Source organism: Lynx rufus, unplaced genomic scaffold (assembly GCF_022079265.1).
Source record: "Lynx rufus isolate CCGP_SWC_20201006 ecotype Redwood Valley unplaced genomic scaffold, mLynRuf1.p SCAF_31, whole genome shotgun sequence".
In the NCBI taxonomy this organism is placed as follows: domain Eukaryota; kingdom Metazoa; phylum Chordata; class Mammalia; order Carnivora; family Felidae; genus Lynx; species Lynx rufus.
The window spans coordinates 2,859,495-2,994,127 of record NW_025814847.1 but is presented as its reverse complement, the minus strand read 5'-3'; the positions used below and the strand labels follow the sequence as shown (position 1 = coordinate 2,994,127).

The window sequence follows — 134,633 nt, the reverse complement described above, 5'->3', positions numbered from 1 at the left end:
GCTTTGATAACTTGCAAAAGTCAAGCTTCCATCCTGGCATACCGGTCAACAAAGATCCCTAGGACATTAGTAGCATGAGGACTGCCACTTTCTTCCTTTCAAGTAGTGTTTCTCACCTTTTTTCTCCCCCTGGGCCCACACCTCGGTCCTCCTAAGGGGACGTTTAATTTCACGCGGACAAATGCATATCCCGTTGCATACGTGATGCCCCCCTGACCTGCGGCGCTGGGAGACAGGAGAAGCATCATAAGGGTAAATAGAGTTTAACCCACGGCAGCCCAGCAGGACCTCAACGCGAGCCAGGAGCCTTCCTGTGCTTTTGGACACAAACAGCGTCGCTATGTATACTCTCGGACGGGTCTCCCGGTGCGCGCGTGCGCACACATTTCTACACATTTCTACTGCGCACACATTTCTCCCTTAGGAGTGGAGTCTGCGGCTCCTAAGGCTTGCGTATATTTTGAGAAGGCACCGCTAAACTGCCTTCCAAGGTGGTTGTGCTAATGCACACCCCATCAACCTGTGTGTGTGAGTTCTCGTCCCTCTAAAATCCTTGCCGATCGATACTGGTATTATACACAGTCTTGTAAATTTTAGCCCTTCTCCTGGGATGATCTCAGTGTGCTTTCAATTGTTGTGTCCCTGATGAATTTTGCAACTGAGCATGTTTCATATTTAATTGGCAATTTAGATATTCTTTTTAATGTGAAATCTCTTTTCCAATCTAGAAAGAACCCTTTTTCTAGTTTTTCGGTCTTTCTCATTCTGTGTTGTGGGGCTTTTAAAGCTGGATATGGATTCTTTTTCCAGGTAATGTGTTGCGAATGTCTTTCCCTGTCTCTGTCACACTTTGATAGAGCCTTTGACAAATCCCTGCTGTAACTCTGGTGGTCCATTTAGCGGTCTCTTCCTTTATGGTCAGAGCTTTATCTGTCCCTTCCAGGAAATGTTGTCTGCTCCAAGCTCTTGAAACTATTCTCCCAAGTTATTTTCTAGAAACTTGATTTCTTTTACTTTTACTTTGTATCCATAGTATCATTAGAATTGACTTCTATGTATAAGCAAGGGTTCATATTCACTTACAGACGGCCACTTTGCCTGAGTCTCAAATTTATTGAAAATCCAAGCTTTCCACAGCACCATGCAATTTCACCTCCTTGTGAGACAAACAGCTATGCGGGTCTGCTTCTGCAAACTCTGTTCTCGTCCAGTTGTCTGTTTATTCTCATGCCAGAACCACACTGTCCTAATTGTTGCCTTTTTTTTTTCTAACTTGAGAGAGAGAGAGAGAGAGAGAGAGAGCAAGAGCACGTGCGTGCGTGAGAGCACGGGAGCGGGGGAAAGGGCAGAGGGAGAGAGAGAATCTCAGGCAGGCTCCTCGCTCAGTGCAGAGCCCAACGTGGGGCTTGGTCCCACAGCCCTCGAATCATGACCTGAGCCAAAACCAGGAGTCAGTAACTTTCTTGTAGAAGTTACATTTTTTTGTTAGGCTTATTCCTAAATAGTTGATATGTATTTTTCGTGTTATTGTAAGTGATATCATTAAAAGCTTTCTCTAAATATTTTTTGTCAGTATATAGCTACAGCTTTTTTTTTCTGATTTTCTGTCAATTACTAAGAGAATTATGTTAAAGTTTCCCTCTATAATTGTGAATTTGTCTATTTCTTCTTTAATTTCTTGTCTTTTTTTTGTTTTATAATTTGAAGTTGTTTTATGGGTGCATATACATTTAAAATTACTTATTTATGTAATTATGTAATTTATTTATATTTATGTATGTTATTTATAATTTATATATATTTATACATTTATATAATTATAATTATTTCTTTCTGGTAGTTTGACTCACCGCTCTTAAATGTCTCTATATGTTTCTAACCTGAGAACCCATTGGCGGGGGCCCATCTACCTTTGGACCTGATTTAGATGATTGAATCTGAATCTGATAACCCTATCCTGTGATTGGATGAGTCTTTGGGGGGTCTCCGGAGGTGGTGAGCTTATTTTTCGTGTAAGAAGGATGTAAATATTTGCGGCTAGAGTGCGGACTGCCTCCTAAGGAGCAGTTCTTGGATCTGTATGTACCTCACCCTCTTCCCATCAGAAGTTCCTTATATATCCTTCACACTTGAATCTAGCCACCCAGTAGAACGTGGCAGACGTAAAGCTGAGCACGTTTTGGGTCTGGCCCTTCGGAGACGTGGCAGGGTTTGTTTTTATCTTGGAGCCCTGAACCACCGAGTATGAAGTCTGACCGCCCTACTGGACAGTCCCATCAAGGGGAGCTGCTCCAGCCTCCCAGACCAGGCCCCAGACATGTGGATTAGGCCATCTTTTTTTAAGAATTTTTTTATTATGTTTATTTATTTTGAGAGAAAGAGACAGAGTGTGAGTGGGGGAGGGGCAGAGAGAGAGGGAGACACAGAACCCGAAGCAGGCTCCAGGCTCCAGGCTCTGAGCCGTCAGCACAGAGCCCGACGTGGGGCTCGAACCCACGGACCGCGAGATCGTGACCTGAGCCGAAGTCAGACGCTTAACCAACTGAGCCACTCAGGCACCCCAGGAATACTCTTTTAGTCATCAAGTAATAATTCATTTATCCCTAATACTTCCTTTGTCTTCAAGTTTATTTTTGTGATTAGATCAAGCTTGTTAATCATGTCACTCAAATCTGCATACTTACTAATTTTAGCCTGCCTCAGCTTCTGCGTTTTGTGCATGTATAATTTTACCTTATTCTTTCCAATTCTTATGTTTTATTTCTCTTGGCCATTATTCAGAGAGTGCAGGCACAAAGTCGTGAAGCCCGTGTCATCTTCCCCCTTTGGGGTTTCTTGGTGACCGGATGTCTGCTCCTGACTCATATTGGATGTGGAACTTGAGTTAAAAATGAACTTTTATGGTGCGGCGTAGGGAATATAGGTAATGATGTTACAAAAATCTAGCTATGAAACTGTCTTGAACTGATGTTTTTTTATAAGAGTGTTCTTTAGCGATGGTCTAAATTTCTACCATGATACGTTATCTGTTCAGACTTTCTTCCCTAACTCAGGACAGTTTTTATTTTTAGTTATTTTCCCTGGTTTCTATTTGCTAGTATTTATTTATTTTTAATCTCAAAATAACCAGCTCTTGAGTTTAATTACAGTTCTTTGTTTTGTAATTTATAAATTTTTACTTTTCGTAGATTTTTTTGTTTTCTTCAAATTATTAAATGAAATGTTTAATTTTTTTCCTCTTTAGCCATATGAATATTCATGGCTCTGGATTTGTGTGTGTGTGTGCTTTAGCCATATTTTGTAAGTTCTGATACAGTCTTTTCATTATAACATGTTCTAGGTAGTTTACAATTTCAGTTTTGATTTTGTCTTTGAAACAAGAATTTTTAGAGTTTTCAAATATCTAGATGGTAGATTTTTCTTTTTCTCTTTTTGCTATTATTAATGATGTTTCGTTCATCATTTCATTGTAATCCAAAAATATGGTGTGTGTATATCCTACTTTCTGGAATTTATTGAGATTTTCTGTGACCTAATATGGTCGTCGTTGTTGTTAGTTGTTAAGTATTCCATGGGGCTTTGAGAAGAATGTATATTCTTTATCTTCAGGACAGAAAGTTCTACATATATTTAGTATAACCAGCTGGTTAAATATGTTAAGTAGATCTTCAGTGTTCTCATGTAATACTTTTGGTTGATTCATAAATTGTAAAATTATGTGATTTGATATATGGAAAGTTGTGGTCAATCTTATGTTTTTCATCATTATATACAGCCCTTCTTTTGGTCCAATTAAATACCTTTTTTTTTTTTTTTTTAGCTTGAATTAGATTTGTCTGAAATTAATGTCAGGATTCCTGTCCCTATTTGTCTGGTATGCTTTTTTATTTTTTGTTTTTTTTTAATGTTTTATTTATTTTTGACAGAGAGAGAGAGAGGGAGGGAGAGGGAGTGGGGAGGAGGGGCAGAGAGAGAGGGAGACACAGAATCCGAAGCAGGCTCCAGGTTCTGAGCTGTCAGCACAGAGCCCGACCTGGGGCTCGAACTCACGGACTGTGAGATCATGACCTGAGCTGAAGTCGGACACTCCACCAATGGAGCCACCCAGGCACCCCTGTCTGGTATGCTTTTTAGCATCAATTCACTTACCTTTTAGGTCACTTTGTTTTAGAACGATTTCTCGCATATAATATATGCAAAAACCTATTGGGTTTCATTTTTAGATCCCAAATGTATCTATTGCTTTTGTAACGTTTATTTATCACCTATGCATTCATATGACAACTGTGTCGGTCTTAATCCTGTCACTTAATTTTGTGTTACCAAACTTTCTCTTCTAATTGCTTTATTTTCTTTCGATCCCTCGTCAGTATTTTCTTTTACGGTTGTATTACATTGCTTATACTTCAAAGAGTGTATAGTGTCTTTTCAGTTCTCTTAGTGGCTAGCTGTGCAACTCTAGTGTTCTTAAAGCTCTTTTTCTTGATTAGACTCCATTTCTTTTCTGATAAAAAAGAAAGAGACCAGCTCACTTTTACCTCTTGCCATGTTTTCTTCCCTTTCACCTCCTGATGAGTAATAATAGAACTTCCACATTCTCTAAAGTTAGAACATTTATGCCGAGTCCTACAACCATAGTTCTCACACTTGCGGAACGTTGGTGCCGTGTTTACGTGGGCTCGAGAGTCCCCTCCGACTCTGGTTCTTTGTCTTGAGGGCTCCACGGTGCCACCGTCACCGAGCTCTTGCACGTTAGAAAGAATTTGTCTTGTCTTTGTTCTGAAGATAACTGGGTCTAAAATTCTTGGGCTAAACGTGCCTCTCTTGCAGCACCAGCCGTCGTCGTGGGGCGTGGGGCGCGGCTGTGGCTGCGTTCCCCGTGACTCACCCTTGACCTCTGAAGTGGCGTAACTTCGTCAGAATGTGTCGGATGCTCCCTTCCATCACGTCCACCTGCGTTTACTCTGTTGGCTTTGCTCAGTGCGCCACGAATGGCTGCGTGGGCTCTTCTGCGCAGCACTCATACCACTGTTTTCCCAGAATAACTTTAGCCTTTTGATTCTTTCCTATTTTAGTTTGCGGAGTTTTCTCGAATCTGCCTTCAGTGCTCGGTGCGTCGTAGCAGTTTCTCATCTTTCCTGTTTCCTAACGTAGCTCGTTTTCCTCTTCCCTTTCCAAACGTTGTTAATTTACCTCCAGTCTTGTTTCTTTGATTTTTCACTCCTAATAAGTCTATTACATTAAAAAAAGAGAGCTTTTAAACAAACTCCTCTGATATCACGGGGAAGACAGTATCTGATTCCCCCCCCCTTGGACTCAGAGGTCTGGCCTTTCTTCTGCCGTGCGTGCCCTTTCCCCAAATTGCTCTCGTACAGACGGTGAGCCCCGCGCCAGTGACATTGTCACGCGGCTTATCTCTGCACGGGGCTCAGGCTCCCCGAGCTCAAGAACAGGGCGTGAAAGGATCGGGGATGTGAGTCGGGCCGCGGACGGCTTGTGCTGAGCCATGTTGCCGCAGGGCGTTTTTCTGTCCGTCTCCGCCACGGCCTCTGTCTTGGGGGCAAAGAGGAGGTCTTCCTGTACATCATGGGATTTCTGCGAGACGGGTCTTCCCGTCCAGCGGACAGCATTTGCACCGGCAGAGTCGCCCGCCGTCTCCTCTTGTGTCCCGGGCTGCTTCATCCGGGCCTACTGTCCCAGGCCTGGAGGGCCTCCGGGGGGCTTCTGCAGCCCCCACACTCCCCAAACCTGGCCTTCAGAGCAAGGGGTTAGTTACTTCCTGAAGCTTTGGACCTTGCCGCCAGCTTTTGGAGAAGCTGCAGCTCTTCCCAGAGGCATGTGTAGGGAGCCTGTGTTCACTGTCGCCTTCTTTCTTCCCCTGCTTTGGTTTCACATTTGAGTTTCACTGTGGTTAAGAGCCGTCCTTCACCGTTTGGCACTTGGCATTGTGGCTTTTCAAAAGTTTCATGAAAGGTGGAGCTTTTTCGTTCGCTTTGTCATTTGTGGCTGGTCTCAGAGAGTAAAGCGCGGTCGATACGCTTTTATTCTGAACTGAACGAGATCCCATACGTTGGACGCTTTACCGTACGCCGCACCCGGTACCCTGCGTACATTAGCTGGTTTAATCTTCGCGTCGACTCTGACGCGTGTGGATGGGTGAATAACGCAGGCAAAGTTTATCAGGCAGGCGGTATGATCCTGATTTTCCAGGTGAGGAAAACTGAGGCTCAAAGACATTAAGTGCCTTAATTTCAAGTGCCTTGTGAGGCCAGAGACTCAGAGCAGCCAGTACTAGAACCCACATCTGTCTGAGCACGAGCCTGACAACTTCAGTAAAGAGATTCACCAGCCGCTGACATGGGAGCAGGCAGCCAGGTCCGACACTGCTAAAGCCAGACACGGTCAAATGACTCTCAAGGGCAATTAAGGGCCTGTTCTGGGTCCCTGACGGCAGGAAATGGAAACCCGGTGTTCCGCAGTTTATAAATAAGCATTGTGCTATTTATATGTGTATATGTACCACTGCCCTGCTTACACGCACATCAAAGCCAGAGGTTTGTGGAGGGCCAGAGAAGCAGGTGTCCTGGGAAGGGGGGTTAAGCACACTCGTCTTGTGGTCCTTCAGGGCTCTGTCACTCCCTCTGGGAAAGGGGTGGAGTCTCCAGGGTGCTCCGTGGAGGCAGCCACGAGAAAAGGTGGGCAAAAATCTGCACAAAAGGAGGATTTAATTGCTTGTTTTAAAAAAGTGTTTTCAATGTTTACTTTGTTTTTGAGAGACACAGAGAGGCAGAGCGTGAGCAGGGGAGGGGCAGAGAGAGAGAGGGAGAGGGAGACACAGAATCGGAAGCAGGCTCCAGGCTCCGAGCTGTCAGCACAGAGTCCGACGCGGGGCTCGAACCTATAAGCTGTGAGATCATGACCTGAGCTGAAGTCTGACGCTTAACCCACTGAGTCACCCTGGAGCCCCAGGAGGATTTAATTTCTTAAATGGTACATCTGGTCGTCTTCCTGAGGGGACACCTGACAGGCCATGTTTTGTGAGGACGGGGGGCGGGGGGGGGGGGGTGACGGGCACAGGCTCTGTCACTTACCAGCTGCAGGACCTTGAACAAATTATTAAACCTGAGACCAGGTTTCCTCGTCTTTAGAAACAGAGGCAACCCATCTCACTGGGTCGGCAAAGTGTCAAGGCCCAGACCTGCTGGCCCCTGGTGCCCCTCCAGCTCCCTCCCCTGCAACACTTCCACCAAATTGCCGTCACTTGTGGTAACGAATGCTTATTAAACGTTGCCGAGTGAATACATACATGTTTAATAACTGCTTGGGAGTATAATTTTCGGTGATAAAATTCACTTGTTTTTATCACCACAATCGAAGTTTTAAAAATTTCCATCGCCCCAAATAGAAACTCGTCGCCCATTTGCACTTTCCACTCCCACCCACAAGCCCAGGACAGAGATTACTCAGTTACTTTCTTCCTCCGGAGTCTCGTCTGTTCCGACCACGGGCGCCTACTCGGCGTGGACTCACACTCTATGCGCTCTTCTGTGGCCTGGCTCATTGCGCTTTGTGTGAGGTCCTGGGCCTCGTCCTGGGGCTCAGCCCCGTGACAGCGGGTGTCGGTATTCTGTGGATGGATGTTCTGTGGTTTCGATCTTGGCTTGGGTACCAGGGTTTATTAAGAATCTGCTGGAGTATTTCAGTTTCCTTTAGGGTGCTGCCCACTCCAGCCTCAGTTTGATGAACACGCACGGTAGCCAGAGACGGCCGTCTGCCATCCGACTTTCCGGGCTTTGGAAGCAAACCACCCGTGCCTTTGGGTCAACTTTGCACACTTGCTACTCTTTTCCTGACCGCGTGCGGAGGGGATATTAGCTCAGGTTAGCCTGGCCCTCAACTCCTGTCCTTAAATGCCGCCCATTCTTTTTGCGTGCGGTGGCTTTGGCGCCCTGCACGGGGCTCCGGGGACAGACGCTCCCCCGCCTTCCGGCCTGTTGCGAGTTCCGAAGCCACGCCCACTTGTCCCACGTAATTCAACCTCTGGACGCCCTGCGTCAGCCCGTCTCCGTGGATTTTTATTTCTTGTCAATTCCCTAATTTGCCTGGTTATATTTAGAAAAAAATAATAACCGAGGCAGGCACCCATCAGTAGGTTTGCCGAGCCAATCTCTGCCCGTCTTGGGGACATGCCAAGGTGAATCTCACCCAGAGTCTTCGCACACAGAGCCTTCTTCCCTCCCTGCTTCCTTTCCAGCTTCACCCTCTCAACTCTGGTTCTCAGCCTGCGAGGAGGCTGCCGTGTGGGAGGCAGGGGGTTGCCTGAGTTGGGCAGGTGTGGAGCCCGATCCCAGCTCTGCCACTTACCATCTGGGTGACTTTGGGCAAGTGGCAAGGTGTGAGCCCTGGCTTCCTCAAGTATGAAGCAGGTGTTACGTCTCCTTGCGGCCCAGTTGTCAGGACTGGAGAAGATGTTCCCAAAGTCTATGCCGCCAGCACAGAGGGCAGAGAGGTCATGAGCCCATCACCCTGACCTCTGACCCCAGGCCTTCTTTCCGCTCACACAGTCACTGCACCCACAGGCCGCTGTCAGCCTGGGCATCCGGGGGCAATTGCCATCTCACCCCAGGACTAACATACTTATGAATGCAACAGTGGTTCAAATCGTTAACGAAGGACTTAGAACAAGAGGGGCGCCTGGGTGGCTCAGTGGGTTCAGGTCATGATCTCACAGGTCGTGAGTTCAGGCCCCGAGTCGGGCTCGGTGCCGATGGTGCTGAGCCTGCTTGGGATTCTCTCTCTGTCCCTCCCTCTCTGCCCCTTCTTGTGCACGCTCTCTCTCTGTCTCTCTCTCAAAACAAACAAACAAACAAACAAACAAACAAACTCAGAATAAGAGACCTAGAACTTGTTTGGGGCCTGTTTGATCCTAGAAGGTCGGTTCTCAGTCGGGATGGCCTCTGAGCAGTGCCCCTCGACATGAAGCCTCAGGCTGCCGCTGGCCTCATGAGGATGCTCGGCCCTGCACTCGGGAAGGCCCTGAACTTGGCTGAATGCTCTGCTGCCATGCTGAAGGTCCTGATAATTTTATCTCCGGACTTGTGTTCTGAAGTCTGATGGGGCCGTGAAGTCAGCGCCAGGGCAGGAGAAAGGCCTGCGGTAGGCGAGCCCGCCTTCCTCGCTGCGCATCCACACCGGGAATGCCGGTGAGCACAGGACTCCGGGCGGGCCCGCAGGCATGGGGGTTCAGCGGGACTCAAAGTGAGTGAAAAGCGAGCATGTTACGTCGATGACTGACAGCCCCGAGAAGCGGCACTTTCCATGTGGACCAGAACTTGCTTGAACGTAGGAAGAGGGCGGGTGTGTCCTGAGTGAGTAACCTGAACAGCCAAGAAGCGCACCATGCTCCTCCGACGGCGCCTCCCCAAGTTAGCCGAGGGCCTAGGCTAGGGCAGCAGGAAGGGAAGAGGAAGGCGGGGCAGTGTGCAGCCCGCTCCTTTCCAGACCCTCCTTTCCAGCTTCCCAGAGGCAGGCTGTGTCGGCGGGAGGTGCACGTATGAAGGGATACACGCAAAACGTTGAGAGATTTTTGCCGCATTTCCACTCCTCTCACAGCATCGGCCACTAGGAGTATGCTGTCTGATCTCCGTGATCCCACGGATGCAGGAGAAGCTCTTACGTTTGCAGTTACGCTATAAAGATGAACAGTAAAATTCATGCGAATCATTTCCAACGTTGTTTTTTCTCTCCTTAGAAGGACTAAGAATTAAGTAGCAAAAAACATCTTGGCAAGTTGAGGCAGAGACCGTGGAAAGAAGGAAGAAGCTTTATGTTTCTGTATTTTGAACACTTTTTTTCCCCTTGCTTTTTGAACAAGGCGTCTTGCGTTTCTCTTTCTCACTGGGCCTGGAAAGGTAGGCGCGTCCCTGCCTCGAACGCTGCTCTCCTGTCTGAGGTCCTGGGCAGCCCCCGGCCCTCGGCGAAGGGGGGCCCCTGTGCAGGTGAGCTCACTTCCTTTTGTAATGAAAACTCTCATTTTTTACACCAGAAACGAACAGAAGCCAACTGGCTCAAGGCCTTCCCCTTCCCCTCCAGCTCATGTAAATTTTTGAGGTGTTATTTTTCCGTGCCTCTGGGAAGTCCAAAGACCCAACATGCTTTTGCATAAACATTAATGATATATTTATCTTGGGGTTCCTCTTTCTGAAACTCTTGAAGTGACATTTGGCTGGGGGCTGTTTTACCCTTTTATCTCGAGTTCACGCTCAGCCTTAACAGATTTTATTAAATGTAATAAACAAGAAACCGGGATGGAGCTGACGTGAGCCGAAGGCGATGACGTGCACAGTAGGGTCGTCCGATGTACAGCGGGATGGGGCACAGAGACTATCTAGGTAAACTTTCTAACTTGGCTCAAGTGTGAAAGCAAGGAATTGTCAAAAGCGCTCACAATTAAGGAAAAAAAAAAAAAAGTTTAGGCCCAGGGGAGAGAAAGCCAATGTGAATCTCAAAGTTTCCAGAAGTCTTTGGGGGGCAGGAAACATGGAAAGTTACATCCTGGCACGTGAATCGGGACGCTGAGGGGAACGGGTGGGACCGTGTGTGCGTGGCAGCCCGTGTCCATCCAAGGTACCGTCGCTCCTGGTTCCCTGGTTACAGGAGCCGCTTGATTTTGGAGCTCTTCCAGCAGCCGCAGCCTCGGAGGCCCCGGGATCTCGAGTCAGCTGTGGGGGCGGGGGCCGCTCTCTGGCAGGGCCGGGAGGAGTTGCTCCTGGAGGCTCGGCCCTAGAGGCTCGCTCTCCAGCCTTCCCCTCCGCGTCCGACGTTAAATCCCTTTCTTCATAAAGCAGCCGCGGGGGATTCTGCCGTGGCCGCGGAACCCTGACTGATGGAACGGTCGGCACAGAAAATGGGGTGTCGGCAGCCAGGCTGCTCGTTTGTTTCCAGTGATGCAGACACGGCTCGCTCATCTCTCCCGGTCCCGTGACCCGAAGTCCTGGTCAGTCACGGGATTCCGATCACCATCCTGGCCTTGCTTCCTGCCGTAGGAGCCGCGTCTTCGTGGGTCTCCACCGCCCTGAACCCGCCGTAATCAGGGAGCCCGCTTCGGAAGCAGGGTCATCACCTGTGTCCAGGGCCCATTTCTAGTATGCTTTTCAAAGAGACTTTTTTTTTTTTCAAAAAAAAATTTTAATGTTTTTATTTATTTTTGAGACAGAGAGAGACAGAGCATGAGCAGGGGAGGGGCAGAGAGAGACTCAGACACAGAATCCGAAGCAGGCTCCAGGCTCTGAGCTGTCCACACAGAGCCCGACGCGGGGCTTGAACTCACAGACCACGAGATCATGACCTGAGCTGAAGTTGGACGTCTAACCGACTGAGCCACCCAGGCACCTCTACAATTTTTTTAAATGTTTTATTTATTTTACAGAGAGAGAGAGGCAGAGCATGAGTGGGGGAGGGGCAGAGAGAGACGGAAACACAGAATCCGAAACAGGCTCCGGGCTCCGAGCTGTCAGCACAGACCCCGACGTGGAGCTCGAACTCACAGACCGTGAGATCGTGACCTGAGCGGAAGTCGGACGTCTAACCGACTGAGCCACCCAGGCGCCCCAAGAGGCTTGGACTTTTATCACACGCCCTCTTACCCGAAGAGGAGGACACAGGCAGGGTGTGTGTGTGAGTGGGTCAGACGTGATGAACCCACTTCTAACACCTCATCTGTTCAAATCCTGGATCCTTCCACTAGGTTACACCAAGGGATTGCTGGGACCCCAACTTCACTGATCCCGGGCCGCTGCGGAGTAACAGAGAAGTTCTGACCCACCAAGAGAGCAACGAATGAGGACCGCCATGCAGTGGCTTGTGCAGGCGCGTTGAACCCAGACCCTGTCAAGTGCCCCAATATCCATGAACTCAGCCCCAGACGAAGTTACCGTCTTTCTCCCTGGCCTCCTATCCTCAGCAATATCCAGGTTTTGGCTGTTATAAGCCCTCCTCTGGGCTTTGCACTGTAATGGCCCCGTGACATGTGGAGATAGTCCTTCCCAAGACAGACTGGTTGCTGCTCCCATTCTATTAAGAGAGAAGCCAACACCTGATAGGCTACTGGATGTGGGCAACATAGATCACGTTTGGCTGCCCTGCTCTGACTCAGTAACCAAATAGCCCACACAGCTGCTATCCTTGGGTGGGCTCCCCAAGCAAGCAAGACGTCTTCGGCTTGTTTAGGCTGTAACGCGATCAGTTCGTCCTTGGATTTTATGACCCCGTGGACTCGAAGGGTCCAGAAGCGCTGTGGGCGATCACGATGTTGCGCGAAGCCCGTGGCAAGCCCAGACGGGGGACTAGCAGTCAGTGACCCCAGGGTTTTGAAGCAAACCTGTGCCCTTCACCAGTAACGGCTGTTTCTTTCGAGAAAACTCGTGGGTAGCACTGAAAACCGGGCCAGCACCGGACGCCTGAACGTGGTACCGTAGAGACCCGAGCCGGAGGTTGTCCGACCCACTGACCAAGAGCTTCTGTGCGTCCAGGACCATTCTGTCACCCGGTGGACGTGGTTTCCGGGAGGTCGGGCACCTGAAGGCGCCTGCAGGTGTGAAAGACGGTGACTGGCTTGTGTTCTGCTGCTGTCCCGCCCTGCTCTCGGCCAGCAGCTACGGCCCCGGTGCCGAGTTCCCTGTGACGGGCTGACAAGGGAGGAGAATGGGAGAGTCGTGGCTGACGTATGCCCGCATCAGCTGCGGGGGATACTGCAGCCCCACTTGGGGGGCCCTTGAAGGGCAGCAAAGAGCCCCGCCAGTGCTGGAGCTTCTAGCAGCACATCCACCGGCTCACGGGCCTGCAGGAGGAGCGGCCGGGTCCGCTCTGAGCCATGAGCAGGGACCATGTGGTCCGAGGTCCGGAAAGCCCAGAGCTGGACGCTTAGGGAAGTTATACGGGTGGGCTGGTGGGAGTGGGCGCAGGGGAGGAGACCATTTGTGTCCCGTGAGTGCCCACCAGAGGCCCTGCTGCAGACGGGGGTCCCTAACCCAGGGGACTTGGTGACCTGCCACAGGTGAGTGGCAGCGGGCGTCTTCCAAGGCCACCCTGTGCTTGCTCGACGGGTCCGCATGGGCAGCGGCACTGATGGCAGATACGGTGGTGACGTGCGGGCTCGGTCATATAAGCACTTGCTTGGCCAGGCCGGTCTGGCCACTGGAAGACACAGGGGCCACACCTGCGCTTTGATGGAGTGGGGGGCCCCGAGTGAGGCCGGCTTGCTGCTCAGTAGCGGATCGTTCACATTGCGTCTCTTCCATCGCCGGGAGGGCAGAACTGTCCTCAATGAAGCCGATGATCCGTTCATTAAAAAGTAGTTCTGGGGCGCCCGGGCGGCTCAGTCGGGAAGCGGCTGACTCTAGATTTCAGCTCCGGTCATGATCTCGTAGTTCGTGAGTTCAAGTCCCACGTTGGGCTCTGTGCTGAGTGTGGAGCCTGCCTGGGATTCTCTCTCTCTCTCTCTCTCAAAAATAAATAAACGTTAAAAAGAACTATTTATTAATGGCACGGATATCTGAAATGGTAAGTAAGAGAAAATATATTGTGGTGGGAGCAGTAAGTTAAACCATGGTGTGCTTCAATACGTTTTTGTTACTTTTATTAAAAAACACAGAACTAAACAAACAAAAAACAAAAACTCATGGAGCGGTTTTATTATCTCGGGGGATGAGACCACGAGATTCGGAAATGTACATTATTTCTAGTTTTAGACTTGAGATTTTTTGTTCACTGAAATCTTAAAATCTACACAGCTAATAGCAAATAAAGGGAGTTTTCATATCACCAATTTGTAGCAGAATTGGATTTTTTTTGTAAACTAGAATGTTAGATACCTGTTGGTCTTAATACACGTACACTTTATTTACTGTATTTTTTCCACTTCACTGTGAAAATGGTGTGTGCACATAGTGTTTTATTGGCATAGTCTTGGGAAAGTGCAGGACATGTGTATGCATCATTTGGATTATGGATTCAGGTTTTTTGCATGTTTGTATCTTTTGTTATGGATGAAGTGTTTATAAAAACAAAGTGAGCTGTAGTTAGAATACTCAGTTTTTAATTTTGTAATTTTTAAGTTTCTTTTTTGTTTGGGGAGGAAGAAAAGTTTTTAGCATAAATGTTTTATATAATTTGTACCAAAAAAAAAAAAGAAAAGGATGGCCTGACACTGGAGACATTACTAAGTATATGTTTTTATTTTTTTATTTAAAAAAAATTTTTTTTTCAACGTTTATTTATTTTTGGGACAGAGAGAGACAGAGCATGAACGGGGGAGGGGCAGAGAGAGAGGGAGACACAGAATCGGAAACAGGCTCCAGGCTCTGAGCCATCAGCCCAGAGCCCGACGCGGGGCTCGAACTCCTGGACCACGAGATCGTGACCTGGCTGAAGTCGGACGCTTAACCGACTGCGCCACCCAGGCGCCCCTAAGTATATGTTTTTAAAACAAAATAAAAAAAAAAAACCCACAAAGACGCAAGCTTTTAAAAAAATTTTTTTAATGTTTATTTTTATCTTTTTTTTTTAACGTTTATTTATTTTTGAGACAGAGAGAGAGCATGAACGGGGGAGGGTCAGAGAGAGGGAGACACAGAATCCGAAACAGGCTCCAGGCTCTGAGCAGTCAGCACAGAGCCTGACGCGGGGCTCGAACTCATGGACCGCGAGATTGTGACCTGAGCCGATGTCGGACGCTTAACCGACTGAGCCACCGAGGCGCCCCGATGTTTATTTTTAAGAGAGAGACAGAGACCGAGTGTAGGCAGGGGAGGGATAGAGAGAGAGAGGGAGACACAGAATCCGAAGCAGGCTCCAGGCTCTGAGCTGTCAGCACAGAGCCCAACGCGGGGCTCGAACCCACAAACTGTGCGATCATAACCTGAGCCGAAGTCAGATGCTCAACCGACTGAGCCACCCAGGTGCCCCTAAACACAAGCTTTTAAACTGGACTAAACTGGAGAAACTTCTGACATCAGCTCTGCCCCTGTACTATGTACCAGAGTATGAATGATGCCTCTCTGACCACAGCGTTTTGGATAAAAAGTATTTAGTAAGCACCTACTCTGTGCCAAGCACAGTTCTAAGTGCCTGGGGTCTGTCAGTGAGCAAAAGAGACAGAGGGTGTTGTCCAATGAAGCGCACTTTCTCGAGGGCTGACGTACAGGAAGCGTAATAGGTGAGTTTTGTAGCGTGTTTCACAGTGACATGCTAAGGGGAGAAGAGACGAGGGAGATGGGCTACTGGAGAGCGGGGTGAGAGTTTCCAAAATACACGCGTTTCAGGGTGGGTCTCAAGGCCTTGACGGCCATCCGGGGGGAAGGGCTCTCCCTGCAGGCTTTAGGGGGGCTACAGTGTCTGTAGCTGAGTGATGAGAAGGAGAGAGGCGGGAGGTCACGGGAGGGAGGTGGGGGGGAGCGCTGTGGGCAAGCCAGGGCCCTGCGTCTGCTGATGGGAGAGGGGACTTCACTGCGAGTTTGAGAACACAGCCCGACTGCGGCGCCAGGAATGGGTGGTGTGGGGGAAAGATGCCAGCAGGGACCACAAGCCCACCGCTGTGATGGGCGAGGGGGGCCCTCGCCAGGGCGGAGGTGCTGGCGGTCACCGGAAGAGACCGCGTCCGGGTGTGGACATTTTAGTGCTTTATTGTGGAAGATTACAAACCTACAAGCAGAGGCTAGTGTGAGCCCCTTCCGCCCACAGCGTACCTGTCACCAGGCCTCAGAAATGGTGCACGCGGCTGGCCCCCTTTCATCCACCTGCCCCGCTCTACTGGATTATTTCAAACAAGGCTGTGGCACTTAATCTACGAATATGCCAGCATGAGTTCTTAAAGATGAATACTCTATTTGTAAAATAAAGCATAAGTACGGGGCGCCTGGGGGCTCAGTGGGTGGAGCGTCCGACTCTGGCTCAGGTCATGATCTCGTGGTTTGGGGGTTGGAGCCCCGCGTCGGGCTCTGTGCTGACAGCTCGGAACCTGGAGCCCGCTTTGGATTCTGTGTCTCCTTCTCTCTCTGCCCCTCCCCCACTTGTGCTCTGTGTCTCTCAAAAATAAATAAATGTAAAAAAGATAAAAACATAACTATAACACTATCACTTATACCGAAAACAGACAATAATTTCTTAACAGTAGTGTACAAATTTCCTTTAGAATTTCCTAAGTAGTATTTTTCCTAACTTGGTTTGAGGTGGGATCCAAATAAGGTCTCTTTGGTTGATGTATGTCAAGTCTCACTTAGCTTATAGGTTTTCTCCCTCTTTCCTTTCCTTTTTCCCCTCCCCTCCTCCCCCATCTCCCTCCCTCCCCTCTCCTCCCTTCCTTCCCCTCCCCTTCCCTCCCTTCCCCTCCCCTCCCCTCCCCTCCCCTTCCTTCCCCTCCCCTTCCCTCCCCTCCCCTCCCCTCCCCTCCCCTTCCCTCCCTTCCCCTCCCCTCCCCTCCCCTTCTCTTCCTTTTTTGTCTCCCCTCCCCTTCCCTCTCCTCCCCTTCTCTTCCTTTTTTGTCTCCCCTCCCCCCCTTCCCTTCCTTCTTCTTGTCATTTGCTTGTTGAAGAAACTGGGTCACTTGTCCTGTAGATTTTTCCACAGCATGGATTTTATTGATTGCTGTAGCCCCTCGTATTTCCTGTCAGCTGGTTGTTGGGTCTAGAAACTTGATTGGATTCAATTTTGATATCTTGGGCATGAGTACTTTGTAGGTGACATTGAATACTTCCATCAGGAGGCACAGAGTGTTAGGCTGTCTGGTTTTTGATGCTAACCTAATCAGTGGGTGTTCCATGAAATTTGCCATCAAAAGAGTGGTTTTCTGTGCCTTTCATTCCTTCTTCATTTATTGGAAGAATTACTTATTCTCATATCAACTATTCAGTAACTAAAGACACGCCTCCTGCAAGAAAGACAGCCCAGTACCCTTGGGTGGGAAATTGTGTTTGGAAAGCACAGCCTATGGGAGGGATGCTCACTGCTGTTGGGTTGCTAATTATTTCTAGGCCTTTTCAGTGGACAGACCTAGGAAATAAATATCTTTTTTAAAAAGAGCTTGATATCAACTTCTGCGGATATTTCCAATTAGGGTTTGTAGGGTTATTAATTTTGTTTTTGTATTTTTTTCTCTAGTGTGAAAAATCTTTGTCTTAAATAACATTAACATAATTACCTTTGCTTTTGGAAGCTCAGCCTAGAGCCTGCTTCTTAATACCCCAATTAATTAATTAATACCCTATTTAAATTCTTTTCTCTGCAAACTAGTGGTGTGGATTCTTTTGTCTACAGCGCAATCCTGACTGTAAGCAGTGTAGGCAGGAGAGGTGGCCCTGGGCTTGGTGTGGGAAGGACCTGGGCACTGCGCATGGTTAAGCCAACTGATGCAGATGACCCCAAGTGGGACAGTTGTTGGGGACGCATTGAGCAGAGACCTGAGTCACTCAGGCGTGCCTTTGTGCAAATCCCAGGTCACCAAAACCTGTGCTTCTGTTTTTCAACAGGAGTGCTTCTCCACCCTTCTTCCTTTTCCCTAAATGGGACGTGGGGAGCACATGACATTAGGCTCCGAGCAGGGGTCCAGGGTCTTCTCTTACCCGTGATCCTGGTCACCTGAGCAAGTCTTTCAGCGGCTGCCCCATCACCAGTTCAGAGAAGGTGAATCAGGAGTCGCGGATGTGAAAGCACGTGGGCAGTTGGGACCAGCTGGTCACTCCCGGGACCCTGAGGACTACACTGAGCTGGGGCTTCGGGGCAGGGATGAGTCACGCAGGTGGGACATTCTCGTAACTGTCCGTGGCATCTTCATGCTGAGACCTGACCTTTCCGGCAGAGTCCCCTTGGAGCTGTGTCTTCACCGAGGAGTAGATAACTGCGGCATGCTGGGGTGGAAAGAAGAGGAAGGAGATTCGGGAACAGGGAGAGAGGATGGGGCTGTGGGGAGTGGTGGGAGAGAAGACAGGCAGGGACGGACACTCACCTTGTCCTCTAGGGACGCTCCAGGGGCACTGGCTGTGGAGGGAAAGGCACTCGCTGAACTGCGGGCATCCCGACCCGCTCAACCCAGGCTGCGAGCTTTCCCCCCAGAGGCTGGGAGCCACTGAACCCTTTGCACGGTTGCTTCTGCTTCCCCCCCACCCCCGACCCCCAATGTGCCCCACAGCACAGGTGGTGTTCTGTCTTACCGTTTCGTAGCCCAGCCCTCTGCAAGCTGTCTGTAATCTCCATTGATCTGTAAGGTCCTTCCTCACGACCACGCCAAGAAACCTTGCTTCCTGCCTTTACCACGTGTCAACACAGAATTTCTCTCTGCTTTAATCTTTGCCTCTCTTAGCTAACAGCACCTCCTCCTGACTCCAACCTCAGAGTACCCCCCTGACTGCTCGGCGGGTTCCCATGAGAGCGCTTCACGTGCGTGCCCGCGGGAAAACCCTCTGTCACGTTAACGGGTTCTCGTTCTTAGCTTTATCTCCACGGTTCTCCAGAAAGGGAGCTGCAGTGAGAGGGAGGTTTAGCTGATGGTATTTGCCAGATCCTACGTGTTGGGAATTAAGAGTCTCAGAGAACTGGATGGAAGCATCATAGCCACATAGTGATGTATGGAGACAGAGCCTAATAAAAAATGCTTCTGGGACAATTGAGGCTTCTCTTTATCACTGTGTTCTTACCATCGACCTTTCAGGGTTACAGATCTTCTTAACGATGTGATAGAACCTAAGTTCTCTCTTCCCAGAATTATAGTCATACGTGTCGAACTATGTGTACAATTTTAGGGGTTTCATGCAAACCTCAGGGAACTGGGGAAGAAGTCTTGCTACAGATCATTAGTAAATAAAGTGCCTGAGATAGAAGTTGTCCACCAACACAGTGCTCAGCTTCAGTGGTGTTCTGACGAATCCGTTAAAGAGTGTGAACAACAGTACGTGATCAAGGTAATTCTAGAAGACGCATTCAATTAACCCCAGCAACTTGGAGGCAGTTCTGATTCTGCCACTCAAAGGGTCCTGGCTCATGGGGGTGGCTGAGAAAGCCAAGTGACGGACAAGGCAGGTGGTCAGTGTTGGTCAAGGACGGCGATAGGCTCTATAAGCAGGAGATCTTGCAGCAAGACAGAAGACTTGGTCTTCGGTTCGTCTTTTGCTGGATTTGTGATCTTGGGAAGGCCCTAATGCCATTTGTAATACAAGTGCAAGATTAGACTACAGTGGAGATTTCTACTACGAAGATACAGGGGATTTTAATTTGCAAGTGAGCTGCTGTATTTGGAAAAGCCACCTATGAAGTGGGAGAAAATATGTGCTCGCTGTATATCTGATAAGGGGTTAATATCCAAAATATATAAGGAACACAGGGAACTCAATAGCCAGAATCCTCCCACTACTGCCTCAACTAAAAACGGGCAAAAGACCTGAATATACATTTCTCCAAAGACAGATGGCCAGCAGATGCTGGAAAGGGACTATGCAACATCACTGGTCATTAGAGAAATACAAATAAAAGCCACCATGAGATGTCACCTCACACCTGTTAGGATGGCTGTCATCACAAGGGCAAGAGCTAACAAGTGTTGGGGAGGAAGAGGAGGAAAGGTAGCCCTTGTGCCCTGTTGGTGGAGATGTAAGTCGGTGCAGCCACCGTGGAAGACAATATGGAGGGTCCTCAAAAAATTACAAATAGAACTACCATATGATCCAACAATCCCATTTCTGGGTTTGCACCCAAAGGAATTAAAAATCAGGATCCTGAAGAGATAGCTACACCCCGTGTTTGCTACAGCATTATTCACGGTAGTCAAGACATGGGAACCACCTAAGTGTCCCCGAACAGATGAATAGGTAAAGAATATGTCACACACACACACACACACACACACACACACACACACACACTGGAATATAATTCGTCCGTAACAAAGAAGGAAATCCTGACATTTTGACACCATGGGTGGACCTGGACGTTGCTGTGCTAAGTAAACGAAGCCAGACACAGGAAGAAAAATCCTGCACGTGCTCACTTTATGTGCAGAATCTGAACTAGTGAAGCTCATAGAAACAGACGGTAGGATAGTGGTACCCAGGGGCTGTGGGAGGGGGAACAGAAGGAGTGGTCAAAGGGTACAGGGTTTAAGTTACGTAGGATGAGTGACTTCTGAAGATCCACTAGGGAGCCCTGTGCCTGTAGCTGGCGATAGCGTGTTGCATACTTACGATTTGCTGAGAGGGTAGATCTGTGTTAAGTGTCCTAACCGCACACACACATAATAATCATGATGATGATAGTAATGATCATAATAAAAAATAAGAATGGGGGGAATACAATTTTAGGAGATACTACCCATGCTTGTGGCCTTGAGGGTGGTGATGGCTTCGCTGGCATATACTTATCCTCAAATCGTCCAGTTGTATACATTAAATGTGTACAGCTTTTTCCACATCAGAAAAAGTAGTAGTGAACTACTTATAATATGCTAGAATATGGATGAGTTGCAAAACATTATGTTATGGGAAAGAGGCCAGACAAAGAGACTACATTGCATATGATTTCATTTACATGAAATTATAGAAAAAGAAAACTCCAGGGACAGAAAGTGGGCCATTGGTGGCTGGGGCAGAGCTGGAAAAGTTATCTCAAAGGGGCAGGAGGGGACTTCCCGGGGTGTTGGGAGTGTTCTATGTCCTGATGGTGGTGGTGGGTCTGGGACTGGATACATTTGTTAAACTTAATTGACTATCTGTCACCTATCCTTAGGTGTCCCCATGGACAGATGTGTCCAGCTTGGACAGAAGACGGGAGTGCAGCCATGGAGCCCCAGCCCAGTAGGGCCCACGGCTCCCAAAGGACTCCAACGGTGGGAAGCTGGATGCGAGCGGGTGGGGATGAGGCCATTGAAGGGTCACAAAAACTGCTGGATTAGAGACGGCCGCTGTACCAAGGAGCGGCAGGAAGGAGTGTCAGGCGGGAAGTCAGAAGACAGCACTCACTCACCTCTCAAGGAACGGCCTTCTTCTGCACCTGTTGCCAGACAGGTGGACGCCAGCTCCCAAGCACCAACCGGGCGAGTCCTTTCCCACCCAGATCCCCAGCACCCTCCAGGATGGTGAAGGGAGACCAGCCACAGAAACAGAGAGGCCAACTCCACCCTGCCCTCTCACCACCACCAGCTCCCGTTCTGAAGTTTGCCTGAACTAGCGGAGGGCTAAGTTTTGATGAACATCTCGAACTGGATATTCTAGCTGCTGACTTGACACTGTGACATACCGTGTCCACCTGCTGTCTGTTCCCTACGAGAATGGAGAGTGTACTGAAAAGCCTTTGCTGCCAAAATGTTCACCCTGAGCGTGTGGGAAGATCTCCCGCAGAGCAAAGTTTCAAGAAATAGTGGGGAAACACATTTTTGTAATTAAGTCCTCAGTCTCGCTTGTTCCGTATATTGGCTACATGGGGCTGTTTATATGAATGAACTGAACATATGTGTCTATATTTATATACGTTATGTGAACGTGTATCTACACACGTCTCACCACATAGCAGGTGGCTTGTAAGCCTCATTACTTAAATACTTAATTCATTACTTCAGGGAAATTTTCAGACGTCCGCCTTCACGGTCACAATATCGATCAGAAGGATCTGATCGTCAGGAGATACACGAAGCATCTTTTGGAGTCTGTCTTCTCTCTTTGGAATCTAAGCTCCGCCTACAGGGATTTCCACCTGCCTTGTCTGCCGATCGACTCCGTGTACTCACTGCGGCGCCTAGCACGTAGGGGGTACTCAGTAAACACGTGTTGAATGAAGGAGTATAGTTTGCAACCAGGATCTTCCCCAGTGACTTACCTTCCCCTTCTTGCCCCGGTCGAATAGTCTGGATCTCAGAATATACCAAGTGTCCCTCTCCGCGACTCCCTGGAAAGGAGAAATGGCACTTTCAAGGCTGCTGCCGTCAGTGGTTATGTGCTACACAGGTTTCTTCCTAAGCTTCCTCCCCACACTTCTTGGACACAGAATGAAGCAGTGATTTCTCGGGGCGTTTGGGTTTGGGATGCCGTAAGGACACCAGGGCTTTCTCCAGGCATCCAGCACATTATCTTTCCCGGGCTCAGGCGGGAGCAGCTTCCCTACGGCGACTCCTCACCATTGCCGTACAAATGCTGGAGCTCCACTGGGCTGTCTTTCTGTCCCTGGCACCTGCCATGGGGGGCCTGTCCTGGGCCTGTGGCGGGAGAGCTCCTGTGACACATGGAAACACATGATCATCCCTGGAACATCATAAGATGCACAGCAGCAGGATGGCCAGAGAAGAAGGGGCATGGGGGACATCGGCGGACAGCGGGGGCCAGGGACCCAGAGAGGAAGGGGCGTGGCGGGGCGGGGAAGAGGAGAGGGGAATCAGCGGGTGGCAGGGGACCAGAGACCAGGAATGGTTTAACTGGACCTTCAGTAGGTCCATATAGAGCCGGACTGTTCTTTTGAAAGAAACCCTAGGACCACAGCATGGGCAGACTTTTGGGGACAAGGCTGGCCAGTGTCTGACATCATTGTAACAACCATCCCATAGACAGAACGGTCACACTCAATTGGTTAAAAAAGCCTCGCCTCGTCACCAGGAGGTGTTGACTAAGTGTCTTCACACGGTCTTACCCGGACAATTCCAGAAGGAATTAGACACAGTCTGTGCTCCCAGTCACTGGCTATAACCCAAGACTGAGACGCGTAGGTAGAAGAACCAGATTCTCCAAACCGAAGTTAAAGACACAAAGTCTGATGAGTACATGTGCACATGTGAGACTTCCCTGAAAGCTGGAACAGTTGTGCACACATTTACAGCAACACGTTGCCTGACCAGAGTCTTGTCTGCTCCAGAAATATTCTGCGCCCACCTAGAAAACCTAAAATCTTTGGTATTACCCATTTGGGTGAATGGATGCATTTCAAATAAATGGATCTAAATACATGCAAAATCCATAATACGAACTATTAGAAGGTTCTAGAAGTTGTGATTTTGCTCACTTCCGGGGATGTGAAAACGTGGGCACCTAGCCACAGGGGCAGAAAGACACCACGTGAGCTAATTTTGTAGAACCACAGTCCTGCATAGTCTATTCTTGGAAGACCGGAAGCCTGAGGCCTCACCTGGTTGTGTTTCCTGGAGAACCATCTCCTGCAAAACAAAGCAAAGGCACATTTGTGTCAGCAGAGGGCGCTCCTTCCCAAAAGCTTCATGAAGGGAAACTGGCTTAGAGAGGCCATCAGAAAAAGTCCACTGAGACCATGCACCCGGTCCTGGACTTTTAGGAAAATGATCCGGACAAGGACTGAACAAAGCGCGTAGCTTGCTGGGGATAGGGCTATACGTTCCTGGGCCGAATATGCAATCGTCTGAGACTTGACGAGGGTTCAAGGCAGAGATGATACACCTCAAGGAATACTGCCGGGGACCAAACGGTCTCTCTTGCAGAGCAGTGAGGGGATGTCACGGAGCATCTGTGCTCATGCCCAGAGGAGTCTCGGGCTCCGACTCAGGCCTGCTAAGGAGGCTCGCGGTCCAGATCCAAAGTGGCCCACGCAGCCACATGGATGGTGCCGAGAACAACGTGGTGGGTTGAACCGAGCTGATTAGATCAAGAGGCCGAGTTGGAGGGTGGTTGTACTAGAGCTGAAATAGCTTCTGGGCCCGTCTTCCACACTAGGCTCTCTCGCGTCTGAACTATCCTGATGGGACTAAGGCAGAAGCCTCTGGAAGTGTGCGGCTCTCCCCCGGGGAGGGGAGGAGGGGAGGAGGGCGGGCTGGCCCGTGGAGAGCCCAGCCCTTGGAGCACGGGACAGCAGCTTCAGGCTTTGACACGGGGAAGTCTCCAAGGAGGAAGGAGGATAGAGATTAGCCAGCCTCCCTTCTCACAGCCCTTTGGTGTCTCTTGAACGCCCATTTGTGGGGGATTCAGATGGGCTGCGGTGTGTAGCTGACTGACCATTTGAGCCAAAAAACTGCAAGGGGAAACTGTCCGTATTAAGTTTTTGGAACTTGACGTTAAGAAGTTTGCTTCCTTCCTACCTTTCACTCAAGACTTAGAGAACCCGGCCAGCTGCAAGCAACCCTCAACCACAGCACCTGTTCACACCTCAGGAGGAGGGTGTATGTCTGTGGGTGTTGAGGGCGGTGAGCGGGGAGAATGGTGGGTGCTCCAGGGAGCGGGGTGCTCGGCAGGGACCGGGCTTGGCCTCTAGCAGCGGGTAAGAGAGAACACAAACCTGACTTCCTCTGGTGCCGGCGGTAAATCAGCAGGCCTGCAGCCAGGACAAGAACGCTGAGCAGTCCCCCAGTGGCTGCCGCAGCAATGAGGCCCATTCTGTTCCCTGGAGTGCCTGAGGGGGGAGAGCCTGCATGAGCCCCGGGGAGAGAGGGCCAGGACGTCCTGGAACTTTCCTCAGCTCGGCTGGGGTCCTGAGCCCTGGAGTGAGAGAGGAACCTAGCTGACCAGGGCTAGGCCCGGGCCGGTGCACACAGGAGGCAGCCTGAGGGGCGGGACGGGACCCTGCGCTCCGGTAGGAGGCTCCAGGCTGAGGGTCTGGGGGGCCAGGGCAGAGGGGAGAACGCAGCCAGCTCCCTCCGCTCACCCACGGACACCAGCTCCAGATTAGCATTTGAGGGGACCCTCTCTCTGGAAAGTCCGTATTCTTGTACTCTGGCCTCTTGGGAATTGGCCCCGGCCACCCGGGAAGATGCCACATGAGGCTGGCTCGGCAGCCCGCTGGGAAAGAGAGCGCATATCACTGCTGACGGGCACTCGGGGAACCAGCAGCAGCTCGGACACGGCTCGCCATTAAAGCCACGCTGGGACGCCAGAGGGAAACAGCACTGCCTCGCCCCTCCTAGAAGCGCTGAAGGGGAGGAGAGAAGCCGAGGGAAGCAATAAACTCAGTTGTCAGGGGTTTCTGACTTTTCCATTGGATCCATTCTCCTCATTCAAGAGATTTCATGTGGCTGATGCATTCATTCACTCATTCGCTCATTCATTCATTCGGTAGCCATTTATTGAGTGCTGCCATGTGCCAGGCCTTGAGGACAGAACAGTGAACAGGACTGCGAGGTCCCTGCCCTCCTGGAACTTACAGTCCAGGGAGGGGAGGCAGACAATAAGAAAATACATTTATAACATGTCTGGTGACGGTAAGGGCTAAAAAGCAAACCCAGACTAGAGGGGCAAAGAGTCGGGGGGGGTGGCAGTGTTTGCATGCAGATTCTTGGTCCTGACAGAAACCAGATTCAGACTTCGGATGCCACAGGATTACACAGAGAACATTCGCGTACCAGAAGCACAGCAGCGTTAATTATGATTCCCACTTAACTACATGGCACTCTGTGTCTGTGGTTCCTGCCACAAGGTAGGCACTCAGCACCCAGGGCCACCGGCCATTGGTGGCATTTCTGTCTCTATGCTTTCCCTTCCTGACAAAATCAACACACCTATGAGTGATTCTGCCTGCAAGCGGTGTTCGTGGGGAGTTGCCAGCCCCCCCCCCCACCATGACAGCTAAACCAGAGGAGTGGAATGCCAGGGAGAAATCCAGGGACACAGCAGCTTGGCTGTGTGTCCTAGAGTGAGTCTTTCCCCATTGCCCGCCTGGGCGTCCACCTGTGCCAAATCAGAATCAGCCACGCCTAGGGTACCTAGGGTTCCAGATTTAACGAGCAGGGAGCAAGTCTTTCCCCTCCCTGATAACCCCATTTCCTAGAAGAAATGGCTCCTCTGGGGAAAGGAGTTGAAATACGTTTTAGTTTGAAAGGCACAGAACAGTTGCGCTCCATCACCTCCAACAGTCTAGAAGAAATGGGCTAATTCCTAAAAACATACAACCTGTCAGGACTGATTCATGAAGACTGGACAGACCAGTAATGAGTGAGGAGATTGGGTCAATAATAAAACCCACCCAATGAAGAAAGCCCAGGGCCAGATGGTGTCACCGGTGAATTCTACGAAGCATTTAAAGAAGAATTTTAACTCCAATCCATTCAAAGTCTTTCCCCAAACCGAAGAAGAGTGAGCACTTCCAAACTATTTTATGAGGCCAACATCACCCTGACACCAAAGTCAGATAAGGACGCCAGGAGAAAAGTACAGAGCGATATCCCTGACGCATATAGATGCAAAGATTTCCGAAGAAGGTATCTGACTGGTCAACAGGTACATGAAAAGGGGCTCAGCATCCCTCATCAACAGGGCAATGCAAATCAAAACCACAAGGAGATACCGAGTCACGCCTGTCAGAATGGCTATGATCAGAAAGACAAGAAGTAGCAAGTGTCGGCGAGGATGTGGAGAGAACCCACATGCGCTGTTCGTGGGAATGCGAGTTGGTGCAGCCACTGTGGAGAACAGTATGGAGGTTCCTTAAAAAAATTAAAAACAGAACTACTATGTGATCCAGCAATCTCACTTACGGCTATGCATTTGAAGACAATGAAATTACTATCTGGAGGAGACATCTGTCTCCCCATGTTCTTGACAGCATTATTTATAGTAGCCAGGACAGGACAATACCTCAGCGTCTATTAACAAACAATTGGACAAAGAAAATATGGTATATGTCATTATTATATATATATGATGTATATTCCATCACATACATTATATATAATATTCCACCACGTATATAATATATAATGTTCCATCATATACATTATATACATAATATTCCATCATATATAATGTATGTGATATTCCATAATATATTATATATATAATATTCCATAATATATTATATACATAATATTCAATCATATATAATATTCAATCATATATGTAATATTCCATCATATATAATGTATATGATATTCCATCATGTATATAAAATATTCCATCATATATATATTCCATCATATATTATATATATATAATATTCCATCATATATATATTCCACCATATATATTGCATATACGATTCCACCATATATATTATATATAATATTCCATCACATATAATATATATAATATGCCATCATATATATTCTATACATAATATTCCATCATATATAATGTATGATATGCCATCATATATTTTATATATAATATTCCATCATATATAATATTTCACCATATATTATATATAATATTCCATCATACATATATTTCACCGTATATATTAAAAATAGTATTCCATCATATATACGATGCACTATTAGCCACAAAAAAGATACCCTGCCATTAGCAGCAACATGGATGAGACTTGAGAGTATTATGTTAAGTGAAATAAGTCAGACAGAAAGACAAATACCGTAAGAGCTCACTTAGATGTGGAATCTAGAAACGCCAAAGTCGTAGAAACAGAACAGCTGGGGTGGCCAGGGGCTCTGGGGGGAGAGCAAGATGGCAGATGTTAGCCAAAGGGCACAACCTTCCGGTCATGGGAGGAGCCAGTGCGGGGCGTGTAACGCACCGCGTGGTCGCTACAGTTCGGGACACCGCGCCGCACACGCGATAGCTGCCGAGAGCAGGTCCTAAATGTCCTCCCCACGCACACCCGTGCGCACACGATGCTGGTGTGAGGTGGTGGAGTGTTAACCCGCCCGTTGCGGCAGTCGTCCCACGTGATAGAGCACGTCATCATGTTGTATATATCATCATATATGTACCACCAATTATGCCAATTCTGTCTCAATACAGGTGAGAGAAGAGAGAGGGAGGTGTAGACCGCACAACTGGATCGGTGGGTTAAGATCCTGGCTCCTCCCACCGTGTGGCCACAGACCATTATTTCATCTCCCTGTGCCTCAGTTTCCTTTTCCGCTGTTGTTGGTGTATTGTGGACATACGTGAAGCGCTCTGAACGCTTCCCGGTGTGGCGGGTGGCGTCCGGGCAAGTGTTAGGTCTCGTCTGGCACCCTCACGCTACGCCCCAGGCCCTTGGGAACCTCGTGCTACCTTCCGATCCGTTCAGGGGACGTCCCCACAAGTTAGGTCTGCTCCCACACAGCATCACCCTGGCCACCTTCAGCCCATTCTACAGACTGAATTGTGTCTCCCCCAAGATTCGTATACTGAGGAAGCCTGGAGTCCCAGTGTGACGGTTTTGGGGATGGAGCCTTTGGCGGGGGTCATCAGGTTTAGGTGACGTCTGGGGGGGCCCCATGACGGGATTAGTGTCCTTACAAGAAGAGACACCCGAGACACCCCCGCCCCCGTCACCCCTCTCTGCCATGTGAGGACACAGGTGCTCCAGGAAGGCCGCTGTCTGCAAGGGGAGGAGAGGGCCCTCCCGGAACCCGACCACACAGGCGTCCTGATCTCAGACTTCCGGCCTCCGGGCCGGTGAGAGATGCATTCCTGTGGGGGAAACCACACGAACCAAGGCCCACGAATTTAAAAGATTTTGTGAGAAATCCCCTCTCTGTCATTGGCCAACCGAACCCTCGACGTCTGCTTACTCCGTGAGAGCGGAGGATGACACCCGTTAGAGTCGTGCACGCCAGTGCGACGGCACGCGTGGGCAAGGACACAGGTCCCTTGTACCGACCTTAACCTCCGGAAGGAAGAGGAACATGTTCACACTCAGCTCTGAGTTTCCAGCAGTCTCTCTCCTGCCCACTTCAGGGAGTGTCGCCTTTGGGCTCCCCGAGGACACCTGTTTCGGTACAAGAGCCCTTTCCCCAGAGGCCGCCCTCCCGCTTGCAGAGCCTTTCTGGGGTTCAGGGCCGGCGCATCATCTTCTGGGGGGCGCCCCTCGGCGGCTTCTGGCTGTGCTAGCCTCTTCTCCCTCTAGAAATGGCACGAGTGTGACACCAGGCTCGGTCTCTGCCCATCTGTGCCGGGACCACACCCACTCACAGCGTTCGCTGAGAAATTTCCAGAGTGAGAGGCGGACGCTCCCGTGGCACCTGTGTGTGGGAAGACCTGACCCGGGAGGGCCCCCGTGATCACAGGACTCGCCCCGAGGGAGCTGAAGGGAAACTGCACGGCAGCCGGGCGGCCCCCACAGCAGCCCCCGGTCCCACAGCCCCTGAGCCACCTGCTCGGTCCACGGCTGTGTCAGGGCCGGCCGCTCTGGGCCCGTTCAGTGTGGCTGACGGCGGGGACTTCCTCGGAGGACTTCTGACCTTGCCCTCCGCCTCTCGCAGCTACGTGATTGTGTGCAGGTGTGAGCTTTGTGACCTTACACGAATTGCCACACCTTTCTGAGCCTCAGAGTTCTTTTCGGTAGAATGGAGACACCAGGGCCATCTTCACCTTCCGGGATAGTTGCTGCGGTCAGTATAACCGTGTGTGTAACACTCATTCTCTCAGTAGGTGTTTATCGAACGCCTACTGTGGGCCAAGCCCTGGTCCTGGCACCAGGGATACAAGAGCGGTCAGAATACAGACCTGCCTTCGGGAGGCTAGTCTGGGAGCGGTGGGAGGGACAGAGAGACACGGCAGGGCCGGTGGGGGTAAGCGCTTTGAGGAACGACACGGGGGCCCTGGGGAGGAAGGGCCAGGGTGGTCTGGGCACGTCTCACTGGAAAGGTCTCACTGGGGGAGGTGAGGGGTGAGTATGAGGCTATCACGAAGAGCAGTGCAAAGGCCCTGAGGCAGGAATACGACTGGACGGCTTGAGGAAGAGACAGGGGGCTGCGGTGGCTGGAGTGGAGGAAGTGAGGGGAGGAAGGAGGGAGAGCAGGTCCTGCAGAGCGGCGGGACCTGGTGGACGATGGCCGTCACCCTGAAGGAGACGGGAAGCCAGCGGACGGGGCTTTGTACGGAAGAGCAATGTGAGGTGTACAGGCTCCTTGGGATGCTGCGCAGGGAAGGGGCTGTGGAGAGCAAACGCGGACGCAGAAGGCCCGTGGGGGCGTTGCCGCAATAACGCAGGGAGGGAATACTGGCGACTCAGGGGGCAGGGGAGGCTCCGGGGATGGCTCAGGTCCCGGCCTATCCTGAAAAGCCAGCTGGATGAGACGCGCAGGTGGCCTAGATGCGCAAGACGGAACAAAAGGCAGGCCTGAGTTTTGGCCTCAGCAAGGAGGAGGGTGGGGCTCGATGTCCCCGGCGATGCGGCAAAGCAGGAGCCGTTGGTTCGGGGGCACAACCAAAACTTGGGATGAATTCAGTTTGAAGATGCGGACGAGCCCTTCCTGTGGAACATGTGGGTTGAGCGCTGGACGCGTGAGAGGTCTCAGCTGTAGGGGGTGTGGGAGTCGTGGGCAAAGAGAAGTCCGAGGTGCATTTAAAGTCACTGAGCCTGGGTGGGGGGGCGTCTGTGTGGCTCAGTCGGTTGAGCGTCCGACTTCGGCTCAGGTCATGATCTCACGGTCCATGGGTTTGAGCCCCGTGTCGGGCTCTGGGCTGACGGCTCGGAGCCTGGATCCCGCTTCGGATTCTGTGTCTCCCTCTCTCCCTGCCCCTCCCCTGCTCACGCTGCATCGCACTCTGCTTCTCAAAAATAAATAAATGTAAAAAAAAAAAATTAAAGTCACGAGACAGGGTGAGACAGTGCAGACAGTGGGCACGGAGGGAGGACGGAGGACAGAGGCCCGGAGAGATGGGAGGACTCGGTGAGGGAAGCCTAGACCCAGTGTCTGGCCGAGGGCAGGGGACAGAGCGAGCCGCGTCTGGCGAGTCAAGGAGGAATGTGGTCCCGGAAGGAAGGCGGGGCCAGCTGTGTCGAGAGCTGGTGACCGGCCGAGTGACACGGAGACAGAATTGCCGTTGACCCCAGCAACGTGGAGGCCCGTCCACCCTCGTCAGCGCAACTCGGGTGCCGGAGAAAGCCCGGTGCCGACGGGGTTGGTAACTCTGCGCGGGAGCCTGGCCGCTGTGGCTTCTTGGGGACAGAGGGAGAGACACAGGGGCCCAACGGTGGGGCCCAACGGAAGGCCCGTCCCCTGAGCGCATGTGACCGGGCCTGCGTCCCCTCGCGGTCTGGGCCCTGAGACCGTCAGGCCTGCAGGATGGCTGGTCCTGTTGGGCCGCAGGAGGCCGCGATGGGCCCGATGCCTCCCTGAGAGACACGTGCCCTTGACACGGATGACCCTGCGATGCTGTTAACGAGCTGACGCGGCTCTTTGACATCAGCACGCGACGGGTCAGAGGGCAGGCACGTGCGGTCGTCTCCGGGGCGAGAAACGGCTCCTGCCGGCCATGCCCCACGTGCCCTATCAACGTTCCCGCGAAGAAACTGTATCGCGGTGGAAGATGGCAAAGTGGAGGAGGCAGGATCACCAGCGGTGTTGGCCTCGCCCACCCCCAACCTGAGGAAGCCACGCTAAGTAAGGCCGCTGGAGAGGACGGCTCACCTGTGACAGTGACGTTGAGGACCGCGCTGCAGGCGAGGCCGTGGCCGTTGTCGGCCGTGCAGAAGTAGCCCCCCGCGTGGCTCCCGCCGACCGCAGGGATCTCCAGCTGCGCCCTCTGGGAACGCCGGCGTCTCCTCCCCAGACTCTCCCCCGTGTCCTCCCGGTGCCAGGAGAACGTGGTGTCCCCTGTGCCTTCGGCCGCGGAGCAGATGAGGACCAGAGGCTCCCCCGCAAGTGCCCGGCCCTCCGGGGGCTGGGTCTCCAGGAGCACTCTGGACACCGGGACCCCTGCGTGGACACGAGACAGCGGGTGAGGGCCTGGGGGCAGGGGGGAGCTGGCGTGTCGGACGGGGTCACTCTTTACGTGACTTTAAGATAAGATCTACTCGTCAGCGTGGGGTCCCTGGGTGGCTCAGTCGGTTAAGCGTCCGACTTCAGCTCAGGTCATGGTCTCGCGGTCCGTGAGTTCGAGCCCCGCGTCGGGCTCTGGGCTGACGGCTCGGAGCCTGGAGCCTGCTTTGGATTCTGTGTCTCCCGCTCTCTCTGCCCCTCCCCCACTCATGCTCTGCCTCTCTCGCGCGCAAAAATAAATAAACATTAAAAAAAAAAAGATATACTCGCCAGCAGGTGCTGGTGTTGTAGCACATAGACTGTGCAGTTGGGACCCAGACCCTCACTAAACGTCCTGTTTCCATCCTGAGACATGAAGTCCCAGGAGAGAGAAAGCAGCGTTTGAGTTTTGTCTGAGGTCCTGGCGGCCGCCTGGATCGTCTGCGGCGACAGGTGACCGCGACCTGTCTGCAAGTGACAGGCGGTGGCTGGCACTGGGCTGGACCACACCTGTCTCTGGGAGCCCTGCTCAGGTGCCTAAGACGAGATGGTGATTGTATTGATCTTCGCACGAGTGTGCGTCCCGCTCGTGGGCGGGCGCTCCCACTCTGGGTGGCTATTGCTTGGGAAGAGGCTACGCCCGGCCCCTCCGTAGTTCGCCCCAGATCTGGCCTTCTAGAAGGTGCCGGCTCAGTAAGGAGCAGGGCGCCTCGTCGTCTGGCTCGCGTTCGTCTTCCCGAACCCTTGCATCGAAGTCGGCCGCTAGCGTTCCGAGGCGCTGCGGTTCCCAAGGAAGGCTGAGTTTTTAGAAAAATGGTGGTGGTTCTTTGATCACCGTACCTCGCTCCTCAGGGCCAGCCGCCCCCATCAGGAGGCGGTCCCCACCTGCACAGCGCGAAGGCAGCAGTTTGTGGGGGTGGGGGAGGCCCCCACCCCACCCCCACCCCGCCGGCGGCTCTCCCACACTCACCCTGCACGTAGACGTGCACCGGGAGGCTGAGCTTGTGGACGCCCTGGGCCGCAGCCGCCCCGCACGTGTATGACCCCGCGTCTTGTCTCCAGATGGCTGTGATCTGCAGTTCCGGGGACCGGCTCCAGTCTGACAGCACGACCCTGCGGTCCCCGAAGAAGCTGAAATGAAGCACAGTGTCCGGCCGCTCTGGAGGTAGCTGAGTTTCGCAGCTCAGGTTCACAGAACCGCCCTCTGTGGGCTGGGAGGGGGTGACTTTCAGCTTCGGGTGTGGAAACAGTTCTAGAGAGAAGAGGGAAACCAAGGTCTCAGAGGGCGGCCCTGGGGGCCCTGGGGCAGGCGGGCTCGGCTGCTGGGTCCTGGGGAACTTCAGACACAAGGCACGACACGGGCGGACCCCGCCTTCCCCTCTTTCCGCCCCAGCTCGAGCGCAGGGGCCCCGCGGCTCTGCCTGCCGGGGGACACGCGTCCCTCGTTACCCAGCGTTGGGACGGCAATGTGTGGGTGCCCTGTCACACGCTGAGCAAGTCGATAATCTGCATGAAATGAAAGGTTTACCTTGAATTTGAACAGACTTGGTATTTGACCTCCATGTGTGCATTTTGTCCACACGCCCAGTGCAGTGGTAGAAGCCGCTGTTGTTTGAACTTGCTCGTGGTATCGAAAGGTCCTGGCTCTGATTGGAGGCGGAGATGACCTTTCCGTTCCAAATGTACTTCACAGAGGTCAGCGTCTCTCGACTCCTCGTCCGGCACCTCAGGACCAGCGTGTCACCTTCAAACACGCCATGTGGAGCCTGCAGCACGAGCCAGCCTGGAAGCCACACACAGACAGGGGCTTGGTGCTGAGGACGCCCCCTCCTCTGGGTGCAGCTCGGGTCGCAAGGCTTGGCTGTGTCTTTCCTGTCTCTCTCGCAGGGTTCGTCTCCTGCCCCGGGCCCACTCCTTCCCTCCCGAGTCTGTATGACCTGCTTCAGCGGCAAGTCGTAAATGAACCCCAAACACACCACCTCGACCCCCCCACCCCCCGCCACTCGGGGGCAGAACCACAGCATGAAGATTCTAACGTGACCGTGAGCCGCACCGTGACTTTGCCGGACGCGGTTACAGATCACCCCCGACCGGCTCACCCGGGCCCCGAGCGGGAGTCACTGGGGGTCGGGGGGGGGGGGGAGGATTCCGGGGAAGAGACTAGAAACTGTCACCGTGCACTGGGGTTTGCTCTGTGGCAGGCTTGTCAAACACAAACCCCGGGGGCGAGGGACGGGGAGCGGGGTCCCTGGCGGACATTCTCCCGCTCTTCAGACGCTCGTGACAGGTCAGTTCTGTCCCCTGTAAGGTGACTCAGGGACTGACTGCCTGTCCCCCTGCGCGGTCCCCATGCGGTGGTCCAGACCATTGTCTGTGAAGTGGGCAAAGCAGGACCGGGAGAGAGTGGGTGCCCCCTGAGGCAGGACAGTGGGAGGAGAGAAGGGACGGGTGTCAGGAAGGGGGAGGGGGAGGGACACAGGCCTGACGGGGAAACTCCCCTCCTCCGAACTCATCTGTGTCCCTGTCTTGTCTCTTGCAGGAGGCTGGCCGGCCCTGAGGGCACGGGCTAAAGCAGCCTCAGTTTGCAATCCCCTAAACGAATTCCTTCCTCCCCGTAAAGGCACAGGGATGTCTGCTGAGTGGTGTTAGAAAATGACACTCTAACGTCTGTCGACAGTCCTTTGAAAAACACCTACAGACAATGAGGGGCCCTGGGAAATGACGGTGTTGGAGGTCAAGGGTTAGCGCTGAGCGAAGGCCCCCAGGTCTGCCCACCCCAGGGCGCAAGGATACGCGAAACGACTTGTAAAGGTCTAAGTAGTTCACCTGCTTGCTCACCTGAAGAAAAGATCATGTTCACTTGGTCACTTGGGAGCGAGTCCTGGGTCTGGCATCTGTACTGTCCGGAGTCACGGACCTCCAGGGTGTTGCCTGGGGTTTCGCGTAGCGTTCTCCTCCCAAGGTACCAAAGGAACCGTTTTATTTTCTCTGGAGCGTGGAAGTGAAGTACATTGCAAGTCAGGGTCACTGTCTCTCCTCTGAAGGCGACGGTCCATGGAGGATGGAGGGAAATCACGGGTTTGGACGCAGCTTCTGAGGAAGAGAGAGACAGAGCCTGAGATGGGGACGCCTGTGGTCCCCGCCGCGGTCGTCTGTGTGGGACGGACCCGAGGACCAGGCTTGGGGGGATCCCCAGGAAAGCCCCCGTCGGGAGGAACACGGTTTGCCTAGGCTCGGCTTTCCTGGCTGCGTTCACCTTTGCCAGGGGTGCGGTGGCCGCTCTGTGGTCTGTAGGGGCAGGCTGGCCTTCCAGGGGACGACCCCAGCCGGCCCCGCTCTCCGTGGAAGGGCAGCCATGCGGGCTGGGCCCTCGGTCGGTCCCTCCTGACTCCCTCCTGTTACAGCCGTCTGTCTAAGAGGAGCCTTTGTGTGGTGTGGCCGCGTGGTGGGGTGGGGGCTGTCGACGGGGGTTTGCGGGGGGGGAAGTGTAGGAATTTGGGGGTTGATTATGCAATTATGGAGAAGTTGTATTTTTACCGAAACACGAAGTGGGTGTGGGATAGTGATGCTCAGACAGAGGCACACCGAGCGTGAGTGCCAGGAGCCAGAAGCTTCTCACTCCCCAGACTCAAGGATCTGCTTCTTGACAGTGGAACATGGGCCTTGCATGAAATCAGGCCCTAAGATCTTTGGAACCCCGACGGACAGACAGGAGCTGGAGCGTGTGCAGTAAGAGTTGAATTCTCCCCGTTGAAAATCAGGGAAAAGACTTCTCTCTGCCTTCCTTTTCTTTAGGAATTCCTTTCTAGCGTACGTGAATCTTTGGACACTTGCCAGTCTCACCACTGGGGAATGTCCTGCTCAGGAAGGAGCCATCCCCTTTTGGGATGTGGACAGCTAGGGGCAGAGACGTCTCCCTGCTCCAACACGCACAGCAGCCCCAGACTATGCAGACGTTCTTTCCTGGGGTGGCTAAAAGCCAGTTACCCCGCACAGTGGTCTTCCCAGGTACTGAGATAGAGCTCGGATGAACTGTGTGGGACAGAAGGCACCATCAGGGCCTTGTGCCTGACAAGTGACTATTTGGCCGTGGGACCTGTGTGCCGTGGGAGGAGGGGCTGCTCAGCTGAGTCAGGAGTCGAGATTCCCTGGTGCCCTGGTGACCTCTTAGCGGATGGCCTGAGATGCCCGTCGCACCCTGGTTTGACTTGTCTTCAACAACAAGTGTTTTCTTTCTCTGCTACCTCTGTGGAGAAGATTTCTGGACTGGGAGAAAATTTTGCTTTTAATTACATTTCCCCAGCAACAAACTGCCACGGAGGCACTTCCCTCTCTAGGTGTTTATTTTCTGAGTTTCGTACCTTTGAGATTTGGGAGGGCTGGTCACTGAAGCGGACCCAGAATACACCACCGTGGCCTGAAAAATTATGTTGAGCTGAGGGCATTTCAGAGTAGATTTCATATATATTTTTTATTCTGAACACCCTTACCTGCCTCCCAGAAGGACTCCGTTATAAATCGCCTCCCAGGAGTAACCAGGAGCAGTGGACTCTTACCAGCAAGGACTAAACAGACGTCACGAAACTACCCTAACGTGCCGTCTGCTCTCCAAAGGGCCGGGGTGTCTTTCCTGAAAGCCCTTCGTTTTCCAAGAAGTGTCCTCCTCCCTGGCCCCTTTCCCTGCTCAGACGGTATCTGAGCCCCAAGTCCCAACCGCCTCCCGGGCTCGCAGTTTCTGTGCGCCCTGGTAAGAAGGGAATACAGATCTTTCTCCTGCGAATCTGTCTTTTGTCTGTTTAATTGGCAGTCCCCAGTGAGACACTTAAGGGGAAAGAGATGTTTTTCTTCCCTGAGATGCTACTCACCATTGGAAACCTCCACCCACACTCCCTTCCCCTTCGTGGCCTGCTGCCTGGGCCAGCAGTCTGTTGGGCTAACCTCTCGGTGTTGGTGTTACCGAGGAAGTACAATTGCAAAGTGACCTCTCGCATTCTGCCTGAGATGCAGGAATTCATGACTTTGGGGACAGTTACCAGCCAGGACTGGGTCGGGAGATGTCAGGGGAATAGAGCCAGGAGAGGACCCCCCCCCCTGCCCCCAGTGGGGGGCGCTGGGAGTGGTCTTGCCTCTATGGTGAAAGACCCAAGCTTCCTGGGGGGTTGGGGGGTGGGGAGAGCTCTCATGCGGTTTTGGTTACCTCCCTCCTCCCCCAACTTCCTGTCGTGCTGCCTGAAGCTGGGGCCCCTACCACGTTTAAAAAATCAATATGAGACTCGAGCTTTGTTCTGCAGAATTGCCTGTGGTAATCTAAATCCGGTGAAGTAGAAAATAAACCAGATCATTTCCATGTGCAATATTCCATTTTCCAAAACTAAAATCTCAATCACGCGGGCATGCAATTTATCGTAAAATCTTAAAAGTGGAATGACCGTAGGCGTGCTTTTTCGTTAATGCCTTTACGCTCACATGAGGACTGTCCACATTTAAGGGCGGCTAGAGACTTTAAACATTCTTACCTTTGTCTGCAAGAACACCCAAATAGATCTTTTAGTTACACCCGAATGTAAAGGGGATGCTGTCCCTGTGTTGGGGGCAAAGTTATAGAGTAATGGGAATGCTTGTTTTAGATGAAAAAGCTGATGTTCTGTTTGGTGATGCAAACGTTCTTGTGTCTCCACAGACTTTTTCTGTCTCTCTTTAGAGGACCGTACAGACGATTCCATGTTCGCAGTGACCATGGATAGAAACCCCTACTGTCCGTGTTCCTGGGAAGCATCTGGGATGGGAAGGGGGGACTGGGAGGCGGGTCTTGGACCCGAGGGAAGGGAAACCTTCCGCTGGTGTGTGCAGCTGGTTTCTCACCGGTCCGCGGAAGCTGTCCCCTGCTGTGTGCTCAGAGAAGACGCACCTTGTCGGGGTCTCATGAGGTTTGGACTGAGTCAGTGAGCTTAACCACATCTAGTGGCTGATCTGAGATACGTGGTGTATTTTCTTCTCCACCCTAGAGCATCTAGCAAAGTCTGGCCAAGTGACAATCTCTTCCCAGTTCGGCAGGGTTTTGTGGGAGATGGTCCGTGTCCCCTGACCGAGGGGGACGGCCACAGACCCAGGAACTGCAGGGGACAGTGTACACGGGGGGGGCCGTGGCTCCTGCTGGCTGGGGCCGGATGGCAGCAACCAGCCCCCCAGGATGAACTCAGTGGTCCTGAAGGGATTTTTGGGGGTTGCCAGAACACCTGGACGCAGCTCCCCCAAAGCCTGGTCTTCCTGCGGACCGGCAGGGCGGGGGCTCAGAGGCGACACGATCTGAGCCGTTACCAGGAAAACATCTACACAGCCTGCTGGACTTTGGGGTGGAGAGCTTGCTCATGGTAGGGGTGGTGCTGTGTTGGGCCAGGAAACGTGAAGAGGTAGAGATGTTTGCATCCTGGGTGCCCCTCTCCGAGGTCTCAACCTACCTCTCGCCTTCCCTCCCAGGCTTCTGTGCACCTGTCAGGGCGGCCAGCACCCCACATCAGGTGCGGGCACGCCCCCCCTTGACCTCTGTGACATGCGCCCCAGCCCTCCCCCTCCATTCGTCTGACACAACGGCAGGTATGACCTGAGGGCGTGACTCTCTGGCTCATCGGGTCAGAGTCATAGGAGGACAGGGTGACGTTGCCCTGCCTGTGTCCTCAGGATGGGGATGCGGGGACCAGGTCTCCCCTTAAGAGCACTCCAGACGGAGGCCGGTCACTAGAATATCTAGAAATGGAAAAGAGGAAAGAAAGAGGGGGCCTACTTACCAAGCTGTCCACAGACTGGAGCTGTAAAGAGAGGTGAGGGTGAAGGTCAACGCGAGGCCGGAGCTGCACCCTCCCCCCCAGAGAGCCCCCTGCCGGGGCCCCACTCCAACGAGGGCGGGAGAGGCGTGCCCAGCCCCACCACCCGGAGGAGTCAGGGGACACCGTGGCGGCCAGAGCGCAGGCGGAAGAAGGCCTGGACTTCAGCGGTGCGACGCTGGGCGAGCTACGGAAGCCCAAGCCTCCCCTTCCTCATCGGCAACACGGGGACCATAAAGGTGACCTCGTGGTCTTGTTTCAGTGGGTGAAACTAGTAAGTCTTCCATTGCTGGCTGCTGTCCCTGTCCTTTAAACGTGAGCCTGGCGGGGCGCCCGGGGGGCGAAGCCTCCAGCTTCGGCACAGGTCATGATCTCAGGGTTTGTGGGTTCGAGCCCCGCGTGGGGCTCTGTGCTGACTGTGCAGAACCCGCTTCAGATCCCCCGTCTCCCTCTCTCTCTGCCCCTCCCCTGCTCCTGCTCTCTCTCAAAAATAAATAAACCTTTAAAAAAATACAGAAACAGGAGCCTGGTGTGGCTGCTGCTCAGACCTGGCTTCACCATCTCCTTGCCTGGGGGCTCTTCCCTTCGGTATCAAGAAAAGGCAGGTCACACCCTGATGAAATCTACCTCCTCCTTGAAGCCTTCTCGGATGCCTCTGGGCTGCAGGGTCCTCACTCTTCTCTAGGCTCTAGTGAGCCATCACAGCTCGCTGAGACTGGAAATCGGATATGCGGTGTGGCTAACAGCATTGTTCCTGCGAGTGTGGACTTGACCCCTGACGGCCGCTGTATGGAGCTTAAGGGCGAGAGACCGTCTCTGCGCCTTGGCTCCCGTATCGGCAAGGTGGGATTTATCGCAGTTCCAGCTCACGGGCTGCTAGGAGCTTGGAGTAGACTCACACTTGGGGTATTGTTAGAAAAGTGTCTGGCGTGGTCGGGGCTCAGCAATTAATTATCAGTTGCCATCAGCGAGAATTAACGACTGTCACCACACATTCTCTCAGGAGTCATCGTGGAATATTTTTGTGGTCTGTTTTCAAGCCAAATGCTTTTGCATTTGTGCTTTGAGTTCCTCACCAGAGTGCCGGCTCTTGGGGACAGAGACCGTGTCCTCTGTGTCCTGTGTTCTCCCCCGTGCCCACGATACCCCCTCGTTCACTGTTTACCAAGTTCCCGTGATGTGCCAGCCTCACTGGTCACTCTGCCCCTAGTTAGGGTCTGGAGAAGCAGCTAGGAACAAGAAATGAGCTTAATAAATATTTAGTGTACAAGTGACCGACTGGTCATTTGTATCAGCTTGTGCTGCTAGGACATTAATGCCTCACTTGGACCCATATTGAAAAATAGTACAGAGGTGGAGTGGGGGGGGGAGAATCCAAGGGAAATCATCTTATTTTCTGTCTTGCAAATATCAGAGCAGGGCATGACTGTAAGATTCAGAGAAGGAAATAACTGTCTCAGTGGAAACTCATTTCTTTCTTTCTTTTTATTAATTTTTTTAAATGTTTGTTTATTTTTGAGAGAGAGAGAGCCCACGAGCAAGGGAGGGGCAGAGAGAGAGGGAGACACAGGATCCGAAGCAGGCTCCAGGCTCTGAGCTGTCAGCACAGAGCCCGACATGGGGCTCGAACCCACAAACCACAAGATCATGACCGGAGCCGAAGCCGGAGGCTTAACCGACTGAGCCACCCAGGCCCCCCGGCAGAAACTCATTTCTATGTCGGCTCACATTTAGGACACGTTCCCTTCGCACGGATTTAGGGCCTCTGTGATCAAGGAGGTAACTGAATCTAACTGTGGATATTTTACGTGGCGAAATAGGTCCACGTCGGGAGTAGGAGGAAATTTTTTGTAGGCAATTAAAAGCAAGCGATGAACACACTTTTGGAAATCATTCCCCAACCCCCCCCCCATACCGTTCGATTAACACCTCGCCTCTCGTTCATTTCCTACTATTTTGAAATAGGAGTGGAACCCATTTGTTCAGCAGCCCAGAGGGGGTGGGGGGCTTTTGCTCGCGGAGAGGTTCGGGTTCCCCCGAGAGAAGAGGCTTCTGCTCGCCCACTTACCCAGGACCAGCAGAGATGCCCACAGGAGCATCGGCGCGTGCTCTGGGATGCTCTGGGACGGACGGACTGGCCGGTCCCGGCGCTGGGCAGTGAGTAGAGCGAGGTGCCTCTGAGTGTGGCCGGCTGTGATAGCGAAGTGAAAAGAGGAAGTACAGGAATGTTTCTTAAAATACCAGAAGCACGTTACCCAGGGCCAGAGACTCTCAGTGATGACAGTCACTGTCTAGCAGAATAAGTACCGCTCCAACTTCGTGGTGTGAACGGTGCCTCAAAGCTTTCGTTGTCTTAGTCTCAGAAGCTTCCAGCCGCTGCCTTCCAGGGAACCTGCAACACGTGCTCTCTCTGCTGCCAGAGGCCAGGCAACACTGCAGACCTGCTGTGAATCACATAATCCAGGGACGTCCTCGAATCGGTCCGGAGCAGGAGAGGTTCTCCTTCGAGGCCGAAATGCGCTTCTCTGACCTCAGGGGCCTCCGCCGGACCACCTCCGGCCGAGCATCCACATGTGACGAAGCATCCGAATCATAAGACAGCTCGCGCTCCGTCCGACACATATGAAAATGGCCTGACTCATTTTCTCAGAGGAAGCTACCAACTTTGATCTGGTTAGCAGGTGGACGGCAGAATCAGTTATAGCCCCATCTCGCTCTTCCTGGAGAATGCACTGCCAAACTTTCCGTTGAGGGTCCTGGAAGCTAGAGTTTGTTTACAGGAATGTCCTGACGAATGCACACGGATTCTCTAGCTGTAACTTACGCGGGGGAGCGGGTGCTGGGAGTCCAGGGGTAAGCAAGGGTCAGTACGCTTTCATGGGAAGGGGGCGGGCAGAAGAGCCAGCGAAGGGCTCAGTACGAGCGAAAAGCGCTGTGAGGGTCCAAAAGGAGCGAAATCTAACCCAGGGCTGGGGAACCAGGAGAGGATTCTCAGGGGAAGTAACAGCCAAGTTGAGGTGTCTTTCCAGGACTGAGCAGTGAGAAGGGACCAAGGTGGAGGGCACTCACCATCACCATCGTCTTCACCCCCAAGACATCTGTGACTCGGTGACCCTTGATCCTCCTGTGAGTGGCAGATATCAGACAGAGGACGAAGTATGAGTGATCTGCATTGCTGTAGCCCAACATTCCATGTGCCTACAACAGCTCCTTTCTCTAACTTGGGCTTGTACTGAACACCACTCGTGCTCCGGGCGATGTCCGTGACCTTGGAAGTATAATAAGATGAATAAAAGACACTTCTTTTAATGTTTTTATTTATTTTTGAGACAGAGGGAGACAGAGCATGAGCAGGGGAGGGGCAGAGAGAGAGAGGGAGACACAGAATCGGAAGCAGGCTCCAGGCTCTGAGCCATCAGCCCAGAGCCCGACGCGGGGCTCGAACTCACAGACCGCGAGATCGTGACCTGAGCCGAAGTCGGACGCTTAACCGCCTGAGCCCCCCAGGGGCCCCGTGAACACACAGATCTTTTTGCTCAAAAACTGGGCCAAATTAGAACAGAATCACAGCTCCTTAGTGCACCCTATTCCAGACTCGCACCCACACTGATGTGGGAGAGCGTGTGGAACAGACTCTGGATTTGTAGCCTGAGGGCCAGCCGTGGATTTGCTCTGTCTCTTGCACAGGTCAAGGCAGATCCACTTTGCTACTTTGAGATTTTTTTTTTAACAAAACCCTATTTTTTCCCTACGTTAAAGTTTTTTTTTTAATTTTCAAATTTTATATATTTAAAAAATCTAAGTTCAAATTCATTAACATACATAGTATCGGCTTCAGGAGTAGAACCTGGTGATTTATCACTTCCATGCAACACCCAGTGCTCATTGGAACAAATGTCCTCCTGAATGCCCATCCCCCACCTAGCCCATCCCGCCACCCCCACCCCTCCGGCAACCCTCGGTTTGTTCTCTGTCTATCCTACATTTTTTTTTAATTAAAACTTTTAGAAAAATGGCAAGAGTAAGACAATAAATATCTGTGTGTTCTTCACCTAGATTCGGCAATTGTTCACATTTTGTCATATTTGCTTATCTTTTTTGGAGGGATGGCCAAGGTGGCACTGTTTGCAGGCTGTGGAAGAAGGCTGCACGCGGGGGGCTCGCCCACATGTATTGTGCTGCAAGATGGAGCTGGGGGCGGGGGACAAGGAGGACCCTGTGGGCTTGGGGCCAGCGGCCAGGAGCTTACGTTCCTTACGTTGTCACGTTCTGCAGGGAATCCAAAGGAGCCAAGAATTTTATATTTGAACCTAAACTAGCCGGTCATAATACAGCTTTATTTGTCACTGATTTCGTTTATAGGTAGCCCGGGGATCAGAATGAGTGGCCCCAAGATGTGCCACTTTGGCATGCAGATTTTTTCGAACTAAAACGGTCAAAGCCCTAAAGACTCCGAAAGAAACTCTGATACCCTCCCCTCCTAAGAATTTAGACGGAGGACTGCCCCAAGAAGAGAAGCATCACCATCGAGAACTGTAGAATAATACGAACTAGCCTGGCAGAAGCAGCTGAGCGAAGCCTGTGTTAGAATTCCTCCCTTCGTCCCATGGCTGCCGGCGGCCCCCAGACATTTGTTTGTCCGACATTGACTTTTCCATCTTCCTGTTCATGGTTTTCCTTCCCTCTGAAGCCCAGCTCTTAGTTCACCTTAGTTCAGAATGACGTAAATACCTCATTTTGCCCAACGTCTTTGGGATCTCCTTTATGTGGATTCCCCGTATGGATGTCCTTAAAGTGTATTGTCTCTCATTAATCTGTCTCATGTCATTTCAATTCTTAGACCAGTCAGAAGAATCTTGAAGGGTGGATAAGAATTTTTCCTCTCCAACAGCAGAAACCATTTTTTTTTTTTTTACTATTTTACCTCCGTTGACTAAAACATTTTGAAAAAAAAATCAGCAAAATAAGAATTGTTTTAAACTGTAACTTTTAGTCCAATTTTGTGATTTCCCAAACCAAATTCACTGGAGGTCAATATGTTAGAGAATTTAAAATTTAGATGCGTATGTTGTACGTCTGAAATTAGTGTAACATTGAGTGTCAACTATAATCGAATGAATGAATGAATAAAATAAAAAACAAAACTTAGATACTATAGGGGCCGAGGGCAGGCTGTTCCAAGGTAGGCCACTCTAGCATAAAGGTTATTCTGAGCAGAAGGCAATCAAGACCCTACAGGCTCAAGAGAAACTTTCCTCCCTTAACCACACAGAAGTCTCTAAACTGGGGTCTTTCCCAGAATAAGGGTTATGAGCAGAGATAAATTTGATCTGAGTGACCCATCTGTATGGCAGGGCAAACATCTAATTACCAAACATCTGCTCTCCGTGTCGCCCTGTGAACTACTTGCCTCCCCTCGGAAGTCCCAGACCCCTGCCCCCTTCTCCTTAGTTCAGGGTGACGTACTGGCCTCATTTTGCCCGACTGTCTTCGGAATTTCCGTGTCTGCGTGGATTCCCCGTATAAACGTTATTAGATTTGATTTTCCCCTGTGAATCTGTTTCATGTCAATTGGACTCTTTGTCCGGCAGAAGGACCTCGAAGGGGACAGGAATCCTTGCTCCCTGATAGCACCAAAGTAAAATCACCCATCCACTGGCAAACAGTATTAAACTGCATTTGGCTTCCAAATTTCATCTGTGACTACCCGTTTTTAGCTGGAAGTGCACATCACCAAGACCTCAACAGAGGGAAGGATTTGGAGAGGCATGGTTTAAAAAATGACACTGGAGGGGCGCCTGGGTGGCTCATTTGGTTAAGCGTCTGACTTCGGCTCAGGTCATGATCTTGCTGTTCATGAGTTCGAGCCCCGCATCACTTCAGATCCTTTTAAACATTAAAAACATTGCACCGAGGGTGCTCTCTACCTTATGGGAATGGGGCAAGTTTACATTTTACCGATTTACTCTGGTTTAATTGCTTCTCATAGATTGGTGCCCCTGGCATCTGTTTTATTCTGACTCAGCCTATTTTAAGCAGTGTGAAATCAAAGCCTGTGGGGTCTGGCATTTTACAAGTGTGGTGTCAGCACTGACCAATGTCGGAACAGATCTACGTTCTGTTGGCTATGTTTGCCTGGGCTGTACCCAACTTTTCAGGACTTACAGCAGATTGCAAAAATGGCCACAAATTCTTCCCTTCCCTGCATGAATGATCTTATAATGTGACTTTGCCGCTCCTCTCACGAAGAGGGAATCTGCTTCTGTACATCTTTAATGTGGTCTCGCCTTGTGACTTGTTTTGGCCGATAGGAGGGGCAGCTGTGCAAGTTGCAGATGTTTATCTCAAGAGGCTTTGTAGAATCTGCCTTCGCAATAGCCGCCATGGGACCGAGCCCGGACCGGTTTGCTGAGGATAAAAGACCATGGGAGAGGACCCCACGATCCCAGCCACCCCAAGTCAGGCCATCACAAACCAGACAGCCCAAAGCCATCCTTCTGCTGACGTCAGAGAGTCCAGACAAATCAGCCCAGCACTGCCCAGGCGATAAGAACTGTCTTAACTGAATCCGGCCCATGCCGCCCAAGTGCAAAATCCTAAAATAAATAGAAGTTCCATGGTGGTTCGTTATATAGGATTAGTATCTTACATAGGATTAGTATCTGATAGGACTTATCTCAGTACACTGTAGGTGCCGTAAAGTCCCATCTTAATTTTAACGATGTTGAAATGAATACAGATATTCCAAGTGGTGTTATTTATACTTATAATCTTACAAGTTGCCATAGAAAAATGCCATGAGTTAATTGAAATTTTCGTATGCTTAGCCTTTCAGTTCCAACCATATGTTCAACTTCCTGAACATCAGCCTCAGCTTGATTCTCTTCCGGAAACGTAATATTTTTTGCCCTCAGGAGACATTCTTCTATAGATTTGCCCTCTATGAGGGTGTTTGTGCTTGGGAACCTTCTTGGTTTTTATTAAACACATAGCTGCCTTCTCTAGTGGCCAATATTGAATTGAAGAACACGAAAAAGAAGCCCTGTTTCAAGTTCAGTTGTGTTTTTTAGTTCATTCCGTTCTTCAGCACAAGCCTGCCATCATTCTTACTGTAACTAATTTCATAATAGTATCTTTATTTGTATGTCATTGACAAAGGCACACTTTATTTGCGTATTTATTTAGGACTATTTTTTTTTTTTTACTTTCAGAAAGAAATGATCTCTTTTTTTCTTGAAACTCCGAGTTCTCATTCTTTCTTTTGTTTCCCCACTTTTGGTAGAGACATGGGTAAAAAGCCACTCTTCTCTTAAATCTACTGGAAGTAAAATAATCAGATATTTGAAAGAATAAATGGCAGCTTGTCACCCAGCTGCAGATTCAGGGAGACGACAGACACTGCTAGAGACTGTGGTCGATTGGATTGTACACCCTGCATTTGAAAGCAGCCGGATATTCAACGACGGTATCCTTACCAAGCCTGAAGATCTGTTGTTAGCTGATTTTCCAAATTTTTAAGAGAAGCCCCAAATACAGATTGTTGTGTGAAATCTGACCGCCTAACTGCAACTAATTTAAACAATAAATGCCAGGTGGGTCGACAACACGAACCAGAGGAATATGTGTGCAGTGAGATTTTATATATCCCCCCTCCCCAGGGTCAACACATAGTATGGAGCACAGTGGCCTAAACACAGACCAGGTAAGCGAATGAATGGGTGGATGACAGAACAGTATTCTTCAAAAGGGCACGAAATAGGAAAGGGCCACCCTGTCACTGTCCTGCCCTAGGCTCTGTATCAGCATGTGGTAGAGTAAGTCGGGAGGAAAAGAGAAGACGGAAGTGGTGGGAGGCCAATGAGGGAAGCCTTCCGAAGGAGACTTGGTCTGAAGAAGAAAGAGCAGAAGCCCCTTCTCCTGGGGCATCCTCATCCTCAGCATGGCAAGCCACTTGTGTCTTTGACAGAGAAGCTCTTTCTCTACGGAGCCCAATAGTTCTGAACTCCTTCTGTCCTGATCCCCCTTGTATCTTCTCTCAACTGTGGAATGGGTCATGGCTGGGGGAAAAAAATGTCACACAAAAGAGATAAAGAGCCATAAACCATCTATTTTCCAAGGCAGAGCTCTGCTTGAGGGGGGAAGGACAGGGTCCGAGGGCTCTGTCTCGTCTCCCTTCCCATCTATCCGGTGACTTCGGAATGCAGGGCTCTTGCCCGTTCCTGAAGACACCTCTCAGGTTCAGGTAGTTGGAGGATTCCCTAAGCGGGTCTCCTTGTCCAATTCTTGGCAATTGGGTTGAGTTCCTACCTTGAAGAACTCAAAAATTAAAAAAAAATTTTTTCTCACCATATGTGTTGAGCAAGAGCTGGGTTGGAGTCATTGTTGGTCTATGGAACTTAACAATGGTATAAATTAAGAAAGAAACAAGAAGAAATTGATTCTCTTGTATTAGAGTAAGTCACCCCAGTACGTGTATCAGTTTTATAAAAACCACAAAACATTTCTAATTAAAAAAATCTCCCATTTCAGACTAGAAAGTAGAAAGTCAAGAAAATATTTGAACTGGTTAATGAAATAAATCTGTAATTGGAACATATAGAATCTAGAACTTCTGAGACTCAAGTTCTTTTAATGTGCAAGTTTTCCAGGCAGGAAAGGAATGGAGTGCGTGTGGCCGTGTGCTCGTAGAGGGTGGGGGGGCAGGGTGCTGGGGCAGGCCGTTGGCGAATAATCTCACTTACCTGCGGGGCTGGGACCAGCCCGAACTTGGCAATTTCATGCAAATGTCTGGGGGTAGAGGTGGGAATACACAAGGTAGCACTCACTGACTTGGAGAAGCTTGGTGCCCTGAAACTGATGTCAGAGTTGTGGTAATGGGGGTTCCCATGAGGTTAAGATGAAGAAACTTTAGAAAGTAGAAGTTTAAAGAATCATATCTACAAAGCCATTCTCTGAAATTTAAGAGGGGAAGTTGGGCTGTGGGCCAGTTGGTCAGATTCTCAGTTACTGACTTCAGCAGATTCTTGTTGTTTACTTATTTATGAGATATCTTGGGTACCACACACCCTTCCCATTGGCGCTTGATCTCCCTTTAGATGGACCCACCTGATGTACATGCTTGGTGGGGAGTGGTGCAGCCTCTATTTTAAAAGCCCCAGGAAGGAGACTCTTCATCCCCCATTCCTGAGCTGCCGTGGGGTGGGCATGTGACCTGGGCTTAGCCAGTAAGACTTTTACCCCAGGACTTTGCTGGTGGCTGTGGGGCCAGGAGCATGGATGGGCAGCGTGTGGGGCACTTTTGTGTAGCAGGACACTTGCCGTGGCTCCTGATGTTTGGGACTCTGGCCCCCATTTGTTCCTACCCATCTTCTAAGTCTCATTCTCCCAGTTTCCAAGCCCCTGATATACTTCCAGGAAAGCACCTCCTTTTTGAGATGAGAGCCAGGGTCAGTATCTGTTGCCAGAACCAAGAGTCCTGACTGAAATTCTCTCTGAGGACTGGATGGGTGTAGATGAAGGCACTCGGGGCCCCGTGCGTGTGGCTGGGTTTGCACACCCAGTATGGAGAATGTAGCAGTAGCACCATGGGTACGACTCACTGGAGACTTCCTGATGAGTTGGTGTTGGGATGTCTAAGAGGGACGGTACTTCCTATAATGAAAATGGTAACAATGATCCAGCATTAAATTTGCCATTGATTATTTGCCTTCTTTGCGACAGGCATTTCTTAGAAGGTCTCGTTCAGTCCTCCAACAGCCCTGCTAGATGGGGCGACTGCTCCCATTTGCAGGTACGATGCTTGTGGCCCATTGAGTGTGCAGGGCGGTCGGCACTCCCGCCCAGGTCTTGTCCTTTGCTTGTTGTGCCGACACACCGGTCTTCCTTTCCCTCTGCACAGACAACGTGATACTCCATATGGAAAACCCAAAAGATTCCACCAAAAAAACTGCTAGAACTGGTCCATGAATTCAGCAGAGTTGCAGGATGTAAAATCAAGGCACGGAAATCAATTGAATTTCTATACACCAATAATGAAGCAGCAGAAGGAGGAATCGAGGAATCGATCTCATTTACAATTGCACAAAACCCATAAAATACTTAGGAGTAAACATAACCAAAGAGGTGAAAAATCCATGCACCAAAAACTACAGAAAGCTTATGAAAGAAATTGAAGAAGACACAAGAGAGTGGACATCTGTCTTTCAAAAACAGAGTGGGGAAGAGTCTGTCCCCAAATACACCCCACGAACTGCTGCTGCTTTTGTTGAGTCTCTGCAGTGATCTCTCCCAACCACGTGTCAACCACATATTCTCACACCGTCATCTCGTGTTTGGATCTTTCCAGGTTTGTAACCTCCTCGTAGGTGCCTGTCAGGCTCGCCAGCTCCAAAACACAGAAGCTATGCTGCTGGGTGGAGTCCGGATGCTCTTGTCCCAAACACGTCTACTTTTTTGTTGTTCTAGATTGTTCTTTGTGCCTGAGAAAAGAGGTTTGCTATGAGGGATTGTGTCATGCAATTATGGAAGCATAACCCATACTGTGGGTTTCTCTGTACGGAGAAGTCTCACAATCTGCCATCTGCAAATTGGACGTCCGAGAACCACGGGAGCCAACGGTGTGAGCCCTGGTCTGAGAACCACGGGAGCCAATGGTGTGAGTCCTGGTCCAAGAGCATGGGAGCCAATGGTGTGAGTCCTGGTCTGGAAACCATGGGAGCCAACAATGTGAGTCCTGATCCGAGAACCACAGGAGCCAACGGTGTGAGTCCTGGTCCAAGTCCAAGACCCAAGAACCAGCAGTGAGGATGTGCCCCCTCAAGCCCCTTCTTCACCTTCTTGTTCTGTTCTATCCTCTGCAGAGTGGACGGAGCCTGCCCACACCAGTGAGGGCGGCCTTCTTTACCCGACCTACTGATTCAGATGCAATGTCTCCAGACACACCTGGAATCAATATTTCCTGGGCGTCCCAAGCCCGGTCATATTGACACATAAAATTCACCATCACATCTCGATTTCACCCACGTACTTTGTCAGGACTTCTTTCCTTCTTTTATTTAGTTTTTTTCCCCCCATCTTGTCTGTCCGTGACATTTTTATTATTTCTGTAGCGGCCAGGAGTTGATGGGCCACGGCATTCCTCTTTCTTAGGATTTATTCTCCCCACTCCCCCTTTTAATTCAGAAATCTATGTCTTGTCTACTTTGCCTAAACAAGTTTCTGGGAACATTCTGAGGATTTTCATTTTGCTTGTAATCCAGGAGGCTGTAGTGGTCTATGGTAGGAAGTGGGGACCGAGGTGAGGGGTGGGAAGAGAGACAGTCTGTGGTATTTGGGGGACCAGGGACTCTGCAATATTTGGCATAAAAGAAAGAGGCAGGTGTCTGCTTTTAGGAAGAGTTGCAGTGAACTGTCCTATAAGACGGATTCCCATTTGTGTCAATTATTTTTTTGTGTTTCTTGATATGAAAGCCTTATTTCATAACTGTTGGAAATTTCTAGAACTCAGGATTGAATGGATGCTTGTGGGCAGCTCCTACTCAGCCGGGTCCCCTCAGCCTGTGTCCCCTCTATGTGTTGGCTGTCCTGGCTTCACCTCAGGGTGCAGAAGGGCTGGTCCTGAGTGACGGGATGAAGAAAGGAAGGGCAGGTCGGCTTGGCAAGCCCTGGTCCCTGAGGGTTTGGGTCTGGGTCATGAGCAGGTCATGGACTGGACGGTCTCAGAGTCTCCTTCTTGGGGCCACCGGCCACCTCCATTTCCTTGAAGCAGCGGCTGAAGACTCCAGGAGGGAAGCACCTGGGCGTCCCAGCTGGCACCTGAGCCAAGGCCAGACACGCCTGCAGGGCACGTCTCACTTTCTGTGCCTCCGCCGAGGCTGCCCTCTCTTCACCGCGGAACAGACCACGGAGGGGTCCTGAGGAGGAAGGCCGTCCTGGAGAGCAAGGAAGGTGATGTTTGTTGAGGGCCCACTGTGTCAGGTGCACTGAACCACACTTCGGTTGGAGACCAAGTCCCTGGAAGAGAAGAGCCGGGAACGTGGCGCCTCCTTCCGAGGTGTCCCTAGGGGAGGCCGTGGCCGTGAGAGAATCAGGAGCCGTGGAAACCGCAGGCCTCTCACAGCCCAGTCCCATAGCTTCCACCTGTCCCCCAACACAGGACGGAGGCACGACAGCACCAGCTCTGGAGGAAACTGTCACGGAGACCCACACTCTCTCCCTTGCAGTCAATGCCAAGGCTGCAGCAGCCACCTCCCCTCGGCTCTGGCAAAGACAGGGGTGCCGCCCCAAAGCCCGCCCGCACCCTCCTGTCCTTGGCGGATGCTCCAGAAATGGGCACCAGCCACGTCCAGACACGCCGGAGCCTCTGAAAGGACAAGCTTAGACAGGAGCCTGCGGCCAAGGACAGGGCGCTGGCTGCATACCCGCTTTGACACCCCAAGTGAGTCTAGGCAGGACCTGGGCTGTCAAAGGCATCCCTACAAGCCTCACCTCACAGAGGTGAGCCCCTTCCTAACAGCCGCACTCTCCCTGGCTCTACACGGGCTCCTGGTCCTTGGCTGGAAGGTTCCTGAAAGCACAGAGACGTGGGTCAGTCCCCAGGACAGTGAATGGAGGCGGGAGGGGCAGGTGGAGAAAGATCGGCAAGGGGCTAAAAGTAGACGGTGTCGGGGGACCGAGTACTGAGAGAGACACAGCATCCTCAAGGCGGGGAGCCTGCTGCCTGACCGACTGTGCATGGGCAGTTCAGGTGGGGTCTGTCAGGAGTCACCCCCGAGGCCTGGTATGACCAAGACTAATCTAAGCTGGAGAGGTCCAGGTCAAGTTCAGAGAAAAATAATCACCCAGTTGGAGACTTTCCCCAAGAGCGTTGTTCATTGTCATTTCCTTCAAAAATATAGATAGTGTGAGTATCTTTCTATCATATGGGGCTTGTGTCCCAGAAAAGATGCTTAACTTTCAGTAACACATGGTCTAACCAAGATAAGAAATGAAACTTTGACTCTAAACAAAGCTTGGCATTCTCTGATACGCTCGAAACTGTGTTATCACCTCTAAAAGTACAGGTGTATATCGCTGTTGACCAAAGGGGTTCAGAAGAAGATTCACACTGAGTGAGAGGGAGTCTTGCACGCAAACGTCCACCGTGAAAGAAAGAGGATGCTGTTATGTGCATACGTATCGATTATTATCAACACGGGATTTTAGTTTACATTTCCTGCAGTGTTTCTCTTTTGTATCCTGAAATAGTCATAAAATAGTGTCTTACGTCTACGGCATCTTTGTATTGATTCTGGAGCCCGACTTCTGGGTTCAAAGCTAGGCTTTATCACTTACTAGCTGTGTGACCTTGACTAACTTACTTACCCTCTCTGTGCCTAATGTCGTCATACACAAACAATACTGAGTACAATCAGCTGACATATGTCCCGCAGCTAGAACAGCGCGAGCCACACGGTAAGTGCTGTGTTCAAGATTAGCTCTTACGATCATTAAGAATTACAAAGTTTCATCATTATTTCTAAAAGGGGAGACGGGGGGTGCCCGGGTGGCTCCGTCGGTTGAGCGTCCGACTTCGGCTCAGGTCATGATCTCGTGGCTCGTGAGTTTGAGCCCCACGTCGGGCTCGGTGCTGACGGCTCAGAGCCTGGAGCCTGTTTCAGATTCTGTGTCTCCCTCTCTCTCTGCCCCTGACCCACTCTCATTCTGTCTCTGTCTCTCTCGAAAATAAATAAACATTAAAAATAAATAAATAAATAAATAACAAAAGTGGAGACGGGAGGACAGTCAGTGAGACTTCTCAGAGACGGTGACACTGGGCTGGAATGTGAAGACGTAGGAGTTAGACAGGGATGGAGGGAAGAGGTGACAGAAGGGGTCCCTCTAGGAGGTACAGCACGTGCTCAGTGCCAGAGAAGGCAAGGGATATAGAACACGGCACGTTCGTGCTCCAAATCCCACGTTGGAGACCTTCCCAAGTGCTCTGTTTTGACTGTTCGGTCAGGACAATCCCAGCATCCTTAGCACACGGTGCATGCATAGTAAATGTGGGATAAATGAACCAGCCCAACACGGGGACTAGACCCAGAGGCTCAGCTGGGGGCACTGGTCCAGCTCCCGTCGGGCACAGCGGAGCGTTAGCGTCGGCTGTGCGTGAGCTGTGTCTCCGGGACGGATTGCACGAAAGGGGTCCACTCATTTCAAGTACCTTGGGAGACGGTCTGGCGGGCTCCTCGCCCAGGAGTGTGCGGTCGGGACGGGCACCCACACATCACCGGACCGCTGGCGGAGGCGCTTCTTGGCCGGAGGTGCCCCAGCCTGTCCCGCTGTGTCTCTCACTCCTGGCCCGGCGCCCGGCAGACGGCTGGTGCTTCATGCGTGTTAGCGGGAAGAATGAAAAATGTTCGAGAGGCCTGTCCTCCCGAGGACGGCCAGCGGGTGCCTGGAGAGCTGAGTGATGTGGCTACTGGCTGATTAACCCGAGAGAGTCACTTAGCTTCTGGGGGCCTCGGGGTACTCTTTACGAGTAGCACGGGGTGCAACAGGGCACGAGCTCTGGGGCCACGCTTCCCCAGCCAGCTGCTGGCTGGGTCGCTTTAGGGAAGTTGCTCAACGTCCCTGTGCTTTGGTTTCTGTATCTATGAAATGGGGAAAACAGCAAGAATACCTCCCAAACGTAGGTTGGATTTGTTTAGTGCGTGCCGAGTGACGGTGACAGTATCTGGCCAATGGCAAGTGCTCAGTGTTTGCCATTGTTATTGCTAGTTTTGCGAATTCTCCCAAACTAGCCCAGGGGCTGTGCATCTCAGTTACCCAGGGGACTTAACGGTAGGTGAGGGAACAGAGCGGCCAGGACCCCAAGCAGCATCCCCATCACTACAGCCAGAGTGTGGCCCTTGTCCTCTCGTGAGGAGGCTCTGGGGACTGGGGCCCGGGCGGGAGCCCCCAGAGGGGCGGGGAGGGTCCCCAGGGGTCTTGCCCTGGTTTGGAGAGGTTGTGTGGACATTCGCTCGTCTGTCCCGTGGCTGGTGCGCAGCCTGTTCCTTTCAGGACAGCCCCAGGGAGAAAGACCACCGCCGGATGTCCTGTGTGCACAGGCTCCTGTCCCCACGTCAGCACAAGTCGCGGAGAAAACCCAGCGTCAAGCCAACCACAGCCTGACGCCCCTTCTCAGAGGCTGGCACCTCGGGTCTGTCCTCCGGAAGGAGAGCCCAGGCTCAGTTAGCCCACCTACAGCACTGAGGGCACCGCCTCGCTGCGCCGGACCCCCAGGCCGTTGTCGGCCTCGCAGGAGTAGTCTCCAGAATGTTCTGAGGTCAGTGAGAGGTTGAGGGACGCTCCTCCTCCAGAGGGGGCCGAGCTGCTCCCCAGGGGGACGTCCTCGTGATAAAACCGGGACAGGAAGGGGGAAGAGCCCCTCTGGGCCCCACAGCAAAGCTCCACCACGTCGCCCTCCACGGCCTGGGCCCCGGGTGCCCTGAAGGTGAGGACGGGGCGGGACTCTGGGACCGGGGGACCCGGAGTCTGGCGGAGGGGACCCCGGTGCTGGGCAGAACCCCGCAGCCGCCCCAACACCCGAGCTCACTGACCGCACGTGGATTGGCCTCCCGGCAGGCCCGTCCAGGGACACTTACTGCCACGGCGAGTCTCCACACCTGTGCTGCCCAGTGTGGTGGCCCAGGCCACACGTGGCTTTTGGGTGCAGAAACGTGGCGAGTGTGAATGAAGGAGCGAGCTTGTACATTTTGATTCAGTCAGGGGTGGCCAGCCCAGGTGAATCATTGCTGTGGGGACCCGCCCGGTCACTGACCCTCTCCCTTCTCTCTCTGCCACAACAAGCCGTTGAGCCCGCTTGTTCATTCTGCAAACTCTGCCTTTGTCGGGAAGGGTGAGCTCTTCGTAGCTGTGGTCCCCACGGGCACCTTGAAACGCCCTCACGACCCAGGGTCCCTGAGCCCCGTTTGAGAAGCTCTGGCTGACGTGCCGTGGTGACGGTTGAGGTGACGGTCGAGGTGACGTTCAGGGCCCTCCCCGGGCAAGCTGTGCAGGAGTGACTCCGGAAGGCTCCGGAAGGCGGGGAGCTCCCCTCTGCTCCCCGGGAACGCTGACGTCTCCTCCCCAGCCTCTGCCACTGGCAGCCTGCACGGCCTCTAGAGTGTCCCCACGGGCACAGGAGACGTAGACGTAAGAGAAGGGTGATGCCCGGTCTCCGGGTCACCGTTCCAGTCCCGACGCCGCCCCCGCAGACACGAGAGGGGTTCAGGATGGCATGAGGACCTCTCTGGGACAGACTCCTGTTCCCACCTGATGGGAAAGAGGGAGCCGAGGTCCCAGTGATGTCCCCACTCTCCCCTCCCCTTGCCGGCCCTGTTGTCCCTTTCCACCAAACCCACTCCACACGTGGCCTTGGGATCTCTGGCTCTGTTTCCAGACACAAGCAGCCAAGGGCTCTCCTGCTACTGCTTCCCCCTCCACCCCACTGCCCTGCTTCACACACGCACTCACACAAGCATACGCGGGGGGTGGGGTTAGGACCGGCGACACTTCCTACCAAATTCTTGCAGAAAACCGTAAAACAGCGTGGGGCCTCCGCGGACCATAACACTCCGTGCGGAACGGTTCAGACGCAGGGCAGCCAGCTGAGCAGGTGTGAACCGGCTTCTTGAATTTGATGGCGGCTTTTCACGAAGACAGGTGGCTCCTCTCCTGTCATCGCCACGTCTGACGTTACCGCTGTCCCTTCTGGTTCTGCTGGTGGTGGCAGGCCGTGGTCAGGGCGGGGGCAAGGGGGAGGAGCTGGGAAGGCCTTGTCGGTGCAATCTTGCTCCAATTTCAAATAGGCAGCCATCACAAGCCTAATCACCACCAGTGTCGTCATCCTCAGAGCTAGTGTGAGCACCCGCTCAGCCACGTACCGGGCCCAGTATCCCGCTCAGGCCCCACAGAGTCCCTATTTCGTGAGATGATATTATGGCCCCCATTTCGGGACATCCTCCGGGCTAATCGCCGCCGCTTGCGCCCCTCTGTCACTAAAGAAGACGTGCGACACTTGGCGGGTTTCTTTGGACTCTGGAGGCAACATGGTCCTCGTTGAAGTGCGTCTGTCTTCCCCAATCGTCGAGAAGCCCACGAGGCCGTCAGGTTTGAGCGAGGCCCAGGGCAACGGAAGTTGCCGCAAAAGCACCGATTGCCACAGAAGCTGCTCGGCCACTTGACACGTGGGAAACGGCAGATCTCGCGTCCCCCGACGTGACAAGCAAGGGCACCGCGTGGGCCTCCGAGGAGCCAGGACAAGAGAGTTAGGGCATGGGCTCCTCGGATTCTGCAGCAAACTATATTCCCTTTGGAGAAAAAGCACCCAGTTTGCCGCTGGGTCTTACTAGAATGTAATGCTCGGGGAGGGGCCATCAAGGGACGAGGTGATCCGGACTTCTCATCATGAGCAGAGTCTCCCGTGACCACAAGGCTGAGCGCGCACAGCACGGCCCCCTCCGCAGGGGGAGGTCATATAGACCAAAACCCTGGGCTCAGGGCTCATGCTGGCACATGTGTTACACGAGCGGGTTGCCAGACCTCTGCTGCCTTTCCTCTCCTCCCGCGGCCCAACCTATGGCCTCGTGTAGAACTCCGTGTCAGCGGTGAGCTGAGGAAGAAACGCGGGGGCTGGTTCTCAGCTCTTCATGCGCGTGGTGTTCGTATCAGGGGCAGGCGGCCTGCTGTACACGATGAGGCGGCCAGGACCCTTCCCGGAAGCAGGTGACGCAGGAGACCCTTCCGGGGGTCAGCGCTTCCGGGTGTCTCATGTGTCACCTCCGTCAGTCTGATTCGAACCCAAGTGAATTCCTGTGACTCCATCCCACGGCCGAGGTTCCCTGCACTCGCCCCCCCTGGGCCCGGAGGGAGCCTGAGGCCGCAGTACCAACACATGGCCCGCAGCAGCCTGTCCCCCTCCGCGGAGCCTGCAAAGAAGGGCTGAGGTCTCACAAATGGACGGTTACACGAACAGGAGAATTTCAGATGGTGGGAAATTCTGTGAAAGAAACAAAATGGGAACCGCGATGCGTAGGCAGACAGATGAGCAGTTGCTAATAAATTTGAGGCTTTGGTACGTTCCAGACAGTTCCCAGCCCTTCGCACCCATTGACTCCTGTAATCCTCACCAGGACCAGAAGGCAGAGGCGCAGGGAGCCCCAGCAGCCTGTCCAGGGACACAGACGGCAGGTGCGGGGTCTGGCTGGCTGCTGGGGGGCAGGTTCCCGCCAGGTTCCCACAGCGTGCTGCCTTCTGATTCCAGTATGGTCTTGACCTTCCTGATCAGTATTCTCAAAGCCATCCTTTAAAAAACAAAAAAGAGGGGCGCCCGGGTGGCTCAGTCGGTTGAGCGTCCGACTTCGGCTCAGGTCATGATCTCACGGCTCGTGAGTTCGAGCCCCATGTCAGGCTCTGTGCTGACAGCTCGGAGCCTGGAGCCTGCTTCGGAGTCTGTGTCTCCCTCTCCCACTCACGCTCTGTCTCTCTCTGTCAAAAATAAATAAAAACATTTTTAAAAAATTAAAAATAAATAAATAACAAAAAAAGAGTAAATTCTCACTTCTAGCTGAGGTCACGTGAATTGGTCCATGTTCTCGATTCCGAAAGAAGATGTCAATATTTTATGAACAAAAGGGCAAGTCCCACGTTCAGTAGATTTAAGCCTGTGTGGAGACCAAGTGTCTTCTCTCTTCCAAGTTAGCGTCCAAGGGTCTCTCTCTTCCAACTGTCTTCCCATCAGGTGTCGAGGGGCCAAAGGAGTTTGTGCCAAGTATCGCAGGCACCTTGCTACTCTGGAGCGGAGGCAAGGTGCCGGGAGCGGGGTGGGGGGCTGGCTTTGCAAACACATGCTGCTCACGGTGATGCTACTTGATTCTGGTGGGACGCGGGGACTTCTCGGGAAGACTCCCGTGGTGCGTGTTTGTTTTCAGACCTGCGTCACAGGGGTCTGTCAGCTGCGGAGCCGTGAGGAGATTGAAAGTTCCATCAATAGCCACCTGTAAGGCCCGCCCTTCTCTTTGTGGCTCTTATCCAGCCTTCATTGCCCTTCCTCCCTGGCTAGGGAGGTGTCAGAGGGGTCTTTGAGAGGCTACCGCGCTAGGGGTAAGACCTTTAAGACATTCTCCTTGAGAACACGGTTGGAGAACCAGCCTGTTTCCCACATTCGCACGGATATTTCCTCTCTTTGAACTAAGCTTGGATTTCGCGTTTAGAGACATTTAGAGACGTCTCAGCAGATGTCCTTACGGCTCACAGCCCGCGGCTAGAAGAGAGCACCTGAGGACAGAGTATATCTTCATAATCTCTGAGGTGACTTTGACATGTCAGAGTGCCACACACAAAAGGCAAATGACACATCGTGACTGTCTACATCCCACGTGTTGGATAAGGAGTTAGTGTCCCTAGTTCATAAAGTATCCACATAATTCATTAGAAAAGTACTATTCCAATTTCTAGAAAGTCAGTAAAGTTCTGATCCTTACTACCAATTGAAAAAAGAAAACACTGCCAGAAACATATAAACTGATATTCAGCTCCGCAGTAACCAAATAAATGAAACTTTAAACAAGAAAAAATAATTTCTATCATTTTTGGGTTTTTTTTTTTTTTGAACGTTTATTTACTTTTGAGAGAGGGGCAGGGAGCGTGTGAGTGGGTTAGGGCAGAGAAGGAGGGAGAGAGAGATAATCCCAAGCAGACTCCAAGCTGTCAGCACAGAGACTGATGTGGGGCGTGAACCCAGGACCCAAGAAATCATGACCTGAGCCGAAGTTGGTCGCCTAACTAACTGAGCCACCCAGGCAGCACCCAGGCAGCTGCTAATTTCTTTTTTTTTTTAATGTTTTATTATTTTTGAGAGAGAGAGAGAGAGAGAGAGAGAGAGAGAAAGAGCAAGCAAGCAAGCAGGTGAGGGACAGAGAGAGAGGCAGACACAGAATCCGAAACAGGCTCCAGGCTCCGAGCTGTCAGCACAGAACCCGACGTGGGGCTCAAACCCACAGACTGTGAGATCATGACCTGAGCCCAAGTTGGACACGTAACCGACTGAGCCACCCAGGCTCCCCTCCTTGCCCTCTGCTGCGAATTTTTATCATTTTTGTAAAAGAAAACAAAGTGAACCACCTAGTGTTGAAACTTGGGTACAACGTTTCTAGACCCATATAATGTAAATCTCTGTGTTAAGAGCCAGAAAGTTCTTTATAATCCTTTTCCCAATAAGAATTGATTGTGAGGAAAAAGTCAGAGATACAGACAAGTTTCATTCCAGGGGCGCCTGGGTGGCTCAGTTGGTTAAGCATCTGTCTCTTGATTTTGGCTCAGGTCATGATCCCAGGGTCCTGAGATCAAGCCCCACATGGGGCTCCACTCTGGGTATGGAGCCTGCTTAAGATTCTCTCTCTCTCTCTCTCTCTCTCACTCTCTCTCTCCCTCTCTCTCTCTCTCTCCCTCTCTCTCTCCCTCTCTCTCCCTCCCTCTACCTCCCACCCCTGCTCATGCATGTGCACTCTCTCTTTCTCTAAAAAAAGTTCCATCTCAAAATGTTTATGAAAGTAGAAAAAAATGAAAATTCAAATCTGACGGAATGGCAAGTGAGAATACATCTGTACGATGTAATATTATCAGACCATTAACCATTATATTGAAGCTTTAGAATATTTAAGTGTGAAAAAAGGCCCACATAAGAAATCAGTACCAATAAATTATTGGGGAAAAATCCCAAATACTTGGAAATTAACAGCAAACTTTTATACCATTATTGAGTCAGAGAAAGATCGTGATGGCTATTATAGACTATAGAACTGAATAAAATACTAAAAATTATACGACACTACACTAAAAATCATCTAGGAGAAGGCAGGGAGGGTGAGCAGAGAAGTACAAATCAGAGGGAAGCAAAAAACCAAACACCGGAAGGTCTAGATCTAAACGTATCCACAATAACCAAGCTCTGGGATTTCGCTACTCCATTGTTAGTATCAAAACCTCATAGCCTCTAATGCTTATAATAGAACAGAAGAAAGGTTGAAAAGGAATGAGCTGACGTGCCATTTTAAGAAAAGGAGGAGCGGAGCAGACTGCCTATTAATTTCCTATTGTTGTGGAACAAATCACACAAACATAGCAGCTTAAAGCAGCAAACATTTATCGTCCCCAGTTTGGGCGGGTCGGGGGCCCGTGTGCTTCCCTCGGGTCTTTGGCTGGAGGCCTCAAGAGGCCAAAATCTGGGTGTAAGCCGACTGCATCCTCGTAGGGGCAAGATCCCACTTCTCTCATTTCCTTTCCGCTGTGTGACACGGGTCCGTCCCCTCGTTCTTGCTGGCCGTGGGCCGGGGACCAACCTCAGCCCCTCCACACGGCTCCTCTCCTCACAGGCCCCCCACAGCGTGCAGCTGGCTTCTTCTTCGAGTCCGAAGGAAAATCTTGCTGATGCCCGACTTCTTTTTCAAGGCTAACCCGATTAGATGGCTGAGGAAAAGCTCCCTTTTGATTAGCCAAAGACCAATGATTGGTGACCTAACTGTTGAGTGACATCTCATCACATTGACAAGTCCTGATCACGTTTAAGAAGAGAGGATAAGACAAAAATGAGCGTCATCGGGGGCAGGAATCTTAGGACCCATCAAAGAGTTCTGCCTCCTACTCATGAGGCAAGTGGAAGGAATAAAACCATAAAGATAACAACAGAGACCAATACATAAAAAACATACACACAAAAATAGAATCGACTAACAAAGCCTAAAGTCAATTCTTTGACAAAATTGAGAAACTTAGCTAAACAGATCAATGAGCAAAAGAGAACAAAAGCAGTACTGGCAACGAAAGAGAAGGTGGCACCAGACAAGAAGATATTATGTAAAATTTTACGCTAACAAAACTGACATCTAGAGGAAATGGACAAATTCCTTGGAAAATACAACTTGCCAAAACTGACACAAAAAGAAAAAAAATGTACGAATAGTCCTCTTTCAAGTAAGAGTTTAAATTCCTTAACAGAAAACTTCCCCATGAAGAAAAATCCAGGTCCAAACAGCCTCACTGGTATATTCTATCAAATATCTAAGGCAAGAAAGTGGTTGGGCGTCTGACTTTGGCTCAGGTCATGATCTCACAGCTCGTGGGTTTGAACCCCGCATGGAGCTCTGTGCTGACAGTTCGGAGCCTGGAGTCTGCTTCGGATTCTGTGTCTCCCTCTCTCTCTGCCCCTGACCCACTTGCATTCTGTCTCTGTCTCTCTCAAAGGTGAATAAACATTACAAAGATAATAAAATAATGGAATAAAAACTCCACTTATATTGGCATGCAATATAAAACAATTAGGAATACATTTAATAAAAAGTGTGTAAAATTGAAAGTTGTATGAAGTTCACGGATTGGAAGACAGCGTCGTTAAGAGGGCGGTTCTCTTCACGTTCATCTATAGATTCATAGGAACCCTAACTGAGATTCTAACAGGCTTTTTTGAATGAATTTAAAAATCAATGGAAAGATTCATACGGAAAGGCAAGATTAATTAAAATGATTTTGGAAAAAAACAACAAAGTCCATGAGCTCATCCAACTGATCTCAAGACTTAACACAAAGCAGCAGTAATCAAGAAAGTGTGCTTTTGGGCTTGAGGATAGATGTATAAGACTATCTGTTGATAATGCAGAGGTAGGCTTACATTGATACGGTCAACTGATCATTGACCAGGGTTACAACAAAGGAAAAAGATGGGCTTTTTTGTTTGTTTGTTTTTAAGGAAATGGTGGCAAAACTGGATATTTGTATGGGAAAAATTAACGTTGACTCTCACCTCTTGCCGTATACAAAAGTTAACTTGATATGAACCACATACGCAGAAATGAGAGTTAAAACTGTTCCGTTTCCTAAAGAAAAGGTGGACCAAGAACCTTTTGATAATCTGTTAAGCAAATAGTATTTATTTATTTATTTATTTGGGAGGGAGAGCAAATAGTTTTTAAACAGGCTACACAAAACGTGAACTGTAAGAGGAAAAAAGGTAACTAATTTCCATTAAGTTAAAAATCTTTGCCCTTTGAAAGACACAGTGAAGAGAATATGGAGGCAGGTCACAAACCAGGAGGGAATATTTGCTAAGCATGTGTCTGATGCAGGGATGTATATCCCAAATACATAAATAACTCCAGTAACTGGAGAAGAAGAAGAAGAAATTCAATTAAAAAGAGGCAAAAGGGGGGCGCCTGGGTGGCTCAGTCAGTTAGGCATACGGCTTCAGCTCAGGTCATGATCTCGCAGTTTGTGAGATTGAGTCCCATGTCAGGCTCTGTACTGACAGTGCGGAACCTGCTTCAGATTCTCTGTCTCTCTTTCTCCCTGTCTCTCTGCCCCTTTCCCTCTCTCTCTCTCTCTGTGTCTCTTTTACTTTCTCAAAAATAAATAAAACAAAACGTTAAAGAGAGAGAGACGGAGGGAAGTAGGGAGGGAGAGAGAGAGAAGAATGCTTACTCAGCAAACAGGGCTGGAACAAGTGCTTTTCACAGGAAAGAAACTGAACATTTCCCCTGCGTTCTACGCACACGAAAAATGAACTTTAAATAGTGCATAGGCCTGAATGTAGATGCGAAAACTATAAAATTTCTAGGAAAAAAATAGAAGAGAATATTTTGACCTCGGGGGTGTACCTTCTCAGATAGAAAACACAAAGTAGACTCTTAACATTAAAAAGTTGATAATGGGACTTCATCAAAACTACAAACTTTGGCTCTTCAAAAACTACTGTTAAGAAAATGAGGGGCGCCTGGGTGGCTCAGTCGGTTGAGCGTCCGACTTCAGCTCAGGTCATGATCTCGCGGTCCGTGAGTTCGAGCCCCGCGTCGGGCTCTGTGCTGCCAGCTCAGAGCCTGGAGCCTGTTTCGGATTCTGTGTCTCCCTCTCTCTGACCCTCTCCCATTCATGCTCTGTCTCTCTCTGTTTCAAAAATAAATAAACGTTAAAAAAAATTAAAAAAAGAAAGAAAATGAATAGCAAGCTACAGACATAGAGAAGATATTTGCAACATGCAAATCAGACCAGACTTGGAAAAACAACTCTTGCAATTCAATCATAAAAAGACAAGGAACCCAAAAAAGAAGGGGTAGATGTGGACAGACCCTTCTCCGGAGAAGATGTGCAGAGGGCCAGTAAGGACTTGGGAAGACAGCGGAACCACGGGTCACCAGGGAAACGGAGCCACAAGGACATCACACCACACTACCGCACACCCTCCTTGCGATGGCTCAAGCGAAAGACTGCAAACGCCAAGAGTTGGCAAGGGAGCAGAACACCTGTAACTATCAGCCCTCGCGGGGGCATGAAATGGCGTAGCTGTTTGGAAAAGAGTATTCAAACGTTAAACACGAATTTACCATGTGAGTCAGCAATTAGACTCCCAGGTGTATACAAACGAGCAGCAGAAACATGTCCACACAAACACTCGTTCGTGAATTTTCATGGCAGGTTTATTTTTCATAATGAAGAACAAAACAGTCCAAATGTCCATTTACAGACATGAATGGACAATGAATGAACAGCCAATGAATGGAATATTCCACACAGTGGAATATTATTCAGCAGCAAAAAGGAATGTGTTGTGGTGATTTGAAACAATGTGAATGAATCTCAGAATTCTTTTGCTTGGGGAATGAAGCCAGGCGCAAAAGAGTATATACTATATGAACCTATTTATGTAAAACTTTAGAAAAATACGCTCTAATCTGCGGTGCTAGGAAGCATCTCGTGATGCCCTGGGCAGTGAGGGAGATGTTTGGGATCTTGATTTTGGTGGTGGTTTTGTGGATGTATACAACTGTCAAAACATCGAATTGTATACTTTAGGTATGTGTGATTTATTGTGTATAAATTACTCTTCAAGACATTTGTAAATAAATAAAATCAATATAATGCAAAGAATGAAAATAATGTCTTAAATCTTGATGTCTCCCACGTTACCTTCTTGACTGCTTGGACACATGATTTCCTCTTGGATGTTCTCCTAAACATTCCTCAGAGTCTCCCTGACTGCTCACAGGTACTGTTGGTCCTCAGTTTGAGGACCCGGACAAGGGGTTCTGGAAGGAAGGTCTGCATCCCCTCAGAACCGTTCTGTCCCCCTGCCGTCCTCATGTCTCGCTGGCATTGCTGATCCTGTCTGCTCGAGTGGCTGTCATCATGGTGGGTACTCACACTGTGGACATGCCCTCCTGGAGAGTGACTCTTACTGGGCCCGGGATGCTGCCTTGATGCTTCCTTTTGTCACCACTCTTTCAGATGGGTTTCCCAGAGCTGGCACCTCATGGCATGTCCTGCCTTCCTTATATGGCTTTATTCTTCCCGCAGCCCAAAGTTGGGGGGCATTCAGAGCAAGATCGAAGCGTAGACACAGATTTCACGCGGATTTCTTGCTCTCTTTAAAGGCCAGGCATACGTTCTAGATAGCATTTTGTATCTGATGATATGGAAATAAGACATCAAGTTCCCCTTTCATAATAAAAATACGTATTTCCTGGCACCTGGGTGGCTCACTCGGTGGAGCCATGTGACTCGGTCTCAGGGTCATGAGTTCAAGCCCCATGTTGGGTGTAGAGCTTACTTAAGAAAAAACTTAAAAAAGAAAATTAAAAAAAAAAAGAGGGGCGCCTGGGTGGCTCAGTCGGTTAAGCGTCTGATTTTGGCTCAGGTCACGATCTCGTGGTTCATGAGTTCGAGCCCACGTCGGGCTCCGTGCTGACAGCTTGGAGCCTGGAGCCTGCTTTGGATTCTGTGTCTCCCTCTCTCTCTGCCCCTCCCCTGCTTGCACGCTGTGTCTTTTTCTCAAAAATAAACATTAAAATTTTTTTTTTAATATGTATTTCCTCTTTACGAAGGACATCACTTTTGTCCCTCAGCAAATTAGCTCGCCAGCTGATTTCTTAAGGCTAAGATTGAAACCTCAGACTGGACTGCATTTTGCTGTCTGTTACACTTCCTGTTGTCTAAGCTTCCGACGCCCGCGGAGGAAAAGAATAACATCTGAAATACACTTATTACTTTTTATTCTTGAGTTATTTCAAAGGTTTGCAAAGCATCACTGTGCTGTTTACTTAACGTCATAAACAAGGGGGGGTGTAAAATCCACACTGCCCATAACTTGTATCAGTTCATACACAGCCGTCATCAGTGAGTGCGCTAGCTTGCTAAGGCCTGTTGTTTTCGTGGCTGCGAACAGTTCAGCGTCACCCCAGGTGATACAGGCTAACAATTCCAGCTATCCCTTACGAACACAAGTGATTCCAAGCGACTCTGCCCCTTCTCCAGAGACTTAAGCACACACGGCATGCTTTTTTTGTTGCAGACTTTGAGTCTGGAGTTCTCTCTCGTCCAGCAAGAGAGCAGACGCAGAAATGATAACGAGAGAGGCTAATGTCCGGGCGGAGACAAGAACCCCGAGTAAGGGTCCTCGCTCCGTATTTATTAGGGTCAGAAGGCTTACATACGTGATGGATGTGCAGAAAGAAACGATAAAACAGTAATTGTTAATTCACGTGTGTGAGAGAGAAGGGGTTTCGAAGGTACGCGGTGTTAGGGCTTAGGGTCAAGACAGATGGACATCTGGGCGCCCAGCAGGCGGCCCTTTACTTCAGGCACCGTTTCTGTTTATCTTAACTTTTCTAGGGACTAAGATAAGTGAGGCATGCCGCCTCAGGCTTAACGAGCCATCTTTCTCGCTGGCTAACGTGGGGCACTTTCGCCCTGCGGTGGCGGCCCTCCGTCTCTACCTATTCGCGGACGCTTTCGTCCTGTGGAAGCGGCTTTCCGCCCCAAGACTTGTTAACCCATTGGTACAAGCTCAGAGAATCCTTCAACTTATCCCCCACAGATGTCCAATGTTTCTTCAGTGGTAGACACTCAGTGCTTGCTAGGCCCTGGAGGAATCGAGTGGGAGCCGGTGGGCAGAGGGAAGGTGTCTCTCATGGGCCCAGGACTGCCGTGCCCCCTCCCTCCTCTGCCGGCTCAGGCCATGCGGGCTCCGGGGCGGCACTAGGCTTCGCCTGCTGAGTTGTGAGAGTCGCCAGCTCCACTGGGCTTCCGGGGTTGGTGGTCAGGCCTCCGGAGCCTCCAAGTAGTGGATGTTGAACAATTAGACAGTGGAATTCAGCTGCTACGGGTACGGGGGAAGTTTGATGTTGTGAGAGAGGAAGGGTCTTGAAGACCACAGACTCTGTGTGGGTTGGGGTGTGTGTCCCATACCTGCATCTATGTTTTTTTTTTAAATTTTTTTAATGTTTATTTATTCTTGAGACAGAGACAGAGCATGCACAGGGGAAGGGCAGGGAGAGAGAGGGAGACACAGAAGCTGAAGCAGGGTCCAGGGTCTGAGCTGTCAGCACAAAGCCCGACGTGGGGCTTGAACTCATGGACTGTGAGATCATGACCTGAGCTGAAGTCAGACGCTCAACCGACTGAGCCACCCAGGCGTCCCCGAATCTTACTCATTTAAAAAAAAATTTTTTTTAACGTTTATTTTTGAGACAGAGAGAGACAGAGCACGAGCAGGGGAGGGGCAGAGAGAGAGGGAGACACAGAATCCGAAGCAGGCTCCAGGCTCTGAGCTGTCGGCACAGAGCCCGACGCGGGGCTCGAACTCACGGACTGCGAGATCATGACCTGAGCCGAAGGCGGACCCTCAACCGACTCAGCCACCCAGGTGCCCCTGAGTCTTATTCATTAATATCAGCATCAGCATCATCACTTCCCATCTGTCTACCTAAAAAAGGAAGCAAGGTGTTTGGAGCAAACTGTTTATTCAGAGATGGTGCATTGAAGGCTTTTGATCACGCTTGGAACACGTGGCCATTGATTGTGACCTCGTGATCCCGGCTAGACGATCCCTCCTTCCTCCTCTGCTCCTCAGGCCCAGGAGGTGAAGGCCCAACCGCCCTGCCTTCACGTGTGTCTCTACTGTGAAAACGTGCAGCATTTACTGAAATGCTGCCCCTTCTGTTCCCACAGAACACCCAGACTCAGGCACGGAGGAGTGGGACGGAGCTTTCACCAGCCTCCCAGACGGAAGGTGAGTGGTTGCAGAGAATGGGGAGAAGGCATCTGGGGGCCGCTCTGGGTATGGGGCTAGTGGTCCAAGGCCAGCGACGCACATGGGACATTCTCATAGCCTTCTGCGGCCTCCTCACGGTCCTGCCGTGCAGGGTCGTCGGGGTCTGCCCTCTTCACCTCTGAATAGATGATTGCAGGTTCCTGGTGGAAAACCTACAAACAGTAAGTACCCAAGGACGGGTGAGGAAGAACAGAAGGGAGAAAGAGCCAGAAAAGGGCACCTACCTCACCCTTCTGATGCGTCCTTGGTGAATGTGTTGCTGGGTGGGAGGAGGAAAGAAAAGTATTAGACTGCGGGTGACAACTTAACAACCCCCTCGTGATGCACTTGAGTCTTTCCTCTGCTGCCTGAGCCGTTGACTGGATTCCTCCCGGCCTCAGACAGAGCATCCCTTCCCCACACACTGATAAAGCCTTTCCCCTGCCCACCAAATGCCCAGAGTGGCTTCCCGGCGTTTCTTTCTTTCTCCACTGCTCATCGCTCCGGCAAAGTGGGTCCCTGCCCCCATCCCACCCCCACTCAGGGCCTCTATGGCCACGCTGGTTAGGGGAAGGTGGCACGTGTGGTGTAGTCTGTGCGGGGAAAGTGGAGGGGGCTGGAGAGGGGGTTGGCATCCTAAGGCCACACGGCAAATTCCCAGCGGAGATTCGCGGTGAAGCCTTAAGAAAACTCAGTGTGTGCGTCTCCTCTATCCTTCCAAGGGGTCCTCAGGATCTCTTTCTTGTATTTATTCAGCCAATATGCTCAGTGGGCGAGGACCTTTTTTAAAAAAAATTCTTTTTAATGTTTATTTATTTTTGAGAAAGAGAGAGAGACATAGAATTGGAAGCGGGCTCCAGACTCTGAGCCGTCAGCACGGAGCCCAATGTGGGGCTTGAACTCACGAGCTGTGAGATCATGGCCTGAGCTGAAGTCGGACGCTCAACCCACTGAGCCACCCGGGCGCCCCCACAATGACCTTCTATTAAGCACTGGTGAGCCACAAGGGCAGAGAAATGACTACAGGTTCAGCCCATATGCTCAAAGAGCCTATAATTTTTAGGGGGGAAAAACGGGCGTGGAAGAAACGCATCAAGTATTACGCGCACCAAGACCGAGGTACAGACTCAACTCTGTTGCTGTTGCAGAGGCTGGACACAGGGAGGGCTGACAGAGGCACCCCGAGTTTCTCAGACAAACCTGAACTATGTCTTGACATGGGAGCAGGGCTCACCGGGTACACTAGGTGGGGGTAGGGACATTCCAGGGCAAATAAGACACGTGAGCACCGAAGCATGTGACAGCCCAGTTTGATAAGGAAAACAGCAAGGGTCTGCGAGGCAAGAGTAAGAACAGAGCTTCGAGGAGGCGGGAGGCAAGGGTCTGGCTTTGGAACGAAAAGCCGCTGAGGCAGTTATTCTAGGAAGGGTGTGATCGGCCGTGGGATCTCAGAGGGATCATGCTGGAAACGGAGTGCTGGGGGCCCGGGGAGGAGATCAGGAATAAAGAGACCAGTTAGGAGAATGATGATCGTCTACACCTTAGGTTATGAGCGGCTTATGCAAGCAATTGCTGGCCATGCGTCCTTTCAAAAAATATTTGAAGAGGCCCACACTTTTCTAAGCATTGAACTAGATGCTACTGATACATTAATAAAAAATGACAGCGTCTGTCCTCAGAGACTTTATGGGGTTCCGGTGGCAGTGCACACAGGCAAGCGGGAAGGGACGCAGTCCTATAACAGCAGCACGAGAGGAACAGACGATGCCTGCCTTCCGTGTCGCACTACTCGGGTGGCCTGACCAGAGGCCCCTTGCGGATCCGCTCGCACGCTGCCGCCTCCCCTCTGCATGTCGCAAAGAGGTCTCACCTGGACTTCCTTCTCTGTGCTGTCTGCTCCAGATCTGGGAATAAACCAGGTCGTCATCGCCAGGACTGACTGTGAGAGAGGAGACCATAGCCAGTTGTAGTCAAGAGCCCACGTTCTAGATTCTTCTCAGCCACCAAGTTCATAACCGCCTTCTGTCTCGGACACAGTGCCAGGAATGTCATTTTAAAACTGAATGTGACTCTGCGGTGTCTGGGTGACTCAGTCGGGTAAGCGCCCGACTCTTGATTTCAACTCAGGTCATGATCTCACGGTCCATGACGTTGAGGCCCCATGTCGGGCTCTGGGCTGACGGTGTGGAGCCTGCTTACGATTCTCTCTCTCCCTCTCTGTCTCTCTGTGTCTCCCCTACCCATGTGCTCTTTCTCTCCCAAAACAAACAAATAAACTTTAAAACTAAATGGTGTGTGGCTCGGCCACGGGCTGTCGCTCAGTCTGTCCTCCCAGCCTGGCTCGTCCCTGGAGCCCTGAGCTCCTTGGGGAACCCTCACCGTTGCTGTACAAGGGCTGTAGCTCCATTAGGGCTGGCCAGCTCAGACTGGGTGGGCCGTGGAGGGCCTGTGCTGGAGGGTCTGGGCCAGGAACGCTCCCGATGTTCCTTGGGATTGCCCCTGTGACAGACGGGGAGAGGCACAAGGGACAGAAGCATTGGTGGATCGTACCGAGTCTCAGGGAAGCCAGAGTCTGCGTGGCTCCCTCAAGAAAACCCAGAAGGCACGCGATGCCAGATGCAACCCAAGGCAGCATTGCAGAAAAGGTGGACGGAGGCAAGGTCAGAGGGCGAAAGTGCACCGTCTCAAGGTCTTTCCGACACACGAAACACTAGTATTCGCCTAACTTTCTATTGTTCTCAAAATTTTAAATGCTTAGACGTTGACACACAAAGACTTTTGCGTTCCCATAGAACCTGACCTTGGTCTTTTGTAAAAGGTCCCTTTCAATGTTCCAGCTTGTGTTACAATAATCTACCTTTCCTATAAGGTAGCCCGAAGGCTCTATGGGAAAAGGGTTGTTTTTTTCCCCCCAATTTTACTTCCCTCCGTGATAAATATTGTGAATTTAACACTGATAGCACTCAAAAATGATGTGCTGAGTGACTGCGTACTGGAGGAATGAGCCGGGGAAAGAGTGAGGCGCAGCCGAAAGAGGGTGCCATTAAGTTGCCAGTGGTCAGCTCTCTGCCAGAACACATTTAAGGAAATAGATTAACATGGATAAGCAAGTGACACGTAGGTCTGAGTAGCATCCGCAAATATGACTGAGAGCAGCTTTCGCGAATCCCATTTATGGATTTCATGAGAATTTGAAAAGGTTAATGAGAAGTCCAGTCAAATATCTTTGAATGTACATAATTCTGTGCCCCTATCTTGTGGGTGTAAATAAATCACGCAAATGTTGTCAGCACAAGAAGCAGAGACCTCACCTGGGTGCTTCAGTGGCCGAAACTCCTCCGGAAAAACAAAGGATTGCTGATGGCGGGTGAGCTGTGTCAGTAATGTGCCCTACTTTAGAATGTCCTTTCCTGGGAATCAGATTCATTCTAGATCTCAGCTACAGTAGATCTTAAGGAATATCTGGCCCCACCCTCCACGTCATATTACAGGTGAGGAAGGTGGGATCTTGAAAGATATTTGTCCAGAATCATACCAAGTAACAACAGCGTGTACTCTAAGGAGGTATGGCCAAGCAGCACAAGAGAGACAACTTACTATTTAACTCTGGGCCTGGTGCTTCCTCACTTCCTCTTTTCTGTCCTGTCTGTGGCCCTGGGGGACAGAGACCGGGAGACAGAGTTCCCCACGGCGTGAATCAGTAGGGCCCCCATAACAAGCTCAGAACTCTGTGTCCCTGGGGCCCTGGCAGACCCAACCACTGTGGGTACATACTGCTTTCTCCACACCCCTTTTTCTCTTTCACTTGGCTGATTCCAACTTATCTTTCTTCCTCTAGGACTTTGCCTGGTCCCAGCAAGCTGTATGAAATGACCTCTCTCTCCACACATGGAGAGCCCTGCAATATTAGAATCGCTGTATTGGATGGTAATTACCCATTTGTATGTTTCCCTCGATCTCTCCACCATGAAAGAGTGTGTTACTTGAGGCTGCAAGCTGTCTTAATTACTTTTGTATTCTCAGTGGCTAGAATGTCGAAAATATTCAGTAAAGATTTGTTAAACAACTGAGCAAGTTGAAGCATGCACTTTGAGGACTAAAAAAAAAAAAAAGACAAGTTGACAATTTTGTAATAGGTGATTACATGTAAACGTAATCTGGAAGGCTACTCCATCGGCCTTGAAAATACGGCAGTTTTCCATCATCACTGAAATACTGAAATCTGTTTGGCCTGCCCCCATGCCAGACTCCTCCCAATTTCCCATCTCTGGCCTTTGCCTATTTATCTGTGGCTCTCTATCTGTCTCACCGGGCTTACAGACCACGAGTTATTGCCCCAAGTAAACACACTCATGAAGAATGACTGATGTCTGCAAACCCTGAGTTGAACTGGAGGTTCGTGATCCCGGCTCAAGTCTCCCTCCTTAGAGCAATTGCAGTTCACATCAGTCAACAGCCCACGTCCTCCCTTGCGGGGAGGTTAGCTAAGTCCCACGATGCATCTGTAAGTCAGTTTATCTCTTCATTTTTAAAACAGAAAACAGACCCAGAAGGTCGCTATTTACATAACACAAGCTAATAGCACTGAAGATTTATGGGCCAGGCACTGTACTAAGAGCTTATGTAGGTAGCCCCAAAATGGTAGATACTATTATATTGACCACAAAGAAAGGGTTTGGAGAGCTTAATTTACCTGCCATATAGCAAGTATTTAGCAAGTAACATTACTGGAATTTTCATCCAGGCGGCTCAATCGTAGAGTCATTACATTCGTCATCGCCTTTGGTAACGGGTTGGGTACGCTCAGGCTTAAGGAGCAGAGCTCTTCTTTTTTAGAAGAGTTTGCAAGGGCTGAGCTCCTCCCTGAGAAGACTGATGGATAATGAGAAGGAAGACGTTGCTGTGAGGGAAGCACAGCCAGTCAGCCAGATTTTGCAATGAGAAAGGCAGATGCCCCCTGATTGGTGGACTGTCAGAATTTCTCACTGAGCTCGCTGTGTAAAACAACACCTCCTCTAGATCTGGAGGTCAGAAACTCTTGGGCTCCTGTCCCCATGGAGCACGTGAAGTGATGAGTGCTAATCTTGCCTCCCGTGTGTTGTTTGCTGTTGCTTCGACTGAACCAGCTGGTGTTTTGAACACTATCAACTTCGGCAGTAAGGTTTCAAGGTCTGCACTTGTAGTATGTTACTAATTAATAAGTGCCACCCACATAGGTGATGAGATCGAAAAAGTAGGGAAAATAGGATGTGTAACCAGCCTTCCATAAGTCACCAGGGTGCAGTGGAGAGAACATGGAGTCAAGGGCTAGGGAGATCCCCAGGTGAGCCCTAACTCTGATGCTTAATAGATACATGAACTTGGAAAGATGACTTCACTTATGAAGTAGCCTCATTTTTCACTCTAATATGGTGATAATAATATTGATTGGATTGAATGTAGTTATGGAACGATTGGGAGAAGTAGACAAGCTGTAAAATTTCATTTAGTGGGCTCTAAATGAATGACACATTTTATGATGAGTACTGTTGGTGTTAGTGCTCTTATTCTCCTTATATATTAAGAAAAATGAGGGGCGCCTGGGGGGGTTCGGTCGGTTGGGCATCCGACTTCGGCTCAGGTCATGATCTCGCGGTTCGCGAGTTTGAGCCTCACGTGGGGCTCTGTGCTGACAGCTGGAGCCTGGAGCCTGCTTGGGATTCTGTGTCTCCCTCTCTCTCTGCCCCTCCCCTGCTCATGCTCTGTCTCTCAATAAATAAGCATTAAAAAAAATTTTAAAAAAATGATATACACGTGTAGTTTTATAGGTAATGTTATTTATGAAAATACTAGGTAGCTTTAAGATATCAGTCATAAGGGGCGCCTGGGTGGCTCAGTCGGTTAAGTGTCCGACTTTGGCTCAGGTCATGGTCTCATGGGTTCGTGGGTTCGAGCCCCGTGTCGGGCTCTGTGCTGATAGCTCAGAGCCTGGAGCCTGCTTCAGATTCTGTGTCTCCCTCTCTCACACAGATTCTATGTTTCCCTCTCCCTGCCCCTCTCCTGTTCGTGCTTTCTCTCTGTCTCTCAAAAGTAAATCAACGTTAAAAAAAATTTAAATATCAGTCATAAAGTGTTGGTGTTATTTTTCATACAAAGAACAGGACAGAGGCTCATTGATTGACATGAAAAGAAGGGTAAAAGGACAATGCTTGACCAGCATCATTAAGAAAAATATGTAAACTTTTTCATTAAAGTTAGATCCAAATATTTTGTTTGTTTGCTTGATTTTCAGTATGAGCCCTAAGAAAAGGAGAACAGAAACATTTGGCCTGATAGAAAAGGAAATGCCATTTTATGCCAAGCAGAGTGGCAGACAGAAAGTAAGGTTTTAGTAAATCCAAAGTACAAAGTATTGAAACTTTACAGGCACCCAAGGCATTGGATAAAAGAGTCCATTAATTCAAAAATCCTTGATCCATGAAAAATCATGTAGAGAGGAAAAACGCAGTCACAGGAGAACAAAGAAGGAAGGCAGATTTCTTGTCAGAAACAATGCATACAAGAAGACAGTAGAGCAACATCTTTAAAATACTGAAAGGGGGCGCCTGGGTGGCGCAGTCGGTTAAGCGTCCGACTTCAGCCAGGTCACGATCTCGCCGTCCGTGAGTTCGAGCCCCGCGTCAGGCTCTGGGCTGATGGCTCAGAGCCTGGAACCTGTTTCCGATTCTGTGTCTCCCTCTCTCTCTGCCCCTCCCTCGTTCATGCTCTGTCTCTCTCTGTCCCAAAAAAAAAAAAAATTAAAAAAAAATACTGAAAGAAGAAAAAACTCTCAACCTATAATTCTGTGCCAGCAAAAATGTCTTTCACAAGGAATACAAAATAAAGGCTTTTACAGACATGTAAAAGCTGAAATAATTCATCACCAGCAGACCCATACTATTAGAAATGTCAAAAGAAGTCTCTTAGGCAGAAAGAAAATGATACCAGATGGAAATATGGAGATACAAAAAGGAATGAAGGACATTGGAAGTGGTAACTACTTGATTCAATATGTAAGATTCTTAAATTATACTTAAGTCTACTTAACAGGTAAGTGATTATTTACAAAAATAACGTTAATGTAGCTAGGAAGGAAGGAATGGAAGACACAATGGTAATATTCTTATACTATATGTGAAATGATCCCATGTCACTTGAAGATAGACTGTGGTAAGTTAAATATCTATACTATAAACCCAAAACAACCAATAAAGTAAACAAAACAACGAATTATAAAGTTAATAAACCAATAAAGGAAGAAAATGGAATCATAAAAAATACTCAGTTGTTTGAAAAGAAGGTAGAAAAAAAGAGAAAAGAAAACAAAGAACAGATGGGACAAATAGAAAACAAATAGCAAAATAACAGACTTAGATCTAACCTTATCAACAATCACATTAATGTAAATGGTCTAAACACTTTAGTTAAAAGGTAGAGATTGACATATTGGATTAGAAAGCAAGAACTAACTCTATGCTATCTATAAAAAAATGCTTTAAGTATAAGGGCACAAATAGATTAAAAGTAAAAAGATGGATAGAGAAATACCATGTTAATAGTACTTACCTTAATATCAAAGACTATTTCAGAGGAAATGATACTAACAGAGATAAAGTTATCATTTCACAAGGATAAGGTAGTCATTTCATCAGAAACACAAACAATATAAACACTTATGCACCTAATAAAAGACATTCCAAATACCTGAGGCAAAACCTAATAGAAAGCAAGAAGAAATGGCTAATCCACAATTATAGTTGGCGATTTCAATACCCCTCTTTTGGTAGTTGATAGATCAAGTAGAAAATCAGTAAGGATAGAGTAGACTTTAGCAACACTATCAGTCAGGTTCCCCAACAGACCCATACTGTAATAAATGTGAAAAGAAGTACTTCAGGCAGTGGGGCGCCTAGGTAGCTCAGTTGGTTGAGCGTCTGACTCTTGACCTTGGCTCAAATCATGATCTCATGGTTTGTGAGTTCTAGTCCTGCCTCAGGCTCTGTGCTGACAGCGCAGAACCTGCCTGGGATTCTGTCTCTCCCTCTATCAGTCTCTCTCTCTGTCTCAAAATAAATAAACAAGGAAAAAGAAAGAAGTACTTCAGGCAGGAAGAAAATGATACCATATGGAAATATGAAAAAGAATGAAAAACACTAGAAGTAGTAACTCAGTGGGTATTACCTTGACATCAACTCAGACAAAGGCATGACAAGAAAATAAAGCTATCAGGCAATATCTTTCACGACCATAGATGCACACATTCTTAACAAAATTTTACCAAATCAAATTCAACAATCATGACTAAGTGAAGCTGACTTGAGAAATGCAAGGCTGGTTTAACATTCAAAACTCAAAATCCATATCAATTGACTAGAAAAGAAAATCCTATGATCGTCTCAATCAATGTAGAAAAGTCATTTGACAAACATTTTTTCTATAAAAACTCTCAGCAAATTACAAATAGTGGGGACGTCCTTAGCCTAATGAAGAACATCTAGAAGGAATCCACAGCTAATATTATCATAACGATGAGACCAAATACTTTCCCCAAAGATCAGGGACAAGACGAGCATGTCTGCTCTCATCCACCACTTCTATTCAACATTGTATGGGAGGTTGTAGCCAGTGCATTAAGACAAAAAAAGAAATTAAAGGAACCTGGATTGGAAAGGAAGGAGGAGAACTATCTTTATTTGCAGATGACAGAATCACCTATGTAGAAATTCTGATGGAATCTACAAAACAGAGACTGGAACTAATAATTATGTATATAGCAAGGTTGCAGGGTACAAGACCCATATACGAAAATCAGTTGTGTTTCTATACAAGTAGCAACAATAAGAAACTGAAATTTTAATTTCATTCTCAGCACCTGTATTAATTTTATCCGAATTTCACAATATGTGACTGGCATTCAGATGTATCTCAGAGTTTATGGTTTGCGTCTATGGCTGTTGTCTATTTTTTGTTACAAATGAAGACTTTTTTCTTTTTTTATGCCTTTGGTTCTCAGTTAGCTTTGGACCAGGGGTGGAATGGTAAATACTTACCGTTCTAATTTTTAATTGGAAGCAAACACTGCTACCTGATTTAAATCTCAAATTAAACACATGGAGTAGCAACCTTATTGAGAAATTTATTTTGTCACTTGCCTACAGAGTGTCAGTGAGTAGAACGGAGGGTCTAGTATTTGGAAGGGAATAATGACCTTCATGGGAGGCATCGCATAAATCCAAATTATCATAGTGATGGCAAAAGTCACAATGTCAAAGGGCAAGACATGAACACCCACCTGACTTCCTTTGGGTTCTGAAGCGACCCACCAGAGCAGCTGTAGCAGCAAGACCAAGCATGCTTAGCAAGCACCCGATGACTCCCACAGTGGTATGGGTTACTTTGTTCTTGGAAAGCCCTACATGGGAAGAGCTATATTTGAGTCCCAGTGGCAAATGTTTTTAATCTAGACAACATGTCGGTGGGGGCTAGAGATCTCTCAGGGAAGGTTTCTCCCGGATTCTGATTTCTCCATTTGGTTGATTATCTCCATGATAATTTGTAATTTTGAAAATAACAGCACATGAGGGTCAGCATCTAAGATTGAATAGTTCCCTTATCCTTCCCCCATGAAATCAGCACCAATCTCTGGAAGTCCCAATTCTTGTGTGCATGTTCAAAAACTCTTTGATGCTTGCAGAATTTGTACAGTCTATAGGGAAAAATATTTTCTTGACCTTAACTGTAACCTGGAGGCCAGCTACCCCCAACCCACCTGTGATGTTAAGTGACACCGTCTCGCTGCTCTGAGCCCCCAGGCCATTGTCAGCCCCACAGGAGTAGTTTCCAGAATGTTCTGTGGTCAGAGAGAGGTTAAAAGATGCTCCCCCTCCAAAGGGGGCTGAGGTGTTCCCCAGGATGACATCCTCATGATAAAACCAGTATAAGATCGGGGGAGAACCCCTCTGGGCCTCACAGCGAAGTTCTAACACATCTCCCACCATAGCCTGGGCCACATCAGGGTTGAGGGTGAGGACAGGGTGAGACACTGGAACTGAAAGAGGAAACACAGTTCATTTGCAGTATTAATTGAGTATGCATACTAGATAATAAAGGAAATATCCAGCCTGATTTAGTGGTAGGAACATGGACCTGGGATCAGGAGAACCCAACTAACTTTGAGTCCTGTCTCTGCCCTTTATCAGTTCTATGATCTCGATGTTTTGGAAGTTTTAATCTCTCTGAGTCTCATTTTTACAACACGCATTTAAAGTTAGTAAAGTTGTGCATGTATATAGTTAATAAACAAACATTTGGGGTGCATGTCCAACACTTTAGCCAGTGATGTGGAGTCATGGAAAAATCCAGAGAATGTAAGGGTTTGAGTCACTGGAAGTCATTGCCCTATCTCTTTTATCCCGCCATTTTTCCTATGCCCCAGTGCTCCACTCCAGCCCCCAAATGCTGGGCACTTCAGAGTAATCCTGGCTTGGATGAGGGGTCTCCCCTAAGTGGACACGCACTTTGCTAACTGAAAATGGGAGATGTGAGATGCCTTGGGTCCTCCGGCGAGGAAAAATTTTGTTTGGGGATACCGAGAACAACAGATGAAATAGCCTGTCGTTCAAGGAGTCAGGAGGCCACAGAGGTTCTTAGAGTCTGGAAGCCATGAGGAAGCTCTGTAGGTCTGGTTCCCGTGAGTGTCCGTGAGGAGACATGCTGTCTCATAATCCAGACAGACACGAAGTATTCGGGATGGGATGGGAGTAGTGGAGGAGCACGTGGGCAAGGACCAATCTCGTCATTCGTTCTTGGACAAAGGGATTTGGAGATAAAGCTTTCTATCTGCTGAGCCATCATACATTTGGTATTTTGGAGAGTCTGTGAGCCTCCAGTAGAAAGACTGAGTGGAATACATGGCTGTCAGTGACAATGACAGAAGAAATGACTTTCAGAATGTGTGGTCACAAGGAAGAGTCCCAGGAGGTCTCAGGCGGAGGCAGAAGTGGGGAGTTTGCTGGGACGCCACCCCAGCCAAAAGCCTAGAGGGGCCTCTCTGTTTGTGAGAAGACATAATCTGTTCTTAGCTGTGACTGCTGAGAGCATATTCTGCTTACTTGTGATGCTGAGGGACACCATCTTACTGCGCTGAACTCCCAGGCTGTTGTTGGCCTCGCAGGAGTAGTTTCCAGAATGTTCTGCGGTCAGAGAGAGGTTGAGGGATGCTTCTCCTCCAGAGGGGGCCGAGCTGCTCCCCAGGGGGACGTCCTCGTGATAAAACCGGTACAGGATGGGGGGAGAGCCCCTCTGGGCCTCGCAGTGAAGCTCCACCACATCCCCCTCCACGGCCTGGGCCCTGGGCGTCCTGACGGTGAGGACTGGAGGCGAGACTGGAACTGAGGGAGACAGGGGGCCGTCAGAGAAGGTCCCTGACACTGTGACACTGTGGTAGATTAATGGCTCCACTCAAGGCCCCTAAAAGTAGACGTACTCCTTGAACCATGGGGAGGAATCCTGGATAATTTTTATTTGTTTTCCTTGCTATTCAGTCTTCTCCACAAGAAGCAAGTTGTTTTGACTGACTTTGCATCTTTGCTGTTCCTTGGTTGGCCATTAAATCTTCAAACCTCCGTTCCTTGCTTCCGTCAGAAGATCCTCGTGGCTGACAGAGAACCTAAACCCCAGTTTGGGAATGGGGCCAAGTGACAGGAATGAGGAACTCACCTCTCAGTGTGATTCTGATCCGTTTACTGAGGACAGGGCCATCCATGTTGTCGGCCGCACAGTAGTATCTGCCGACATCCTGCTCCCTCACGGAGGCTATCCGCAGCTCTGCAGACAGGGCGTTCTGGGTCTTCCTGCCCAAACTCCTCTCCGAGCCCTCCCGGTGCCAGGAGAACGTGACCGTCCCTGTACCCGCAGCTACTGAGCAGATAAGGACGAGGTCTTCTCCTTCAATCAGCTGGCCCACAGGGGGCTGCGTCTCTAGATTCACATCAGACACAGGGACCCCTAGGAGGACAAAGGAGGACACGACAGGGTCTCCATGGCAGGTGCTGCAGGGCCAAGGAGAAGGCTGGTATTGCCGTTAATAAGCCAATAGCAGCAGGTGCAATAGTCAGGGGTCTTTTATTTATTTATTTTAATTAAAAAATTTATTTATCTTTGAGAGAGAGAGACAGAGAGAGACAGAGTGAGAACAGGGCAGGGGCAGAGAGAGAGGGACACACAGAATCTGAAGCAGGCTCCAGGCTCTGAGCTGTCAGCACAGAGCCCGACATGGGGCTGGAACCCATGGACCGTGAGATCATGACCTGAGCCGAAATCAGACGCTCAACCGACGGAGCCCCCCAGGTGCCCGGCAGGGGTCTTTTAAAGGAGGAATTGAGGAATTGATTGTGTGCGTGATTATTAAAGGGAGCAAAGCCTGTCCCCCCCACACCAATTCCCACCCTCGGGAAATGTGGGCACGTGCCTATGATCTTCTTTTAAACCTAATGTTGACCACGGTCAAGTTTTATGGACCTTTATGTCTCAGGCATCTCTGATGCATCACCGGACGGCAGAGCAAGCGAGAACGCGGGAAGCTTGCGTGGGCCCTGACGTGACTTGATCGGAACCCAAACCTGTCTCCACAGGTCCCTCCAGCCTCACCTCTCTCTCCCCACATCCTGCTCTGGCTATTCTGGTTTCTGTTTCTCTTCCTCTTTTCTTATTATTTTGGAATAATTTTCAACCAACACATGGACGCACCATAGGGGCTTCTACGGGCTGCGTGCGGTCATCAGAGCTTCTTGCTCGGTGTTGACCCACAAGGAAACACATCCCGTATGTGTCTGTGGCCCCCACAGGGCTGGGCACCCCGCACACGATCAATAACTACTATCACCTAACTCAGAGGGAAGAGAATGCCGCGGGGAAGTTAGGCCAATGCCAAGCACAGGAGAAAAGGGTGGCAGGATGCCTGGCTGTTACTCTCAGGCACGTTCGTGATCCCAGGGGGCAAGACCGACCCCGCAGACACTCACTATGGACACGTATCTGGGATCGTGGGCTTGTTTTCAGGATCCTGGGAATCACCGTCCTTGCTTGGCACCAGTAGGAGGCGGCGCCCTCACTCCACGTGGTGGGGATCTGGAGCTCCGGGGAGTTGCTCCAGCCGGCCCCCAGAGCCTGGTGCTCTTTGAAGAAACAGAACTGAAGTCTAGTGTGCGATGTCTGTGGAGGGAGCCCGGTCTCACATGTCAGGGTCACGGGGCTCCCCTCGATGGGCCAGGGGGGGCTGGCTGTCAGCACAGGACTCGGAAACAGCTCTAGAGAGACGAACAAATGTAGTTCCTGGGGCAGTGAGGCTCTGAGCTCCTGCAGAGGTGGACCTGTGTCCTCAGGACCAGAGGTAGGGACCCACGCAGGTGGAGCCACCTCTTGTCTCCCTCCCACGGCTGCTCGGAAGAGGCCGCTCATGAAATCCCCACCGCTGAGCACCCCTCTTCCATCCCACACGCTGGTCCCTTGCCAAGCCCTATTACCCATGGGAGTGTAGCCATTACCTTGAACTTGGATCTTTAAAGGTCGTGAAGTTTCTGTCCACGACCTCCCCCAAATATTTGTCCCAGAAGCAGTACAATGATATGTGCTGTCGTCGTTGAAGGCTGGATATACTGTGATGTTTGAGTTATAAGAACTTTTAATTTTTTCTTCATTTTTGTAGTAAGTCCTTTCCATAATATCTTCGTCTTCTTTCCCTCGGCATCTCAGAACTACTTTATCTCTTTCAAAGGCAGGGTGTGAGGCCTGGAGGACCAGCCAGTCTGCAAAGAGTGAACGAACATGACATATCCCATCTATTTCTTTCTGCAAAGCCTCATTTCCACCCATGAAGAAAGAGCCCTGCATGCACCTGTGACCGTCCTCCGCCAACATTTCCCTGTGGCCCCAGTACCCAGTTCTCCCTTGTCCTAGGACAGCGAACGAATTTTCAGAGCAGGTCCTTGAGACATCCTCATAAGTGTCGTTAGCTGAGGAATTTGACACCCTACCTTTCTTCAGACCCGAGTCCCTTTTTGCCTGGTGGCTTCTGGGTTACTGACTCCTCTCTGGATGGAGGAGACGGACAACGCGCGATCCGCCGCAGTCTATCTCCTTATTCTCCCCACTGGCATCAGCTCACCGAATAGCCACATGCGGGCTCGCAACCCTGTCTGGGTTCCCTGCCTTCGCCCAGGCTCCAGACGTGCCGCCCGGGGGCTTGATTTCAGAGACCCACCCCCTTCTTTCCTCACCAGATAAAAACTGCACGTGCACGGGGTCACTGAGGGAAGATCTTTGGGTCTTGCATCTGTAATGTCCAGACTTGCTTATTTGGAGTTTTCCGGATTGTTTTCTCAAGGGGGTCTCATTGTGATACCAAGATACGTATTCCCAGGCTAGAGAATGGTGATCCTTGCAGAAGAGAGTCACTGTCTCTCCTTTGAAGGCTGTGGACCATGGAGGTTTGAGGAGAAGTAAAGCTTTTGGAAGTGCTCCTGAACAGGAAAGAGAAAGTGTCAGGCAGGTGAAGGTGAATGGGACGTGGGTGGAAACCAGGGCTGGTTGCCAGTGGGAGGGGAGCCGACAGGACCCAGGGACCCGCTTGGGGCGGAGTCTGCCCTTCCTTACTCTTTGCCCAGCCTGGGGGTGGGCAGGGGGGTGTCACGGGGGAGAGGTCTCAGGTCCCTGGTGTGGGCTCAGAAAAGCTCAGGAGATGTGACGGGCAGCTGGGCAGACACCGTGCGGGCCTCTGGGGGCGGGCTGATTCTGAGATGCTCTTGTCCTCGACATTCCTGCCAAGGCACAGGTGCGCCTGGCTGAATGAGCCTCAGAAGCACTTTCTAGACTCTGACAAACCACTTCCTACTTGGTTGCTCATAATTAATACACATGTTTTCCCACTTTCGTTACTTTTAAACCTTGCTTCCCTTGAGATTTCACGGGGAAGGCAACTTCTGTCCGCTCTCCAGCCAAGTCAGACACAATACAAAACGGAGGGATATGAAGAATTGGAATGGAGGGGCACGGGCTGCCTGCGCAATCGTCTTTGTGCGTAAAACGGCAGCTGACCAACGGGACCAGAAACTGAAGCGGGACAGCCACACAGGCTGCAGCACTTTATCTCTCTGTCCTTCGACGGTGGCTCGGGCTTGAGCATACAGGGTGGGGGTAGGGGTCCTTAGGGAAGAGAGGAGATGCGTGGAAGATTCTGGGCATTAGCCTCCTGCCTCTGCAAATGCTTCTTTCACTCACGCGAGGGGGGAGAGAACCGAAGGCTGGAGAGACCACAGGAGGCTCGGCGCGCCCGCCATGGTCACAGGTGTCACCGCTGACGTTGACCCACTCCCCGCAGCCCCCATGTACGGGGGAGGACCCGTGCCCGGAGAGCAGGGGGAAGAGAGAAGGGAAGACTGACCTGCCGGCTGTCGTCCGGGAGCTGTGTGAGAGCCAAGGGGAAAGGTTAGCACCGGGCGATGGGGCTCCTGCCTTTGCACTTAGACTCGGCCGTTCCCCGCAGCCCAGCCACGGCTGCTTCTCTGACGCTTCCTCCCATTTCCTGGCCCGCATCCCACCCCCACCCCCAACGCCCCCCCCACCTCACCCCACCTCGCTGCTTGGGCCCCATCCCCCTACTTTCTTCAACCTCTGGTGAAACGTTGACTTCAATTCTCAGGAAGGGAGCTATGCTGTTCTGCGGACCTTCCCTCCCTCGCCCGCGTGGGCCCTAACTGTTTATCTGCGCGTTTCGAGGTGTGGTTTGGCAGGGAGAAAGCCCCAGCTTCCCGGGAGCTGGGAGAGGACACAAGGGGGAGGCCCGGGGTCCCACACTTGGCTTGCTCTGGGGGTCTCCGGACCCTGTGGGTCTTCCTGGGCACCAGCTCTACTCGTTTTGCGCCTCTCGCTGTGCCTCTGAAGTCCGGTGAGAGCGGAGACGGAAGCCTCCCGGGGGTTTGGCCCCCCGCCCCGGGGTTGCCCCGGCTGGCATTAGGAACGTCGGGCCCCCAGCCCAGTCTGGGCTCTACTCACCCAGGATCAGCAGCAGCCACAGAAGCATGGGGGCCGGGCCTGGCCGAGGGCAGGGGAAGACTGTCTCACCAAAAGCCAGGCTTCTGTCCCATCTGTGAAGGAAGTATGGGGAGCGGGACTCAGATAAGGTCTGCGAGAATTAAAGAAGAGGAAGCAAAGTGATCCTAGCTTGCCTGTGTTCGCAGAACGTAAGTGTGGCCGCCTCCCTGTCTGTCGTTCGGGGCTGGCCGATGTGAAGTTTTAGATGCTGGTGGCCTCCTTCCACCAGTTCACGTCTGCCAGGAAAACTGTCTGAGGCTGTGCCCGGCTTCTCTGAAAATGCCACGCTGTAGATTTCCTAGTATTCAAATGACACTGTCCTCATTTTTCGGATGGAAACCCCCTACATTATCTTACGTTCACACAAACTTGAGTGTCACGTGAGGTACCGATATAGACACAGGTGGGGAGTGTGTTGTGTGTGTACGTCTCGGAGTGTGAGCCCCACAGAGTCAAGGCATCAAAGCAGATGTAAAACCCTCTTTGACCTTTGCATACACCGGGCTGAAGTTGCTGAAGAGGAAAATAATGGAAACTTGTGGGGGCACCTGGGCAGCTCGGTCGGTCGAATGTCCGACACTTGATTTCGGCTCAGGTCATGATCTCAAAGTCATGAGATCAAGCTCCGCATCCAGCTCGGTACCTACAGGGTGGAGCCTGCTTGGGATTCTCTCTGCCTCTACTCCACTCATGCATGTTCTCTCTCTCTCTCTCTCTCTCTCTCTCTCTCTCAAAATTAAAAAAAAAAAAAACTTAAAAAACCTAATGGAAATTTGCAGCTTAGCAGGGCGCCCTGCTGGCTCAGTCGGTAGAGTATGTGACTCTTGATCTCGGGGTCGTGAGTTCCAGCCCCACGTTGGGGGCAGAGATTACTTAAGAAACAAAAATTACTCAAGAAACAAAAAAACATAACCCTCTTCAGATGAGGAAAACGGGCTTCCCTAAGTCCCACCCAGACCTGCACAGCGAGGGGGTGAATGGACAAGCACACAAACAGGAAGCTGTTTCGTGCAGGTGACAGTGGCTGGAGCCCCTCCCCCGCCCCCATGATTCTTGCTGTGGCTAGACGCCTCCGGCAATAACCATCAGGAAACGTGGGGGAAAGAAAAGATTTGTTATTTCCATGCCCTGGAAACTACAACATGTGCCTACAGCCACACAACGAGGTCACAGGCCTGGGGTTCTTCTGCTTCCACTGGGGTCCAGGGGGTGGGGAGAGCACCTAGGGTTTCATGGGCTTACTCTGTAGCAGTGAATTTAAAATATAAGAGCAGGAATGTAAATGCGTGAAGAACAAACACAAGTGGTCCAAGTGGTCGGTTACCCAAGTCCACCGAGATCAGCCGCAAGCTGCAGGCGGGACGCCCCCTGTGGGCTCACGCACAGGCCCTGTGTCTGACCCGGACCCTCCTCAGAGACGCCCTCCCCAACCTCAGGGTCCAAGGGTCCCTCCTGATTATTTCCTGTTTCAGCCCCACCTGCGTCTCTCACTGTCCGTTTCCCTCCCCAGGTCTGCAGCAGCTGCAGCCATTATTTGCTTATCTTTCTGGCCCTTTCTCCCTTCTGAAACTCTCATAGTGTATTGTTCAGCCTCTTGGGCCTCTCCCTTTCCTTTCTTCACTCTTTTTCACCTTTTCTCCTTTGCTCCCCTGACTGAAGTATTTCTGTCAACCTGTCTTCAGTTGTCTGGTCCTTTCTTTCACGGGGTCTCGTCTGCTGTCCAGTCGCTTCCCTGAATGTTTCAGGTCAGTTGTGTTCTTCTGTTCTGTGATTCCTGTGTGGTTCTTTTATATGGTTTCTATCTCTTTGTTGTAGCTCTTGCCTGTGCATGCATGGGTCTCTGGACCTCAGGGAGTGTCTTTCTGGGGTTATTTTTAATTCTCTGTCAGGTAAGTCCTATAATTCTACTTTATTAGAATTTGTTTCTGGACATTAAAAAAATTTCTTTTAACGTTTATTTTTGAGAGACAGAGAGAGACAGAGCATGAGTGGGGGTGGGGCAGAGAGAGAGGGAGACACAGAATCCGAAGCAGGAGCCAGGCTCCGAGCTGTCAGCACAGAGCCCGACGCGGGGCTCGAACTCATAAGCTGCGGGATCATGACCCGAGCCGAAGTTGCACGATCAACCGACTGAGCCACCAAGGTGCCCCTTAAAATTAAAAAAAATTTTTTTAATGTTTATTTATTTTTGAGAGAGACAGAGACAGAATGCGAGTGGGTTAGGGGCAGAGAGAGAGGGAGACACAGAATCTGAAGCAGGCTCCGGGCTCTGAGCCATCAGCACAGAGCCCGATGCAGGGCTCGAACTTACAAGCCGCGAGATCATGCCCTGAGCCAAAGTCGGATGCCGAACCGACTGAGCCACCCAGGCGCCCCGTGGAAATTTAAAGTGTTACTGTGTTTGTCATGTCTTTGGGTCTTCATTTTCCTTGACTCTCTGGGTAGGTGTCTGCTCATTAGACAAAGAAGACACCTTCCCAGGTCTTCGCAGACTGGCCCCATGCAGGAGGAAACCCCTACCAATCAGCCCGTCAGAGATTCTGGGGCACTCTACGACTCTTTCCCTTCCCGGGGGGAAGCTGAAAACCGGGATTTTTGCCTTGTTCCTATGTGCTGAGCAGGGGGGAGGATCACTGACACCTTCCAGTGCCATCTGCAGACTCCCCACACTTCCCTGAGTGGCTAGACCCATTGGTGCTCCAGACTGGCCAAAGGCAGGAAACAGCGGCTCCAGATGCAGGAGCCAACCCCCACCTCCCCTGGGTGAAGCTGGGTTCTAGGGACTCTCTTCCTGCTCTCGTGCTGCTGTGTCAGAGGCAGAGTCCCCTGGACTCAAATCTCCCTTCTGGCTCTGGTGGGTCTCACTTCATGTTCTCATGGGACATAGAAGCCTTTTGTTAGTTTCCGATTTCTCTCACAAAGGGAATTTGTCTGTGAGCCATTCCTGAGTTGGTGTGTTTGCGGGAAGAAGGAGCGTGCAGGGCTTCCCGCGCTACAATCTTCCTCATATCCCAAATCCCACTGTGTTTTCAGTGCCCACGTCCAGAGCTCTGTCATATGGTGATTTGTCAACAAGTGGTTGCTGAATGAGTGGAAGACCAATGAACGACAAAGCGCAGGATGACAATTGAAGAAGTTCAGACATTAAGATGTTTCCTGGGGTGCCTGGGGTGTCTGGGTGGCTCCGACTTCGCCTCAGGTCGTGATTTCATGGTCCGTGAGTTCGAGCCCTGTGTCGGGCTCTGTGCTGACAGCTCGGAGCCTGTAGCCTCTTTCAGGTTCTGTGTCTCCCTCTCTCTCTGCCCCTCGCCGGCTCCTGTTCTGTCTCTGTCTGTCTCTCAAAAATGAAGAAACGTTAAAAAAATTTTAAAGGATATTTCCTTAGTCACTTCCAGTTAAAGGTTCCTGCGATAGTCTGGAGATGAGGTATCAGTTACATCGCTCTAAACTACATGAAACTATTTATTAAAACTGCACTCCGTTTGTCGTGTAGTGGGTTATTGTCAACTATTGATTAGACAGAGTGTGGATGCCACCTCTTCTGAGAGGTCTTCCCTACTGAATCTGAGCTGGGTGTTCACCGTGGTGCTTCAATGACACTCCGATTTCCTCTGCAGAGCGTGCACTTGGACGGTGCAGCACAATGTCTTGTGTCTTTGACAATATCCCCAGTAGTGTAAGCACCTTTGGGGAGGGAAATGGCGCCGGCTCAGCTTTGAATTCTCTGCGTCCGGCACAACTGTCAGCAGAAGAAAGAGTCGATGGAATGTAGCTCTGAGATGTAGTGTGTTCGAGTCAGACTTACTCTACATGTGAACGAATACAATTCAATTCCACGGTCAGAGGCGGAGGTGATGTTGATTCTTGCCAACCATCGTTTCCTGTGCCTGGAAAGAGGTGCTCGGAAAGCAGCCTTTTGGATGCTGTTGCCACGTGGTGCCAAAAATATTGGATTTCGATCTTCCCCTCCGTAAGGCGAGGACACGTCGTGTGCATGTTATAGTCTCAGCTTCTAGCCCGACGCGTGCCATTAAGTGTAGTGTTGCCAGATGCAGGGTCCCCAGTAAATTCGAATTGCATACAAAAAACGCATGATTTTTATTGTCGCTGTGTCCCGTACAATATTTGGGATAAATTCACACCAAAAAAGCAGTCCTTGTGTGTCTGAAATTCAAATGTAACTAGAAGTTTTGTACTTTTAGTTGCTACGTATGGCAGGCCTAACCGGACAGGATCACTTCCGACGTGCGTGAATAACTTCGTGAGCGTTGCGTCGGGGGCACCCGTCCCGTGCCGTGTGTGTGCACGTGGCTGTCTCCTCAGCTCGCTCCATCCTGGGAGAAGTGAAATGATTCACCTGGTAAATCTGGGCGAGTAATAAATGAGGCATGCCAAGTCAGCTCCACGCTTTCCACCTTGGACGCAAGACTAGAGGTCTAGTCTCCGTGCAGGCACAGACCTTCCCCTGCCCTGGAGGGAATCTAGAATTTCGAGAGCAAATTCTCCGAGACACAAAATTTGGAGCATAGGCTTAAACAGAACAGAAAGAAAAACAAAGGAGCGGCATATTCACAAGGTGGGCTTTCAGCGTTGGGATTTAGTGAGAGCAGGGCATTTGCAGAAGAAAGAGGCTCATACTGAACCTCCCTTCTAAGTTTACTGAGCCCACAGCCTTGAGGCTTATGGCTTTGTGACCTTGCTAGGTGACATCGGCTTGTGGTGCTTTTATGAAATAGACCAGTGGATGCTTCTACAGGGCAGGACTACCCCATGGACACCAGTAAGGATAAGGGTTCAATAGCCTCATCGGGGGCCTGAAGAGAGTTGGGGAAATCCCTTTGAGCAGGAGCGAACGAGGCAGGGCTTTACCTGTGGGCAGGAGGCACAGGGATGACCACGGGGTCTGCCCGGCAGCGGAGCCTTGGGGGGCTCAGGGGTGACCCCACAGAGGCCAGGGTAGCCTGAGTAACTTTCCAGGGCACTCACAGCTTCAGTGCTACGGCATGCTTTAGTCAAACTAGAAATCTGTGAGGCTTTTTAAGGCCCTGGTGACCAGAATATTTTTGAGCTGTAAGGTTCCTTGTGAGCTACAAAACACGAGAAACAATCTAGCTTCAAATTGCTCACGTCAGGCCTAGCAAGTCTCCTGCATCAGTCTCCCCAAACTCCACCCTGTGTGAAGGCCCACGATGCAAATTGGAGGCTCACTCTTGAATTCCTGCGGTATTCCCTAGGCTCAGGGGTGAACGAATTTGAAGAACCAGTGGTAAGGGTCAAGATTACGTAGTTATTATAAATGGGCACGCGGGGCTTTGTCTGTGCCTCTGAGGACGTGACCAACAAATGTAGGAAGTTAAAAAAGGGGGAGGAAGTTCAGGTTCTTGGGGAGCACACGTAGGAAGGATCGAGTCTCACTGGACCGGTCGAGGCACGCGCTTCAGAAACACATGTGGCAGTTTAGTTTCCAGAACCCGCTGAGATGCGTGTTCCGCCTGGACTGAGTGTGCGGCACAAGGCAAAAACCCCTCCCGGGCTCCTCAGGCTGGTGCAGACCCCCCCAGGCAGCAGCCCGTCTGCTTGGTGGAGGATATGGACGCTGTCACTCACACCTCCCCTCGGTCCACAACCACAGTGTCATATCTTACTCAGAGGGGAAGTGAAAGCCAGGGGGACGGCACAGAGTAAGTGGTTCCCACCAGCTCCCAAAATAGTAAGCGTTTGGTGCCCACATTAACCTTTTGCTGGAAGGTTTCTCGCCACTGAGTTTATGTCCAAAGGTTCTGGGTTAACCGACTGGCATCCTACTGGTGCCAACGAGAATTTACCTGGCCTCATATGTGAGTGGGTCTGCGTTAGGGGCTTTGGAGACATTAAACGTGGGTGCGGGGGCATAATGTATTCTGGAAACATGCTTGTCATCCAAAGCACTTGTATATCAAAGCGAATTTCAAGGACCCATTTGCTCAGTTGGGATCGTGTGACATTGAGTATCGTGTACAACTCGTATTGCAAGACGTCGCTCGTTTATCAAGTTAAAATGTATTCGAAACACGTTACTCGCAATCCAAGGTTTTACTGTATTTCGATTTAATGTGTCCGGAATTTTTCTTACAGGGGGATCCGATCTTTGAACCTCACTTTCTTCCTAGGGATGCCGACAAGGGAAGGAGTGTACAGGAAAATCTGTGGCATCTCGATGTAATTATACTGTTGGAAGATCTTAGGTTACTGTTTAATCTCATTGCGGAAACCCTGAAACCCAGAACCCCCCTCACTGCAGAAACCATTCAGTGTATTGGGCTGAATTGGGGGATGGAAAATAGAATTAGAAGCGAATTTTCACCCTGGGATGCCCAAATGACATTGGTATTACTGAATTAATGGTTTTTTCCCTGAGTCTTTGGGAAAATTGCACAGCCTTCCCAGCGGTGTGGCCACGAGGATACCCACAGGAGCTGGGCTGGTCTTGGGGAAGCAGTCGTGAGTGCAGCTGGGAACTCCCAGAGCTCTGTCGGCCCCACAGGAGAAATGAGATCCCTAAAGACCTGCAAAAAAACTATACAAGCTCCTCTAGAAAAGGGCAACAGATGTGATAAAAACTACACTTGCTTCACACAGTCGCTCACGAAGCGCATTCCCTGGTTCGAATATTGGCGGGTGTTTGTGTCAATTGCTATTATTTCTTTCAAAACACTTGGTAGGATTGTCAGCAACACTACCTGGGCCTGGAGTTTTCTTTGTCGCGAGTTTTAAACCACTGGTTCAATTTCGTTCATAACTTACAGCAGTACTTAGGTGTTCTTTCTCAGATGGTGTCTTTTTCAGTTTTGTCTTCAATGTTTCTTCCTGGAAAAAAAATTTTTCTGGGAACTGTCCATTTCATCTAAGTTTCATATTTACTAAGATTGTGTATTATCTTCTCGTGTTAATTTTTTAAGTGTATTTATTTATTTTGAGAGAGAGAGAGAGAGAGAGAGTGAGTATGAGCAGGGGAGGGGCAGAGAGAGAATGGGGGAGAGAGAATCCCAAGCAGACTCCACACTGTCAGCATAGAACCCTACGTGGGGCTCGAACTCACAAACTGTGAGATCCTGACCTGAGCTGAAACCAAGAGTCAGATGCTTAACTGACTGAGCCACCCAGGTGGCCCTTGTTTCAATTTTTAATAACTCCAGAATATATAATCATGGCATGTTCTTCATTCCAAATATTGGTTATTGGGGCCTTCTGTCTACTTCGGTCCCGATCAGCCAACCATAGGCGTGACCTGTGTCTCCTTCCTTCTTCCAAGTGTGACTCGTGTCTTGTTTCCTTGTGGGCCTGTCTTTGTGTGCTTATTGCATTTGGAAAATAATCTCTAGAATTGATTTGAAGACTCAGTTGATTTTATTTTTTCCCAAGCATATTTAGCTGCTAAAATCCATTTTGGGAAAAATTGGTCTTTTGGAGGCACTAGCAGTATGGGATCACCTTACTCCCCGTCCAAGCATGGATTTAACCAAATGACCTGAAACCAGGCACCCGTCGGTAGGAGGGCCCACTTCCTTCCGATTCCCTGTTACTAAGACTGGCAGTCTTTGAGGTCCCCACTCAAAAGGGAGGGTGGTTTCCCAGGTTGCTGGAGCTTCACAGACCCTAGACTTTGGTTTTTGATGTCAGCCTTACAAGCCTACCTCGATCTCAGCTCAGTCCCTTAGCATCATTCTCACATGGGTGTCCCCCCCTCCCCATATTGCCACAGGGCATGACAGCCCCCCAAGTTTTTTGCGTTCTGATCTTTATAATTCTGATCTTTATCCCAGATCTCTAGAGCTAGCTTAAAGGACCTTTTTCTTCTTTGTGTGTGTGTGTGTGTGGGGGGAGATTGGAATTTTTGGGAATCGTACCTCCGGAAAGGTAACACTGCTGAGATGAAGCATCTTTAACCTGGAGACCCAACGGCTTGTTCGGCTTCACCTTCTGGTAGATAGAGCCGCCAAACTCCGCCTCGCTATTCACTTCTGTGTCTGGACTTCACGAGTCTTAAAGCCAAGCAAAGTTTCTCTGGGTCACTTGGGACTTTGCTGCTTCATGATTCGTTTGTTAGCCAGCCAACCAGCCCCCCAAACTCAGCACAGAGGACCCCAGAGGCCAGCGAGGTGAAGACTCTCATCGCAGCCCAGGCTCACATGCTCCGGCTGGTGCCCTGTCCTGAGTTCAGCTGTCCCCGCCGCCCCAGCGTGAGTGGAGAAGCATGAATCAGAAGCCACCTTCCCTGCACGTGTGAGCTCATCTTCCCCGATAGTCTTGGTGGGCAGTGTATTTGGCTGTGTTCTGTTTGGTCCACCTGCACCTGCTACTACGCTGCCCTTGGCTGTGACGGTCTCACGGTCGGCTGAGCCTTGGCTGGTAAATTTCAGTCCTTTCTAAGACTTCATTTCCAAGTCAAATTGCATTAATAGCCTTTTTATTTATAGCCCTTGGTGAAGACAGCCTGGTGAATTTGCCAAGCCCAGCACACTTGGGGGCACAGCCATCCTCTCCATGGTGGCCGTGGCCTGGGGGGCAGGCTGTCCCGAAAGTCATATGCTCTGTTTCCGTTTTCTGCTGCCCGTTACTCACTTACAAGGATGACTGACAACACTCATTTCTATGTTTCGAAACAACTCCCTCCCACCCTTCAATCGTGCTATCAGACTCTTGAGTTTACACAACAGAATTTTGAAAATTCTTTTTGGTTGTTTTCTTTCTATTATTCGGCAGTTGTTTATTGAAGCAACCGAATTTTAGCAGAACTGCCGTCTTCCAGTAACTCACCAAGGGAAAGAGGAGAGGGCGCCCCCGACATGTTCTCCAGGCCTTTTAGAAAACGTGGGGCGGTCCCTTCGGCCACCCACGGGCGAGTCCATCAGAAAGGTGATACTGCGGCCATGACGGAAATGCCCCGACAGCAGCACCCCACAAAGGTTCCCATGGCCAATCTGGAAGAGTCTGCTGCGTCACCCAGCATGCTGTCCGAATGGTTGTAAACACACCAGTCAAGGGCAAGCTTCTCGCCAAGAGAATTAACGTGCGTATTGAGTGGATTAAGCCCTCCAAGAGCCGGGCCAGCTTCCTGAAGTGCATGAGGGAAAAGGGCCAGAGAGACCAGGAGGCCAAAGAGAAAGGTACTTGGGTTCCACGGAGCCGCCAGCCTGCTCTTTCCAGGGAAGCACGCTTCGTGAGAACGCGTGGAAAGAAGCCTGAGCTGCAGGGAACCCGCTCCCTAGGAATCCAAGTGTAAAATAAGTGTAAAAAAAAAATAAAATAAAAAGAACATCCGAAGACTGTGAAACTGGTTCTCTTAATTGAGCAGAAGGAGTGTGGTGTCCCCTCCCCACAAGAAAAGATTTAAAGCAAACTTTAATTGTGTCCTGATTCACTGGGTGATGTCTTTATTCAAATTTGGTGGGTTTTTTTCCTTGCTGAAAGACGTGAGGGAGCTTATTATGTAACAGAACATACTCAATTGGTTAGGAGACTGCCAGATATTATTCATAAAGTATTTATAGTAGTTTGAAAATAGACCCTGTAAATCACTAAGAAGAAAGAATTCAAAAAATGCATGAAAGGCTACCCGTTGCGTATTAGAGTCAACGCTTCACAGCAGTGTTGGGGGGCAGAAGTCTCACCCAGAGAGCACTCCGCCCTCCAATCTGCCTCTTCCTGTCTCAGCAGCTCTGGGTTCCCCTCATTTCTGTCGCCCTGTGTATTTATGATCGTTACTGTAAGCTTTTGTTAGGCACCTACTTTCCGCCTGTTTATGTATTTCCAAGGTACGGATTAGAGAGAAGAGCCTGAAGCCATCTTGTCCACAAATGGAAAGTTTTTAATGGAAAAGAAACAAAACCCAAACGCTAGTGAAACAGAAGAGGTCTGTGAGCCAGGGCTCTCTGGGTTTGATCCTGGCTTCCTTACCTAGAAGGCAAGGGTGACGGAGATTACTCTTTTCTGCGAGGTTGCTTCCCTTGTGCTCTGCGATGCAGTGCCCGGGCCGCTGATGGGCCATTCGCACGACCACTGGGATCTCTCGGGAAAAATTCTGCCAGGTTATGGTCTGACTCTGAATAGAGCCTTAGGTTTTGATCTCTCTCAACTGTAACACTCTCCAAAGTGTTGACTTAGAAACAAGGATATTCACTGCAATTGTGTCTATCACAGTGAGTGACTGTCATTACCCCAAACGAGTAATTTACAGAACAAATTACCATGTATCCACACGTACAAAGCAATGCCACAAAGATCTTTGATCATTTATTAGTATGAAAACATCACAGAATTTTTTTGACTAAAAACAGATGACAGTAATGATTCCTTTAAAATCACATATTTATGGGGGCGTCTGGGCGGGTCAGTCAGTTAAGCATCTGGCTTTGGCTCAGGTCAAGGTCTCACGCTTCAGGCTCTGTGCTAACAGTGCAAAGCCCGCTTAGGATCCTGTGTCCCCCCCCCCCACACCCCGTCTCTCCCCCCCGCCCATTCACATGCTCTTGCGTTCTCTCTCAAAAATAAATAAACATTTAAAACTAAATAAGTAAAATCACCTATTTAGGTATATGAGAGCACATCCATAGAAGACATTCTGGCTGATGGATATTGAAACACTAGTAAAATTGTCTGGGTGATGGAAGTAGGAGTGAGTTTAATAGTTATCTTTTTCATTGTCTGTATTTCCAGTTTTTCTACAATGAAGATCTATTACCTTATGTATTAAAATCCGTAGGTTTTGGTGGCTCCCCTCAGCTCCAAGTGTCAGCCCCTCAGGTTGCAGAACAGGTTGTAGGCATGTGTGTGAAGTGTGTGGACCAGAGGAGCGTTAAGTGTCAGCTCTTAGGCAGTCCCCATCTATGGTTCAGCGTGGTCACTGGCTACTTAGCCATTGGAACAGACCCTGGTAACATGGAAGGATTCCTGACCTGACTGCCTAGAATTTCCCACTGGTTCTCGCAAGCCAGAAATAGCTAGATAAGTAACTTGTAATGAATAAATGTGACTTGGAGTGGCTTAGTGGGAGACTGAGCAGAGATACATCAAATTACCTAGGTCCCTAATATATAGTCTTGGTATGTTCCCTAGAAGTTTTCACAGCAGAGTTACTATTAATCACGAGGCTGTGTATACCCTCCAGGGATAGTTGGGTGTAAAGAACAGCAAGGAGAGGTTCATCACTGCTAAAATGGTACCAGGGTTAACGGTCAGACTGAGATTACCCTCACCCTGTCACAATTAGATTGTTGACATCATGCTAGTTCTCAGTCCCTGATGCTCAGAGCTCAGTAGTTTGGTGGTCTTGCCAAGATTGCATCATCGTCTCAGCATAAAATTGAAATAATCATTGTAACCATTCTTAGTTATTTATTTTTTTCTGGTACGCTTCAAATTTGATGTGTGTGGCTTATGAAATATTCCAAATTATCTCTGTGTAGATTAATGATCAAACCCAAGCCTGCAGTCAACTATGTCCTTCCCGTTGGTGACCTACCTTTAGCAGGGAGTGGATTATAAGAGATGCTAACTGAGGAGGTATTTCAGTAAAGATTCTGACACTTGTATTTGATAGTCATTTTGTTAGAGATTCTCATCTCAACGTTTCGAACTTTCTTTGTACCGGGCTTGAGGCTAAGTGATCGTTATGCATATTTTATTTAAGGAATACTTCTTTAGTGCTAACCATGCCAGACACTGTTCCAGGTGATTTATGAACATTTAATCCTCATAATAACCTGTAGGTTTTTCCCATTTAAAGGTGAAGAAACGGAGGCACAGGGAGGTTAAGTGGTTGGTTCAAGACCATGTGATTAGTGGGGGGTGGGGTTGGGACACTGCCCCAGGCAAAGGGTCCCAAGGGCTGTGGTCTTCTTACCCCTTACATGAGGGTGCCAATGAATGTAATGGTCATTGTCCATTTCAAACAGACATAAATACCCTTGTTGTTTTTACAGCAATGTGAATTGATTACGTTACAATGAATGTAATGGCCACTGACCATTTCAAACAGAGGTAAATACCCTTGTTGCTTCTACATCAATGTGAATCAGGGTACAAACTAAACATTCAAGAATGGACAAATAAAGCAAGCTCATTCAAGATGCTGTTCCCTCCCACAAACTCAACCCTACATTCTCACAAAAGCAAGAGAGGATTCATTTAAAACTTGAGAGTTCTGTGGAGACAAAGGACAATGAGGTCCCAGTTTGGAAGAGAAAGCAAAGCCCAGAAATGGATTCTGTTCACATCATCTCAGAGTAGGTGTAGGCAAAAGCTCGTCTCTCTTGTTCATTTCTCTTTCTCAACTCTTCGAACATTGAACCTTAAGAGCAGGTAACAGAGATAATCTCACTGCACGGTATCTGGGGTACAATAACACTTCAACTAATGTTGAATGAACAGAAGGAGACATTGGGAAAGAACATAACAAAAATGGCAGCCTGCTCATCCCCTGGAGCACATTCTGTCTGTGAGAGGTCATGAGGGTTGGGCGTCTTTATAAGGTTTTATATAGCCTTTAGTGCTGTTCCATCTTTGTTGGTGATCTGCCCCCCATTCCTCCAAGTGTTACATCTCCTTCACGCCAGAGTAGATGACGTGGGGGTCCTAGGAGAGATGCACAGGTGAAGGAAGAGAAGGAACACGGTGGAGGGAGGCAAGATGGGGAACTTTCCAGGAGTCTAGCTCACCTTGTTCTCCAGAATTGTCCTTCTGGTGTTTTCTGTGGAGGAAAAAATATTACTGAGCTCTTGGGTTTCCACTTAGACCTCATTCCCAGACTTGATGCACCAGAGCACAGGATGGCTGTGCTTAATGTGTAGGTTTCCAGCTTCTTCCGCTCTGATGTAAACTCCATGCCTTAATGTTGTCACCTCTGAAGTCCTTCTAAGACCACCCATGCTCTAAGCCCTCCACCAACCCTTGCTGAACAAAATCCTTCTTCTCTTTGATGCAACTTCTGTGGATTATGGACATTATTCTGTGAGGGCTCACTTTCCCGTCATCTCTCTATGTTCTTCAGATAACAACCACAGTGGTTCAAGCTCCATAGAGAAGGAACCGGAAGACCCAGATAAGGGGGGTGGGGAGATCTGAGTCACACCAGCTTGAGGGCATGGTGGCTGCTTCTTTCTCCCTTCACTGCAGGTGGGCAGTGTGGGACTGAATCTCCTCCCTGCCCTTGGTCACCCACCAACACCTGCAGGGAAACCGGCTGTGCTGCTGGTGGCCACTGGCTCCTATAGAAGTAGCTGGGAGCACAAAGCCCATGTTTGAAGACTGCAGCTTCAAGGGCACTGTGGCTGCAGACTGAAGGACATGGCTCTGAACAGCTAAAGAACCGCTGTCTCGATCCTTGCAAGGCTGCCCGTGGCAACGCACATTCTCTAGATTAGGATGATTTGTTCAGTAACACCTTCCATGTCACCTCCACACGGCAGGTCCTTTAAAAGAGGCTCTGCAATGACCCTCTTCAGCTGGGACAATTCCCCCTGGGCTTTAGCTACCATACTTCAGGGATCCCCACTCTTCAACCACGTGGATGGAGCTAGAGGGTATTATGCTAAGCGAAATTAGCAGTCAGAGAAAGACAACTATCATAGGACTTCACTCATGTGTGGAATTTAAGATACAGAACAGATGAACATAAGGAAAGAGAAGTAAAATAATATAAAAGCAGGAAGGGGAACAAAACACGAGACTCTTAAATACAGAGAAAAAACTGAGGGTTGCTGGAGGGGTTGTGTCTGGGGGGATGGGCTAAACGGGCAAGGGGCGTTAAGGAGGACACTTGTTGGGATGAGCACTGGGTGTTATGTATAAGGGAGGAATCTGGAATCTACTCCTGAAATCAGTATCACACTGTATGCTGACTAACTTGGATATAAGTTAAAAAATAAAGATATAAATAAGTATGTAAAGTCCCCAAAGAAAGATTGAAATTTGAGTAGTTGAGTACTTTCGTTAGTATTAATAATGAAATTTGACTTGTTGAAATGGATAATGGTCATATTATGCTCAACTTTAAAAAAAGAAAATAAAAAAATAAAAGATATTCTCACTCTTACCTGACTTGATTTTTGTATCCCAGATTCTCCCTAATTGTCTGTTCTCAACTGACCATCTGTTTTAGTGTGTGTGTGTGTGTGTGTGTGTGTGTGTGTGTGTGTATGTATGTGCGTGTGTGTGTGTTTTAATTCAGCTTCTCCACAAGAACCTTCCTGCAAATATCTCTTGCTCCCTCTTGGGTCTGCAGATTTCACATCAAGGGCAAGGATTGTATTAAAGCCTCCACTGCACATCCGGTCCCACTTTCTTGGGAAGATGCATCTGACAAGAACCACTCTGGAGTTTCTCACCTGAGTCTTCTGGTAGCTGGACGCTCCAGACAAAGGAATAAGCCACATCCCCATCTCCAGGGTCCACTGCAGGGAGAAGACAATGGTTCACAGGTGTCCGTGGACAAGGGTTCAAACTTCATATGTGCCTTCCCAGTCCCCTGCTCCGTGACTGTCCTCCCAACCCCAGCATGATTCTGAGGGTCACTTCTTTATTGAGACTGGGCCTCTTGGAAGCAGGGCGTCCAGACCACCCCATGGTTTTCTCCACCTGCTTTCTTCCCTCCCGGCCGCAGCTCCGGAGCCCCTTCTAGTGGGGAGACTCACCATTGACATAATCTGGCTGCAGGTCCTCGATGGCTGGGGATGGGCTGGAGGGGGTGGACGCCTGAGAATTTGCACTGGGAACATCTCTGAGAGAAAGGAAACTCACTACATGACAGGTTCCAGGGAAAGAGCAAGAACAGAGAGGAGGCAGGCTGGGGAGAGACTGGGGAGAAGCCAGGAAGACACAGCACTCGGCTCTGGTGATTTGGTGGCCCTTTGTCTAGACTCTCGGGGGTGGTCTTTCAGGCGTCACTTCAGGGGGGCAGGCGGAGACAGGCCACATAATCACAATGTCCTTTCCTAATGACTGAGCCAACCAGGCACCCCCACAATGTACTTCTTTAAGAAGATGGCCACTCTGATCTGGCAAAAATATTCTATTCCTCGTCTGTAGCTTTTTCAAAAGTTATAAGTAAGATAATGATATTGCCCCTGCTTTAATTTTTTTTTCCTATAAACTCTCCTTAGAACTTCATCTGCTTCTTTCTTATCAGTTTCTCTCTCTCTCTTTTGTTTATTGTACACATCTTATATTCTCCATGACACAATATGTCCCCTGTGGAAATAAACCTCATTTTATGCATATTTCACACCTTTAAATATCTAACAAAAACTTGCTCATACATTGTAAGTACTCCATAAATAATCTTGGTTATGTGAATTACGAAATTCACTTAGAAATATCGAACCCTGGTGTGCCTGGGTGGCTCAGTTGGTTGAGTGTCTAACTCTTAGTTTTGGTTCAGGTCATGATCCCAGGGTTGTGTTGGGCTCCATGTTGAGCTTGGAGTATGCTTGAGATTCTGTTTCTCTCTCTCTCTCTCTCCCTCTGCCCCTCCCCTACTCATGCTCACTCTCTCAAAATAAAAAAATTAAACAAGAAATACTGAATCCTATGAAGATAACACCTAGAATTGTGGCCTGAGACAGCACCCTGATAGCAGAAATGTAGTGAATAGACACGGGTGAGTGTCACAGAGAGATACTGTGTAATTTGCGCAAGCAGAAGGAGCAGAAAGTATTTAAAATTGTGAATGAGGAAGGTCTCTGGAGTTCCCAGTTTCAATAGGAAAAGTTCTCACCTGAGTGCATTACAGACAGAGTGTCTACCTGAAAATCAGATGAAGGAACATTCATTTTAGAGGAGGAGGCTTTAGCTCTTAAAACTCTCACCCAACTTAATCACATGTTGTTACCGGCAGGATGTAGGACACAGAGTAGGGATACAGTTATATTGTGTCCTGATAACTACTTGTTCCCTCCGACGTGGTCGGTTGGACAATCCATTCTTTTTTCCCCACTGATTTGACATACCACTTCAGACGGCAAACCCCACGGGCATGGGTCACTGTTTCTGGATTTTTTTTATTGCTGTTTTGATTGTTGCAAAAATATATGTTAACTGCTGGTGACTTTACTGCTTTCCTTATTTGGACTTTGAGGGTTCTCACTTTTTAGATGTTCTGATATTAGCAACTCAAGTCTAAAGCAGTGGTCTTGGGGTAAGGCTTGATGCTGACATTCATAGGACCCAATGGGCCCTCCTTTGCACTGTTTAGCTTTTCAGGGAGATGTGGAGCAAGAAACATGGCGTCTCAGCATGGAAGTATGGGCTGTGTCACCAGAGGGAGTCTTTACAGTGGTCAAGAAACTCTTTCCTGGTCCTTCACCTAAGAGCTGAGGGGACAAGTCCACATGGATGGGAGCAGGGACCACTACAAGGGACACAGTTAGTCTCAAGGGTTGCATTGCACTTGGGGGTATGCCCACTGTGCCTCCCATCAAACATTTGTAATCCCACCCAGAGCCCTTCTGGTTTAGGTGCAGCTCAGCAATCATGAAAAACCTCACCTGGTAATACAGCCAGCGCTCCAACTTTATCAGGATTTCAGGAGACAGTGTTGGAAGGCTAACCTAAGTGTATTCTCCAAAGAGAATGAGGAACTAATTTATTTTCTTCAAGGAAAGGAAGAATGACCTCAGGATTTTCTACCAAGCCAAACAGTCACTCAACCATAAGGCAAGGCACACATATCTTCAAACAGTATGAAATCAGGGTGTGTGAGCCTAGCAACTCCTTACTAAAAATGGATTTAAAATTTTTTTTAACGTTTTATTTTATTTTTGGGACAGAGAGAGACAGAGCATGAACGGGGGAGGGGCAGAGAGAGAGGGAGACACAGAATCGGAAACAGGCTCCAGGCTCTGAGCCATCAGCCCAGAGCCTGACGCGGGGCTCGAACTCATGGACCGCGAGACCACGAGACCGTGACCTGGCTGAAGTCGGACACTTAACTGACTGCGCCACCCAGGCGCCCTTAAAAATGCATTTAAAATGGACTTCTTAAGCACTTTTGAATATTAACAAAAGTCGATGAAATCTTGGCTTCCAAAGCAAACTTCAAAAATAGTCTATAAAGTGAGTATGATATCAACAATCTTAGATCTTAGTGGAGCAGATAATTCACAACAAAACCGTGAAGAAACCTGGATGTGTCTATAACTTGTACATTTAAGGGAATTAAGTCTTAAGCTGCTGAGTGCATGGATAAATATATAAGACAGAGGAAAGCAAATACATTAAATATCCGATTTGTTCTAAAGAATAGGACCAACGGGAAAAATGCTGCAACTAAGAAAAGCAGAAATTTCAGATTTAGAAAGCAAACTGGTAGATGAAATAAATGATTCTAGGAGCTTCACTTTGCAATCCAGAGGATGGATACGCTGTGCCATTCAAGAACGTGAACGAGAAAGAACGGAGGACTGAGTGCTGCCACGGGAAGCGAGAAGAATCACAGGGAAGCGCAGGACTTCACTCAGTTCCAAGGAAGGAAATTTGGAACCCTGGATAAAACAGGTACTTTTCTAGGAAAAGTTCCCAGAAGATAAAGGAAACGTGAACAGAATGTGGTGTCAGGATGGGGTGTGTTCTGCTGCATTAACAAGCGAGGCTTGACTTGTGGGGGATTTGCGTTTGCAAATTTCCCATTTGTGCTGCAGACCTGTCAGAAGTCTGCTGGTGGGGGAGTGTCTGTCACCACAGTCACTCAGGGATTGAGGCTGCCAGAGGCCACTCCAGCCGGAGACACTGTCCGCTCAGCATGTGTGTGCCTGGTCACTGGCACACGGGAAGGAGAAGGGGCATCAGCACCTCACTCGTAAATACTTCTGACAGGAAACAACATGTACCGCTTCTGCGGACATGTCTTGATGGGGGGTGGGAGGGGGGGGGGTGGGTGATGGGCATTGAGGAGGGCACCTTTTGGGATGAGCACTGGGTGTTGTATGGAAACCAATTTGACAATAGATTTCATATATTGGAAAAAAAAAGAAAACTGGAACTTCTCTAGAAGGAGTATTTGAATATAGTATATAGCAGAGAAATACTAGAAAAATTTCCCTCAAAAACAAGGGCTAGACAAGCGCATCCACATAACATAACATTTCAGAGGCCCTTGGCATATAATTAGACTTGAAAAATAAATTGCTTAAAAATTGGAAAATAGAAAGTAAATGTTTTATTGCTTTCTAGATTGTTTCTATATTTAAAAAAATCAATACTATATTGGTGTATAACTTGAAAGAGTGGGAGAATTCAACAGTGGATGAATTAGAAATTATTTTAGAAAAACAACCTCCCTCTTCATAGACATATTTTTATCAGTTAAAAACCATAGTGAAAGAAAAAACAATATCACAATTCCTTAGTCTTGGTCTGTTTAAAAATATAACTTCCACTGAACTTGAAAAAACTGAGCTACATTTTCACCATCTGGAAAGGGAATGACTGATGACTTTCCAAAATTTCTCTCACTCGGTGGTAGTTGATAGGTCTAAGGGAACATTTTGTAGGAGCTTAAAAAGCTTATCTTGTGACTCTGTTGTCTCCCATGCTTGTCCTGTATCTTACAGATTAATAAATGACACCTCAGGATGTCTGGGTGGCTCACTCGATGAAGCGTCTGAATTCAGCTCAGGTCATGATCTCACAGCTTGTGAGTTTGAGCCCCACATCGGGCTCTGTGCTGACAGCTCAGAGCATGGAGCCTGCTTCGGATTCTGTGTCTCCCTCTCTCTCTCTCTGCCCCTCCCCTGCTCTCTCTCTCTCTCTCAAAAATAAAATAAATATTTTTTAAAATTTTAAAGAAAAAAATGACACCGCTGGAGCTGGGGAAACTTGCAAGAGGAGAATTGTTCAGGTAAAGAGTCTCTACGTGCAGGCTTGAGGCTTTCTGGCCAGGCCAGTGTGGACACTGGATCTTAGCTCTGCCCTCTACTGGATGTGAGCACCTCGGCCCACTCAACTTCCCCAAGACTGTTAAACCTGGACCATGATGCACACTTCCAAATGATTTTTTTATAATTACACATAATATGTGTAAGCTCGTCATACGTAACAGATGCAATAATTGGTCATTGGTAACGTGTTTTGGCTAGCAGTATGTTGGTAGGGATCAGTATGAGCTACCCCTTCGAAGAGTTTCCTAAATTCTTGGTCTTAAAAATAATGTTACAAAGATAATACACGGTCGTGCTAACATGGCAGCGGCTTTATGGGAGTGTTGGTTATGGAAGAAGGCGTCTCGTGCTTCTAGGGATGGTGGAGGAAACGGAACTGGCCTTTTTTTCTGAGAACTGGAGATATTGGACAAAATCCTGGCGGAAGTCTATGTACTGGTGTTGAAGAGGGGACAGGACAGGGAAGAACCTCCCAGGCCAGGTCGGAGAGGGGAGACGCTCCCGGAGAGAGGCCTAGGTCTGGAACTACTGGCCCCCCATGGCACTTGCTTCCAGAAGTCTGGTGGGAGGAAGGCAGGGACTGGCATCGTGGTGATTCGTGTGGAAATCTAAAAAACATGGCTGCGAGTTCTTTAACATTTAGAGCTGTCTTTGGAGTGGAGACTGTGCCCTCTCCCCTTGCATCTGGGCAAGTGTTAGTACGGGACCTGATGAGATTGTCGTGAACGTGCGTGACACTGTGGTCTGAAATTAGTTGGAAAAAGACATTGCAGACTCACTACCACACTTGCTATTGAAGCAGAAGCCACCATGTAAAACTGTGACGCGTAAAAAGAATTGACGAGATTTGGGGAGCTTCCTTCCTTCCTTCCTTCCTTCCTTCCTTCCTTCCTTCCTCCTTCTTCCTTTCCTCCCTCCCTCCCTTCCTCTCTCCCTCCCTTCCTCCCTTCCTTCCTTCTTCCTGCCTCCCTCCCTCCTTTCTTTTTTTCTTTCCCCTTCTCTCTCTCTCTCTCTCTCTTTCCTTCCTAATTTCTTAATTTCTCAATTCTCCTTTCCTGTCCAATCTCTATCAGTAATGGAAAAGTTCACAGCAATAAAGGACAATGAAAACAAATGGTAGATGACCAACCCCGTGTCTTGTGGAACCTGCAGTAAAACAGCAGAGCAGCAGCAACACAAGCAGGGACACCCAGCAGCCCGAGAGCTCTGTCTGTGACCTGTTCTTCTCTGTAGCTGCTGGTCCCTGAGGGAAGAGACCAGGGCATCAGCCTCAGAGGGTAAAGGCTGGAATCCCCATCAATACTATGCAGGAATGGTGGTCATGCAACGTTATCTAAGTGTAATGTGCACTTTCCAGGTTAGTGTGGAGAAAAAGAGGCGGCCAGGCACCGAGACCACCTTCTCCAACCTCCCACCACCTAGACCTCCACCTACCTTCCGAAACCCCAATATGGTACCAATGAAGATGGATGGGGCAGAGCCACTGGTCATAATGCTCCTGTATCCAGGGACCATCAACCCACCTGAGAGGCTGAGTGGCACCACCTCGCTGCGCCGGGCCCCGAGACCATTGTCGGCCTCGCAGGAGTAGTTTCCAGAATGTTCTGCGGTCAGAGACAGGTTGAGGGACGCTCCTCCTCCAGAGGGGGCTGAGCTGTTCCCCAGGGGGACGTCCTCATGATAAAACCGGTACAGGATGGGGGGAGAGCCCCTCTGGGCCTCGCAGCGAAGCTCCACCACGTCCCCCTCCACGGCCTGGGCCCTGGGTGCTGTGATGGATAGGATTGGGCAGGACGCTGGGACTGAGGGAGACAGGAGCCGTGGACAGGGTTTGTGAGGATGTGGCGGACACAGACCCCCAGACTAGGACCTCAGCAACGGGCCTGGCCTCTCCAACCCTCAACAACGTCTTTAAGAATTTGGGAGAATATCAATTCTGGGGAAGTATCTGGAGACACGGTCATGTGTAATTCTCAGCGTGTGTTTTTCTAATGCCAGTCCAGCCCCCTTTGTAATTCCCTTCTAGGAAAAGAAAGACATCCACAGTTTAACTTGCAAGGGTAACCCATCCTTCCATTGCTGTTGGTGTTGCATAGCACCGACCCTCCAGCCCCTTCCTGGGGACCCCCAGGACTGTGGCGTTGGCTCTGGGGTTTCTGTCTGGGCTGAATCAGAGCACAACTCACTTCTCACAAGGATACTCAGCACCTTGCTCTGGATGGGGCCATGGCCGTTGTCCGCTCTGCAGTAATAACGGCCAGCATCGCGCTCCTGCACAGCTGGGACCTCCAGTTCCACCGACAGGGAACGCTGGGTCTTCTTCCCCACGCTGGTTCCTGTGGCCTCTCTGTGCCAGGAAAATGTGATGTTTCCTGTGCCTTCGGTCACCGAGCAGAGCAGGACCAGGTTCCTTCCTTCGATCACCTGGCCCCTGGGGGCCCGCATCTCTAAGCTTACGTTAGAGACAGGCACTCCTAGACGGACAGAAGATGGCAGGTGAGAACCTGACCACGGAGGACTCTGGGACCAGGTGGTCCAAGAAGTGGGTGCACGGGCGTTGCCCCCGTAATCCACTGTAAGTACAGAAAGGTGGGGGGTCTGCAGCGAGTGCCCTTGAAGAATGTGGATAAGACACTGCATGCCCCAACCCCAATCCCACCTAATTTCAGGGCGTCACTAAAGAACATGTCAACTGCTCCACGAGACAGGAAGTATTTCTGGGGGGGGGGGGGAGGAGTCGCTGTCCAGACCAATGCATTGAGCACAGAGTGAGGGCGTCCCGGTAGCATCAGTCCTACCTTGGAAGAGACGCTGCTCCCACTAACAATATCTGTGACCATTCCTTCATTATTCCCAATTTCAAGGCTCAACACGAATTACCACCCCTCCTCCGACTGCTTAGTTCACTCTGATTTCTGCTTCCTCTGATGCTTCGCTTAGCCGCCTGCACTGGAGCACCGTGGTGCCTTCTAATAAACCAGCTTGTGTTGAAAGCCAGCATGTGGGGCTGTAGGCAGAGCCACTGTGGAGCAGGTGCCCAGCCCGCTGCTAGATGCAAAGGCACCCAGGGATCATTGAAGGCATGACTGATGGACATTACTTTAATAAAGAAGAGAAAGATTATAAGGAGTGTTTAAAAGAGAAGAAGAAAAGCCCCAAATGGAGTATTTGTCCTTCACTGACGGCCAACTGAGACTTAATTATGGTTTCAGCCAATCCTAGGGATGTGACCTTCTAATTTTTTTTTTTTTAAGTTTCTGTATTTTGAGAGAGATAGAGTGCAAGCGAGGGGAGGGGCAGAGAAAGAGGGAGAATCCCAAGCAGGCTCCACACCATCAGTGCAGAGCCCATGGGGGGCTCGAACTCACAAGACCGTGAGATCATGACCTGAGCCGAAATCAAGAGTCAGACGCTTAACCCGCCGAGGCCCCCAGGTGCCCTGGCAATGTGACCTTCTAAAAGTCAGTCTGAAATTCCTGGATCCACACGAGGTCATCTGCATGATAAAACGAAAACCGAAAACCAGAAAAACCCCTGCAGTTTCCTCCCCACAAAGATGTCCGGGACCTGAAACGATGCTTTTTAAATTTTCTCATCACTCCCTGGCCCCACCTCCTGCCTATAAAACCTTCCGCTCTGCGCATCTCTGAGCATCTCTCCACAGGCTGGCTGGGGTCCAGCTGACTCACAAATGGCTTGATAAAGCCAATTCGGTCTTCGCATTCGCTCCATTGGATTCCGTTTTTCAACGGCGGCTTTGTCCGATTGTTATTTTTACGAAATGCCCATTTTCTAGCTCAGTTCCCACTTTCCAGAAGGACAGGAGCTGCACAAGCTCCCGGAAGACTAGGCGTCCGGAGAGGGGCTGAAGGACCCCTGTCCCCCGGTGCTCAGACCCACTCCCACTTACTCCGCACGTGAATCTGTGACTGGAGGCTCTGTTTTCTGACGCTGGGAGTCACTGTCTCTGCCTCGCACCAGTAGGACCCTGAGTCTCCACTCCACATGGCAGGGACCCTGAGCTCTGGGGAGCTGCTCCAGCCGGACCCCAGGGCTCTACCATCTCTGAAGAAGCAAAATCGGAGCTGGGCATCTGACCTCTGTGGAGAAAGCTTGGTCTCACAGGTCAGCGTCACTGGGTTCCCCTCGATGGCCTGGAAGGGGCTGACTGTGAGCACAGGGCGTGGAAATAGCTCTGGAAAGAAGGGTCACAGTGAGGTCGAAGGTTCCTGCTGAAAAGCCACCCCAGCAAACAAGACATTCAGACCAGCCGTGTCACCCAACACATGGTCTCCCTTCCTGCTGTCGGACTACAAGACTCGGGTTCCCCTCTGGTCGGCGTGCGGGGGTGGGGCGGGGGGTCAGGTGCCCCTCCCAGGACCTGCCCTGCTCTGGTCCAGCCCCTGTCCCGCAGGAGGGAAGACTGTACCTTGAACTTCAATCCTTACACTTCTTGAGGTTTTTTCCTTTTGGAAAGGAAAGAGAGGCCAAACAGGAGCAACAGCACAGTGATAAGTGCCACTGTCACTCAAAACTGCTCTTTGGATAGAAAAGTTGGAGAGTTCACTTGAAAACTGTAACTCTTCTCCGTCCTTGTAATATGACACCCTCTTGACTTTCCACCAGTCGTTTTTCCTCTGGCATGTCAGATCTATTCTGTCTCCTTCAAAGACAGCAGAGGGAGCCACGAGGGTCAGCCAGTCTGCAAGAGAAGGGGTGAGGGGGACGCAGATGTTGACCTGTCTCTTTGCTGTTGGGCAGCGAGAGGGTGTCTGTGTGGCCCCTTCCCCTTTCGGCAGGATGGAGGTTCCAACCCACGCCTTAATTACTCGGGGCCGCCTCCTATTTTTGTCCTGAGGGGGTCTCTGAGTCAGCTTGGGCTGCTGTAGCAAAATACTATGCGCTGGGTGTCTTCTCGACGACAGACATTTCTTTCTCCCGGTTCGGGAGCCTAAAAGTCCAGGACCAAGGTGCTGGCGCAGCTGGGTTCTGGTGGGGTCCCTCTTCCAGGCTGTAGACTGCTGACTTCTTGTGTCTTTGCACGCTCAGCTCTCCCGCCTCTTTTTCTGAAGGCACTAATCCCATCACGAGGACCCCGCCTCCATGACCTCATGACCTCCCAAGGGCCCCACCCCCACATACCATCCGCTGGGGATTAGGGTTTCAACATGCGATTTGGGGGGTGGGGACTCAAACATTCAGCCCATTGCAGGGGTCTCAGCGTAAACTTCTTTTTCTACGTGGATGCAGGAGTGTCCTGCTGGTGCTTCTCCTGCCCGGCTCTGTCTATTGGTGATGTCACCCAGGGGACCATTGTCCTCAGGGGACACTTTGCTTTCCTGCCCCCTCTGCTTTTATCCAGCCTTTAAGGGCCCCGCACTGTGCTCTGAATTCACATTCTGTCCCAGTCTTCTCGCTTTGCCGGAGGAAACCGCCAGGGGGCCCAGATCACTGGGGAGTCAACTGGCTACTGGAATGGGATCCAGTGTCTCAATCCTCAGAAATTGCCCCCTTGAGCATTTTCCAGAAAATTCCCCCATCCCTTCAATGAGTAATAAGGTAGAGCTGACCTTTAATCCAAGGGTCAGCTCTTAGGTGACTGACTTTCACGAGAAAAAAAGTCATTGCCAAAAATAAGCGTCCCCTGGGGCCGTTTCTCCGTACCAGACCGCGTTCAGCGTCTGGGACATTTGCATTATATTTTAGGGTTTGTAGTTGAGGATTCCGACCTCCAGGTGAGAAACTAAGCTATATCTCGACACAAATCTTCTAACACTGTTCAACTGTAGCAGGACTGGCAGAATCTGGAGGTGCAGTGGAAGGAGGCAGAATTCGGTCACGTAAGAGACGAAGCGTCTCCTAAAACGCGGAACCAGAACCCGAGCCCTTTCACGGGAGTTTGATGAAATTTGGACGACGTGTGACTGGCTGTCCACTCGAAGAACCAGATTTACCTGTTGGGCACTGGGGGACAATCTGGGTTATAAAACGTGGAGTTAGAAGGGCAGACGAGGTGGGTTGCGGAAACAATTAGATTAATTGGAGATGTTTGCCTTCCTGCAGTGACGGGGACTGGATCCCCTGGGGACTCGGCTGTGGGACTTATAATCAAGCTGATTTTTAAGCCACGGGTACAGACTTCATCCAGAAACTGGAAGAATTCCCCGGGGAGAATGCTGTCGGGGGAAGACAGACGAGAGTCTGTCATCCCAGGACGGTTCCTTGGGGCCCCGAGAGCCCCTTCCACCGGTGGTGGCCCCGGCCAGAGAAACATGATGGCACAGGACCGTCCGACCATGCAGACGCTCTTAGCCAGAGCTGTGAGGACCTTCAGCCGGACCTTGTGGAGGAGCCGGGGTCCCAGGGCCTGGAGAACCATCCTCCCACATGGGCCCGTGTCCAGCCTGCACATTTCCACACGCCTCCCTCCCTGCGGGCTGTGGCCACACGGCGGACGCGGGCCTGGGCAGGCCGGGCACACCCTCCTCACCCAGCCAAGCAGAGCAGCCACGGGGCAGGCTGTCCCAGGGGAACAGTGACACCGGAACGTCTCCGAGGCCTCTCCTTGTCCCACTCTGCAGGACCTCGTGGGACCCGGACCCCGAGAACAACAGGCCAGAGGTGACTCACCTGATTTTCCATCGACTGGAGCTGTGGGGACATCAGAAACCTGAGGTTAGCCCTGAGCGTTTGCCCCCACAATTTAGAAATCTATTATCACTCTGCTAGAGTGCCCCCAAAGTTCCCATCACTCCCTTTTCTGTCCTCTACTCCATTATCACCAGCAATCCCACCCCTCCAACCTCAACTGCCCCCCCGCTCATGTCACATCCACAAGGCAGGTGCAAACCCATCCCTGGACCGAAGGGACCACCCAAGGCACGTCCCAGGGATGGATGCTGGGTATCCAGCGACTCTCTCCTTTTCCTTGTCCTTCCCCCATCCCCGTCGACCACCTCCACACCCGGTGTGTCGACTGCACCACGACACGGCATCCCGAGTCACCAAGAGTCCATAGGGAAACACACCCAGTCAGAGTGAGTAGTGTGAGCCCTGAAAGTCGGGGGTTTTCTGTTGTGTAAAGCCCGGCCTTGTGCCTGACTTAAGCTTTGATGCTAAGGCACCCATTTCAAAGACAGTGACGGCCACAAGCTGCAGGCCAAGAGCCGGTCCCCTCCCCCCACTCTGAGGCTCTTCTGTTCTAGGGGTCTCGGTTGATTTCCGTAACTGACCATGTGGGCCCCTTGGTTTATTGTCTTCTCATGCTTCAAATTCCCACTCATTTGTTTTAATTCTCCAACAAAGAGTGAGCCTCCACCCCAGGACGAGCAGAACCCCGCACCCAGGCTCTGTCTCTCCCCTCCACCTCACTGTGTGGTCCTGGGGTGCCGTGGAACTGCCCGGCCCCGGAAGTAATAAACCTGTCGTTTTTCAAAGCTTCCTGACCATTTATGCCGAAGGGCATCTTGCCGTCTTAATAAGACCCACGAGGGCTGGACCGGCCACAACCTCGCTTACTGACAGGCGGAGAGCAGCACACAGTTTTGAAAGCCGAACCCACCTTGAGCAGATTCCCTTTCCCTGGCCACGTTTTATGTGAGAGTCCTTTTACTCATTAACAAATGTTAGCGCCTCCTGAATGTGGAGAAAGGACTCTTGTTTCCCTGGTAGCGGACGGCTAACGGAGGGGCCCCAGCAAAGAGTGTCCACGCGTCTCTGAACCCAGTCTTGGAGAGATGTGTGCGAGTAGTTCTCAGGGAGGAGTAGTAAATGTTGAAATTATGAAAACTGGATTCAGGAGAACATATCACTAATTACTAATTATCTAAGATCATAAGCCTTGAACACTAAGGGCGAGGATGCGTGACCGTCTGACTTTCCCCTCGGACTCTGCTATCTAAGCTGCAAGCAGAGACCTGAGCATTTCCACTGATCCCCGGGCTCTGATAAACCCTGAGGGCGTCCAGGGGCTGGAGACCCCGTCAGCTGCCACCTCAGTCCTGATGCACATTATGGGACTCACCAAAGATGACCAGCAGTGACCACAGCAGCATGAGGACCCGGGTCAGCTATCCGAGAAGAGAAGTCCCTTTGGCCACCCGCTGGAGTCTGTGTGCAGGGAATGGAAACGGCTTTCAAAGTAAGTTGTATACAATTAGCAAAAAAAGGAAGTAGAAGGGCTTGTCAGTGTCTGGCCGCTGTCTTCTTTCCTACAGGCGCTGAGTCAATGCAGATGGTCCCTCTAGATGCAAAGAAACTCCTCCTCCTGATGCTGATGACAGTGACACTTAACTTCTGTCTGCTGGCGCCTTGGACATGGCTGTAAGTGCTTTATGCTCACAGAGTTATTTGGTGCCCTGAGCAAGCTTCTGAAGTGCACACTATCCCTGTTACATGACTGGGGAAACTGAGGCACCAGAGAAGGCAAGCAATTGACCAAGATCAGCATGGCCACTTTCGAGTAGCGACAGCTGGGAGTCAAACTCAGGAGGGCCCATTCCACAGTCTGGCTCTCAAACGCTGTCACATCTCACTGGGACACCATGCTTCTCAATGATCCTTAGGATAGTAGGGCCATTTCTGCAGCCACGCAGGGTTCTCGGGTGAAGATTTTTTCAGCCTTCCGGAACGGGATGTTGCTAAGATTCAAACCGCTTGTCCTGGTATCATTGAAAACGTTGTCTTCTTCCGTATTTCTAATCCATACTGCTCCCGATGCAGCCACACCCTCCAGGGCACGCATCCCCAAAGCCGTTTGTCACTCCCATTCTCATCAGATGTGGTCCCCACAGGTGTTGTGTGTTACAGCCCCCTCGGACAGGCTGGACAGGCAGGTGTACGTTGCCTTTTTGGACTCTATGTAGCCTGAAACTTTAAATCACAAAATCATAGCTGATTGTAACCTGTGGGCTGACTGACAGTGAAGCGATCATAGGCTCAACGTCCTCTGTTCAGGTGAATATTCACCATTGTCACTCACCATAAACGTCATCTGTTCAGGTGAATACTCAACATTATCACTCACCACAAACATAGTTTCCCTTTGGGACACGTTGGTGTCGTATGTGATGTCATACATCGTATCATCAAAGCTTTGCTTATAGCAGTGTAAAAAAAGTGCTGAAAACGCCCAAAAAGGCAGGTAAAAAAAAATAAATTATATGTCTGTGTACTACCGAGCAGCCACTGAAATGATTTTGTACAATATTGAATAGCAATAAAAGTCGTTCATGATATACTGTTAAGGAAAAAGAGCTGCTGAATGCGATTTACTTGTACATTATCATCCCCTCATTTGTCCAATAAAAATGTGTGGGACAATCAACACCAAATGTTGGTATAATCATATTTGAATAATGTAATTAAAGGTGGCTTTTATCCTCCACATTTTGCTTATCAGTGTGTTCTAGTATTCTTATATAATATATAGATTATAATTTATATTCTACATATATAGAATATAATTACAATATAATATGGAATATAATATAGATTATATGTTATTATGTATTATTATTTCGTATGTAGAACATATAGAATATTATATATGGAATATTATGATATATAATATATTACTATATATTCTATATATTTACAGAATATAATTTATAGAATAATATATATTCTATATAATAAATATTCTGGTATATATATATAAAACATTATATGTTCTAGTCTTCTATATATCTAGTGTTCTAGTATTCTTATATAATATATATAAGCATATGTTTATTTTACATTATGTATTAATGATATATTAATACATATTATAATTATGTAATATGTAATTCCAATATATAACATTTATTTTAGATAATATACATTAAAATAAATGTTATATGTTATAATATATAATAAGGCAAGTAAACACTATATAGTTAATATATATTATCTAAAATAAATATTACATATTAATATATAATATATATTATATAAAGTGAACATATGCTGTTTATGTATTTCTAAAAAATTCATAAAAAATAAGGCCCAGTGTTTTTGGCCTCTCTCGCCTCAAAGTGTATCAAGCAATGCTACTTTAACTTTCTGCAGGGCCAATGGTCCATTTGTATTTGGAAGAAGGTGTTTCTCTCCCTGGGACAGAGCCGCTCACCAAGCTGCTCGTCCAGCCCTTGCCTGTGGAAGGGCTTCTAGACGGTCTGTGGCTCCTCCTTGTCCTGCCCAGTCAGGACGGCACAGGATTCTGAAGGACGACAGTGAATTAAGGAAGAAAATACGGAAAAAGGTGCTTGCAAAAGGTGGAGGAAGAGCTGGTGATAGGTATTGGTTTTTCAGACTTTTGAGCAGATTTTTCAAAATATTTGCGATTCCATTCTGTCCTGTATGGGAATGGGGCCTCTGGAGTTGAGAATTAGTTCTTTTCCACGGCATTTTCAAACAGGAGGGGGTGTGGTTTGTGTGCCAGTGAGTGATGCAGGGGAGAGAAATATGCCTTGTCACAGTGAAGTAGGGGGGCCCTTGGGGCGGCAGCAAGTCCTTAAGATGATAGGCCTCTGGGTGCTCTCACAGCTGACAGATGGCAGACATTTGCATATGGGCGGCCATGACCTAGAGGCACATCTAAACTCAGATGCAAACTAGGGGCCGCAGCCAGAGGTGAGAAGCTCAGTGGTTCATTGGAGAACAAAGTAAATTCATGTTCAAGGTTACAGTGGAGGAAGTGAAACTGGGTGGGAGGCGTGGGGGGGGAGCGGGCCATTGGCCAAAAGGAGAGATAGAAAGATCCTTGTGCGAGGATATTTGGCCACCGGCAAGATGGAGTCACAGGTGCCACAGGGAGGCAGAGTTCTATAAAGACTACAAATCCTCTCGGATGGACCAGGTAGACTCTTGGCTTGGAGATTCTGAGGGCTGCAGCATACACAAGGGTTCTCTGTCAGACGCAGAGCAACAGTGTCCCTGTCAACTCTGTCCAGTGTCTTGGAAGGGAAGTCAGGTACAATGCCAAGGCGGGTGTGTAGGGATTGAGACAGAGACAGAGTCTTCATGAAATACAACTCAGAACTTCCTCCCATTTGAGGAAGTTACTAGGATAGTCACAATAAGAAAATGAAGCTGGATAACTTCAGAGGTCTCTGCTGTATTTGGTTGACCTTGGGGCCACAAGGCCGCGGTGACCGAATGAAATGTCACCACGTATGCGATCTCTTATCACAGGAATTGTTGTACACATGGTGGTAGACATGGTCATAACTCATGGCCATCATCATCATGTGGTAGGAGTTATGGTAGTCATTTCAACCGTCACTATAATCATCTTGAACAACATGGCGTCTTTGTTGGATGGGGTTTGACTTAGAAATATTATATCCAGGGTAAGAGATATATTCTTTTGGGGGTGCTAATGTTTGTTGCAGCAGAGCTGGCTGGTGGGGCTCTAGACGGTGTCTGTGTAGACACTCTCCAGACATTATTTAGGCAGACCCTTCTGCCCAGAAGAGTCTCTACAATGCAATTCATTAGTTCCTAGAATTCTGTTGAGCCCTCCATAGTCCAGAGAGCATGGCAGGGAATTCAGACCCACAATGCCTGGAAACTGCCGTCCATTACCTTCCTGGCAGATTAGAAGATGAAGATGTCCCAGAGACCCAGTTTCTCCCAGAATTACCCACGTGTCTTCTCCAGGCAATCTGAGAAGGACAGGGTAAGTCTCCGTTCAGGTAGTGATTGTTTTGGGAGACTGGACTTTTCAGAGCTCAAACTTTTCCTCTTCATGAGGAAGATCATCTTCTTCAGGGTCAATAGAAGCTATTATAAACCCCTTTTGAATGAGGCTATGCCATTCCCATGATGGGGAGTAGAGGCAAGCCCAGTCTTGATGTCTGAGGGGAGACGGAGGCACAGGGAGACTCAGCGAGGCTTTTGGTAGATGTCTGAGCAGCAGGGAGCAGACCTTCCTCAGTGTGTGAAAATCCCTCCTGCTTGGTGGCCTGGGCTCGCTTGGGGGTGGGGGAAGGGTGGCAGGTGTGGAGGGGCCCCAGGGGACCAAAGACAATTCAATTTGAAGCTTTTATTTTCTGTTTTAATTGCCTATGTGTGGGTTTTCCAGAAGGTGGATGGTTGTCACTTGTCACTTTCCAGGCAGAAAGACCAACAACCAAGGGGAACTCTGGACCACAGGGGACCCCCTTGAGACATTGAATACACTGACCCTTTGATTGTACTTCCAGGTCTCGGTCCTGATTTCCTGCCAAGGGCTTTGCTCATCTCACATGCCCTGCTAACAGCTCCTTCTCACCAGGAGATGGTGATTGACCAGTCCAAGGAAGTGTGCATTCACTCACTCATTCATTCCGTGATGGATAAATATTACATAATTTTTTAAATGCATCATTAAACAGGTAAAAGAAAAGGGAAATTCCTCCATTACAGATAAGAAGATAAAGAGGAAGTGAAAACAGAGTATTACACATGTAAATTGACATTTCTGGTGCCGTGAGGAGAAAATATTACATGAGATGATTTTTATGAACTTAGCATTTCATCCAGGAGGAACCAGGAGACAAAATCGTGGGCCTGTGAAAGGCAGAAGCTTGAAACTAAAACACATAAAATCTGGGCCATCAGAAGGCTTTCCTCTTAATAAAAGAGTGGTTTGGTGGGGAAAAAATTCACCCACCAGCACAGAGATGACAGTAACCTGGTCTTTCTACGAGCTCTGGGGGAAAATAGACTTTCCCCTGAAATATCAAAACCCCAAGACAAGGCCACTCCCGTGGGTGCTCTGGGAAGCTCCACATGGGGAATTATCATGAAAAGTGGTCCCGGGCCACTGACACCCCCAGGGCTTGGAGGAAGCACATACAAAATGGCTTTTGAGGGACAGAGTGAGAAGCCCCTGCCACATGAGACTCCTATAATGCACAGGAAGTGTCTCAATCTGCAGTCACAAAACCCACCAAGTTACAATGACCAAGATTCAGGAAATGTGACAAATGCAGGCTTAACTACATAAAACTTCAGGCAGAAGAATAACCTAAGAATTACAATAAAGTAAATGTATTTATACTATTTCAAGTTTGTTAAAATAATAAAGTAGGGCACTCATAGAGTAAAATGCCATAAATAATAAAAAGGGAAATTTGAGATGGAATAATAATAATAATTTATTTTTTTGAGTGTTTAATGTGTGCCATGTACAGCTTGAAGCATTTTAACCAAATGGTTTTACATAATTAGCAAGGCAGCATGATGTATCAGATATGATTGCTATTCCAGTTTTAAGCATGAAGAGAGTTTATTTTTATTTATATTTTTTAATGTTTATTTTTAAGACAGAGAGAGAGACAGAGAGACAGAGTGTGAGCAGGGGAGGGGCAGAGAGAAGGGGAGACATAGAATCCCAAGCAAGCTCTAGGCTCTGAGCTGACAGCACAGGACCCGACGTGGGGCTCGAACCCACAGACCGTGAGATCATGACCTGAGCCGAAGTCGGACACCTAACCCGACTGAGCCACCCAAGCACCCCAAGAAAAACAGAGTTTAAATAATTTGACCCAAACTGCAGATCCAGTAAATGGTGGGGCTCCCGTGTAAATCCAGGAAAAAAAGTTCACGCTTCTGGACCCTCGGGGCTCACGTTTCATTTCTTGAGCCCTCCCTGAGGTCCAAATACTTCGCGGTGGCAGAAAAAAATGTAACATATAAAAATCTACATTTGTCCTAAAAAAGAAAAAGTTAAACATTTCCATGGGCCAGAAACAGAGACTCAAGAGAGAAACCCAGCCAAGGGACGTGATGGGGAGGGCGCCCCACGGAGCCTGGGTTGGCGGGGGCAGGGGTGAGTGTGGGGCTGGGACAGCGGGGTGCGTGTGCCAAGAACACAGGGCACGTGATAGGAGCCCGTTGTGCGACGGGCAGACTCCTCCTCAGCAGAAGTTCAAACGGTGTCAGTATTTGGTTTTCAAAACTGTATTTAAATTCTAGTTAGCTAACGTGAAGTGCAATATTGGCGTCAGGAGTAGAATGTGAGGCATCGCTGACATTCAACACCCAGCGCTCATCCCAACAAGTGCCCTACTCAGTGCCCATCCCCCATCTAGCCCATCCCCCGCCCTCTTCCCTCCAGAACCCTCAATTCGTTCTGGATTGTTGAGATTAGCACTAGGCAGAAGCAGTAGAAAGGAAGTTCACGTTAGGCATGCTAAGGTAGCACGGAAATAAAAGGAAAGAGAATAGACCTAACCAAGCGTAGTAGATAATTTATACCTGTTTGGAAAAACAGTTAGATCTCTGGCTCATATAATTTTTTTAATTCCAAAAAGTAAAGTCATAATATAAATATAATATAAAACACCAGAATAGGAAAAGGCAGATTCTTACCTCACCCCAAACATGCATATGATACACTGTGTGAATATATATCAAAATTATGAAAACATTTTAAGAAAATGTACGAACGTTTCTATAACGTAATCGCAGGGGAGGGAATGTGAGGGAAGTTTCTGGAATGATGCAGAAATTTTCTATCCTGACAAGACTTTGGGTTAGTTGGGTGCGTGCTTTTGTCCAACTGACCGAACTAAGCACATAAAATGTGTGCACCTCACTGTATACAAATTATAAATCGTTCCCACAAAAGCTATAAGAAAAAGGTAAACGAACACTGAGAAAATAGGCGAAGGGTCAGCACAGGAAACTTTTGGAAGAACTACAAATTAACAGTCCCTTTATGGGGAAAATGCTCAATTGCATTAGTTTTAAAATTTTTAACTGAAATGACAATGGTGCTTTTCTCTCACAGGTCGATTATCTCACGCATTGTTGGTCGACGTGTGCACTGATCCAGCCTTACTACAGAGCAGTTTAAGAGTATTTAACAAAAACATCAAATGTGCACAACCTAAAATGTCCTAATCCCTGATTTACAAACTTACCCTTCAGATGAATTAACAGGAACAGAGAAGTATATTTGTACAAGGACTTTTATTTTATTATTTTATTTTTAATGTTTATTTTTGAGAGAGAGAGTGAGGGAGGGAGGTACAGAGAGAGGGGGGACAGAGGATCCAAAGTGGAGTCTGTGCTGACAACAGAGAGCCCAACGTGGGGCTCAAACTCACGAATGAGGAGATCATGACCTGACCTGAAGTCAGACGCTCAACCGACCGAGCCACCCAGGCGCCCTAGGACATTTATTTTAGTATTGTTTTTATAATATAAAAATTTTGGAAACCACCCCATGTCCATCAGTGGTTGAAAAGACTACAATATACTATGATAGTATTTCACGGCACTGAATGGTACACTTAAAATGGTCATTGTGGCAAATTTTATGTTACTTCTAGTTTGCAAAAAAAAAAAAAGTATATATTATGATTTATCTGTATATAGCCAATATATATATATATATATAGCCTTTTAAAATAGTAGATGTCTACGTAAAGCCTTGAAAATATTCCGCAATTTTTAAAGGTAGGCATATTTCTAAATATTTGTATATTTACTTGCATGTATAAGAGTTTGTATGAAGAATTAAAAATATCTGTGCAGCTAAGTTTTTAAGCAACGGGCACCGTTTGTGGTGTTAGATATAGGGAAGACCCTTAGTTTTTACATTGTATACTTTTAAATTGTTTTAATTTGTAAGAGGTGGTGAATAATTGTTTTCAAATGAAAATACAGACTCCAAATTGTATTGTCACATTTTTAAAAGGCTTGTGAATAAAAGAAGAAAACTGTATTCATAAAGCTTCTAGAAGCCGCAGCAAGCACAGAACTTTGGATGTGGTGAAACTCACCAAGATTCTATCTCATTACAAATATGGCGGCATCTAGACTGGCCTATGCACACAAAATACGTCGCCAAAGTTGAGTGCACCCACAGTACGTATTTACAAAACTTTGTTTGAATTCTAATTTGGTGTCAGTGACCCCAAATGCACCGAGTGACATATTTTACGCAGAGGCAGGCTGCATGTAAGTGGCAGGACTGGACGTCTTTTCTGGAGATCAGTACAGAGCCCGTCTACACTTACGAGGTGACGACACCCATCTCCGTGTGCGGCAGCCCCATGGAGTCACTGACCTTGCATCCCGGCCCGCTGAGTGAGCTGCACTGTCCCTCCACCCCAAGATCCCAAGTTCTTTCACCAACCTTGTGTCCTCTTATAAGAAGGTAGAGCACAATTCGACCTGTGCCTAGAAGAACCAGTAGGTATGGGGTCCTGGTAACAAGGTCCTTCCCGCCCCCACATTCATGTTGGTTCTCTTGGCTGGTTTTAGGAATAGTCTTGGGAGGAAAGCACCTGGGTGAGAATAACTGGAGGGCTGACTACCCCAGGATCTCTGAAGAACGTATTGGTTCTGAGGCTTAGGGTCCTGGATGGTTTCCAAAGGGCAGAATCTTCTGGAATGTTACATAGCGTCATCGTAGTCCTCATCTGTAACGTTTGCCTTCTTCAGCCTAAAATAGATGGCTGAGGCATCCTAAAAGCAAAGGCACATAGACAGGACCAGAGCAGGGAACACACATGGGGCCTGTCTCTTCCCCAGGCAGCCGGGGCACGTCCTATCATGACGTGCCACGCACATGCAGCACAGCCTCTTGGAAGACTGCGGCCCTGGGCGAGCATTTTCAAAGGGCCCGCGTCCCATCCCCCCGGTGGATCCAAACGCATAAGCCCCTCTCCCGTTCGGAGGGGCCACTGCTAGGCAGTTCCGCGGGCTGGCGTTTTTTGCAGGATTTCAGGATTTTACACTCATACACTAAATTCAGCGTGTCACTGGAGTTTCCCAAGGACATGGGTTCTGTCGTGACACATCTGGCTTCCCCACCGCACTCGACAAAACTACAAAGCATCTACTGTCTTTGTACACACGCCGAGCTGGGATTCCCACAATTTTCTGAGCATATTTCCGTATTATCAGTGATGTCGTCAATTATTCAAGGTTGACAGATCACTGAGTTTCAATGACACAAATCCCTCTTAGTTTAGCTTCATTCAATATTAATTTAGTTTTCCACGGGTCGTTTGGTTAACCTCACAACACAAAGTCGTGTGTGTGTGTGCGTGTGTGTGTGTGTGTGTGTGTGTGTGTGGCTGAACAGTATTTCACAACAAGGATTTTCAAGGAATGGCATGTTTAGACTTGGCACGTGCCAGAGTGTAACTACAAATCATCCATGTGTCTGAGGCCAAAGGAAACGTCTATGCAAGCCTCCAAAATTCCCTTGCACAGTGACGCTTTACTGTTATAACCAAATGTTTTTTTTTTTTAATTTTTAAATTTTTTTTTCAACGTTTATTTATTTTTGGGACAGAGAGAGACAGAGCATGAACGGGGGAGGGGCAGAGAGAGAGGGAGACACAGAATCGGAAACAGGCTCCAGGCTCTGAGCCATCAGCCCAGAGCCTGACGCGGGGCTCGAACTCACGGACGGCGAGATCGTGACCTGGCTGAAGTCGGACGCTTAACCGACTGCGCCACCCAGGCGCCCCATAACCAAATGTTTTTATCCCACTGTGTGGGGAGATAGGGGAAGAGACAGACCCTGGAGGCATTTGGGTTTTGCTAAGTGGCCATAAGTTTTAAAGTTTGAGGAGCCGTCGGCAGAAGAAAGATGAGCAGGAGGGAAAGTACGATGGGGATTCTGACTCACCTGGTCCTCGATGCGTGTCCTCGGGGGCGGTACTGTGGGAGAGAAGATGTGCGCTGTAAGATGTCATTTATATTTAAATGTAAATTTTTATATGCTTTTTCATGCTACTTGTGGTGTATTGCTTGCCCTCGGTTTTCGGTCTTGCTTTTCTGCCTTTCACAAACACGGTTGCCTTGCCGTTCACAGGACAATTGCAGCCTCGTGGGGGCGGACGGGTGAGTAGGTCCCTCTGGGCATTTACACTCTTGGCATTTCTGGAGCCATCAAGTATGGACGGGACAACGGCAGGTGAGCAGACGCCCGGGCCTCAGAGAGAGCACGGGGCCCCTCGAGGAGCGCAGGTCGACATCGCCACCCCCGTGTGCCGTCCGACTGGGGGCACTAAGCAGGCACCGGCACTGGGCTCTCCTCAGGGCGGCTCCCAGACCCAAGGCCGGAGCTCAGGGAAGCAGAGAAGCAGCACCGAAGCCACTCGCGGCCCCTGATTATCCCCTTGGTTCCAGGAGGGACAAAGTCAGAGACAAATTCACTCCCTCGCGTCTCACCTGCTGGTGGCCGTTCCTGCTGCGTGTGGTACACCAAAGAGTAAACCTCGTCCCCGCGTACAACATTCGCTGGAAGGGGAGAAAGGAGGCGTCGTGACACGGCCCTTTCTTCCCACTCCATGCCGACTCCCCGTGGCCACACGGAGAGACCCGCCACCTGTTCACGGAGGCGGTGGCTGGGGCACAGCAGACACAGGTGGGGCCAGCAGACGGCACCCCGTCGCCCCTTCCCCAGCTCACTCGAGCTCCTCGGGCCAGGTCATTCGGGACCCTCACCGTTTTCGTACACAGACTGTCCCTGCAGCGGGGCGGGTGAGTTGACGTAGCTGGATGCTGGTGGCACAGGGCTCGGAGGGCTCCTGCAGACACGGAAACACACGTCATCTGCGTGGGGTGGCGTCCCAGATGCCCCGCACATCTCCCTCGACGGTTGTGAGCAAGACATTGAAGGAGCCAAGCCTGCTAGGGAGGGTCCTGGGTGGAATACTGACTCCTGGGGAGAGTCCCGGGCACGGCTGCATCATCCGTGCCCTGACCTGACCCAGCAGGGTGCAGCAGGTAGCGCTGGGGCACACAGCCTGTGAGCGCCGGCCCCCATCTGACGGGCTCACGGTGGTGTCACCCACACCCGCATCGGTGCCCCTCACATCACACGCGCTCAATGAATATTGAATGAAGCAATATTGATTCCCCCCGACAGAAAACAGGTTGTTAGGCAGAACAAGCAGCTTGAGGAAGGGAGAGAAGAAAGTGGGCTTGTGCGTGCATGTACCCCTGGAAGAGTGCTACCCTGATCTGGGGGAAAATATCTGTATTTTCTCGGCATAAAAACAACACGGTATAAAAATATGTCAACTAAACATTGATGTCCCCAGATGCAAGGATTTAAAAAAAAACTTCCCCACCCCCCTAAACTTCTAAAGAACTTCACCAGCAATGGTTATCACTCTCTGGCTTCAATTACCAAAATGTGCCCGTATCTTAATGCCTCTGAGATACTTTAAGACCCTAGGATCCCGTTTTCCTTCTTCATCGGAACGACTCACAGACCCTCAGATACCGGTGAATTGATTGAATGCATCAATTCGTTGGTGAATGTGTGAAACGGGTCAAGATAGTTTGTTGAGGGAGCTAAATTAGGAAGAGTGATGCAAGGATTGAAATGCAAGTACAACGAAGAGGGGTGGCGAGCAGGTTCTCAGCTACCAGGGGGAGAGCTCTGGGGCGGGGGGAGGGTGCGCAGGGTGGGTTATAATAGCATGAAACAAGCACAGGAGAGAAGAGAACTCAAAACCGGGAAGACGGGTTTTTCTGCCGCATCCGTGCACATGGAGAAAGTGGGGCCTCACCCTCGTGGGTTCCCGGAGGGACGTCTTCCTACAAGTCAAGCAGATGAGCAGACATGTCAAAGGGGGACTCTGTTCACCACTTGTTCTCAGGTGGCCCTCGTGTGGGGACTGCACCCCGGGCCACGGTGCCCCTCACAAGGCCACCGCGTGCCAGAGAACAAGCTGGCACTCGCTTGCACAGATCCTACGTCCTGCAGGTGAGGAGACTCCGTGCAGAATGGTCACGCGAGCTTCCCAAAGACGGTTCACACCGGAGCGAGGACTTGAACCCACACCTCTGAACCCTTACACCTCCACCTCTTGTATTGTTTGCTTCGGGTTTTAACAACCACACCCCCTAATGTTGTCATGACAAGTCCTGAGAAGCAGGCACTGCCACAGCCACGTTATAGACGGGGCGACGTGCCCCAAGAGGCAGGAAAAGCTGGGCATTCAAGTGAAAACCTCACGTCGTCCCCATCTTGCTCGGCGGAGAACAAGAGTCCCGGATCAAATGCACAAATACACATGTAATTACCCGTTGTGAGCACGGCGGGGCTAACCAGCTTAGCGCCCTGATGGAGAATAATGAGAGAACACGGGCTGTGGCCAGGGGAAGCCTCTCGGAGAAAGTGACACTTAAGCTGGAAAGCAGGAGGGATCCTGCAGTGAGTGGAACACGAGGATGTGTGGACAAGCATTCCAGAAAGCGGGAAAGGCACATGACCATGCTCGGGGGAGGGGGGGATAAGAACCGAGGCACTGACTTTACCTGGGAGATGGTCAGCAGGGCTGGGATTGCTAACCGTGTGTCTCCTCCAGGCGCTGACTAGTTAGTTTACATAGAGTTACATTTTGGTGCAAATATTAGATCAGACGAACACAAGATATCAGGGGGACCTGAACCGATAACACGTAGCAGACGGAAGGCTTGACCTAAGATGCTGCGTCAGTTTAATGGGTGCTGCTCCCGTGGGGGGGCTGGGAGCAGGTGTGCGGGCAGGGTGGCCAGCAAGGCATATCCATCCCTCCGTGTATGCGTCACCGGCCCAGCCTGTGCCCGTGAAAACAAAGGTCACGGTCACAAAATACCAGTCTCTGAAATACTAACCTAGTCTTTTCCGGAGCCCACAGCAGAATAAGGCCAGAATGACGGGACCAAGGACGCCAAGCATCCCCTCGAGGATTCCCGAGGCGAGAAGTTCTTTCCTGTCCTCTGTGGGCACTGGAGGGAGAGGTCAGAGCATGAGCTGCTGTGCTGGATGGCTGGCCTTTGGAGAGCAGACATCCTGGCCGTGGGTTGAGGCCAAGGTCTGCCCTTCCCAGGGACGGGGCGGGGGGACAGTGAACTGACTTCTGTATCGAGGGGCCTACAGCTCTTCACACTGATGACAGGAGAAGAGGCACCAGCCTTCAAGCCTTCGTCGCCTCCGTGCCCTTCAGATACACCTCCCAGGACAGCACCGCCCCCAGATGCCCATCGTTGGTTGCACGATGCCAGAAACGTGGTGGGGTCAGGAGAACTCCCCCAGGAGGGAGGCAAAGCATAAGAGACTCTTAACTACAGAGAACAAACTGAGGGTTGATGGAGGGAGGTGGCTGGGGGGATGGGCTAGATGGATGATGGGCATTAAGGAGGACACTTGTTGGGACGAGCACTGGGTATCGTATGTAAGAGACGAATCACTGGGGGTGCCTGGGTGGCTCAGTCAGCCAAGCGTCCAACTTCGGCTCAGGTCATGATCTCAAGTTTCGCGAGTTGGAGCCCCGCGTCGGGCTCTGTGCTGACAGCTCGGAGCCTGGAGCCTGTTTCGGATTCTGTTCTCTCTCTGTCTCTCCCCTCCCCTGCTCATTCTCTCTCTCTCTCTCTCTCTCTCTCAAAAATAAATAAACATTAAAAAAATAATTCTACCAATTAAAAACAAGAGAGATGAACCACTGGGTTCTACTCCTGAAGCCAAGACTACACTGTTTGTTACCTAACTTGAATTTAAGTAGCATTAACACAACCTCTCCCAGGATGCTGGAAAGAGGCAGTGACCAGGACAGCTCTATGCCCTGGGCTGTACCTGTGACGTTGAGTGGCACCGCCTTGCTGCGCCGGGCCCCCAGCCCGTTGTCGGCCTCGCAGGAGTAGTTTCCAGAATGTTCTGCGGTCAGAGAGAGGTTGAAGGACGCTCCTCCTCCAGCGTGAGCTGAGCTCCTCCCCAGGGTGACGTTCTTGTGATAAAACCGGTACAGGATGGGGGGAGAGCCCCTCTGGGCCTCGCAGCGAAGCTCGACCACGTCCCCCACTTCGGCTGGGGCCCCGGGCCCCCTGATGGTGAGGACGGGGCGGGACACTGGAACTGAGGGAGACAGGGGGGCCGTCAGAAAGGGTCCCCACACGGGGACGGACTGGTAATCCCAGCCCATGGAGGCCCAGCCCCGCTGAGCTCCCTTGGGGTGCCCCAGGGGAACGGGGAGCCCAGCTGGCGGGCCGCTGGTGGGTCGCAGAACTTACTTCTGACGGTGACGCTCACCAGCTCGCTGAGGCTGGGGCCGTAGCCGTTGTCGGCCGCACAGTAGTATTTGTCCGTGTCACTGTCCCTCACCGCCGGGATCTCAAACTTCGCTGCCAGAGAGCGCTGGGTCTTTGTTTCCAGGTTCAAACCCAGGGCCCCTTTGTACCAGAGGAAGGTGATGTCTCCTGTGCCCCTGGCCACCATGCAGATGAGAGCCAGCCTCTCTCCCTTCTGCACTTGCCCGCCGGGAGGCTGCGTCTCCAAGCTCACATTACAGACGGGGACTCCTACACACACACAATGTGACCCGGGAGGGGTGACTGTCCTGAACCCAAAGGCCTTGGGTAAAGTCAACAGTTCATGCGGTTGAATGGCTAACGTTGGGGGCCGTTTTGAGGTGGGGGGGTTCTGCCGATTTGGGTCTGCCTTGGTCCAGCGGATGCTGGCAGTGTGGCAAAGGCCATCCTGTTACCATGCACCCCCTCCCGCCCCAGGACAGTGGGGCTCCCAGGACCCTCACTCTGCAAGGCACAACGGTAAGGAGGCCATGGTGCAGATCGAAGGTCAAGCTGCCTGGGCTTGGGTGCTGGTTCTGGTCTTACTGTGTGTGCTTGATCCAAGGGCTTAACTTCCCTGGGACTCGATTTCCCGTCTGCACAGGGGAGCGGGCAACAATCGCTCTCTCCCGAAGTCAGGAGGGCTCCCTTATGTGGTGCGACGGGCCGGGAGCATGGCCCGCTGCCCTGCGTGTCTCCAGCCTCACCAGGGCTGGGCTGTGAGCAAAGGCGGGAAAGCCGGCCTTCTGGAGGTAATCGACACCCGCTTCCCAGCTCCGAGGATGCATCTCGGACGGAGAATGGGGGGAGGACGTTGGCGTGTCCACCCTGACGTGGGGCAGCACGGTTCAGAGTCACAAAACACCCCCCTTCCCTTTTTCTCTCTCAAAACCAAACCCCAACCTCTCCTCCAATAGCCTCCTGTACAAAGCTTCCCCTTTCCGTGCGGCTCTGATTTCTCCCTCCTCCGTGGCTCCCGTCAGCCCCCCACCACGGCCACACATCTCGCCCTGGCTGTTGAGGGCGCCGCGGGAGCTGTGGCTCCTGGAAATCGGGGGGCTCCACTCTCCAGCACAGTGAGAGCTTCCTAAATACCCTTCTGCACGTTCAAGCGGGATTAGCAAGGATAAGGGAAGATCCCTCCGGGACCCTGACCAGGAGAGAAGCTCGGTACACCTCCATTCCTGCAGGAGCCGAGCCCCCAGTGTTGGGGGAGATCAGCCTAATGCCCCCGCCCGTGTCTGCCCCCTGCCGCAGGCCCCCGCACTCACTCTGCACCTGTATCTGGACCCTCGGGCTCCGAGCGACTCTGGCTGCCATGGTCTTTTCTTCGCACCAGTAGGATCCTGAGTCTTCCCTCCACACCGTGGGGAGCTGGAGCTCTGGGGAGCTGCTCCAGCCCGGCCACAGGACCCGGTTGTCTCTGAAGAAGCAGAACTGGAGGGGGCCGTCCAGCCTCCGTGAAGGGACCAGAACGTTGCAGGTCAGGGTCACTGAGCCTCCCTCCACGGGCCGAGAGGGCGTGGCGGTCAGGAGCAGGGCTGGAGAGAGGGACGAAACACATATGTTCCAGGGCCCAGGGGTTCAGAGTCCCCGGGCGGAGGCACTTGGTGCTCGGATAACCACCTAGTGGGGTGCAGAGCCCATCCCGCACCCCGGCGCCCCCCGCGCAGCACCTCTTCCGTCCATAAGACAACCCTTGCCTGCCACTTGGTTCTCACGCTTCGACATTTCTAGCCACGAACTAAACACACCCCTTCCGGACACAGGGCAGGGCACTGATGACTGTGATTGGAGGCGGTGAAGCCTGACGCTTCAGGAAAAGTGAGTGGGTTTCATTCATTCTTGTTGTAAATCAGGGCGGTCATTTTTCTTCTGCTTTGTTCCCCTGGTGTCCCAGAGCCACACTATTTCTTCCAAGGACGGAACGTGACACCGGGGGATCTGCCAGTCAGGGAAAGGTTGAGAGGCGCTCGATGCCTTCTTTACGGATTCTCTCCTTCCCACTGGAAGCAACAGGGGCGCACCTGCCGGAAAATGCCTCACGCACGCACCGGGCTCCCTTGCTCTGGGACTGTGCCCATACCTCTGTAGAAGGCAAGGTTGTGCAGAGCAATTTCAATCCGTACCTTGAGCTCAGGGATGCCTCCCTCTTCGGCCGTAAGGCTTTTCTCCAGGGGGACCACGGGTGGGCAAAGCTGGGTCCTGCTTCCCCTCACCTCCTTCTGCCCAGCGTCAGCGCCCAGGAAACCCCAGAATCCCTGAGCACACTGGCTCTTGAGACATTTGTTCGTGGAAGGCTCAGAGCCTCTGCTTTTCGGGAAAGTTTAGGAATTTTCCCAAGAGAAGCCTGTCTCCCCTCACCAGCGAAAAATGCCACGTGATCTAGGTCACTGAGAGGCGGGGGCTGCTCCAACACCTGTCACCTCAAGCCTGGCTGGTGGAATGCCTCGCCTGGGAACTCAAAAGAACTCGCTCCCGACATCGGTACCAGAATGCTTGCTCTGTGCTGGGGCCTGGACGGAACCCCTGTGCGCCGGGAGGCATTTTCTGTCCTTGGAAAACTGCAGTCCCAGTGGGCCGAGGACAGCACAGCTTTTGAGCTGAGCAGAGGAAGGAATAAAAAAGGCGTCTAGGCAGCTGGGCCCCATGCTTCTGAATGGGGCAGGGCAGGCGTGGAGTAGGACCCGGACAGGGCCGTTTGCGAGGGCTGGAGCTCAGCCTCGAGCTCAGAGCTTGCCCCAGATCATTCTCGGGTGTTCCCAGAAACACCTGACAGATTCCTGGTGGCGGGAGTTTCGTCTCTTCTGGGTGTGGTCTTGGATTTCTGCTTACGCTCGGATTGAGCCCATGAGCCCATGGCCTGAGTTCCACCTGGACGAATCTCAGAAGAGCCGTCCAGAAGGTTGGGCTGGTCCCGAACACCCCTGACCGTTGGCGTCAGAGGCCTGTTCCCCCCGGTTGTACATGCAGCCCGTGTTCTTGAGGACGCAGAAGGCCCCTTCCGGCCCCGTGGACAGTACTTTGCATAGAGGAGAGCAGTTCTGGTGTCTCCTGGATGTAAACACACGTCAGTGGAAGATTCCTTCTGGGGGGAAACTTCCTCTTCTCTTCCGGTAAAGGTAAGACTTTGGATCAGGATCAGAGTGAACGGTGGCACCGAGCAGGGTCTGGGAGAGAAGTCGTGCGGGCTGACCGCTGTGGCTACAGCAGGACTGCAGGAGGAAGGAGGCAGAGTGACGCCTGGCGCGCCCGAGGCCCGGCCTCCACCGTCATCGTCGCCGCGGACGGGTGGCGGCCGAGATTCCTCCAGCGCTCCTGGGGGAGCACCCAGCGGGGAAGACACAGGGGCCTTGGGGCCCCTGAGGCCGGGAGGGTGGACAGTCTTCTCACATCCGTCCGCGGCACTCTGTGACTTCCCCGTGAAACAGCATCTCCCTTCCGGAGAGCGGAGAGGACCGTGCTTCTGAGAAGGTCACAGCAAGACCGCCCCACCCCCAGCACAGCAGGCTCGTGTCAGGTGCAGACACTGGTCTGAACACAGGCCGCGGGGGCCCCGAGGGAGCCGCTGTCACCAGATGTCAGACAGCATCCACGGCTGCGACAAGATTCCCACAGACCGCAAAGGGGGAGGGGAAGAGAGCTACTCACCAGTTAGTTCGCAGGGCGGCGCTAGGAGAGAATTCGGGAGAGATCAGTGCGGATCTGGAGTTGGGTGGACCTCCCCCGGCACTGCCCCCTCCCCCCCTCCTCCCCCACCGTCCCTCTCCGCTTCACTCCTGCCTCTTCCTTCTCCTCTCTGCTTCCTTCTTGGCCTCCGCTCCTTCTCCCGCATTCATTTCTGATCACTGCCCCCATCCGTTGTTAGGACGCGGTACCTTCGTTGGTGACCGCACCTCCCTCTTATCCCTCCCTCAAAAGTCCAGAGGACCCTGCCCCGGCCCGGCCAACTCGCAGTGACAACGGCCAGACTCCTGACCAACACACACACACACACACACAGACACACACACACACTATGCCCTTTATTCACCTACTTCCCAGCGGAGCAGGTCCAGAGAAGGAATTCTGATTTCCCCAAAGATTCTCTCATATCCCAAGGATTTGACCACAGTATTATGACATGATGACCAAGGACAGGAGATTCTGGGGAGATGCAGGCTCTCAGCCAGAAGGCACGGGCCTGAACCCTGGCTCTGCCCCGCTAGCTGTGTTACCTCGGAGAAAATGCTTTCCCTCTCTGTGCCCTATGTTCCTTTTCTGTAGAAGGGAGGTAATACTGAACCTACTTCACGGAGTTTTCGTGAGGATTAAATAAGTTGACATCCGTAAAATGCCTGGAATTTATTCCACGTTCAGTAAATATTACCTCATTATCACTATCTATTTGAACCCATACTTGGTCTGACATATTTAGCCTGTTTTTGGTTTGTTTTTTTTTTTTTTTTTTTAGCTTAAATGCTTATTTGAATGATGTGTTCCTCGGGTAGGAGAGTGGAGTCAATGGGGGCTGGCACGACCATCACGGTTTTCATTCATCCGTCCTACAAACCGTTTTGAGGGCCTCCTGTGCGTCACGCATTGCGAGTGGGACGCGGGTGGCCGGAGAGAACGTGACCAAGTCTTTGCTGTTCAGGGGGAGAGCGCCAATTAAAAAACCAATATGCAATCTGATTTCAGAGAGTGATCAGCGTGTAGGAAAGATGAAGCCCAGGGGCGCCTGGGTGGCTCCATCGGTTAAGCGTCTGACCCTTGATTTTGGCTCAGGCCGTGACCTCACGTTCAGTGGGGTCGAGTCCCGTGTTGGGCTCTGGGCTGGCAGCACGGCACCTGCTTGGGGCTCTCTCTTTTCCTCTCTTTCTGCCCCTGCCCCACTCACTTGTGCGTGCTCTCTCTCTGTCTCTCCTTCTCAAAATAAATAAATAAACTGAAGAAAAAGATAAAGCTGAGAAATAAGTTACAGGGTATCATCGGACGATCTTGACCATTCGGATAGCTGTCAGTTGGGTAGAAAACAGAACGAAATTAGAGAGCTGCCTTCCCAGCGTTCGGGACCAGCACCCCGGGCAGAGAAGGAGCAAATGCGGAGGACCTGAGGAGGAGTGAGCTCATCTGTGGAGGGAGGAGAAGGCAGTGCCCCTGCAGCTGAGGGAGGGGCAGCGATGGGCACTGCCGTGGTACCTACAGGCAGTCCGAGCCAGTCACGGAGGGCTTCCTGGACGTGGTGCCAGGCCTGGATTTCATCCCAGGTGTGCTGGGAGCCGTGGGCAGCTCTGACTGAACTTACGCTTGTAAAATCACTCTCACGCACACTGGGAGGAGGACGGACCACCGTCCTGCAGGACAAGCAGGGAGGACATGGGTGGCAACTCGGTCTGGAAGCCTGAGGATGCCGGCTGAGGCTGGGCGGCCGTTGACTGCTTGGAAGGTGCTCAGAGGAGAGACCAGCGCTGGGGAAAATTAGCCTGAGTTCAAGGTTAAAGTGGCCACAAAGCACCTGAATGGTGCAGCTGGGAAGTGAGCGAGGTGGGGGTGGGTGGGGAAGAGCCAGGTCTGGGCAGCAACCTTGGGAAAGTCAAGCTCGGGAAGGTCCGGAAACAACGGGGGTTGAGTTAGAAAGAAAACCAGCAGAATGTGGTAGTCCAGAGGCCACGGGAAGAAGCGTTTCCAGAAGAGGGAGCAGAGGGAGGCTCCCCGGGAGGCCGAGTGCGAGGAGATGGGACCCGGAGTCCAGCCCGGGGCGATGCGCAGGTGGCTGCTGGTCCCGGAGGGAACAGCACTGGGGAGGAAAGACGGACGGCCGCGGCCCAGGACAGGGCGAGGGGGACCTGCGAGCACTGAGAACCGGCCGACGGTCCCAGGGCTTAGGGGCCGGGCGGGTGTGATGCCAAAGGGGTTGAGGCGCTAGAAATGTGGTGAGCGTGCTGGTGGTCACGTGGCTGCAAATCCTTCCGGAGACTCTTAGACGGCGTATCAGAAAAGCGAATCTTACTGTCCCGTCAGTTAAAAATGAGCTCAAAACAATGGCAGGAGATAAAGCAAAGCCCAGCAACGGCCTAGAAACTTTGCGAAAGGCCAGCCGGAGGCCATCAGGATGCATTTCCATGGTTTCCGGGGAAAGACGTTATGCTGTTTGTATGTTTACGGGAATCACCCAGAAGGAAAAATCGTGCTGATGGCAGAGTGGAGGTTCTGAGGCAGCAGGAGCACCTGGGACCCAGTGAGGAGGGAGGGCCCCTGCGTGGGGACGGGGATAGGGCGGTCCCGAAGGAGGGCGTGTGAGGGGTGGCGGGGAGATCCGAGCACGGCCGCAGGCAGGCGAGGACTTTCTCTTCTGATAGTGTTCATGTCCTCAGCGACATAGGCAGCAAGGTCATAAGCTGAGTGTGAGAAGGGAGGAGTTTGACGAGGCGGAGAAGCTGGGACCTAGTGGTCCAGGCGTGAGGCTCAGACTAGCGGGTGTAGGAGGTCACCGGCCCTGCCAGGACCACTGGAGACGCGTGCCCTACCTTGAAAGGGACATGAGTCAATGGGACGGTGCCTTTCGTGTGAAGGCACCGGTGTGATGCGTGCAGAGAAGTATGCTGATCGGGGGCCGCTCACGAGGAGAGAGGTGCAGGTGTGGCCGGGAGCCTTGCACCCTAGAATCTAAGGCGGGGAGGGGGCAGAGGACAGTACCTGGCAACGAAAAGTCGCTCCGGGGGTTGAAGAGCGGCCACTCGGCGGGGGTGGGGGGGGTGCCCGAAACAGGGATTTTGAAAGCGAACAGTTGTTGGTGATAAATTCTAGGGTTTGATGGTAGGGATGAGGGGGCCAAGGACAGACGATAAAGGGAAAGGTGTTGACAGTAAGACAAGGAACGAAGGCCCGGTTTGTTGTATGAATTATCCCCGTGGCTATCAGCAACAGCGAGGACAGACAGGATTCACACTGGAAGGAAAGACAGCCAGCGAACGCTTCCTAGGAGGTAAAAACCGAAATGAACGTGCCCTTCAAACACCTGCCTTTCCAGTATTTACCACCTGCTGACCGACTCTGAGCTGCCGGTTGGAGGCAGAGATCCCAGCACCCGCGGGCGCAGGCAGAGGCGTCGGGAGGCACTAGGGCCGGAGCCCCGCACCCGCTCGGACCCCCTACTCACCGCACATCAACAGCATGAGCCCCAGCAGCATGAGGACCAGGTCGGGGGCTGCCACTGGAGATGCTTTCTCATCGGAGGAAGAATCCAGCTCCAACTCGAGAGGCAGCAGCTTGTCAGAGGGCTGCGGAAGTCACGCTGCAGCACGTTTACAGAAATAGAAGAAGAACCAGGGTGCTCCGACGGCCCTCCTCTATTTCCTGTCCTGTGGGGGCCCAGACGGGCAAAGGTGCTCCTTTCTGTATTTGCTTGACTGTCCACGACTTGAAGAGGGTGCACACCAGGGCCTCCCTCCGGAGCGCAGGGGGTATCTCAAGGGAAATTTCCCAGAGGCAATTTCTGACCCCGATGAGCCTTCCTCAGACCACGGTCCCGTGGAAGTTCAATGGTGGGTTTTCCTCACTGGGAAGCATGTCTCCTGGCCCACGTCTGCTCCACACACACTCTCGTTTCTCAACAGCCTGCACTGTGGCTGCTCTGGGCACGAATGTCCAAGCCAGAGACCAATGGGCTGTCACCTGGGTCCCCTGCAGCATCGGAGAACCATTGTGGATGATGATTTGTACAGAGTCAGGCTATTTGTAAGGTGCCAGCTCCCATATTTAAACTTGCAGGGTGTAGCAGTCAGTGAACCAGAAACAGAAGAAAACAGAATCACAGGAAACTACTGCCTGGGTGGGGGGATGTCTGTGAGTGAAACACAGGAAACAGGCATATGCAAACTAGCTTTGGGTGTTTGGAGACATTCGGCACTAGCTCCTGGCCTGGCACTTGTGGCGGTGTTCCTCCCCTTCCCCAAGTCAGCGTCATCTCTGCCTCGGGCACGCAGGGGATCCAGTCCTGGGCACCCAGAGCCTGCGTGGAATTCAGGTTATGGTTAGAGGAGAAGAAACCATCTTAATTTCCAACATCTCTTGAGTCTTTGAGTATCTAAGGTTAAGAAGAACCCAACAACGTGTGGGAGCAAAGCTCTTAGGGGACATGGCAAGACGCCATTGAGCGATGACATCCAAGTCTGAGTGTAGAGTCGGAAGAGGCGTGAGAAGAGAAGCAGGTGATCAGGGTGGCCAGCGAGAAGCCACCTGGAGGAAGAGGGAGCAGTGCCGGAGGCTGACTGAAGGGCCCCTGGAATCCCAGAGACGGGACAGTGTGCCCCGACTCTGTTTGCTGGCTCAGGAAAGCCTGTGTGTAGAGTTTCAGGACCAAGGCTCCACCCTCGCTGAGGAACGTGGCGTCCTCTCGGCCCAGCGAGTGAGGTTGTGTGTGTGCACACGTGCTCTTTGCCCGTGCTGGGGTGCGTGCCTTCACAATTCCTTCAGGAGAAAAATCTCTCTCCCCTCCTCTGCAGGTTAAGGCTGTACTTGATTCGTTAAGCTCTTTCACGCTTGTACGTCTATAACATCGTTGACAGACACACACCAAGAAGTACATTCGTATGAATTATACGCATATAAACTATGCGGTTCCATGATGAAATCTGAACCCACCAAGATTCTGATGCGGTAAATGGGGGCGAGGTCTGATGTGGAGGCGGTGAGCGAGAGGGAGCACCGCCAGCAAGGAGAGGAATGTGGGAAGAACTTTGTCACGGGGGCTCCGAAATCAGGGTAAGACTTTTCCCAGGAGGGGGTGGGTCTGCGCTTCTCCTAGGAGACCCCCACTCTGGTCCAGGGAGCAGCGAGGAGGACACGGAGGTGGCCGGCACGTGGCAGAAAGGAGACATCTGTAGCACTCACCCGCCGTATTGAGAGAGTGGGGGCTGGCCTTCTGTAGGGCAGGCTGGGACGGTGAATCTTGCGTCAGCTGCTGGGCCACGGGGCCCAGATACGTGGTTGGAAGGACGACTCTTCATTCCCGTCCATTCCGGACGAGGAAAATGGGGGAAGTGGGAAGACGCCTGTTTGCCGTCACTGTTCAGACTAGATTACCGCTTGCCACTATTGGCTCCCTCCTTTTTTTTAATGTGTTTATTTATTTTGAGAGGGAGAGAGCTGGGGAGGGGCAGAGAGAGGGAGAGAGAGAGAGAGAGAGAGAACCCCAAGCAGGCTCCGAGCTGTCAGCGCAGAGCCCCCTGCAGGCCTGGAACCCACGAACTGGGAGATTGTGACCTGAGCCAAAATCAAGAGTTGGATGCTTCACCCACTGAGTCACCCAGGCGCCCCTTGGCTCCCTTCCCGTAAAGGAATTGCATGTGCTTTCTCATTATCAAGTGACTCACTCAAGCATCTTTGGAGAGGAGTGACATCCCTGTGTCACTGGCTCCGGCTCGGCTCTGCGCTGGCCGGCGGGTGTAAGTGCGCGAGGCATGGCCGCATGTGATGGGACACTGGCCACGGGCGCACGGTGTCTCTTGGCTGCCCTTTGCCCCGCTTTCCAGCATGAGAAGACACAGGGAATTCGAGCTCAAGCCCAGCTGAGCCCAGCAAAACCTCAGTCGGCTGGGCAAGAAGTAACCGTCAGCGGGGAGCCGGCGACATCGCCGTGGCAACAGCCGCAGGAGAGGCTGACGCGGGTCCCCGACAGATTCGTGGCCGGGCACCAGCATGCGTTCTCACCTTCATTTATCATTTCATCTTCGAAGTGGTGTCACTCACCCATTTACGGACCGCTAGGGGTACGCCTCCAAGGGTCCTCGTGTTTCCGTAAACGGGAGAGACTTTCTTCACTGTACCTCAGGGAGAAAATTATCAAGGGGATGTGACTTATCTGGCCGATAAACTCAGGAGCAGCAGCTGAGCCTGTGTGGCTGGGTGCCACGTGGGCTCTGTCCTTGAGAAGCAGGCCTCTGTGCGGTCTCCTTGGTCACCCCCCCTCCACACGCCGGGCTCTGTCCCTGCTGTAGAAGCCCAGGGCTGTCCACACTGCCCGTGGCCCCAATGGGAAATCTGCCGAGTGTCGTGGTCACTTATGAGAACCACTGAGGCCACGCAGCACAGCCAGTTCCTCCGAAGCAATTTTTACTGGTGGAAAGCTCAAGTTTGCTCCCCTCTCTGGGACTCCCGTTACCCTCCGTCCGTCCTGCGCTTGGGTGGATGAAGGAGCATTACCCGTCCCCTGAAAACGGCGATACGTGCCACACATTATGCTGTGTTCTGAGCACATATATATGGACGTGAGAACCGCACGTTCCTTAAGCACCGAGAACCCACAGTGTGGCAGGCGAGAAAGATTCGCGGGCAAACGGAACACAGAACATTGCAACAACCGTAACCGTGGGAGTCCTGGGGGAGAGATAAGAGCAGAGAGCCTGAGGGAGCCAGTGTTGGGAGAGGGGGTGCTCCAGAGGTGCCCTGAGGTCTGAGCCGGCCTCCGAGGTGGCTGGGAGTCTCCAGAAGCCTGGGTGAGGAGGGACGCACACAGGGCTAAGAGTGCACGCACGCACCAAGTCGCGGAACGGAGAGGCGTTTTGCCGAGGTTCTGGAACACAATTTGAGGGAGTGCTGGCACAGTGGGAGGCTGAAGAGACAGAGAGGGGAGATTGGAACGGAGCACACCCTGCACGAAGAGCGTGGGGATCCTTCAGACGGGGAGCTGGGCCAGCGGGGGCGCCAGGGGCTGGAGGAGGGACCGCCCACCTCGGGGAGCAGAAGGTCATTGCCCTGAGGGTAAAAGGACATGCTGTTCCATCATCTGATTGTTCACAGAAGCCAGGATTTTGGAATTTTCTATAAAATCTACTAATTTTTTAAAAGTTTATTTAAAAAAATTTTAATGTTTATTTTGAGAGAGAGAGAGAGCATGTGTGTGCACAGTGGGGGAGGGGCAGAGAGAGAGAGAGACAGAAGGTTCTGTGCTGTCAGCTTGAACACAAGCTTGAACTTTCGAACCGTGAGGTCATGACCTGAGCTGAAATCAAGAATCAGATGCTTAACTGACTGAGCCACCCAGGCGC

At 50.4% G+C, this 134,633-nt stretch overlaps 4 protein-coding genes and 1 non-coding gene across 17 annotated transcripts; all 5 read right to left on the bottom strand.

The window, feature by feature from the left end:
* Positions 1 to 2,472: 2,472 nt before the first annotated feature.
* TRNAR-UCG (transfer RNA arginine (anticodon UCG)) lies at positions 2,473 to 2,557 on the bottom strand. Its single transcript has one exon. It is a non-coding gene; the product is annotated as a tRNA-Arg (tRNA).
* A 14,051-nt stretch (positions 2,558 to 16,608) lies between these two features.
* On the bottom strand, positions 16,609 to 40,769 carry FCRL4 (Fc receptor like 4). Of its 2 annotated transcripts, XM_047093067.1 has the most exons (12): positions 40,502 to 40,765; positions 38,398 to 38,418; positions 34,451 to 34,705; positions 33,141 to 33,395; positions 32,583 to 32,864; positions 31,283 to 31,570; positions 24,265 to 24,378; positions 23,149 to 23,176; positions 22,151 to 22,245; positions 21,853 to 21,921; positions 17,999 to 18,030; positions 16,609 to 17,900 (listed from the first exon to the last, which is right to left on the bottom strand). In XM_047093067.1, exons 1-12 carry the CDS (start codon positions 40,530 to 40,532, stop codon positions 17,784 to 17,786), a joined length of 1,587 nt encoding a protein of 528 aa, XP_046949023.1. In that variant the 5' UTR covers positions 40,533 to 40,765; the 3' UTR covers positions 16,609 to 17,783. The 2 variants fall into 2 exon arrangements, with proteins under 2 accessions (XP_046949023.1, XP_046949022.1); XM_047093066.1 differs by lacking the exons at positions 16,609 to 17,900; positions 17,999 to 18,030 and having other exon boundaries at positions 19,679 to 21,921; positions 40,502 to 40,769.
* A 25,456-nt stretch (positions 40,770 to 66,225) lies between these two features.
* FCRL3 (Fc receptor like 3) lies at positions 66,226 to 83,016 on the bottom strand. 6 transcript variants are annotated; one of them, XM_047092656.1, is made up of 15 exons: positions 82,774 to 83,016; positions 82,601 to 82,692; positions 81,990 to 82,010; positions 80,827 to 81,069; positions 80,095 to 80,355; positions 79,573 to 79,857; positions 78,269 to 78,556; positions 77,662 to 77,940; positions 76,320 to 76,598; positions 75,843 to 75,962; positions 70,130 to 70,186; positions 68,912 to 69,031; positions 68,403 to 68,471; positions 66,778 to 66,812; positions 66,226 to 66,705 (listed from the first exon to the last, which is right to left on the bottom strand). In XM_047092656.1, the coding sequence occupies exons 2-15, from the start codon at positions 82,626 to 82,628 to the stop codon at positions 66,568 to 66,570; spliced, it is 2,223 nt and encodes a 740-aa protein (XP_046948612.1). In that variant the 5' UTR covers positions 82,629 to 82,692; positions 82,774 to 83,016; the 3' UTR covers positions 66,226 to 66,567. The 6 variants fall into 6 exon arrangements, with proteins under 6 accessions (XP_046948612.1, XP_046948614.1, XP_046948613.1 ...); XM_047092658.1 differs by having other exon boundaries at positions 66,226 to 66,693; positions 82,774 to 83,015; XM_047092657.1 differs by having other exon boundaries at positions 66,778 to 66,809; positions 82,774 to 83,015.
* A 10,120-nt stretch (positions 83,017 to 93,136) lies between these two features.
* On the bottom strand, positions 93,137 to 109,730 carry LOC124521672 (Fc receptor-like protein 2). Of its 2 annotated transcripts, XM_047092664.1 has the most exons (12): positions 109,574 to 109,730; positions 108,181 to 108,201; positions 105,980 to 106,252; positions 105,461 to 105,745; positions 103,737 to 104,024; positions 103,074 to 103,352; positions 102,680 to 102,793; positions 98,391 to 98,418; positions 97,309 to 97,394; positions 97,003 to 97,068; positions 95,335 to 95,366; positions 93,137 to 95,251 (listed from the first exon to the last, which is right to left on the bottom strand). In XM_047092664.1, the coding sequence occupies exons 1-12, from the start codon at positions 109,602 to 109,604 to the stop codon at positions 95,213 to 95,215; spliced, it is 1,542 nt and encodes a 513-aa protein (XP_046948620.1). In that variant the 5' UTR covers positions 109,605 to 109,730; the 3' UTR covers positions 93,137 to 95,212. The 2 variants fall into 2 exon arrangements, with proteins under 2 accessions (XP_046948620.1, XP_046948619.1); XM_047092663.1 differs by lacking the exon at positions 98,391 to 98,418.
* A 7,470-nt stretch (positions 109,731 to 117,200) lies between these two features.
* Positions 117,201 to 131,370, bottom strand: FCRL1 (Fc receptor like 1). Of its 6 annotated transcripts, XM_047092667.1 has the most exons (11): positions 130,745 to 131,367; positions 127,255 to 127,275; positions 124,875 to 125,144; positions 123,547 to 123,834; positions 123,113 to 123,391; positions 122,155 to 122,268; positions 121,065 to 121,092; positions 119,992 to 120,074; positions 119,716 to 119,784; positions 119,171 to 119,202; positions 117,201 to 117,996 (listed from the first exon to the last, which is right to left on the bottom strand). In XM_047092667.1, exons 1-11 carry the CDS (start codon positions 130,773 to 130,775, stop codon positions 117,925 to 117,927), a joined length of 1,287 nt encoding a protein of 428 aa, XP_046948623.1. In that variant the 5' UTR covers positions 130,776 to 131,367; the 3' UTR covers positions 117,201 to 117,924. The 6 variants fall into 6 exon arrangements, with proteins under 6 accessions (XP_046948623.1, XP_046948625.1, XP_046948622.1 ...); XM_047092669.1 differs by lacking the exon at positions 121,065 to 121,092 and having other exon boundaries at positions 130,745 to 131,368; XM_047092666.1 differs by lacking the exon at positions 117,201 to 117,996 and having other exon boundaries at positions 118,941 to 119,202; positions 124,882 to 126,818; positions 130,745 to 131,370.
* Positions 131,371 to 134,633: the final 3,263 nt, after the last annotated feature.

Bases quoted from the DNA above. Each gene is read 5' to 3' on its own strand.
- LOC124521672 (XM_047092664.1), bottom strand. From the start codon at position 109,604: ATGCTGCTGTGGTCACTGCTGGTCATCTTTG. The intron at 97,395-98,390 runs GTGAGAACTTTT...CCTTTCTCTCAG, and splicing joins TCTGTCTGTAATGCACTCAG to AGATGTTCCCAGTGCAAATT. The intron at 97,069-97,308 runs GTGAGTCTCCCC...TTCTCCCTGCAG, and splicing joins GCAGCCAGATTATGTCAATG to TGGACCCTGGAGATGGGGAT.
- FCRL4 (XM_047093066.1), bottom strand. From the start codon at position 40,532: ATGCTCCTGTGGGCATCTCTGCTGGTCCTGG. The intron at 31,571-32,582 runs GTGAGTGTGGGA...GTGTCCACGCAG, and splicing joins GGTGCACGTCTACGTGCAGG to GGGTCCCGGTGTCCAGAGTG. The intron at 21,922-22,150 runs GTGAGGAGTCGC...TCTCCTTTCCAG, and splicing joins CCAGCATTTGTACGGCAATG to GGAGTCGCGGAGAGGGACAC.
- FCRL3 (XM_047092656.1), bottom strand. From the start codon at position 82,628: ATGCTTCTGTGGCTGCTGCTGATCCTGG. The intron at 82,011-82,600 runs GTGAGTAGAGCC...GCTCTCACACAG, and splicing joins GTGGCTGCTGCTGATCCTGG to CTCCCGGACGACAGCCGGCA. The intron at 80,356-80,826 runs GTGAGGAAAGAA...CACTCTTTGCAG, and splicing joins GCACGTGCAGTTTTTATCTG to ACTGGCTGGTCCTCCAGGCC.
- FCRL1 (XM_047092666.1), bottom strand. From the start codon at position 125,167: ATGTGTTTCGTCCCTCTCTCCAGCCCTGCTCCTGACCGCCACGCCCTC. The intron at 120,075-121,064 runs GTGAGGCCCCAC...CCGTGTCTGCAG, and splicing joins CCCTCCGGGAACCCACGAGG to GAGCCCTCCGAGCCCTGTGC. The intron at 119,203-119,715 runs GTGAGACGCGAG...TCTCTCCCACAG, and splicing joins GCAGGAACGGCCACCAGCAG to TACCGCCCCCGAGGACACGC.